At 40.3% G+C, this 121,896-nt stretch overlaps 9 protein-coding genes and 1 long non-coding RNA gene across 20 annotated transcripts in view; 4 read left to right on the top strand and 6 right to left on the bottom strand.

The window, feature by feature from the left end:
* Positions 1-9,372: 9,372 nt before the first annotated feature.
* Positions 9,373-14,630, top strand: ccka (cholecystokinin a). The gene is made up of 4 exons (XM_037072883.1): positions 9,373-9,453; positions 11,514-11,593; positions 11,832-12,012; positions 12,509-14,630. Exons 2-4 carry the CDS (start codon positions 11,516-11,518, stop codon positions 12,646-12,648), a joined length of 399 nt encoding a protein of 132 aa, XP_036928778.1. The 5' UTR covers positions 9,373-9,453; positions 11,514-11,515; the 3' UTR covers positions 12,649-14,630.
* Positions 14,631-15,737: 1,107 nt separating this feature from the next.
* mroh1 (maestro heat-like repeat family member 1) lies at positions 15,738-39,215 on the bottom strand. Of its 2 annotated transcripts, XM_037074782.1 has the most exons (45): positions 39,063-39,215; positions 38,175-38,286; positions 37,887-38,032; positions 36,867-36,998; positions 36,612-36,774; positions 35,549-35,647; positions 35,244-35,395; positions 34,759-34,899; positions 34,498-34,590; positions 33,484-33,562; positions 32,996-33,109; positions 32,716-32,789; positions 32,493-32,615; positions 31,975-32,082; positions 31,662-31,806; positions 31,039-31,079; positions 30,530-30,671; positions 30,299-30,351; positions 29,968-30,075; positions 29,167-29,286; positions 28,957-29,079; positions 28,709-28,855; positions 27,777-27,803; positions 25,957-26,079; positions 25,780-25,859; positions 25,360-25,501; positions 25,090-25,185; positions 24,579-24,683; positions 23,805-23,940; positions 23,538-23,650; positions 23,210-23,362; positions 22,977-23,033; positions 22,629-22,726; positions 22,276-22,441; positions 21,583-21,752; positions 21,319-21,456; positions 20,796-20,910; positions 20,498-20,644; positions 20,330-20,396; positions 19,994-20,115; positions 19,630-19,779; positions 19,372-19,506; positions 19,081-19,183; positions 18,556-18,621; positions 15,738-18,405 (listed from the first exon to the last, which is right to left on the bottom strand). In XM_037074782.1, the coding sequence occupies exons 2-45, from the start codon at positions 38,194-38,196 to the stop codon at positions 18,329-18,331; spliced, it is 4,911 nt and encodes a 1,636-aa protein (XP_036930677.1). In that variant the 5' UTR covers positions 38,197-38,286; positions 39,063-39,215; the 3' UTR covers positions 15,738-18,328. The 2 variants fall into 2 exon arrangements, with proteins under 2 accessions (XP_036930677.1, XP_036930678.1); XM_037074783.1 differs by lacking the exon at positions 27,777-27,803.
* A 922-nt stretch (positions 39,216-40,137) lies between these two features.
* Positions 40,138-49,444, top strand: LOC119005866 (NLR family CARD domain-containing protein 3-like). The gene is made up of 12 exons (XM_037073920.1): positions 40,138-40,177; positions 41,227-41,296; positions 41,505-41,607; positions 42,370-42,472; positions 42,867-42,881; positions 44,024-44,092; positions 44,193-44,421; positions 44,555-46,358; positions 47,045-47,218; positions 47,644-47,817; positions 48,237-48,283; positions 48,419-49,444. The coding sequence occupies exons 3-12, from the start codon at positions 41,519-41,521 to the stop codon at positions 49,039-49,041; spliced, it is 3,327 nt and encodes a 1,108-aa protein (XP_036929815.1). The 5' UTR covers positions 40,138-40,177; positions 41,227-41,296; positions 41,505-41,518; the 3' UTR covers positions 49,042-49,444.
* A 2,276-nt stretch (positions 49,445-51,720) lies between these two features.
* LOC119005864 (NLR family CARD domain-containing protein 3-like) lies at positions 51,721-62,291 on the top strand. 3 transcript variants are annotated; one of them, XM_037073914.1, is made up of 12 exons: positions 51,721-52,024; positions 52,635-52,770; positions 54,889-54,993; positions 55,295-55,399; positions 55,701-55,805; positions 56,513-56,591; positions 56,700-56,931; positions 57,047-58,850; positions 58,967-59,140; positions 60,359-60,529; positions 61,294-61,340; positions 61,508-62,291. In XM_037073914.1, the coding sequence occupies exons 2-12, from the start codon at positions 52,643-52,645 to the stop codon at positions 62,050-62,052; spliced, it is 3,495 nt and encodes a 1,164-aa protein (XP_036929809.1). In that variant the 5' UTR covers positions 51,721-52,024; positions 52,635-52,642; the 3' UTR covers positions 62,053-62,291. The 3 variants fall into 3 exon arrangements, with proteins under 3 accessions (XP_036929809.1, XP_036929808.1, XP_036929810.1); XM_037073913.1 differs by having other exon boundaries at positions 52,632-52,770; XM_037073915.1 differs by lacking the exon at positions 55,295-55,399 and having other exon boundaries at positions 52,632-52,770.
* Positions 62,292-62,788: 497 nt separating this feature from the next.
* On the bottom strand, positions 62,789-86,554 carry ncam3 (neural cell adhesion molecule 3). 3 transcript variants are annotated; one of them, XM_037073916.1, is made up of 17 exons: positions 86,073-86,405; positions 85,334-85,405; positions 84,994-85,188; positions 84,664-84,801; positions 84,318-84,461; positions 83,980-84,097; positions 83,087-83,241; positions 82,773-82,906; positions 82,438-82,570; positions 82,153-82,320; positions 66,732-66,851; positions 66,464-66,466; positions 65,083-65,210; positions 64,817-64,985; positions 64,469-64,664; positions 64,241-64,357; positions 62,789-63,665 (listed from the first exon to the last, which is right to left on the bottom strand). In XM_037073916.1, exons 1-17 carry the CDS (start codon positions 86,134-86,136, stop codon positions 63,623-63,625), a joined length of 2,097 nt encoding a protein of 698 aa, XP_036929811.1. In that variant the 5' UTR covers positions 86,137-86,405; the 3' UTR covers positions 62,789-63,622. The 3 variants fall into 3 exon arrangements, with proteins under 3 accessions (XP_036929811.1, XP_036929814.1, XP_036929812.1); XM_037073917.1 differs by lacking the exons at positions 62,789-63,665; positions 64,241-64,357; positions 64,469-64,664; ... (2 more) ...; positions 66,464-66,466; positions 66,732-66,851 and adding exons at positions 78,298-79,585; positions 80,220-80,336; positions 80,444-80,639; ... (2 more) ...; positions 81,523-81,525; positions 81,851-81,970 and having other exon boundaries at positions 86,073-86,554; XM_037073919.1 differs by lacking the exons at positions 82,153-82,320; positions 82,438-82,570; positions 82,773-82,906; ... (5 more) ...; positions 85,334-85,405; positions 86,073-86,405 and adding exons at positions 68,429-68,596; positions 68,705-68,837; positions 69,139-69,272; ... (3 more) ...; positions 70,775-70,846; positions 71,531-71,832.
* Positions 77,828-82,608, top strand: LOC119005867. Of its 4 annotated transcripts, none has more exons than XR_005070606.1 (6): positions 77,828-77,941; positions 78,115-78,291; positions 80,473-80,666; positions 81,496-81,611; positions 82,107-82,284; positions 82,471-82,608. It is a non-coding gene; the product is annotated as an uncharacterized LOC119005867 (long non-coding RNA). The 4 variants fall into 4 exon arrangements; XR_005070603.1 differs by having other exon boundaries at positions 81,270-81,611; XR_005070604.1 differs by lacking the exon at positions 78,115-78,291 and having other exon boundaries at positions 81,270-81,611.
* Positions 86,555-102,079: 15,525 nt separating the features above from the next.
* Positions 102,080-107,664, bottom strand: sult2st3 (sulfotransferase family 2, cytosolic sulfotransferase 3). 3 transcript variants are annotated; one of them, XM_037075971.1, is made up of 7 exons: positions 106,254-106,630; positions 104,550-104,758; positions 104,315-104,441; positions 104,101-104,195; positions 103,517-103,697; positions 103,221-103,368; positions 102,080-103,049 (listed from the first exon to the last, which is right to left on the bottom strand). In XM_037075971.1, the coding sequence occupies exons 1-6, from the start codon at positions 106,390-106,392 to the stop codon at positions 103,253-103,255; spliced, it is 867 nt and encodes a 288-aa protein (XP_036931866.1). In that variant the 5' UTR covers positions 106,393-106,630; the 3' UTR covers positions 102,080-103,049; positions 103,221-103,252. The 3 variants fall into 3 exon arrangements, with proteins under 3 accessions (XP_036931866.1, XP_036931867.1, XP_036931864.1); XM_037075972.1 differs by lacking the exon at positions 106,254-106,630 and adding an exon at positions 107,360-107,664 and having other exon boundaries at positions 102,080-103,368; XM_037075969.1 differs by having other exon boundaries at positions 102,080-103,368; positions 106,254-106,627.
* A 2,525-nt stretch (positions 107,665-110,189) lies between these two features.
* tmem147 (transmembrane protein 147) lies at positions 110,190-115,266 on the bottom strand. Its single transcript, XM_037075862.1, has 8 exons — positions 115,113-115,266; positions 114,179-114,281; positions 113,694-113,763; positions 113,460-113,525; positions 113,216-113,352; positions 113,037-113,121; positions 111,662-111,783; positions 110,190-111,086 (listed from the first exon to the last, which is right to left on the bottom strand). Exons 2-8 carry the CDS (start codon positions 114,253-114,255, stop codon positions 110,966-110,968), a joined length of 678 nt encoding a protein of 225 aa, XP_036931757.1. The 5' UTR covers positions 114,256-114,281; positions 115,113-115,266; the 3' UTR covers positions 110,190-110,965.
* A 651-nt stretch (positions 115,267-115,917) lies between these two features.
* On the bottom strand, positions 115,918-118,898 carry LOC119005694 (macrophage mannose receptor 1-like). The gene is made up of 3 exons (XM_037073555.1): positions 118,612-118,898; positions 117,886-118,528; positions 115,918-116,640 (listed from the first exon to the last, which is right to left on the bottom strand). The coding sequence occupies exons 1-3, from the start codon at positions 118,896-118,898 to the stop codon at positions 116,431-116,433; spliced, it is 1,140 nt and encodes a 379-aa protein (XP_036929450.1). The 3' UTR covers positions 115,918-116,430.
* A 2,817-nt stretch (positions 118,899-121,715) lies between these two features.
* The window catches only part of gapdhs (glyceraldehyde-3-phosphate dehydrogenase, spermatogenic), a 13,715-nt gene continuing 13,534 nt past the window's right edge, over positions 121,716-121,896 (bottom strand). The window contains exon 11 of the mRNA XM_037074484.1: positions 121,716-121,896. This exon is cut by the window's right edge and continues 321 nt beyond it. The gene's annotated coding sequence lies outside the window, so the exon portion shown is untranslated.

Raw genomic sequence — 121,896 nt, 5'->3', positions numbered from 1 at the left:
CAATTCTGAATCTAACCTGACACCCAACAAACAGAATCAAATCAAAACATGAAACTGCCAAAGATTCACACTCCTACACAGTATTTTTTGGCCATATGGTGATAAACGTTATATATATCTCACATTTCACAGCCCTAGTTTGACGTTGCCTCACTTCACTTCATATGACTGTGGTTCTACATTAGCATGTAATTCATCCATGTTGTTATCTCCCATTTTCTCCACGGTCTCTGTTCTTTTTCTCAGTTTGTGAGAACTTGCATCTGTGTGTTTGTCTGTTTGTGTGTGTGAGAGTCTGTGTGGGGGGCTCGTTTCCAACACACTTTCTTCAATCAACCAGCAAAACTCCTCTATTTCCTGCCAGTGACAGACTGCCTCCAGCTGGCAATATAACTGTCTAAACTAACTGTCAACAAAAGGATAAAATGGAGAGGAGAGGAGAGGAGAGGAGAGGAGAGGAGAGGAGAGGAGAGGAGAGGAAAGGAAAGGAAAGGAAAGGAAAGGAAAGGAAAGGAAAGGAAAGGAAAGTGTCTTTGTGAGATACAGAAATGGGAACCTCCACCACAGAACTATGTTGCTGATTCAGGATGAACACTGCAAATAGGATGAGGCCTCTGTAGTAAAAATAAATCCCTGATAAACCTGAACAAAGGCAGTTTGTTTCCCATTGATCAAAGTATTCAACATTGCACTCCAAGGCCACAACAAGGATCATTTTCGTCCAAAACTAGGATGACATAATGACAAGGTAGCCATGTTTTTACTCATTCGAGGTGCTTTATCAAGCACTGAAACTGAACAACAAATCCCCTCAACTCCACCTCTGCAAGACAGGGAATCTTCACGTACAGACAGCAGTGAACTGAAAACAGAGACTGACAACACAACCTTTAATTTACTAACCATTGAGACGGATGATGAATTTCCAACTTGTCAAATTCCCTTTACTGTATAAACGATGTTGTACTTTCAGCTATTATGTTTGTCAGTGTGTCAGATTGCAAATAAAGTCTGGTGGATAGTTTCTGGTTTAAAATGGGAAATGAGATGAGACTAAATGCATTTGATTGCATTAGATAACGTCCATAATGTCCACAGTACACTGTCGTTCAGTGTAAGCCATGAATGACTCTTTAATCCTTTATACAAACAGTTTTGAGTTGAAATACAGTTATGTACTCCATGTGATGCTCTGGAGTACATAGTTGTGCCTTTTTCCCCCAGTTTTATTGAATGTTATGCAAGACAAAATTAGTTCACCCCAGGACAGCATTTTGCATTTCCCATCTGCTAATTCAGAGCATCCGTTAAGGATATTTCCACCAACATCCAGGAACATTTAATAACATTTCAGAAGGAATATTTCTCTTAATAACTATGCAGTTCTCCCGTGTTTAACCATGAGCCACAGAACTTTGTATCATTACTGCTGTCTCTCTCACAAACACACAGAAACACAGATAGAGAAACACACTGAACACACACACTGTTTTTATGGCCCAGAGAGGGGCATTAGTATTGATGAAAGGATCTATTAGAAAAAGCAGTTGAATGTAGTCTTGCGTTATTTCCCCTGAGAAACTCATTGTTACGATGCATCAATTAGACCTCACAGTTCTGCACAGCAGCCCTGAACTCACAGACTGTTTATTTAAATTCAAAGAGCTTACAGCTATTTCATTAAGTTCTCTGAAATAGTAGAAACGTAAACACATCTTGTAAAGTATATATTTTCAGATGTTGATAATCCTGTGAAAGACAGATTTGATTCACAAGTCAGTTAGAAAGTTTCACTGAAAATTGTAGAAGGTCAGGGAGAGCAGCCAAGTTCAGTCACATTATTTCCTCTGAGAAAGCAGCGTTCAACAAGCAATATCACACAGCAACACCTGTGTAATAACCCAGAGTCTGTTCGTTTGAGTTGTCAAAGTTAAAGATCATGGGGAAACTGGTAACCGGTGGAAAATGTCACTTGCAGTCTAATGTAGCTTCTACCTGCCATTCACCTTGAGACTTGACTGTCAGTGACCAGAAATTGACTCTGATTGCTTTCCACTGGACCACTTTTCCTTCAGGCTGCTGAGCCTGAACTCTAAAACAGAGTAACATCCCTGCTTCAAGCCAGAAATTCATAATTCATTCACTCATTGTGTGGTCCTTAAATTGAACTTCTCGCCTCAGTTGTACTTTGTGTTTGGCGCTAATTAGCAAATGCTAGCATGCTAACACTCTAAAAAATGGTGAATTAACAGTGAAACTGTTAGACATTATGTCTGCTAAACATCAGCAGGTTAGTTAATGTAGCTCAAAGCGCTGCTGTGTGAGCCTCACGGAGCTGCTAGCGTAGCCCACAGTAGATTAATTCGATTCATCTCTCAAACCAGATCTGAAAGTGCGAGTGTCCACACTATTATTTCGAAATGATCAGATCCGATTTTGGGGTTCAGACATCATCAACATATCTGCATGAGTTACTATGATAACACTGCAGGCGTCATTAACTCCTTACGCTGGTGGCACAGCTTTCTAACACGGGAGTGCCATCAGTCATCCCACTCTCCAGACCAGACGGCTCTTCTCTGTATTGTCAGTATGCTATTTGTAGATATAAATCCTCATACATGGTACAAAGCCTGTTGTTCAAAGTATGAAAATTTGAATTACACATTGAATCATGTTTCTTGTTAAATTTAAATTTTAGCCCTAACCCTTTTCTTTTGACAAAGACCAATAAATGTATTTGTGAGCCGACCAAACTCCAACAGGTCTACTTTGTCTATCAGATTCTTATTAAGCTGTGAGCTTTGGTGATTATGTCTGCCATAGTGCAGTACAAGAGAAGAAAGCCAATAAAAAGAAATCATGATAAGTTATTTAATATCACATTACAAACTAAATAAACTATTGGCGCCCTTTGACGTGTTGCCTCGCGGTCTCATTTCTCGTACATGATTTAACATCCTCAAGGTCCCAGGGCTTTCTTTTACACTTTTTGTTGTCCTCTGGCCAGATTATTAAAGGGTATGGTCAGTCCCCATCTACTTCAGATTTTTTAGGAGAATGCTACGTCGTTGCTTTGCAGTGAAGCTCCAGAAATGTTCTGCGGACTAAAAAAACACCTCACCCGACTTTTCATTCAGCATTGGGGTGAGTCGATAATGACTGAATTTTAATTTTTAGGTGAACTTCGATCTTCGATTGCTCTAAAGCACTCGGGGACTCTTTTTAAAAAGTGATAAACATGTTTATCAAAGATGATTTAATGAGTGTTCTCATCATCAACATCATTTCCATCCCTGCCCCATTTCCCCCCTCTGTCTCCATCTCTGCCCCCGACCTTTCCTTCATGTCTGACAATAGTTGATCAGAGCAGAAAAAAAGGGTCCATCTACTGAAGAGGTTTCTGCCCCCCACAGCACAACGCTGCAATTATCTCGAGTACTATGACTCACTAGGGAGGACAGAGAGTTAAAAAACTGTGTGTGTACATACATTTTTTATTTATTTTTTTTATTTTCATGACAACGGTGATGTCATTATGAGCCACAGGCCTGTGTGAAGTGCTGGGTATTTTCAGTTTAAAAGAGATTCATCACTCGTTCCAGCTGTGCGAGCTACATGTCCATGTATGTTCTCACACAGTAAGTTGGCATGAAGATAAATATAACTAAACAAAACGTGTAAAGTTTGTCTCTCTGTCTTATAAATGAAATGAAAATTTATTTAACTTTCAATTTTCACATTTAAGAGAACCAGTGTTTTTCATCTGTGTCCCCTGTCCTGCATGTTATAGATGTTTCCCTGCTCCAACAGACCTGATTCAGATGAATACGTCCTTGTCAGACTTCAGCAGAGCCTGACAAGCTGATAACACATGAAAAAAAACATTTTGGTTTGAAGGATATGTTCACCCAAAAATATATGTATGTATTCATTCATCAAGAAGTTCTTTACACACTCAATGCGTGATTATGCTTGTGCAACTGCTTCAGACGGGATGCGCGCTGATGCTTTTAGTTCAGGGGCCACAGTGAATATTTCATCTTGAAAACAGGAGTAAAATAATGTCTTCTTCAGGTCAATTTTGGGGCTCCAAGGAGACTTACTCATATAGCTTCATGCATTGTCAGAATTACTGGAAAAACAATGATGGGAAAGAAGTTTTTACCAAGTCATGTATTGCGTGGTAATTTCATTGTTCCTTCGCTCTTCCTCGTCACTCGAATGCTGGGAACAGCTCTGAACGTGCTGTTCTTAAAAACAAGCCGCCCATCTACAGTACTTCGGTTGTTTAGGAGAATGCTGCATCTCTGCTCTTGACTTGCCATCAGCTTGAAGCTGAGCACATAATGGCTGACCTTTCATAGGCGAACTTAACCTTGAATTAAGACATTCCCTTGTTGTCTGAACAAAGTTTTCAACGTATACTGTGGAAAAACATCACACTGAAGCTGAACTCATCCGTAAGTCATTGTGAATGCAGACTATGTAGAGAAGTGTGCAGTGGCATCTCGACTCTGACCTTGTTATTCCCCACAAAGACACGAGAGCGCTTTATGTACTGAGCAGAGCTCTCTGGATCTGTGGAGTAAAACTGAGGATTACCCACATTAGTGCTGCCAGGGGTGGTCAAACCCCCAGATGGACACCGCCATACTCATGAGAGGAATATTCTTTCTAGTTAAACAAAAAATGTGAGGTACTCAGCAGAATCACTTGGACATATTAAAATCACAAATGAAGTAGCTGTTTGCCAGCCATTGGATTTCAACGCAGGCTGGCAGTGACTGCAGCTGTGTGGCACAGCAGCCAGGTGCATAAATCAGGAGCTCGGCAGCTCCAGCTCAGTATTGTCTGTGGAGAAACTGTCAATGTGAGCATGTCTCTTTTGTGTGACAACAGCCCAATAGACTGGCGCTCCCCGACAAAAAAAAATAATAATGGGCAATTATTATGTAAAGAAGCTGTGAGTAAGATGAAAGTCATGTTTATGATATTAAAGCCGACTCAGAATAGCTCTACTGCTTATTACCATCTGTCCACGAAATGGCAACGTCAACAGCCTCAGGGGGAACACGGTATGGAGCTAGCTAAACAACTTCCATCACTTCCTGTGACACTCCAACATGAGTAGTCATACTTCACAACTGCAAACAAGTACCATTATGTATTCAGAACCAAAGGAAAATGCTATGGTTAATAAAGTCCTAATGACACCAAAAGAGAAACTGCACATGCTGTAGCTATAATAGGTTTTTAGCAACTGAGCAGAAGCTGGCTTGCAATTAGCAAATGCCTTCACATGGCGCACAAGCAGGAAAAGACAGAAAAGACTCAGACTTTAATAATTATACGGACGTGAAGGAAAAAAGTAAGTCCTCAGCTTTTTTTAAGTGTGGCAGTGCTTCTCCTGGACACCACAGTGGCGAGGGAGACCTTCAGAGTTGGGCCCTGGGCTACAGGATGAGCAGCAGGTGGTGCAGGCAGCAGACATGGCGTCTCTGCTTACACAGCCGGTATTTACTTATGACTCATAACAAATGTAATTTGAGGCAGGCCTCTCCCTCTTTACTTGTCGACTACTCATTGTTGTCATTTGAAATCTATAATTACACTCAGACCACTAACAAGTAACCATAAAGCAAGTTAGGCTACCAGCCAGAATGAACTAGCTGTCTGCATGAACTTCAGGCTGTAGCAGATATTCTGCAAGAAGTAGGAGAAACAGCAACAATTACAGTGTAGCTGTCTGTAGGAAGTAAGAAGGAGGGGGGGATTTTTCATCCCACAACAGGTAACCGCCAGTGAAAGTCAATAAAATGTTTTCCACACCAGACGGTTTGACTTGTCATGACACAGGTGGAAAAGCACAGAAGCTGATAACAACTTTAAACATGGCTCTGGTCTGTTTAAGTGTTAGTGAGCTGTGAATTAAAGGTAGAATATGTAGGACTCAGCCAGCTGTTGAATTAATACTCCAGACACATAGGAGGCAGCATTGTATCAGATTAACTATTCATCCCAATTTTTTCCCAGCATTTAGCTCAGTTAGCTTAGTTAGCCATTCAGCTAGTCATGCTTTGCCTGGATTGGGAGGTCAAAGCTATGGTGTTGTTTTCACCGCTAGCATGGAAGTTTTGGAATTAGGTATGGGGGGCACGTCTTTGACATAACACCAAAATGATTTTTACTTCACATTGTGTTGTTGATTTTATTTAATTTTTTGAATGTTTGAATATTAAATTCTTACATATTGCACCTTAAACTAAACTGGAACCCTGTAACTGAAGCAGACAAATGGAATTCAACCATTGTTGATTTTGCTTGAGCGACTTATTCAAATGTCTGCTGTGTAAAAGACCTAAACGCCATGAGGCCTTCACTGTGTGTGGTTTTTGTCAGTTTTAATAAGAAGCCCTTTTTAGATGGAATATGTTCTCCATGATTGGTGTGACACTATTGTATATGTATGTGAGAAATGTTAGTAGCTTTGGACAGTAATATCTAGGCCATGTATAATAATAAAAATGCCAATAGCAGGTGGAGGTTGGAGGGACATGAAAGTGGTTTTTGGCCCCCTAATGGGGTTAATATGGAAATGAGTAGTAAAGGGATGTGAGAAGCCAGGTATAGAAAACTGATTTAGATTAAACAGAGAAAGTAGCTTCATCACACCTGTCACTTATTTTAGAACTTGTCACAATTTTTTTACCCAAAGTGCAGGCGGAGGCTGTCAGAGGAGGCTTACAGCTGCACTTCTCTAATGAAATCCTATCGGAGGAGAGTGTAATTTGTTTAGTCGTATGCCTGCCCAAAAGCACACTTGATATCTCAGACCCCAGGGAGTAGATTTTTAAACATGGTGGAACAAGAAGAAGAGAATGTTCCCTACAAAAGGTTAAGACGTGTGGTGGTGCCATTAACCAGAAATGAACAGTGCACAGAAGGGAGGAGCCGGAGGAGCTGGTGTCCTCCAGCTGGTATATTTATGAAGGAAAAGACAGTTAAGTGTTGCGGTGCACCCCACTGGCCAATCAGGAGGTTGGGAAATGGTGAACGCTTGCAAAATGCTGAAGTTAGACAGGTGCTATTGACAGTGTTCAGGAGAATGCCCAATTGAAAGTTAAACAGCTGCTTATGACAGTGTTAGGAAACAAGCTAATCTTAGCCTCATTAACATACTGGAGTAGAGCTAAAAACACACCAGGGACAGACCCAGACAGTCCACTAACACAGCCTCGTAAGTCACATTCATAGATAGCACACTGCCAGTCCTCAGTGTTACCTGTCTGTAACAGAGCTAAATGTGAAACAGATAAGACGGATCCCCTCAGAAGAAGATCTTTGGCAGCATGCTGCTGAAGAGATGCACATCTTTTATGGGTCTTTCAAAAATACCAGATCACAGCATTATTCCTCTGTCTTTGATGACTCTATCATTGGGATCGACACTTAATTTCACACTCTGAAACCTTGGTCTACTCCAAGTATCATACAGGCCAACATAATCCAGTTTTATTCTTTTAGACTGGAGCAGGAAAACCTCTCCGGGGAGCGTAACACTTCTGGTCCTAAACTACTCAAAGAGTGAAAATACTTTTCAAAAATGCTTTAGAGCCTCACTGTGACCTTGCCAGCAGCCGAGCAACTAGAGAATTTGAAATTATCTGGACAAGCTCTGCAAGAAAATCAGCATTTGCACAAACACATCAGGAACAATTGAGTCCTGGTATGTGAAAGCAGCACACGGTTTTGTCTCCACTTGGCTTTCTGACACATGAAGATAAGAACAGATCTGTGTTATTGAAATTAGCTTCACGGTTTGACATTGAAGTGAAGACATGGCAGAGGCGATGGCCTGAAGAACGATTTGATCGATGACTCAACTTGAACAATGAGTTAAAAGCCGGCACAGCTTTAATGAACCTTTTAAAAACTAACTGCATTAGCACAATGAATGACCTTCAGACTTTTTTCTTCACAAAGCACCTTCTTGCAGTTGCTTTTCCTTTCAGAGGCCACCTGTACTTTCTGGGTGATTAGAGATTTTTTTCCCCCCTTAAACATGAAAAACTGAATGCCAGTTAAATGATGTTAGTGAACGCTTGAAGCTCACAGTACACTCCGACCTTTCATCCAGGTTGTTCAAGGACACCTTAAACTTGTTAATTGATGTCTTCAACAACATCTCTTGAACTTTTTCACCAATTTCTATTCAACTTCCAGAGTCTGTGGGACTCGTGAAAAGTTAATGTAGTACTTGTGCTCATCATGTTCTGTGGAATCTGTTTTCCATCGAAGTTAACACGTTACATATGATGTCGGTGATAAATGCATTAAAGTTAATGACATTCTCTGATGTTTATAGTCCACAGAGCCCATTCAATACCCAGAACAGTTATAATCACAATGCCATGTGTTAGACTGATCACGCTGTATTTTTAATGTAACTTGAAAAAAAAAAAAAAACAGGAACATCCGTCTCTGAACTCTCTCAGCAGTATATCTCTTCTAACGTGCCAGCGGCTGCACATACATCAGACACCAGAAAGGTTTCCTGAAAGGTTCAGAATTACTTTCTGACCCACGTCGGACTCATTTTGTCAGAACTCCTTCAGTAATCATAGCTGGTATGAAGAAAAGAAAGCACCAGAGAGAAATGTATTTTCATATGAAGCTGCAATGGCCTGTCACACCTAAACAATGCCGTAGTCATTTCGCCCTCGCTGAAATTGTAAAGGCACTGAACTGCATGTTGCTTCTGGTCGATTAGAAAGAAAAAAAATCAATCACAGTGATAGAGTGGAAATATTTTCCGGCCTTAAGCTGCAGACTTGGACGTATTTTACTTTCCTTGTCATACACGTCATTCTCTATTCACCTCGACACATATGAATACCACAATGGCTATTATTTCTCTTGGACTGATTTCCGCTTCGTACATCAGTCTTTGAACGTAAAAAGCCTCTCTGTCTCAGTATGTTCATGTCAGTGTATGTGCCATTAAAATGCTCAGACAAGCAGAAATGCGGTGTACTTCAGTTTAAAGAGCCTTTCATTCCCTCTCCACTGATTCAAACCACTAAAACAGTGTGTGTGTGAAGGTGTGTATGTGTGTGTGTTCCTCTCTTTGTTTCTCACACAGGTGAGCGAGGAGGAGGCGTCGCAATTAAAGCTGTCACCTTTGTTCCGACCATTTTTCCCCCATATAGTTCGGTCTACGTGCATGTTTGCCAGCGTGTGCGAATGCGTTTGCAGTATGCGTCTTCAGTTGCGTCAATGCTGTCAGTTTCTGCGCCAGCAGCGGGCCCCTCCCATCTGTACAAGCCCCGCCCGCTTCCTGTCTGTCAGTATAAAGCATGCTCTCCTCTCTCTCAGACACTCACAGCCTGAACGCTGCAGGAGCACAGCCCAACATCTTCATCCTCTCCTGGTCCAAGCCAACTACTGCAGGTAAGGATGAGAAACTGAATTTGAAAATAGCGTCGTTAGTTGTTTCTGGGACAAGTCATATGATCGAGATATGTGCTCTTTAAAGTATTATTGCTACTTAACATTGTTTTTTACTTTTATGGTTTTTGTTTTGTTTGTTTTTATATTCTTTTTATCGCAACAGACATTGTAAATTCTATCTGAAAATCTGAGACGAAGGGGGGTAATTTGGAAATGTGGTTTGCACATTTAGTCCTTTTAAAATGTATCTTTTTATTAGTATAATATATTTTTGTTAACTGTAATAGATCATTTTTCATTAAAGGTAAAGTTCTGTCTCATATCTACAGTGTTATGTACTGTAAAATGAGACAGAACTGATGAACATTTAAAACTTTGATAATGAATGATTGGGATAATGAACGGTTCAATTTACAGCTGTTTAAGCATCTCTTAATCATCTTTAATGTCTTGAGTACAAATAATTTGATCATGGCATTTGAGTTGTGAGACAAAATATTGCCTGTACATAATATTTGTATATATATAAGACTTGATGGTGGTCGTTATTGCAGCAGACATCACCGGCAGGATTGTGCTCATGAATAGAAGAAGGAAAAACCTGCAAATGAGTGTCCAAAAAAGGCTTAGTGTTAATCTCTGTGCCCATAACTAAGCATGGAAGTGCTTTGCTTAAATTTAAAAAAAAACCAACAACTCCTTTTTAATTTCTCTCTGGGGAGAGGAGGGGAGTGGAGAGGGCTTTCACACACACGCAGCACCACATCATTACCAGCCCATTGAATACTGAATTAGACACAATGACCAGCTGCTAAAAGGAATTATATTAACATGAAGAGAATGACTGTTTACACCAACACTGTGTCAATTTAAAGACACAATATTCATTTGGACTACTGAGTTACAGTGATGACAGTACAGATATCATTTCTAGATATCATTTGCTTCAAAACTACAGAGCTGAAAGTCTTCATTTGAAGATGCTGTATATGTTTCGTGAATAGAGATGATAAAGTATGTGATCATCATGACCACGGTGTACAATAGAGGCTCTGTGTGTGTGTGTGTGTGTGTGTGTGTGTGTGTGTGTGTGTGTGTGTTGAGAGAAGATCAACTGTTTCAGCGGTCCATGTAAAAACTAGATGCCATGCAAACTTCTCCTGGTTCCCCTCCCGTGTCTCTGCAAGAATGCAGCAAACATTCAACCTTTCCTAGAAGCTGTGAGAGCGTTTTCAACAGGCGCCTCGGAGCGACCGGTGCTGCTGGTTTTATCTAATTGGATGATTTGCTCTGGAAGAATGCTCTGGCACATAAACATTCATCTCAGCTAATAGTCCTGCTTTGTCAGGCTCCGAGATGAGTACAGTGTTAATGAATCAGTTGCTGTATTGGAGTGATTTTTGTTTTAATTTGTATCACACTGAGGTAGAACTGTTGGTATGGATGTCAACCAGCTGTGGATGCAGTTAGACCAGAGCAGATTATGAGAAGATGAGGAATGCAAAAAAAGGATTAAAATTCCTCTTTATTCTTCTTTCAAGAAGAAAAATAAAGAACCATGGAGGGGGAACATATTTTATTTATTAGAATATTATCATGTGAACCTGTTTAAATAAAGAGCACATCAGGCATAATTAAGATTTCGAGCTAACTGGTGCATTTCCTTTGGGATTGTGCTCGTGCTGACAGTGTGCATTCATTACAAGTACACTGCGCAGCAGCTACACGACCGTGTGCGTGTTTAAATGCTGTCACTCAGAAGCATTGGATTGTGTAAGAAAGACAAAATGTTTGCCTCGGGGCCCAGCTGAACCATCAAAGGTTAATCATGTCCTCCCACCACTGTGCTTCAACCACGGGGAAATGATGTTTTGTTGCTTTGTGCAAGACCTACACCGCCCGTGAGTTTATCCTCCTGACAGAGGCACATAGTGATCGAGCCGAAGGGGAAGCAATAAAAGAGAGCAGACAACTGAGTGAGAGTAAAGAGGCTGACAGGAAAATGACCATGTTAGGTGAATGTTGTTTTTAAACTTTTTTTTCTTTTTTTTCCCTGCCAGTCATGAATGTAGGTATCTGTGTGTGTGTTCTCCTGGCTGCTCTGTCCAGCAGATCCCTGAGTCTGCCCTCACATACTGTGGTAAGAAAACATATTCTCACACACACACACACACACACACACACACACACACACACACACACACACACACACACACACACACACAAAAGAAATAAAAAGAAAAAAGAAAAGTATTTCCTCTGACACAGTCCAAAAAAATGTAAATTTTTTCCAAACACATGCTTTAAAATCCACTTTAAGTTACAGCAAAGTGTTGAAATGTGACGTTTTGATTCTTTTTTTTTCTCGTCGTCTGTAGTCACAGAGAGCCGAGGGCGAGGCTCTCCCCTCAGGCAGCCTGCCTCCTCACCACACACGGCAGGCCCGCTCGGCTCCAGCGCTCCCCTCAGGGCAGCTCGCCAGCTACACCACGCCCCAGGAGGGCGCAGACGCTCGGAGCAGCCTGAGCCAGCTACTGGCCAGACTCATCTCCAGGAAAGGTGAGGATGGAGAGGGAGAGTATAACTGAAGCGAAAGCCTTCTTCCATCTCATCTCATTACTTACAGATCATTTCTGTTTCCCTCCCGGTCCTGTTATTTCCTCTCTTCCCTCACATCCATCCCTCTGCGCACCGCCGTCACTCACGCTGCGCCTTGGTCCCACCATCTGGCATTTCCCCGCCTCCCTCCAGCATTCTCCTCCATCTCTCCATACCTCCTCCTCGCTCCTTCCCTCTGTCCCTCTATTTCCTCTCCTGACCTCACTCTTTCTGTCGCTGTGGATCTCTGGTTGTCTTTCTCTCGACGCTGTGTGACGGGGAGGCCTGCTGAGCTCTCACCTCTCTGGGACAGAAAACAAAAGCATCAGCGTGACTTACTTTCCACAGCCTCATTCGGAGTGAACTTTACATGATAGATACGTGCACTGCTGTCAAGTTCCAGCATCTTCCTGTCTTCGTCACATCATCGTCATCACCCTCTCCCTGTCTCCTCCAGGCTCTCCCTACCAGACCAGATCCTCCCTGAGCAGCAGAGCCAGCGGCCTGGCCCCCAGCCACAGGATAAAGGACAGAGACTACCTCGGCTGGATGGACTTTGGGCGACGCAGCGCAGAGGAGTACGAGTACTCCTCCTAAAGGCACGGCTCGGTTTGTTTTTTTCGCCATGAAAAAAAAAAAAAAAAAACACCGAGTGAAAACCACCAACAGCACCGCCGATTAAAAAAAAATAAATAAATAATGGGCCCTTTTCACACTGCATTCACTGTAACCAAGGGCTGACCTGACCAGAGCCTTGAACTAGTCTAGCATCATTATTATGTATAAGCAGAGAGGAGAAAGATCCTGCCATCACTGTCCAAGCTGCTCCCCACTGCACGTCTGACAATATTCTATTTGGTTGTTATTATTATTTTTTTATATATATATATATAAAATCCTGTGAAAACATCAGAACCAGCAGTGTGCCAGTCCATCTCTGAACACTTTCTCACTTCTCTATCTGTGGCCTCTTCATGGCCTCAAACCTACCTGTGTCTGTTGTATGCATCAGTCATCAAATAACAAGTCACAAAGTGTGTATTTTCATCTTTGCAAAGACTCTGTGACAGCTGTCTCTAAACTAGAGAGAAGTTGGGACTATTTTCAGCTGTGGATTAATACAGATTTGGTGTTAAAGTGAGTATTTTTTTGGCAGCAGGATGACGCTTGTGGGAGTGAGTAAAAATATGTGTTCATAGGCAAGTAACCTCCAAAATGTAATATAAAACAAACTGCTAGTTACTTTCAGTTGGAAGCATTTAGTTACTTTACACTGTTTGGGTTAGTCCTCACTGTCGGTGTAGAGTAATGTGTCTCTGATTACTTTCGTGTTCCTTTCGCTAACAAAAATATCCACAGAAGTCTCTCAAGGAATTATTCATGAGAAGAGGGTAGTCAAAGCACGAGCCTTTGTCCTTAGACTGCCCGCTTCTAGTATACAGCAGTTAATTTCAAATCCAGTGCCGGGTGATATTATACAGCCTAATGAAGGCTCTCCTCCATTCAAGCAAAGAGACATTCTTAGGAAAAAAGATCAGCAAACGAAACCTGTTGAAAACTTGTTTTATTGCTCTGCTTAAAGTACTTCATCACTGTAACGTATTACTCAAGTTCCACATTACACCGACACTGTCCATGGCAGTGAAGCAACAGGACAGCCAGTGTCACAGTGGATGTGTTTTAATGTGGAGCTCTGTGGCACTGAGGGTGGCTGAGGCTGCACAGCTCATACATGTCAGACAATCCACTTCATTGTTTGTGTCTGTGGTTTCATGAGATTTATTGATAATAAGAACAATATAGAACATCACCAGACCTGCTCTGAGGGAGCGATTTCTTGTCTTTTGATTGGATATTTTTGATCCACTTAAATCACTTGGGAGAGAAGAGAACTATTAAAATCAGATTTGCAAAACCTGTTCCTTTAACTACAAGTTTCAGCCTCATTCCAGTGAGAAACACGTGTCTCATGACGATAAAATAGTGTCCCATTTTACTGACGACTCAGAATGTACTGAAGGCTTTGTTGGACCTTACTGAGCTACGCAGGGGTCTTTGGCCAATCGGACCAAAAGTGGGATTTAAGTCTGTATGTTTGATTGGTACCTTAATGCAGTCAGCTGACAGCAGCACAGAGCTTCAACTTATTATGACTGATTCAATTCATACAATGTGCAGCTAAAGGAAACACTGATGTGATACAATATGGAAAATCTAGCAAAGATTAACATTACAGTAGCACTATGGAGTCAGTAAGTGTCTCTGGATTGGAATAAAAAGGGGCTGAAACGACTGTTCACCTCCAACCCTGCCTGTTGAACCCTGGGCTAAACGTGCAGTGTGAAAAGTCTTAGGAAGCGCGAGGTGATGTCGACTGTATGTGATGCTTGGAGGCTCCCTTTCATTACATAATGGACCTCTGTGGCAGATACATTCAAATCAGGATTACACGTACTATAGATATGAATAGAAGTGTTTTTCTTCTTTTGTTTCTGAGAGATAATTCTATATATATGTATGTATGTATGCACTCTTAAAGGTTAAGTCTCTGTAATAAATTATATGTTTCTAACAAATAAAATTCAAAGTAAAGCTCCATTTTCCTCCGATGTCAGCAAGAAATGCAAATGCATTTTTTCTGGAAAGATGATGTCATGTTAGGAGCTGGAGCATCCCTGCTCTGGTCAATGAAATCAAATGATACGAGCAAAGACAGAAATGGTGAACAACAAGTTAGGTGAAGGGTTCCTTGGCACCCAGCTATAAAGAAAATGGAATCAAATCAAGCTTTTATTATTAAGTATCATTTAACAAATACTCTGGTTGGGTTAGGTAAAATACCAGTGACCCGTGAGTAAAACTCAGCTGACTTCACACACACGTCCTGCGACACATAACGCTTGTGATAAGTGTGTCTCTTCATCCAGTGAGTGTTTTATAAGGCAGGTTCAACACAAACGACTGCAGAAACACACACTGTTAATATTTGTTTCAATGTCTGCAACAGAACAATTTAGTCGCAAGAAACGTTAATCAATTAAAAATACTTTTTACACTTTATATACACGTCTGGAGATAGAGCACAGACAAACCAAGATCGTCCCTCATACACTTGAATTAACACACAGAACAGCTTGAAGAATGATCTATAATTTAATGTCTGTCTATAGGTGACTTACACAAGAGCTCAAGTGGATCATATACTCACTCTGCTGCTTTACAGCACGCAGACAGAGGGAGCAGTTGCAAATCCCCACTGTGTCACTCTGATCTATTCACTGTCCTAGTTTCCGATGAGTCAGTGCACACAGGCACAAGGTGAAGACAGAGGGACTCCAACAGGACGTCATATGAACACGAGACTCAGCTGATCACACAAGACACTCCCAGCAACTTAAATAGTGATAAATAACATTGAGGGAAATATGTTAGGAGACTAAGAGCAGCAATTCATTTTTACATCTATAAAATACGCTGTGTCTCAATATATTCTGAGGGTCTCATAAGATCCCTTTTGCACAAACACATCATGGTTGTTCAGTTTGGCTCCTCAAATCATGAGGTTAACGCTCCCTGGCAGGATCACGATACTTTACTCTTTACTGCCACCATGTGGACACAGAGAAAAGTACACTCATGTCAGATATATTTTGCAAAACCATTGAACAAAAAAAAAGCCTGTTTTATTTAGTTGGATCTGTTTATTTTTCTCATTTTAAATACATTGATTGCCATCAGTCCAGTAACACGTGAAAAGTGTCATGCAGACATTCACACTGGAACACATTCACACGTCGAGCCACACCTCTATGTGTCATACATACTGGGACATACATTAACAACATTCAATGTTTAAAAAAGAACAGGTAGATGATATGAAAAATCATGGTATAAAGTTCATGATGGCTTTAAAAAATGGAGAACAATGATACTTAACATTCACCCAAAACCAAGCCATAGTGTTAGAAAGTGCTAGAAGCCAAGAGTCCCTGCTTGAAAAACATTGAGTATGACAAATACAGATCCAAGGGCAGCCTATTTAATATTTGATTGATAAATTAGCTGCATGGATGGTACCTTTTATTTCTACCCACGAGAAATGAGTCAAATTAGGTAAAACATTTGCTTTCTTGAAATAACAAAAAACAAACAACCAGCTTGTTTTCAGTTTTCAAAACTGCAAAAACATAAAAGATGGTCTCCATATGTGCCTTAAATTGACTTAACCTGGGTAAATATACTAAACAATTTCAGCTCCCAGTTTGCCTGTTAGTTCCTAAATCAGGGACTACATGACGGAGCTCAAAAGTGCAACAGAAACATGGAAGGCGGACCCACGTGCAATCATTTATTCTACTACAAACATGTATTGCTTTCACCTGACTCTACTGGAGGTTTTCTTGTCATCAAATGAATTAAAATGAAGACAAGTAACGGATTATATTGCCTCCCTCCATTTGAGTAAGGAATAAAACTGGAGACAGAAATGTTAAAGTTACATGTTGAGACATCCTCACTTAACGACACTCACTCATTTATTTACATCATAGCAGGAGGCCTTCAATCCTGCAGCTGTACCCTAAAACTGTACACCGTTTCATGGAATAAAGACATTATATCAAGTGCATTCAAAGTTAGCGAGAGAAAACCATTAATGGCATCTCTATAGTGCTATTATAGTAAATGTTATCAATGAATATTTGGCACTAACTGTATTCAGCATGGCTACACTGGTCTGTTTTGCCCCAAAACACTTGTATTGGTTTGCTGGCCGGAGCGGACAACACATCAGGATATTCTTTCAGAGTGATTCATCGCAGGGAGATGCAAAGTGTGAATCAAGGAAAAAAAAAAAAAGAACATCACCACATCAAAATGATTCGGAAGTGTGTGTATGATGGCTGCCACAGGATGCCAGCCAATGTTCTTGCGGTAATTAATGTTTGTAGGGAGCGTTGCTGAACACTCTAGTGACCCATGATGTGAAATTGGATAATAAACTACATGCAGATGAGACAGACAGTTGCTAAAGCAGCCGTCTTAAGTGGACCGAGGAAATGATTGTTACGTCAGGAAGTGTCCAGTGCGGCAGTGTTTTATAAACAGCTTCACTATGGTTGAGAGGTGGATGCGAGCTTGGCACCAATGAGTCCATAAAGTTTATAAAGTTACAGTGAAGAGTTTAGAAGGAGCCAGCTCACATGTTTACAGCTCCTGTTATTAGGACTATTAGTAAGTGCGGAACCTACTGTTAGAGATTATAAAAGTAGAAAGTAAAAGTAGTTACTGACTGGTTATTGCTGGATGATTTGACAAAGTTATGGTCTGGAAACTGGACACAGACATGAGACTGCAACCATCCTCTCTTCTTCAACTATATTCGAGTCCTGCTGTAGTTCCTGTGATTTTTTTTCCATTTTAGATTTCACATTAATTTTTCAAAGACTTAATCACTGTACCACAATTTTTAACTGTTTCACTGGATCTTCATAACGCTTAAAGTTGATTTGTGAAAAGAAAGAAACCATGTTAATCAGTGGGAGGGTCTTCAGGACAGTAGAACTGAGCTACTACATTGGAACTATCTCTAGGACAGACAGCCTTCAATCTAAAACTACCATCCACAACACTGTCTCAAAATGCTGGTTTGACTACACACACGGACACACACGCACACACTTCAGCCACCAGCCATAGTCATTTGAAATCATTCTCATGCACGTTTAATGTGCACTATTGTCATCATTTTCACATAATATTTGAAGAAACTATATCTATTTTAAAATAAAAAACTTTACTGAGGTTCAAATAAGATTTTTTTAACCTTACCATTAGAAACGTCTAGTTCAATGGTATCTTTAATTGATAGAACACAGTATATCTCTGGTATTGTCACGGTGACAGAGCGCTGAACGCAACATGTAACGTCTATCTGTATAGAGCAACACAGTCTTTGGTCACTAAAATACCGTTAAGAATTAACACTTTCTTTCAAGTACCATAGCTGAGTGTGAAAGGAAGCTAAACAAAGCTGCTAACTGCTTAATATGTGTGCATCTGTATTTTCATTTTGTAACATTGGTAAATCAGTTTGGCTTCTGGCTTCACATTTGATCCTATTTTGGTCCCGTTTCAGTTGGATTAGATAAATACTGTTATAATAACTGCACAAATAAATGGTGACTTCTAAATGTTTTTGTAAACTGTGTGGCTAAGTCATTTTTCATGCTTCTATGTAGTGGTGACCAACTGAGATTTGTATGTAGGTCTCTGTGTGTCAGTGGAAATGTCCCATGGCCTCAGCAGCCTTCACTCTCACAACAGGATCTGGATCCTGGAGCAGCATAACCAAACCTGAAGAAGAACAAACAGACACACACACACACACACACACACACACACACGAGCACAGGTAAGTACACAGATACACAGTGCGTATCTGAGGACAAACAGAACGAGTACATTTAGTAAAAGTTAAAAAAACATATACATGTAGTGCATCACCTTTAGTAATAGTCCCCATGTTTAGGTGAGAGAGATGCTCCTCTGGAAGATTCCCAAGCAGAAAGCCTGATAACAGATACAGACAATACTTTTAGGTCACGTCATGATGGAGCACACGGTTTCTGACCTGTGCATCAACATGAACTCACTACTTTTAAAACTGTCTGTGGCCCAGTAGTGCAGATGTTGATTTTTAAGCACTCACATTACAGGGACAGCTACAGCGTTAGAAAACCACTGCAACATAAACAAGTTCTACCTTCTGGATAAGCAAACAAGACATTCTCCTGTGGAAGTCGGGTGGGCTTCAATGTCAGGAAGTGTCGAGATAGAAAAACGCAAATGCAACATTTTCTTTTCTAGAAAGCCGATGAAGTCCCATCAATTGTGTCCCAAATATTTTAAGCTAACAATGTATAATGTCAACAGTTATGTGTGCAAAAAGAACGTATTGCATTTGAAAGCTCTGATCGTGCTCCCGGAAGTTTTAGACATTAGGAGCCAGAAGATGTGCTGCTGTCATACCTATGAACATGGCAGCTCCTGCTCTGACCTCAGGCCAGTTGCTCTTGAAGAACTGGATGACTGAGATGTGATAAAAGTTCAGCATGCCAGGAAAGTCCTGAATCTATGAAGCACAACACATGCACAGAACATCAAACAAGAGTAAATATATCTTTTGTAGTAATAATCTAGGTTCGCTTTAGAAAGAATCATTCTATAGCAAATTAGCAACAAATAACATGTTGGAATTCACACTTCAAAGAACAATCTGGCTACATTTTTTTTCCCCACGTTTGACTGTGTGTGTCTCACCAGGTACTTGGTGAGGTCGTTGATGAACTCTCCATAGTGTAAGCTCTTGTCTTCATGGAGATGGTTCTGAAACATGGTTGTGATCTGCTCTGACCCCACCACAGGAGCACACACTCGCATCGCAAACTTACACGCCTGGACAGATGCAAAAACAAAATCCATATTTGTATAAGCAATGCAGCAGTTTGCCCTGCAAGTCAAACATTTATCAACAATTAAAAGAGCTGTTTTGAAATGTGTGTGTGTTTCCCATTGTACCTTCACCACCTGTGGGTTTGGGTCAACCAGGTGTAACAGCAGGCTGACCAGAACATTGTGGATCTGGTCTTTGAACACTGGCTCTCCTGAGCCAAACTTGGACAGGTTCCCCATGAGATGGATGGCAGCACAGCGGATCTCGTCATTCTCCTGCAGGAGCACAGAACCATAGGTTACTGTAAGTGTGTATGCATTTGTGGGAAACAACTTGAACTTCTGAACAGAGCTGCAGAACACTAACTGAATTATTGAAAAACACTAAATACTGCATCTCAGATTATTAGCCCTCAAGTAATAAAAAATTATATCATTAATCATATAATTATCATCATACAATATCCTGAAAGATCTAAAGGGAACTTACACTTTCCAAGAATGGTTTAATCTTCATGAAGATGTAGACCACCAGTAAGTGGACATTCTTCTTGTCCAGATAGAGGAGGACTTTAGAAAGACCCGACATGGCTTCAAGCGTAATCAGCTTACCTGGAGGAGGACCAGAGGCCAGAAATTAAAGACAAAGACATTTCTGCTCAGGACGACTGATCCAGGATGAACGTATTGAATGATAAACATGATGGATGCGGTGAAGGAAAGATGAAACTCAGAACCAGTAGACTAAAAGTTTTAGGAATTACTGCAATAAATCAGAAGACTCAGACTAAGACTACTGTGGGAAATGTCTTTGGTGCCAACTAACCTGGATCGTCTTTCTCCTCCATGCCTGAACTCATGGCTGCCAGCAGCTCCTTTGCATATTTATTCACCTGGTGGCAGAAGGTTATTAGAGGAGGAAGAGGATGATGATGGTACTGATGATGTTAGCTATCAGTGAACTTGTGGTCTAGTGTGTATGTGAGTGTTGTACCTTTTCAGGTGATCCTTCAGCTATATTGCCGAGCCCCCGCACAGACAACATGCGGACAGTGCAGCAGGGATCTGATATCCGCTCCATCATGTTGTTCATTAAGACATCTATTAACATCAACTCCGTAACCACGTGATGGTTTAGGAGCTGAATGAGAGACAAAACACATCATGTTATTCATGTTCTGCTGGTAAATAAAAGCAGATTAGATATGATTTATTTGCAGATTTGCCGACCTCCTAACATAAAAAAAGCAACATCAAAACATTAAACATGATAATATTTCTTGGTGTTTCACCTCAGCGAAGAAAGCAGTGACAGTGACTCTCTGGCATTCATAGATGTTGTTCAATGAGGGACAAAGACACTCCACAATAGAGGGCAACCTGGGACCAGCATGCTTAGACATCGCCCTGTACACAAGACAAATTCACACAGGCTTTATAGGATAAAAATATTATGAAACATTATTTACATCACATATTTACTTGTCTTGAAAGAGAAAAAGAATGTCGAAGAATTATATTGTAATCCTCTGTAAAACACTATAAGTATAGAGCAAAATCAAATCATAAGGATGGTGTTTGTATCTAATTTATCAAAAGTAGATTCAAACATTTTAGGACTCTTGATAAATGTATTGAGGATTAAACTTTTAGTTCTTATGAACTTTAAACATTCAAGTCACTTAATTTGCATCCATATTGATGAGCAATTTGTCAGAAATCTGTTAAAACGTCAAGCTTAAATTCTACTGGACACTACTGGTGTAAATTTCTGCTCAGATCTCAAACTGAACCCACACAGTTTAGTGTCTATACCTGGCCAGCAGTGTAACTCCAGTAATGTGTGTATTTGGTTCTTTTATTAAGTCCCAGGCCTTATCTTCATCCAGCCTCTTCATGACCTCGTCCAACTGGGCCCGTGCCAACAAGATTCGCAGAGCATCAGCTGCTACCCTGAAGCACAAAAACAATTACATTTAATTGTTAGATCACACAGATAAACCTCAGATAATATGCTCAAAGACCTGATTTCTCTATCGCAACTCCATTTTATTAGTCACTGAGAAAAATAATACCCACCCCGCAACATGGACAGACACAGTATGTTTAGTGTTGTTGTCCTTTGGTGCTGAGACTCCAACACTTGCTCCCAGTCTGACAGTGAGACACGAGAAGAGCCGAGGAAACTGAGTGACTGCCGGCTCCTGACTCTGGCCATTTAGTAACAGTTCTTTGAGACCACATGTCATCTGAAAAGAAAGGTGCACACAGACACACAGGAGAGTTATCTTCTTCTGCCATTTCTTTTCTGGTAGAAACCAGCTGAAGAGTGCTGTACATGAACTCAAAGATAAATAACTTCTAATATGTGTGTAATGATATGTTTGCACTGGAGGTGATTCAACCCAGACGTCCATGTAATGTGTACCTGATGGGGCAGATAAACTTCTATTTTAATTAAAACAGCTGTCTGCACAGGCTGCATAATGGCTCAGGTTTTATGTTGAAAATTAAGGAAATGCTGAATCATCATTATCACTTCCAGGCTCAACAACAGTCAGTGTCAGAGGCAATAAGGACAGTTTCTCTATCTACAATCTTTATGGGCACTTGCGACTTTAAAATTGACCTTTCTGTTGCATTGCTTTCTTATGTCTATCAGCACAAATTGTTTTAGTTTGAAATAAATGTAATCAGGTATAAATATCATAATATTAATCTAGAGCACATACAGATACAATGTTCTCAGTGACTTGTCTGTGAATGACTTACAGCAAGTGGCTGATTGGTGGCCACCTTTGTTGTCCCTCCTCTGATCATCGACTCCTTCCTGTCGATGTAGGGCGCCATGATGGCAATCTTCTCCATCACCATCTCAATGATCTGACTGGCTACAATGGGGTCCGCTCCTAAGGCCATCCACATCTCACTGGTCCAGCTGCACAGAGAGACAGAAAAATGCGATGTTTAATTCCATTGAAAAAAGAAAGATGTGAGGAATTCTATGTTCTATGAAAACAAAACAACAGTAACTGTCTAAAGAATTGTCATCAAATATACTTGAAACATTTTGCAACCATGCTGACATCTAAATCTTTTTATGATTAGAAATTGTGTATATATACCTGTCAAAAGGAAGTGGTTGGTTAACTAGTGTATTGACAACAATCTGAAGATGCTGAGAAGCCAGGATTAGTACCGTCTGTCCTGCTGCCACTCTCACCTAAACACAATGACAACAACACATTTCTTTCAATGTGACTGAACTATAAGTTAGGCAGGTATAGATCATAGATGGATAAAGAATCAGTACGTACTTGTGACAGACAAGTAAATAACGACATCTAATTATATAGTGAGCTGGTCATTAATGCAAATTAAGTCCCAAAAGATGAATCACATCTGCATTTATTTGTTAATCAAAACAATATAGGAATAATAAATCTGCTGAATAATATAATACTGACACTTACCTGCTCCTCTGTGATGCTCTGAAGACGTACATGTAGCACCTCCAGCATTTCTGGGACCTAACATACAACACAGACATAACACAAACAAAAACTGTGTTCAATAATCAAGTACATCAGGTTTTTTGTGTGTCATATAGTGGATGTCTATATAATTATGGACCTCAGCAGCTGTGTGTGTGTGTGTGTGTGTGTGTGTGTGTGTGTGTGTGTGTGTGTGTGTGTGTGTGAGCTACCAGCTCTTGAAGTCCTCCTCCTCTGTTCTTCAGCAGGGTGTTTAAGATGACAGATGAAGCTCTGCAGCAGTTTGTCTGACTGTCAACCAGCCCTTCAAACAACATGAACACCAACGTCGTCATCTGCTGCTGAGGCAGACGCTTACTCATTACCTGACACACAGGTAAGGAGAAGACGCATTATAACAGTTTTACTGTACACGTTTACTTTGCCTACTAATGTGACACAGAAAAGACATGGATTGCATGACATAAAATACAGGTCACATTTCACTTACATTAATAAAAGTATTTTTCTGACAGTTGTGCAGAGTGACATAAAGTGTACCTTGGTGAGATCTGAGCAGGCTTTGTATAGAACTGAGTGGTCTGGGTTTTCCAGTCTGTCTTTTAGTGGCAACAGACTGTCAACAGCTTCATCCTTATGATCAAGGGAGAACCCTACACAGAGAGAACATGAGAAAAAAAAAAAGAAAAGAAAGAAATACAGTGAATGAAATCAAAACAGCAAGCTTGAAGAAAACCAGTCATCGTATATCAGCATAGAAAGCTTGAATATGTAGGTTGAGCAAGAAATAAGGTCAGCGCTATGTACCTTCATAGCGTAGCTGTATATAAAGCAGTGTGTATATACAGTCAATAGCAGCAGTGCGTACAGCTGGGTGAGGGTCAGAACATCGTGGAGACAGACGACCCAGCAGAGCTCCAAGGTTGTGGAAAGACACCATGTTCTGGACAAAAGACCCACAAATAAAAAAAAGTCAGCAAATGGCTATCCCACAAAATAGCAGTTAAAAGGGCTCTAAGAAACAATTTGTAGTAATTTACATGTAACAATCACTCTTTATTGGCTATGTTTGAACAGTTTGTAATGGAATGTGAAAAATGAGACCTTCCGACTCTTTCGATTGTCTATAAAAGCCTGTGGGGGATTTGTTTAAAATGTTTAAAGCTGCTGGATTGTGGTTTTCTTTATGAAGGATATAAATGATGTGATGCCCCGTCTCAGTATCTTTCTCTGTTCCGCTAACAGAGAGCAACAGCAGCTACTGTTTAGAAATGTTTGCAAACATAAACTAATGAGCTGCTTCCAACACAACACAGTTGTTCCCCACAGCCCTATTAACATCAAGTGAAGATGAAAACCACTGGCAGTGAAATGATCATTGAGTGACCTTTAATGGCTTTTAAAAATAACAGGGACATAAGAAAGATGCTTTGAATCAGTAATTAGGTTTGAGTGAGGTGCAAGAATTACACACACATGGAATTAACAAAAATGAATTAACAAAACTGACATATTTGGTTCGTTTGGGGATAGTTCTGAAACCCACAAGACGTGCATGTTTGTGCGTGTGTGTGTGTGTACCTTGACAGTCAGGTTATCCAGGTAGTAAGCTAGTATATAAGCAGTAGCTGTGATGGCTCTCTCTCTCTCGTGGTCCTGTCCAGAGCTCAGCCATGATTCAATGTGCTGCACGGGGAAAAAAACACACAACATGTCAGACAACTCACAGCTGTAGAGTAATAGGCAGATGAGTTACTTCTTGTTGTATGGCAGGTTGCTGACGGCAATTATTCTTTTTAATAAGACATCGAAACAACAAGTCAAGGGAATACAGGTGGGGTTCAGTCAATCATAGCTAGCAGGACTATTTAAATAGAGCTGTCAGTGAAATGCTATATAATCCTTGTTTGGTTATAATACTAACTTGGCTTATTCATAATGTTTGAATTTATTATTTTGTATGCTTCAGAGTGAAAGATGCTAAATCGGCAAAAAAATACTTTTTAAGCGTACAGTGACAAGACAATGCAACTGGTACTTAATATGATGTTGTGCTGAGAAGATGTGATTAGTCTGATACAACATTCCTCACCTTGAAGACACTCTGAAGGCCGTCAGGTGTGGGGTCCCTGGCCAGTACACTTTTGAGCAGCTCCTGCAGTGCAGCCAATGTGTCTTTGTACAGTGCCTGTATAGAATTTTCAGTACACGTTAGTTTGACAGCAAGATCGCATTTATAAAATGCTGCAAAAGTATGCATTTTCCAAAGTTTTGTATGTCTCCTTAATACTGTGTTAAAACACAAGTGAGGGACAAGATTAGGTATATGTGTGTGCACACATCTCCGTCTGCTTTGCTTCACCTTCCTCTGCTTGGGGTCCAGTATGTCTTCTTCTTTAGTTTTCTCAGGAGTGTGTGTTTCAGGTGGCAGAGAGAGCACACTGTTCACACACACCTTTAACAAATCAAAGCTCTCATTCTCACTCAGCACAGGATCCAGAGGCCTGTAGCATTAGATGTCAAAGATAACACTAGGACATGATATGCTGACACAGCTGAAGATAATGCAGGGATACTACAGATTTACAGAACCTGTGTAATAAACTGTTTTAAAAACACATATATCTTTTAGCATTTGTCTGTATTCTGCTTTGTGCCTTTATGTTGCAATGTTTGTGATCTTTTTAAGTTTTAATCAAGTTTTATCAAAGAAAACTAAATTTAAACTTTACTCATTCTGTCAGTGTGTATATCAAAACGTTATTTTTCAGCTGAAGGATACATTAGGTTAGCACAGGTGGTCATCACAAGATGGCGTACTGGAGTCCTCAATGAATCCGCTGGCTCCGCCTTGATAAAATCCTGACCGGGGTAGATATAACAGCAAGAAGAGCGATCAGAAATTGAAATTAAAGATTCATGACTTGTTCTGACAAACTATCAACGATTCACTGCTCACCAGCATAACAGTAATGAGCTCCTGTTTGCGAGTGAAGATGTAGCCTTGTTTCTTCACACACTCGCTGATGGCTTTGGCGATGAGCCCGACGCTCTGGATCAAACTGAGCTTCATAGTCAAGTCCTGATAAAAAACAAAGACACACAAACATATACGTGGACAACGTACAGACACACAACACGTACAATAGAATAAATGAGAGGACATACACAGATAAAAAGATTCAGGTCAAGTGGAAAGAGGGACAGATTTGAAGAAAATGGGATAATTGCATTTTGCAAATTGTCAGGAATGCAACCGACAAGGCGAACTGCAGCCCACTACAGCAGATGCAAATCTACCAAAGAGTGAGCATTAGCAAACACAGTCCAAAATCACTCCAGCAATCTACAACTTAATCAATCAATCAAATCAATCAAACAGTGCTTTTGTAGATTGATCCTCCATGCCTATGTATGGAGACAATTTGAAATCAGAGTTGTGTGATTAGAGAAGATTGGTTCAACAGCAAACCACTGGCAGGCTTTGGTTTACAAAGAGACAGAAGAGCTCAAGGCCTCGAGACAAAGAGAGCTGTAAAGATTTAGCAAGAAATTACCAAATCCCTTTTACAGTGTGAGTCACTGATGAGTATTCAAAGAACAATCCACCATTAAGCTTTGAAAGAAAGATGAATTGGACAACTCAGTGTGTAGATCATAGGGAGATGGATCTAAAAGTAATGGTATTATTTCATGGGAACAATGTAAATGCACCTTGTGGCATGTTTGCCAAACTATTTACACAATACATATGAAGACATCTTGCAGTCTTAGCTTAAAATAGTTTAAATAGTGCAACATTGTTGCAAACCAGCTTTATCAAAGAGCCAAATATGGTAACCATATACATGCTTATATAACAAGACGCTTCCCTTTCAAACCAAGTTAAACTGACATAAGTGTTTTCCTGGCCATGTATGTTCTTCATCACCTGTCAGAATCAGGTAATTCTTTAAAAGACATTTGGACAATTCCTTGCATTATATTCGGGTTCAGTAAAAGCTGTGAACTCTGTGGAATCTCAGCTACTTTCAAAACTAAGAGTACTTTAGATACAAGGTTGGCAACAGTATCTTATTTACCAGGTCATTGAGTTTACATTAGTGCATTAAAGGAATGATCCACCCCTTGTCAAGCACAGAGTATCAAACACTCATTCCCTATGAAGGTGACTGTAAAAAGTTTCTAGTTTGATGGTGTGATTTAAGATTTTCTTGGTGAATATTGTCTCTTGATTCCGAGATAATTGACTCAGTCAAGCTGATGACCACTGTGCTCCACCACTTTTAAGCAGTCACCATTTGAGCCTACATGGAACAGTGCTTGATACTCAAAAGATTTTTGAACTGAGTATCATTTAAAGCTATATTTCACTGAGATAGAGCATTTTAATTTATTACAGTGAGCACATCTATGGTCAACCTTGAAAATTAGTGGTTGTCTATGTTTTCTTGTCAATATTGTTCCTAACTGAGCAATTTCTGCACATTGGCGCTGAAGCATCTTTAATTCTGATCATTATGGATTAATTTTAATGATGGATTGGTCATGATTTCCTCCATGACATGTGCACTAAATCTGATGCTCTACCTCTGTGAAATATAACTGAGATAAAGTAAAGTTAAAGCTTTAAGAAAAAGCAGATGCTTTATTGTTTCAAGCAGCAAATTTTGAGTAAAGACTTTAGTAACAATATCACCACGAGTGTGCTGAACAGAAGGAAAGATACAAGACAGAGTAAGGTGAGATGAAAGAGCCCTGATATTCCTGAGATGATACCTTTGTCTCTACTTTAATCCCCAGAACCTGTATGAAATAGAGGTGATAAAGTCATGAGTGCACAAACAAATGCAGCCATCTTGCCTGCAAGATTTAGATCATGGGCCCTATTTTAAGTGTGCAAGTGCAATGAAAATCGCAAAACAGTAAGTCAAGGCACTCAGATTATGTGGGTGTCTCCTACAACACCTGCAGTTTTTGGATTATGTAAGAGAAGCAGTTCAAAACTTCAAATGTCTGGGCGAAGGCAAATATATATCATAGGGTGTGGCGATTAATAAACACACTCTCAGCCACTCATATGATTTGTAATCCATTGTCTTTCTAGATTCTTACGCCTGCTAGTTGGAGAGTGTTTGATTACAATAATTTATGTATATGTTAAGCATTATTCTGTTAATGTATTTAGCTGCTCTCATTGGTAAAACTGCTAGACTGGCAGCAGGTTGCCATCAGAAACAGGTGTGGTTCTGAGACGTCTACTCTCAGCACAAAGTTAAGGACTCAGTTTTGACCAAACATTTTACACCCATAATGGCACCTCATTTGAATGAACCTCCCACTTGTTTGAGCATTTTTTTTGTCTCCTGTGTACCATGTGTTCTGCACTTAGCCAAAAAATACCCTACAAATGAGAAAAGCAATGTTCAAGGTCAGGACACACAAGCAAATTCATTTGAAGATAAAAATCTGAATTGACATTAGGTGAAAAGGTCTTAAAATTAGGCTAGCAGCAGACAAAGACTGCAACTGAGTTGCCTGACATCATACGTAGCACAATATTATGGATTTAGTTTGAATACTTTAAATGACAAATCAGTCCTGTAGCTTTTTTACATATTCATTTCTCCTTCCTGGCAGTGTAATTTATCTGTGTTTTAAAATCATTTGTCTTTAATAATAAACTTATGCCACCTTAGCCTTTACATTACCTTGGTATTGAAGTGTTTACTGATACTGCGAAGGATATCTTGATCAATGCGGTTCAGAATCTTCTCTGGGGGTGCGTTCAAAGCCACTTGACCGTAACATAAGATTAATGTGCTTTTCACCTTCTCCACCTCCACATCATTACGCTCCTAAGTAGAGGAAAAGGGAAATGAAGGCAGACAACCCAAGCTCTTTTAGCATTAATACAATCTGATAAAAGGAAACCAAGTCATATATATGCTCTTTGTACTTTGAGAAGGTTGAAGATGCTTGGTGACTTCTTGAAGGCGTCCGACTTGCCAAACTCATCTAGCTTTGCCAGAGTTCCCTCCAAGTGACTGTTGGCACAAAGACCAACGCCGATTGCAACTCCCTGATAGACACAAAATACAGAAACCATAAGAAAGCCAAAAAGATTTCCAAGTGTGAAACAAACAATATGTATTTGTGTTTCAGGTACCTCTCTTTCGACAGCATCATTGTGTCGTGCTGTGAGCAGGACTTCCTGTAGCTGTTTTCTAACCACCTCCTTATTGAAACTCTGTTGGAGAGTCATTCCTATACATTGGTACAGGAAACTCTAGAGAGAAACAAATGCATGTTTTATCATTGTCCCATATACTGTATGCACTGCACTCAGTACTGTTTTTATTGTCTATGTTCCGTCCTTCGTCAAATAAACACACTGAAGTTTCTACACCTCACTCTGGTGGGGGTTGGTTTAACTGTTCACCTCTCTGTGTGTACACACTGTAGCTGGTCATGAGGGCATGGCTCAGTTTGTGGAGGTCATGATCTCCAAATGATGAGGATCACTGTCCATATTACCCATTCACTTATATACAAAACAATTCATATTTAGAAGTATTAGTATTAGAAGTATGAAAAATATTAATGATGTAATAATACAAACTCAGAAATATTCATTTTTTTCTTAACTGAATAAACAAGCTGTTCTCAGAGGAAAAAAAGAACACTATTTGAAGCTGGAAAGGTGGCAGGGTCCACCACTTATAAACAAAGTATGAAATTGTGTTGTTCTTTAAGGTCAGTTTGTTTATTCAGTCATGAAAACAAAGAGTGTATTCATTTAGTTTCTTTAGGCAAAAAACAACAACAGTGTCAATGAAGATCTTCCTCTTCTGCTTAAAATTTCCATCCCCGAACTACATAGTGCACCTTTAATGTCACTGGACAAAGCAATAACTTACAATCATTTTGCTCTTGATTTGCGAGTGAAAAGGCTGTTAAAAGCACTCACCTTCTCCTCTATGGCGTTGTTATATGTGGAGAGGTACCTTGTTGCCTCAGCTGCTAACTGACACACCCACTTGTCATCATCAATAGTAGCCAGAGTTTTCGACAAAAGCTGAATACAAAAAGATCCCGTTTAAAATGACATTTCATGACATCGAGTCAAATGTGTAGATTTCCAAAAATGGACGTAAAATAAATGTGAAATATCATTCGTATTTGGGGAATAGGGAAACATTTTCTATCATCAGCACATTCTGGTTTAATTCTAATGAAATACACTGACACACTTATAATGTGAAAGGGATAATATTGCTTCATAAAGTAAACAAGCATACCTTCAACAACTTTTCATTCCAGTGCTTCTTATCCAGGCTCTCTGCCGTTGACTCTGGAAACAACAACAAACAGTCAGACAACAATCTAATATAGAGGAGAAAAGCACTAAATTAACTGGATGAAAAGGAAAAAAATATGAGACTTAAAAAAAAAATTCTTCAAGAATTTATCTTTATATAAACAAATACATAGAAAACATGATGTTTGTATATTCATGTATATTTTCATACCCTCTAGAATAGAAAGCAGAGGAGGTATCTCTTTCTCCCAGAATGTCTCTGTATTGGGGTGAATGTTGTTACTGAGCGTTTGAAGGAGAGAGAGGGACGGAGCTCCATGACCTCTGTCTCTGAACGGGAATGCTGCATTCACCTGGAACACATCAGGGCGGGCAAAAGCACAAACACATGAAGACAAACAGATACCAGACAGGAATATTATAAACTGCAACCTAATTTTAACATATTCAAGCAAAATAATAGAGAGATCTCATTTCATCCCTTATGTTAAAGCCTCTATGGTCATAGACTGTGACTGATAAATTCAAAGGAAAATTACACTTGACAACTGACAGGGATCATTTAGCATGATAAACAATTAACTTCATTAGGAAATACAATTCATAAATCATATTTAATTATAATCTGTTTCTCCAGACAGTTATTATACTGAATGTTTACTGAGCATTTGTTCTGTACTTTGGCTGCAAATGAAGTGGTGTAGAGTTGGATTTACTCACCAGCAGTCTGACCATTAGTGTTTGAGGAGAGGGCAGATTGACTGGAGCAGAGAGATAAGACAGGTTCAGCTCAGAGTGGATCAAACAGAACTTTAAGAATGGTAACTTTTAAATTGCAAATTGAAATGCATATTGATAAGAGCCAAAAAAAATTAGTTGATTCATCTATTGAAAGAAAATCAGTTGCCCACTAATCATACTCATACTACTACTCATATTCATATCATTCATTCATTCATGAGGATTGCTGCTGGTCTTAGTCCTGTATGATATTAATAAATTCTGGGCTTTGGAAATTAGATTTGAAAAAAGATTTAATTCTAATATTAAAATAACTCTATGGGGAATTAGAGGTTTATCTTATCTTAAATTATCTCACTTTGGGCACAGGGAAATTCAGATGAGTCATTCACACTGTTTTGACATTGTAAAGACTAGATGTTTAATCAAGAAAACATTTGGCAGATTTATCAGTGATGAAAAGTAGGTTGGAAGCAGCCCATCAATTCATATTTGATTCCATCTTTTCCATGATCAACATGCCGTAATTGAAACTCATATATAACCTAAAACGCACACAGGAAATGAAATGATTCCAGTAAGAAAATCCTCCTTCCTCCTACCTTCTTGTGTAAAGTCTATGTTGAAGCTGGGCTCCTGGTTATTTTTCTTCTTGTTGCCCAGCACTATCAGACTCTTACACAGAGGAGTGGTGGCATTGCTGAACTGTGGAGGCGTCAGATAGTACAACAACTTTGGCCATAGCACCTACAATAACAAAATACATATACGTTATATATAAGTTTCTGAACAATGTTTATCATAAATTTAACCAAAAGTTTCATGAACATGCAGCTGCAGTAAAACGGTTTTGGAAAAACAGATCAGCCACCAACAGATCAGACAGGTGGGTAAACAAGTTGAAAGTCGACGTACATCAGCTAGTCGTCCGACAGTTGTGGTCAGGAGATGAAGGGTGTTGTCGCACATCGTCCTCAGTGCCTCATTAGTCACCTCCTCTGGATCTGTGGGCCTGTGGCTTCGCTGGAGACACATAGATACACAATCACAAATGGATAATTAGTTTATATATAAAAGTTTTCAGGTTGGAAAATAATATGCTCTCTCTTTATTTTCAACAACCTCTTATAAAAGGCTTTAGCAGAAATAAAATTATATGTACATGGATGGGTTTTTTTTTAATCATTTTTCTCAACTTTTTGTTGATCATCAGCTTTGTAAAATGTAAGCTGGAACATTGTTAAAATGACTTGATAAGAAATTTTCTTTCTTAAAGATTCATCAAGATTCCAAATTCATAAAGTTTCAGATTCATGAAGTTAAACTACCATTCAAGCTACCATAATCACACAAGCTACATACACAATAATAAACATTGATGAATAAAATGTATATTAGAATGATGTCGACACAAACTGAAGCCCAAATTGTACCTGATATGTGTCAGGTAAGGCACAGTTTTGAACAATGAATCGAACCAACAACTCCCCTCCCTCTAACTCCAGGTAGCCATGATGAGCCATTGCACTTATCACCTGGACCACACGCTTCTTGACCTGGCACACACAGAAAGCCACAGTGACTGTGAGATATAACAACCAAAATTAAACAAAATAAGTTTTTGTCACATAGCATCTGTGTGTCTACATGTGTTACCTTGTTGCTGTGATCAGCCATTGGTTGTCTGATGCTGGCCAGAATCAGTAGTTTCTTACCCTCCATCGTGGAAGCTGACACACACATTTACACATTAAGACACACAGGTAAACTAGTCGATAAGAAAATATGAGTAGATAAATAACAGGAGGATTATGTAGTTTAGAAGACTGCACATATGAATTAATATTTTAATACAATTCAAGGAACAATGAATGACTGATTGGGTGTGCAGTAAAAGGTAAGTATGTATGGTATAAGAGCATGTGTGTTTTCTCACTGGTGGAGTTGATGAGGTGACGGAGGACAGCCAGGGAACCCACCCTGCTTCGCTCATTACTGTTCTCCAACTTCTGAAGAACAAACATGACCAGCCGGTCTGGAAAGGAGATAGCTAGTCGGGGAAAAGTGGAAATAGACAGAAAAAAATTAAAATGTGTAATGCATGAACTGTCAGAGAAAAAAAACAAGAGAGAAAAACAGGGAAGACAAGAGAGAGAAGTAGACCAACTGTCAGAGTTAATATGATTATCTCGTGGTGGACAGTGAGTCTGGCATGCTAATGGATGATTCCATTACCGTGCATGTGACTCTGATGTTGTTGGACAACGTTCAGCTGTTTATTACTTTACTCACTTACTTTGCAACCACAAACTGTCTTATATATGTAACTGTCTTAAATTCTTTTATAATGTAATGAGGCAAGGAGAGTCAAATTTAACATAGGTTCAGACACAAACACAAGCAGCTACTGAAGAGCTTTAGTACCTAGTATGCTGAAGCAGCGAAGGACCTCGTTGTGGTTCTTGATAGTAGGAGGGTTACTGTAATCTACAGGGGCAGACACCTGGGGGGAGAAAAGTTACACTGTTACAGCCGTCATATGCTATGATGTAAGATCGGGTAAGCACTGACATATTGTTCATACAAACAAAAAAACATTTAAAGAAGACATTATTTATATTCATGTAGTAGTAATAATAACAATGAGGAAAATAATGGCAAAATGGTCATGAGAATTTGCAGTGACTGTTATTTATTTATCCAGAGGGGTGGCTGATCACACATCCTCTTTGTGTAGCACCAGGTCACACATGATAGGTTACAAGTCTCCTACTTGGCGTAAGTACAAGAAGTAGAAATAAGAACTGAAAATTCGTTATTGACCACATTTTCAGGCACAGCTACACAGTGCAGTACTCCTGGTCGCACCAGGCAATCTAGTTCATAAACACAAATCAATGGCATAGTCATTGTGGTAAAATGTTGCAATAGTTCAGGCATCGAGCCAAGTTATAGCTGAATCACGAGGTTACGAAAACATCTGACAACAATGACTCTGACAATCATTTGAAACATCTAAAAGAATGCAGTGTAAGGTGACTACAGGATGCAACAGGAGTGATCCAGTTTGCCTAATATTTAAGCTACAGAGTTGTAGTTTCAATATTGTGAGTACCGTTGGTGTGACTAGTCTTGTGATACAAAGTGCTACACATACTGTTAAGAGGCAGCTGTCAGCAGTCAGATCTGATGGATCAAGGCACATCTACTAAAGTGTAGTGGTGTTGCAAAGTCTGTCATGCTCGCAAGAATGCTAGAAAGTCCCATCAATAATACCAAAAGTACCCCTCTGATACAGGAGGGAGCACAATCTTTTTGAGCATGTTCTCTGCCCAGTTTCACCTTTTTATGAACATCTTTGTCTTATGTTAGTCATCTGGTGCACTTAAGGTAAAGCCGCTGTTTTTTTTGTTTTTTTAGTATGTAGTTAATGTATACCTGTTGATGCAGTGCAAAGAGCAGACTGTCCAGCTGTGTCTCCAGCACCCTGCTGCCCATGTTGACTGAAGCATCAAGTACTTGGCAAAGACTCTGAGCGGAGGCAGAAGAAAGAAGAAAGAATACTCAACCATCTTAACTGACAGAAACAAAAAAATATGTTTATTTAAAAGCCAAGAGGCAGTTTAGAGAATTACAGACAGAGACGGTCTACTGTTTCTAACACTAATCATCAGTCCATTACTATCAGCCCATACCCACCTTGCTAATGATATAGTGCTCATTGTTTTTCTTGTACAGGGACAAGATGGCAGGAATGAGTTTAGGAATCTGCTCCTCCAGTTTATCACCCGCCATTAGATGGCACATAGAGCCCAGTGCTTCAGCTACTGTCAGCCTCAACTGGAACACAGTGACAGAAACACAGGAGGTTAGGCAAAAGACTGCACTTTGTGGCCACGTCATCACAGCTCTATACTGAGCTTTTCAGGAAGGAGAATAGACAGTAGAACGAGAAAATAAAGAGATGAAAGCAGATGTTCTGTCACTGCATGAACTGGCATTATGAATAATGTTAAGTGAGCCTTAATCAGCACTAATAGGTTGTCTGCCTTCTGTAATGCAGCACGAGGGCATAGTGGTTAAATTGTTAGACTCAGTTAAAACAGTCAAGTATAGACTCAGTACAAACACAAACAAGAACTTGTATTACTGTTCTCTGCCAACCCCATCCACGGTGACCTCACCTTAGACTCCCTGCTTTGCAACCAATTATTGAACAGGATGTCAAAGGCAGCATATATTTCACTGGAGAATGTGTCTTTTCTGACAGTAGGATCTGGAGCCTTGTCCAGGTTGGCAAGGTACTCCAAGATACTGTCACTGAAATGACATAGAGCTGGAGAGACAGAAACAGAGACATTAAGAGAGGGTAAGGTGAGAGTTTCATATATTAAAATATGTAAAAGAGGTAAATGTCTGGACGTTGTGACTCCAGCATTTCTGGAGAAGGGTTAATACACTTTGAAAATTATGCCTCAGAGGTTCTCACCTGAAGAGAAGACCCACTTCATGTTGTCCTGTTTGGCCATGTTCAACATGGGCAACATGGTGCCCAGAATAGCATTCAGGAAGGGGACCATGCCATAAACTAGAGAACAAGGAGAAGAGTACAGCATTTATGGCAAGTTATTATTTACCACTTCCTCTGTGAGGTAGGGACACATACATTGCAGTGCTTAATCTGTCCATGCACTTAGCAAATCTGTCCATGCACTTGGCAACGAAAATACGCTAAAATGACATTTTGCATCAAAATGTAACATATTTATTCCTGATATGTTAGCTATATCTTGGCAAGATAGATGTTAATGCACTTATTAAAGTTGACCTGCATTAAAATGTGTTAAACAAACCCAACATCTGTTTGACAGCTATTAGCTCTTAGAATCTGTCTGGAACTGTTGAAGGAGGAAGGTCTGAATTACCCCTCTTCATCCAGAGCATGAAATGAAAGATTTAAATTTAAATTTATGGTTTCATCACATCAGCAGGACTTTTAAGGCATATTAAACCAGCATAATGTGGCTGAGACAGAGCAGTTCTTTACACTATGCAATGTCTGCATGGATTAGAGATATCAATAAGTAAAACAGCTGAGTATTCATTTGTTTATGCCTTCGCCTGCATATCATTCCATGCTACTGGTCCTTTAATTCTTATACTTCTTTAGTAATAGGGTGGAGTGTTTTAGACGAGTGCAATGGGGTAATTCTGGCAGAAGGAAGATGTATTGGAAATAAATCAGGCTTAACAAACAAACACTAATCAGTTCAGTGGCTTGGGAGGTCCTACAATGCAGCAGGTGTGAGTGGTAGAGCTCCACAATATAAAGGAAAAAACCTTTGAGAATTCCAAACCACAAGAGACTAAACAAACAAAAATCTTTGGCCTGCAAATGCCGTTTTTGGACAGGTTTAACAGGTTCACACATTTCACAACAACCTGAATACTGAATATGTCCTTTGTGAACAAATGCTCTGATTTCCTGGTGTGTTGTTGTGTGTGACCAATGTGTGGTTCCATTGTGCCTGTGCCTGTAAATATTGTCTTACCATTGGAATCCGAAAGGTTGGCTAGAGTCTGGACTACAAAGAAGTGAGGTAGGAGCCCTGGCTGAAACTTGCTCAGTATCTCCTCCATGATGTCATTGATGTGCTTGTTACCCACAGCGACCAATATATTACTGGCTGCCTGCTGCCAGTCAGGGATGACATCCTGATTGAACCACAAAGACGGAGAGAAAACAGTTAGGAAAATCACTTATCATCAGCCCTCCACAGGATAAGAATGAACATCTTGTATTTGACCTTTGATCGGGTCATCTCATCTGAGGCCAAGGAGATGATGCTCTTTATCTTGGAGTAACTGATCTCCTCTATCCTGCAGCCCACAATCAGCTCAATAGTCTGAAGAATCACAACTCTGTGGGTCACCAGCAACTAGAGGAGGACAAGAATAACAGTAAGATATGATACATCCGCTTAAACAAAAAAGGACATCCTTTGCACTGTGTCACTGATGTTACCAAAGACATTTCCTCAGTGTGAGGATGTCATCATCTGATTATCACAAGGATCAGGACTGCGACTGTGTGATAACGGGTTGCAGCATCAAACAGACACAAGCTGATTCAGAGTACTTTGATGACAAGAAGCATATACACTAGATGCACATTTTTTTCACATCCCTCCCCCACAAAATATTGTTATATTTTTAATTTCACAACTTATCCGACCTGGATGTGTCAGAATCCACCCCAGGGACAGGCAGTAAGAATAACTTATGTGGGTCATAAAGAGGCAATTAGCTGAGACGGTCTCATAACCAGTAAAAGGGCACATGTTCAATTGCAACTGACCTTACACAGGCATTGTTAGAATAAATGAAAGACAGAACAAATCATCAGATTAATCGATAAGTACTCTTGCTCCTTGACTGACATCTGTGCAGTCTGAAACCACAGTTTAAAGGCAGACTCTCTTTCAGACAGAAATGTACATGCAACTATTTTCTGTTATTACAGAACATTAACAGTAGTACACATTTGACATGTTTGACATTTCTTGACACTCTCTGTAACAGACCAGCAACCCACATGCTAGGGGCTTTGCGTTACATTTTATGTGTGACAGGGTTTAACAGATTAGGAGCAGACTATTGTTAGCAGGGGTGACTAGAGTCAAAGCAAATATCAAAAAAAAACAAAAAAAAAACCACAGACATTTCCATCACAAAACAGCACCTTATTTGAAACCCTAAAGTTTATCCTAATGTGTTTTCCTATGAGACACTGTGAGCTCTTTGACATATAAAGGTGGACTCTTTACCTTTGGGTGTTTCAGAAGGTAGTCCTGACACATGGCCAACACTCTGTCTGGCTGCTGTTTTCCCAAAGTCAACATAGACTTCCTGACTTGCTCTTGGACCTCTGAGTCTTTATCGGTAGCTGCATCTAGCAGAGCCAGGGTCACCTCTAAAAGGGAAACAGAACAGAACAGAGTCTGAGTAGAGGGATTAAATTGTTGAAAGACAACAGTAATGGATCAAACAGAAATAGCTAGACAAAAACATGTATGATTTTATGATCAGGAGAGGAGAAGACAGGCGAGACTCACGTTCCACATCTGTCTCGTCCATGGTGGACAACAGAAGGGCAGGCTTCCAGGAGCCTGAGGCTGAGAATGAAGCTTCCCTCCTGGGGCACAGATGGGCAGAGGCTACCTGGAGCTAAGGATCCAAATATAAAATGTGAATATAAATATATCTTGGCTGCAAGTCAGGGCTCTACAGACTGCCATCTTCTTATTTCATCAATGACGCTTCGTGATCTCTTATGAATATGGAGAGAAATCACACTTCACTATGTATGAAAATAAGTTCAGTAGTTTCTTTGCTTGAGACGTCAAAGCCCTGGATCTGTCTGAAGACATGCGTTTCACATTTCTCCTCTCACTCACATGACTGACACAGACACCCAGCGGCTGGATACCAAGACAGCAGAGGAGCCAGGTGATGATGGGCCGAGGCTGACACTGACCTCAGTGACACCTTACACATGCAGATACCAAGAAACCATCACTGCTTTAAACCAAAAACTATCGCAGCATATTTGGATAAAGTGAATATGCTTCATAACGTAGCTGTCACTTCGGGCATCCACATTAAAGATACCTCTTGAAGCCACTTAAATGTCCTCCAATTAACATGAATACGAAGCAGTTAGCTAAATCCTACAATATGTTTTAAGATTACGAAGCGGCTTAAATATATTCTATTTAATAATCATTAAAACCCTGAGCGTCATGTTTTTTGTAGCCGGCGTTGTACCTTTAATATCCAGCTTTAACCTGTTTGGGTGGTGATGCTGCAGCAGCGAGCTAAGCCACTGACACACGTCGTTAGCATGCTAAGCTAGCAGCCGCTGCTCCGGAAGAGCCGACAGCGTCCTCACATCACAGATTTGAAGGGGAAAACACACAGCATTGCTAATAAAGCTAACTTACCAAGTCCCAGTGAGCGTCCGCTAAACAAGTCCCTCTCACGACAACGTTTGCTTGTTGTGTGTGTCAAAACAAAAGGCTCCCTGTCAGCGGCACAGTGAGTGTTTGCGCTGTGTGTCTGTGTCACTGCAGGTGTAAACACGCCTGGTCATGTGCTTCTGGTCAGCAGGAACGTATCAGACAGAGGGCGGAACCAAATATCACAGCGCTGACACACATAGAGCTGCTCTACAGCGCCTACTGCTTGCCACTGTCTCATTTAGTCATGTGTGAAACTGCTTTATGGATAGTGACTTTTGTAAACAAAAGATAAAAACAATCTGTCACCTGTTCTTTCACTGTAAAATATCCCCACAGCTCTGGAGAGGCTGGAGGCTGACTGCTCTGTCACCTCCTTTAACCCTTAATACGTCGTGTGTTACTGTGACGATCCACATGATGGCACTCTTCAACATGTGATCAGCTTTATTATTTCATACAACAGTCTGATGAAGTCTGATGAATCTTTTACTCAAAACAAATGTGTTGCTTGAATCCCTAAGATTAAATCTTAAATCAGAATTTGTAATTTCCAATAATAATGAGGTAATTATACAAACACACACACATAATAATAATAATACACATGGAAATGAGATCACCGGGACACTGAAGCCAGAAAGGTGGCAGGGTCCGCCAAGTAAAACAGGATGAAATTGTGTTGCCCTTTAAGGTCAGTTTGTTTATTCAGTTTATTCAGTCATAAAAATTAGATAAAAAGATAATTTGTTGAGGCATAAAAAAATCAGTCAATAAAGTTTTTTCTCTTCTGATTAAAATGTCCTCCCTAAAACTACATAGTGCACATTTTAATAACCCTCAGCTTTTGTTGATGAACTACATGTACATTTAAGGGATGTGTATCATCTTCCTCTAGTGTTTGTTTATCACAATCTGTACCATTGAGTCAACATTCACGATATATGCTTGTGGGACCAGAGCATGTTTTCCACGCACTTGTTTGAAGCTGACCTGTATGCTGTTTGTGAAGGTGGAGCCTTGAGTCCCTCCAGGAAGCAGCTTACCTTTTGTCAAAGCTCTTCTCCTCAGGTGTGCAGTGGACAGACTATAAATCAGAGGTAAGTTGAATTTCTTTAATATTTATATTTCATGGTGTGGTGTTTGAGTCTGTTTGAATTTGGAGCAGTGTTGGCGAAACTCTAAAAATCTGCATGCTTTTGAATTACTGATGATTTGAATGATTGACTGTATATAAAGTATAAATAGGAATCATCTTTATCAGAAATAATTTATCAGAAGTGTCAAACAGACACACTGAAGAGAAAATAATTCTAAACACAATTCGTTCATCAACTTTCTAGTGCTGTTGCTGGTGTACCAAACAAGGAAGGCACCTATAAAAAAAAGAATTGGTACTAAAACTCCTGGGTGTAACAGTCACATGCTTACATGTCAGGTGAAGCCTTGTAAAATAAATAAATAAAAGTAGTCAGATTGTGTGTTTGTTCAATGTGCGGACGATGCCTGCGGCTCTGTTTGAACAGCTGTGACTCTGTCATTATATTCACATTACAAAAGCTGCTTGACCCACTGTTTGTTAATCTCATACTCTACTCTTCTGTACTCTATGCTTCTGCACTATTCAGAACAAAATGCAGTAGACTACCAGTTACTGCACTACATATAGCCGGCAGCAATTAGCGCTTGTAATCTATTTATTGTTATTTAATCAAGAAAAAATTTCAAATTATTTTTAGGTTCCAACTTCTTGATTTGAAAATGCTTTTGTTTCTAATATAATATAATATAATATAATATAATATAATATAATATAATATAATATAATATAATATAATATAATATAATATAATATAATATAATATAATTCATAAACTTAAAAAACGTTCATATCAGAACTGAAAAGAAAATAATTCAAATATAAGATAAAAACTTCTTCTAGTGCTGGAAAGCGATCAAAGTTCAAACTGCACCTTTAGGGACATAAAATTTTATGAAATTTAACTCAGCAACAATGATATAAACACAGCTGTAAGCAGCCATCAGTGAAGAAGCAGCTGATATTCAATATTCTTCCAGAACATGTACAGGATGTTTGAGTAGTGATGAGTTTTCAGTACATGTGTTGATCAGTGATTGATGCTTTCAGGTCCTCTTCCTCTACAGATGAAGCTGGAACAAATTTGGGAACTTCTGTGAACACAGCAGCAGCTGTAAAGGTAACATGATTGATTCTAGATTATGGCACTAGCTTCCACTGCATGCTCTAACAGGATGCAACAGAAAAAGAAAAAGAGAAGCATTTAAAATGTTGGAGAGATTTTTAAAGTCAATCATATAGAAGTGAAAGTGATGTCATACCCAAGAAAGGCATTGGTGAGGCAAAATATGTTAGTTCTCTCAGCAGTTTGTTTTGTTTGAATGAAGGTGTGGGCTCTGCTATGGATCAATGTGAGGACAGAGAGGACGCGGTCCCTTCTTTCAAAACCAATCTGTGTGGTGAACATGGCAGCCAGACCACAGCTCAGAGGTGAGATGAGAACTCTGTTCATGACTAAAATCACTTTATCAACATAATTCAAACTCAAGGCTCTCTGTGGGTGTTGTATTGAAGCCCCGAGCAGCAGCACACACCAGACTCGCCTGGACTTGAGCCTGAAAGCAGTCGTGTGTCCATGAAGGACGATGCATCCATGGAGTGTCCTCTTGCTTTTAAACAAACTGTTGATAAAAGGTAGAATTTCAAATTGGCAAAAAGCCACTTGTGACACAATGTTTGTTGCTTTCTGTGTTAAAAGACTGAACATATTTTTCATCAGTTTTTATCCAACATGCACATTTATCTGAGCTGTTTTTGTTTCAGGATCCAGCAGCAGAGACCAGACTCTAATGAGCCAAGTTGTCTGTCCTTCAAGAGCGAACAGTCAATGGAAGATTTCATTGATTTTAAAGGACGACCTCCATCTGCTGATCACATGTAAGCTGTACTGTAAATGATAGCAAGAGTCAGGTTATGCTAGAAATTAACATGTTTCTATGACAGCCTGTCCGACCACAACTAAACTGAAAGTGTGTCAGCAGTTACAGAGAAGGTGGAGACATAATACTATTCAAACATGGAGACAACAGAACACATTTTAAATTGTTTGAAAATAAAGAAAACAGAACAAGTTCTACATTCAGCCAAAAATTAAATGCAAGACTTTTGTTTTCGCACCAGTTATGTCCTAAAATATTGAATATTCTTCATTAGGTCCAGCATGTACATTTATCTGAGCTGTTGTTGTTTCAGGGTCCAGCAGCAGAGACCAGAGTCCGATGAACCCAGCTGTCTGTCCTTCAAGAGCGAACAGTCGATGGAAGATTTCATCGATTTCAAAGGACAATCTCCATCTGCTGATCAGATGTAAGCTGGAACTGACAGTATAAGAGTCAGGCTATGTGATGTGTAGGATGAGTTAGTACAATATCTCTTCTGATCACACCTGAATTAAAAGTGTTTCTATCGTTAAAAAGCCAGGCATCATAGAGAGGGAGGAGACATGATATTGTGTTAATATGGAGGTAGCCAAGCGCATTCTACACTCAGCAAAAGTGCAGCTCTTTTGGTTTTGCCCCCATTTTCACAAGTTGAAGTAAAAGATCTGACACTTTCTCCCTGCATACAAAATGCACATTTCTATCAAAGGTGTGGCATATCAAGAAGCTGATAAAACAGCACGATGTTTGCACAGTTGTGACTAGTGCAGTTTTATCACACAACACAATGCCACAGAAATCACTTTTAAGGTTGGGGCTGATCATGTGTATACATACAGTAGTTGTGTGATGATGGCTACAGAAAGTTGAGATACAAGTTCATAATGTGCCCACTTTCTAACCTCCACAAACTTGTACCAGTCACTGTGTGAGTTGGGTGTGAAGTGAGAGTGTCGGTTTCAAAAGTAATCAAAAAAATTTGAAACAAACCCCCTAATCTGAATTCGATATGGTGTGTGTTCAGAGTGATTAAGACATTGTTAACCATCTGAAGCAACGTTACACAGAAATGTTGCTTTGCATTTGGGTCCTTTCCAGTGGCTCCTCGCCAATAGCGGGAGCTAGGGCGCCGTGCCACCTGTCCCTGATGAGGAAGACTTCAGACTTTAAATGGGCAACCTAACTCTTATACAGTTAGTAATTATGTATATAGTGTATAATGTGCAATTAAAATGTAGATTTTAATTAGAAAATGTTCTACCTTGTGTAAAGTTACTGTCCCTGGGCGCAAAAATCTTTGGCCATAGCTCTTTTAGACCAATTTTAAGGACTTGTAAGGGCATGAACAAGCTTGGAGCCACATGGAAAATGCTATGTGTCTTGGCATGTTTGGTAGAGTTATTATTACTGCTCAGCTCAACTGAAGGGTATAGGGTAGGGATCCAAAGACAATGGGGAGGTTGACAAAAACAGGCGCATCTCGTCTGAAATGATAGACTGTGTAAAGTTCTATGGTGCATTTGAGCTAGCCCTGTGTGGCCATGATGAAAATGTACCTCTCCTCAGAAAATCCAGGAATTTTCCAGAGGACATGTGGATTTAGTAGCTTCACTATTTGCAGCAGTACAAGTACATATGCAGAGCGCTGCTAAGACAGCACAAAACTGACCAACACCTTGATTGTATGTTCTCAGTTTTGAGAGAGCACATTATTGAAGAAATCAGGAGTGCTGAGTAATTTTAGTAATTTTTCAAACTAAAATGTCAAAAATTTTTCCAGCTTCTTGAATCTCATTTTATGCTTTGTACTCACATACCTGACACTCTGGGAGATACCAGTACAACTAGTACTGTGAAGACCTTTTGTATCCAAATATCACATCACTGACCTTTTCCTTGTCTTTATCTCTATGTGTAGAGACTTAATGTGAGCTAATTCTTCATAATTTCTCTATAGAGTCGGCCAGGAGAGCTCAGAGATTCCCAGTGGTCAGTCTGCCCCGCAGTTTAAAACACACCTGGACACCATATTTATGGTTTGTAAAACAGTTACTTCTACACCTATCCTGTTTACAGTAATCCCAATGCAGTATGATGGTTTATTCCATGATGTTTATGTCATTGTGCCTGTCCCAGCTGGTGGAGGAAAACATTGTCACTCTTTTGAAGAACGAGCTCAAGATTATGAAGATGATTCTGAGTCTAGATTACCCAGAATGCTTAGAGAGTCAGAAAGAAGTTGAGGAAGTGTTGGATGGTGATGAGGAAAAGCAGAGGAGAAGCAACAAAGAGGCATTTCTGAATATCGCACTGCACTTCCTGAGGAAGATGAAGGAGGAGGAGCTTGCTGAATGTCTCCAGAGCAGTAAGACGATTTCGCTAAGGATTTAACATACTGATATATTGGACATTTACTAATGTCTCAAGAGACAGAAGACAATATATTCATGTAGTTGTTCTTTAGTTTGACTTATTTCCTTTTTTGTCTTTTTATTCAGGAGTGTTTGCTCCAGTTTGTCAACGTGAACTTAAATCCAACCTGAAGACAAAGTTCCAGTGTGTGTTTGAGGGCATTGCCAAAGCAGGAAACCCGGCGTTTCTGAATCAGATCTACACAGAACTCTACATCACAGAGGGAGGGACTGGAGAGGTCAATGATGAACATGAGGTCAGACAGATTGAAACAGCATCAAGGAAACCAGACAGACCAGAAACAACAATCAAGCATGAAGACATCTTTAAACCTTTACCTGGAAGAGATGAACCAATCAGAACAGTGATGACAAAGGGGGTGGCTGGCATCGGGAAAACAGTCTTAACACAGAAGTTCACTCTGGACTGGGCTGAAGACAAAGCCAACAAAGACATACAGTTCACATTTCCATTAACTTTCAGAGAGCTGAATGTCCTGAGAGATAAAAAGTTCAGCTTAGTGGAACTTGTCCATTACTTCTTTCCTGAAGCTAAAGAAGCAGGAATCTGCGAGTTCAAAGACTTCCAAGTTGTGTTCATCTTTGACGGTCTGGATGAGTGTCGACTTCCTCTGGACTTCCACAACACTGAGATCCTGACTGATGTTACAAAGTCCACCTCAGTGGATGTTCTACTGACAAACCTCATCAAGGGGAAACTGCTTCCCTCTGCTCACGTCTGGATAACCACACGACCCGCTGCAGCCAATCAAATTCCTCCTCAATGTGTTGACATGATGACAGAGGTCAGGGGGTTCACTGACCCACAGAAGGAGGAGTACTTCAGGAAGAGATCCAGAGACAAGAAGCAGGCCAACAAAATCATCTCCCACATCAAGACATCACGAAGTCTCCACATCATGTGCCACATCCCAGTCTTCTGCTGGATCACTGCTACAGTTCTGGAGGATGTGTTGAAAACTAAAGAGGAAGGAGAGCTTCCCAAGACCCTGACTGAGATGTACCTTCACTTTATGGTGGTTCAGTCAAAACTGAAGAACATCAAGTATGATGGAGGAACTGAGACAGATCCACACTGGACTCTAGAAAGCAGGGAGATGATTGAGTCTCTGGGAAAACTTGCTTTTGAGCAGCTGCAGAAAGGCAACTTGATCTTCTATGAATCAGACCTGACAGAGTGTGGCATCGATATCAGAGCAGCCTCAGACTACTCAGGAGTATTCACCCAGATCTTTATAGAGGAGAGAGGGCTCTACCAGGACAAGGTTTACTGCTTTGTCCATCTGACTGTTCAGGAGTTTCTGGCTGCTCTTCATGTCCATCTGACATTCATCAACTCTGGTGTCAGCCTAATGTCAGAGGAACAGTCAACCTCACAGAGCTCTGAGACAAGAAGAGCTGTATCCCCGGAGATGCACTTCTACCAGAGTGCTGTGGACAAGGCCTTAGGGAGTCCAAATGGACACTTGGACTTGTTCCTCCGTTTCCTCCTGGGCCTGTCACTGCAGACCAATCAGACCCTCCTACGAGGGCTGCTGTCACATTCAGAGGGTAGCTCACAGGCCAATCAGGCAACAACCCAGTACCTCAAGAACAAGCTCAATGAGGATCTGCCTCCAGAGAAAAGTATCAATGTCTTGCACTGTCTGAATGAACTGAATGATCGTTCACTAGTGGGAGAGATACAGAAGTACCTGAGATCAGAAAGTTTCTTCGGATTGAATTTCTCTCCTGCTCAGTGGTCAGCTCTGGTTTTCATCTTATTGTGTTCAGAAAAAGATCTAGATGTGTTTGACCTGAAGAAATACTCTGCTTCAGATGAGGCCCTTCAGAGGCTGTTGCCTGTGGTCAAAGCCTCCAACAAAGCTCTGTAAGTACAGAGATAATTGGATTTATTTTTCAGTGTTAAATTGTCTGTTTTATCTTTAAAGAGGGCAAGAAAAAAATCAGCACTTTTATTTTATTTTACTGTATCTTCAGACTACTTGGCTGTAACCTCTCAGAGAGAAGCTGTGAAGCTCTGTCATTAGTTCTCAGCTCTCAGTCTTCTAGTCTGAGAAAACTGGACCTGAGCAACAACAGTCTGCTGGATTCAGGAATTAAGCTGCTGTCTTCTGGACTAAAGAGTCCTTCCTGTGCATTGAAAACTCTCAGGTTTGACCAGGTTACAATTTATCTTTTATTATTTCAGCCATTTCTCTTAACTATTAGCCTCTCTCATGTCAACATTTCTGAGTTGTATAGTTTTTTTCCTATCAGGATCTTAGATTTAATAGTGAGATCTTTCATTTTCCCTAAAGGCGTTTTTCTTATCCTATTTAGCTCTAGCTTCTGTGCATCAGATACGAAGCTCATTTTGCTCAGATATTATGTTTTTGAGCTTAATGCTGATGTTATTTCCCCTAAAGACATAATTAACAGTCACATCTATAACTTCTTTGGAGGGATTTTAGACAATGCAGAGGATGGATGAAATATCATGAAATGTTTGTACTGTAGTATTAGATGTCAGCAATAACAAATTCATATTTATATTCTTGCTCTTTGTATCCTCAGACTGAGTGGCTGTAACCTCTCTGAGACAAGCTGTAAAGCTCTGTCCTCAGTTCTGAGCTCCCAGTCCTGTAGTCTTAAAGAGCTGGACCTGAGCAACAACAATCTGCACGATTCAGGAGTCAAGCTGCTGTCTCTTGGACTGAAGAGTCAACGCTGTGCACTGAAAATTCTCAGGTCAGGAATCATCAAGCTGTTCGGATTCTATTTGAATCATCAACTTGTTCAGCAATTATCAGAAAGGAATTAGCTTGTCAAGCCAGAATCAAATGTCTGTATTATCATTATGACAACCAAAACCAACAGTTAATTGTAGACTTTCAAGCAATTAAAAGATATAGAACATTAAAGCTAATTTTAACCATCAGGTTTAATGAAAATGTACATTTACATGAAACAGTATCATTGACAATGGGGGTTCATGTAGGAACACAGTATTCAAGACACCTAAATGAGTAATGTGTATATATATATATATATATATATATATATATATATATATATATATATATATGTATGTAGTAATGACCTCAATTACATTGTTTGTCCAGCCCTTCCAGCACCCTCAGATTATGTAATGTGCGTTGTTGTTGTGTTTGCAGGTTGTCAGGCTGTCTGATCGCAGAGGAGGGCTGTGCTTCTCTGATCTCAGCTCTTAGCTCCAACCCATCTCATCTGAGAGAGCTGGACCTGAGCTACAATCATCCAGGAGACTCAGGAGTGAAGCTGCTCTTTGCTCGAATAGAGGATCCACAGTGGAGACTAGACACTCTCAGGTATGCTCCTCTGTCAGACAATAAGTCTAATAGAGGAGGAAGGGGTGTAAACTGTCTCTGTCTCACTAGCTGCATTTACATGCACAACATTTAAATTAAAATCATTCTGATTAGAAATTCCAACTTAACTGTTGGACACTAAAAAAAGGAATCTGATAAAGATGTGTTTACATGCCCCACACATTTAATCAGAAGACAACTTTTTTGCACAAAGCATCTAATTTGCAGAAAATATATCAGAAAAAGAAAGACATTATGTGATATCACAATTAAAATTCCCCAAAAGGCATCAACACCACATACTATACGACTGAGAGATCAAGTTCAGTGACTGCACTTAACTGAGGTGAAGCTGAGCTGCCAGCTGGTGGATACTGACATCATGATAGTCCATATAATCCTGACTTACCCCATTTCAGGGTGGAGCCCAGTGGAGTCCAATGGTTGAGACCAGGTCTCAGAAAGTGTGAGTATGTTTTTAATTTGATTCATGAGAGAAAAGCAACACATTCAACCATCTTCGACCAGCAACCAACTGTCACATCACTCATTCATATGTATATTTATACCAGCACATATATTGTCTTTTTCCCTCCACCAGATTCCTGTGAACTCACACTTGACACAAACACAGTAAACAGAAGGATCACATTGTCTGACAACAACAGGAAGGTGACACATGTGGAGGAGGATCAGTCGTATCCTGATCATCCAGAAAGATTTGACCAGTGGCCTCAGGTGCTGAGCAGAAATTATCTGACTGGTCGATGTTACTGGGAAGTGGAGTGGAGAGGACTGGTTTATATATCTGTGACTTACCGAGGAATCAGTAGGAGAGGAAACAGTGATAACTGCTGGTTTGGAAGAAATGATCAATCCTGGAGTCTGACCTGCTCTAATGGTCGTTACTCTGTGTGGCATAACAACAAAGGCACATCCATCACCTCTTCCCCGCCCCCATCCTTCTTCTCGTCATTGTCGTCGTCGTTTACATCATCCTCTACATCATCCTCCTCTGTCTCCAACAGAGTAGCAGTGTATGTGGACTGTCCTGCCGGGACTCTGTCTTTCTACAGAGTCTACTCTGACACACTGATCCACCTCCACACCTTCAGCACCACATTCACTGAAGCTCTTTATCCTGGGTTTGGGTTCAGGTTTGGCGCCTGGTCTGACTCTTCAGTGTCTCTAGTCTCTGTAGGAGGGGGAGCATCCTCCTGTTAGAGAGGAATTCTCACTGCTGACCAGATAGTTCACTTTGTACAGGTTCACACACATCTGATGTTAGTTTGTAACATCTCAGGGTTTGTAAAAGCAGTTTGTGTGTGGATGTGCTGTTTGACAGTTTGTTTTTAATGATAGGCAGGTTGAGATCTAGCTTGGCCTTGAGGGGTAAAACGAAAAAAGAAAAACTGCAAAACAAAGTGGTTGGTGTTATTACTGTAAGGCTGTCTCATTGGGATAGCACTGGAATAGTTTACAGTCCATTTCGCTGTTTTTATCACTGCAGGGTTGTTGAAAGGGCCACATTTGTGCCACATGATTCTACCAACACCCCACTAATTTCTGAAAAAAAAAAATGTTTTTTGCTTTCTAAATGAATTTATAAATGCACTTCTTCAGGAACAAAAAATTTAGTTTGTTATAGGCTGGCAGTAGAGTATCATTGGTTTGTGTATCTTTAAGTCAGTTTACTTGTAATCATTCCTGTGACACACACACACACACTTGGAAAATGTGTTTTCAATATTTTCTGTTAAGTTTTTTTTTTTTTTTTTTAAAGGCAGTTACCTATGACCCTATGTCATTCAGAGGACAATTCACACACTGTAAAGGCCAGAACCAGTTAGAGTATGATGGTGTGACACCTGTCCTCATAATTGTTTTGTGTGCCCTGTTTGGCGCAGCTTAAAGTTTCATTCCTGTAAATTTCCAGGCATTGGCAGCTGCTGCATGCTTCCAGAGATCATGACCCAAAACTCTATTTACCTCTTTCCCTGGATTGGTTGGGGTGCCAACAACAAGGTGAGCCAGGGCTGACAGCCTCAAATGAACATCAACAAATAACAGTAGATCCAGTACAATAATAAGTCATGTGTATGGTATAGGCTACAATCACTTTTGCTCTGTGTCTAAATTGGACTGCACCCAAACTTCTTCTTTATATGCTATTTCGCTCTTGAGCGCACCTGATCATGCCGTAGCCACTTAATAATTTGCAGGAATAAATACACAAAAAACTTTCGTCAGGAGAATAGCTGAAGATAAATAATAATGATATTACTTATAAATGATATCAGGCTTTCTTGTATGCTCAGATATTACAAATACATATACAGGCCTATGGATGCCTAATCACGTTACAAGGGCATCTTATTGGACACATTTTTATTTGATCTAAAGTTCTCCATAGATTAATGTGGACTTGATCTCTGGCCCATTTTGTTTGGATCAGGCTCCTCTAAGTGTAATGTGGGCCAACAGGTGGACATGTTCCATTACCCAAAAATACAGCAGATATTGTAAGAAACAAAATTGTCTATTTACATGTGAAGTGATTTTTCTGCCATTGATAATCTATGTAAGTATTTAAATCACTGGACATATTCATAAATCACTATCTGAGACATATATCTAATGCACTGTTTGAAGTTGTATGGACATAAATAATGTTGTGTGAAATCTCCATTTTAATTGTCTTCTCTCAGCTTGTCTCTGCGTGATTTATAAGCAAAGGTATGTGATGAAAAATAAAGCATGCTTGGTGTGTTCACTGATGAAGCAACTGACTCCATTGCTTTGCTCATTTCAGTGTAGGTTCACTGTATATGAACACATTAAACTGCTCTGTCAGAAATAAATGGAAAAATGAAAGAGTTTCCTATATAATTACTATTTGGTGCTTGCTGTATACACTTATGGATCTGGGACGCACACTCTGGGGCTGAGGACATCCTCACACTGCACAATCATGTCACGGTGCCATGAACAGTTGAAATAAAAAAAACAAAACTTAACTAATGGTTCATAATGAATTATTTACTGTTGACATAAACAGAGACAGTATAAAGGAGGAAGGGCAGGGAAAGAGGAGGATAAAGGCGCAAAGATATGAGAGTGGTCAGCTCCTTCTAGTGGCCCACAGTGAGTCACTGCAGCAGCCGTCTCCATTCAACAATCTTCATATTACTATAATATACACATAAACACAACAGCAACAGCTGTTTAATTCAGGAAGAAACAACAAGCCACTAAGCAGGTCTGACATGATGTAACATAAATGTGTCATCCATTTTCACTGCTGGAAAGGAACAAGTACAAGTCACTGGGACAAATGTCTAACAAGTAAAAGTTTCTGTACAAGTCAAACTAAATGATATATATATCTATATGTATGCAGAGTAAAGTATGGGTCAATCGATTATCGGCCTGGCCAAATATCAGTACAGATAATCAGCATTTTTATCACATTGGAATCGGTGTTTTTATTTATCTCAGGGTCACAAAATAAGTTGATATAAACATGCACTCACTTGGCTCTGATGCAACATTTTATCCGAAAAGTAACCAGTAACTAAAGTTAAGACATTAATGTGGTGAGTAGAAGGTGCAATATTTACCTCCAAATTTAGTAGTGGAGTAAAAGTATCAAGTACCAGAAAATGGAAATACTCAAAAAAGTAGGACTGCCTTAAAACTGTACTTGTCTGTCGTTTTATTTAATTTTCTATTTATACTTGTTTTCATTCATTATTATTTTTTTTGTTCTCATTACAATTAGGCCTATATTTAGTTTTTGGGTCAGCCCTGACATTTTGTTCTGTACTGTACTCAATAAAGTTCGTTGTGAAAAAAAAAGAAAAAGAAAAAAAGAGGGTGTGTTCAGCGTGACGCAGCCTCTCTCCTCTCTCCATCAGACGGACCGGCCCAGCGGCTGTTATCACCGCCTGCGTCGTGCGTGTACATCCTGAGTTTCGCTGAGTTTCCGTTAGTTTAGTCTGTGCAGAAAACCGCAGGAATGTTCGCGGATTTAGTTCAGTCAGCTCCTAGCAAACATGGAGGCTTCTTCCGTCTCAGTGTCAGCGTTACAAGCGTGTGGTGAAAGCTGAGTGTTGGCGCTGTGTCCGGGTCACGTCGTCGCTCACGCCGGACACTTGTGTGGACTTCAACAACAACCACTTCGGCTGGATTACAGAAAGCTTACAGAGTACAAACACGTCTTGTTGCGTCGCAGTGCATGTGTGATGAGGGCTTTGTGTTAGCGGATGGTACTAGCGCAGTAACACTGCAGTAGGTCAAGCAGTCAAATGTAACTTCTTCTGGCTCGCTGCATCTAAAAGAATGAATGTCACTATTATTATTATTATTATTATTATTATTATTATTATTATTATTATTATCAGACACTGTTCTCGCGTTTTAATGTGTGACGCCACTAGTAACTAAAACTATCACATAAATGCAATGCAGTAAAAAAAGTAGCTACAATAACTGTAAGATGAACTCTTCAGGTAAAGTACAAGCGCCTGAATCATGTAGTTTCCATGCGATAGAAAGCAGCAGCAGTGCAGGATGCTCTCATGTAACATGCAGGGAAGAGCGATGTGTCTGAGCTTAATACTTAACTGAGATGCAGAATATGTTTGATTTAGTCCAGAATAATGTTTCGTACACGAGGCATTTCCTCTGACTGTTCTCTGTTCACGAGTTCATCATTTGAAGGTTCAAACACAAGACAGATTCTGATGGTAAATAAATGTTGTGTTTTTTTGTTTTATTTCATGTTGATTGTCTGACGTGATGACTGCAAACAGCAGCAGCAGAGATGCAGAGAGTGCAAGACTGTGCAAGACACACGCCAGACGCCCCTGGACCTGAATATAGCTGTGTGTCCATGAAGAATGGCGCTTCAGTGGTGCTTCCGCTTGCTTCAACAGGGTCTGCTGATGGAAGGTAAGGATTTAAAAACAGCTAAACAGTTGTTTTCAGTCCAAATCTTAAGTGAAAGACACAGTGGGCAGGGTGGAGCAACTAGACCGACAGGTTGAAGGGTGAAACTTAACAAATACAAGAAAACATTAAGGACAAGCTGTCAGATCTTGAGGGACATTCATATGGAAATATCCTCTTATTTTGAAAAAGTACAATTGATAGGAACTTCTGATTACTTAGAGCATAACACAGAAGAGGACCTTTCTCCAAGTGCGACATTGGATGCTTATGAAGCAGCAATCAGAGGGAACAGCAGAAACAGATGAAGGATTTACTGGATGAATTACAAATATTGAGAAACCAAAGATATGGAAGTGAACGGTCTCTATAATTACAAAAGGGTTTTGAAAAAAATATAACAAAGTTTAATAAAAATGTGTGAAAATCAAGTGGAGATGTCTGCAAAAATCAGTAAATGAAGGTGTTATGAGAATGGACTCAGAGCCCTAAATTAGTAAGTCTCTACATATTGGCAAGATGCCTCATAGATTATAAGACATACAGCATTCCTTTGAAAAATACCACAAGGATTACAACAGACCATATGCTGAACTTTAAGCCATTAATGGGATTTTTGGAAATACTAGATTTACCATCACTTAGAAAAAGTACCAGAAATGGAATATGAACATGGATAATACATTGTCTACAATCCTAAGCCTTGAAAATGCACTATGCAACTTTTTCAGCTCTCATTAGAAAAACAACCGTACAGGTCGACTGTGAAAGCAGCCTATTGTAATCCATTTTTACCCATCTTGGTATGCAGTCCCATATTCTTCCACTGTAGGATTTCTAGATATGCAATGCATTTATTTTCCTCACCCCACTGTAACTCAAAATACTTGCCTGTTTAGCTCTACTGCTAAAAAATTGAATGAATATATGGCTTTAAATTTGGCCTAAATTGTATTATATAGTTCTCTGTTAAGAGAAGCTAGCTCATGCTAGCTTCTCTTAACAGCTGTTCCATGTATTCAGAGCCCTGTCTCTTTTGTGGATAAAGGCCTGTCAAAAAGTTGCATAGTATACCTTAAATGCCTAAAAGGCTTTTAACTCAGTAAGATTTTACTGCCTTTATTTATTACTGCATCATTTAGGCTTAAACAGTGCAGTGATTAGATGTTTGAAATGTTTGTATCACCCTCCCACTGTCAAAAATAGAATAAGTGGCATCTTGCCAGATCAGTCTCACTCAAAAGTAAAATGCTGCCAAGAGTGCCCCTTGAGCCGCGCCCTCTTCACCCTATATATAGAGCAGCATGCAGAGGCACACAGATAAGACATATGATGACATGGGAACGGAATGCAGGATATGTTTGTGGGCAGACAGCGTCATAATGACCCCACAAAACCTAGTCTCACTAGCTTTTCAGTCTTATTAGCTTTTCAATTGTACATTAAGAGAACTCAGAAAAGTAATACATTTACAGAAATTAAATTGGACTACAATGTTCCTGAAAATCGTGTGTACAGAATGCTGCGATTTAAAATCGGAAAGAAATGTATGAGTACTTAGTTTGGTGTCGTAGGTCAGAGAATGAAACCTGGATGGGAGATATAAGCGATGGACCATTAAACAGCACATTGCTTAATTTCCTGTGAGTGACAAACCAGAATGCCAGTGCCCCAAGTGTGGGGACTCTGTGGCTAATCACTTTCACATCTTTTCACATTAATTTATACTTTAGAGGAAAAGTGTAGTCCAACATGTCACAGAACATAAAAGATGGTAAGATGACATCAAATTCTGATGTTACATATATTCTTTTAGATTCTCTCATCTGAGCATGCCAGGTACAGCCAGTCCTCCATTAAAATGACTCAGTCGACTATATGAGAATAAACTGTTTTTTGGTTGTTAACTTGGGTTGTTAACTCTGATTCCAGAGTCTAAGAAAGCAGGAAGTTGGTTCCTTAATGTTGCTGCTGTTTTGAAGAAGCCATTGTGTGAGCATTGATGATTATACATAGGTTCTAGTGTGGGCAGACATTAATGTGCTTTAGTGAGGGCATGGTCAGAGTGTGTTCAGGCTATAGTTCAGAATCTACTCTCTTTTTATCTTGTGTTTCTATCAGTAAGGAGGAGGAAAAACCTGAATCCAGTTGCGTGTACGCCAAGAGTGACTGGTCTATGGATCGTCCTATAAACATGAAACATGGATACAACTCTGATGATCGAAGGTAACAATCTACCCGGACACTTTTTTGTTTTTACTGAAAATTAAAACAAAAAGGTGTGTTAGTGGTCACTCAGACCAAAAACAGCCGTGGTCCATGTTGATGTGGACGTATTATTTCAGGTACAGACAAGCAATGCAATCTGAAGGAAGAGGTTCAGTCTGAGTAACAAGCTTAATGGTTTATCAGATACCAAAACATTGCAAAGACGCTAAAAGTGTTTATCTGCTTTATTGAGGACATGAATTCAAAATCTACCCTGTTAGATTCACATCTAACAGAACATATCTTGTGCTTCTACCAGTAAGAAGGAGGAAAAACCTGAACCCAGCTGTGTGTCCGCCAAGAGTGACTGGTCTATGGATCGTCCTATAAACATGAAACATGGATACAACTCTGATGATCGAAGGTAACAATTTATCCGGACACTTTTTTGTTTTTACTGAAAATTAAAACAAAAAGGTGTGTTAGTGGTCACTCAGACCAAAAACAGCTGTGGTCCATGTTGATGTGGACGTATTATTTCAGGTACAGACAAGCAATGCAATCTGAAGGAAGAGGTTCAGTCTGAGTAACAAGCTTAATGGTTTATCAGATACCAAAACATTGCAAAGACGCTAAAAGTGTTTATCTGCTTTATTGGGGACATGAATTCAAAATCTACCCTGTTAGATTCACATCTAACAGAACATATCTTGTGCTTCTACCAGTAAGAAGGAGGAAAAACCTGAACCCAGCTGTGTGTCCGCCAAGAGTGACTGGTCTATGGACCGTCCTATAAACCTCAAAGATGGATATCACTCTGATGACCAAAGGTGAGGATGGATTTCAAACTGACAATGAAACACCATCATGGGAGAGGCTATTGAGGTGTAGTTTGAAAAGCTGGTTTTATAAATGTGTGGTAGAGTGTGTGCAGTGTCTCTGCTGTCCTGTACTAAGTGTGGAGGTTATTCCACCACTGTGGGACCAGAAGAGAATAGAGCCGTAGCTGAGAAAAACTTTGACAGTACTGGCAATCATTTTTGTGTAGATAGGAGGACCAGGTGATTTGTCTTTAATGCAGTGGGCAAGTCCAGGAGTAGACTAAATACTTGATGGGCTATGGTGTAAAAGTATCATCCAACGGGCCCTCGAGTATGACAACATGAAAGATCTAGGAGAGAGTGGACCCTATTGGTCTAGGAGTAAGAGGACCTTATATCCCAGGAGTGATATAACTTGTTGGACCCAGGAAGAAGAGGACCTGAGGTGTCAAGGAGCTTGAAGTGTGGCCTGAAACGTTCTGTGTACCTTGGTCCAGGGCACTTTAGCTGTTTTCAGGAATGGAGGGAGATCTATATGGAGATGTTGATGAGACCTGTTTGAAATAAGCCAAACTATCCCTAACCCAGCTTAGTGAAAGCCACAGCAGGGAGTCATCTCATTCACTGTTCACATCCAAATATCAGTTAATGAACTTCTACCTTGTGGTTGTGTGAGCAGACATAATGTGAGCTAATTCCAAATGATTCCTCCATAGAGTTGATCAGGAGAGCGCAGAGGCTCCAGTTGGTCCGTTTGTCCAGCAGCTTCAAACACCCCGAGACTCCATATTTACGGTCTGTACATGAACAACAATTACTTGTTAATCTATTCTGTTCAACATGGACCTAATGTTTGGCTCCATGGTTTATGTTTGATTGTGTCATTCATATAAACTTTTCCAGCTTCTGGAGGAGAACATTGTAGCTTTTGTGAGGAACGAACTGAAGACAATCAAGAAGGTTCTGAGTTTAGATTATCCAGAATGCCTAGAGAGTCAGAGGGAGGATGAGGAGATGTTGGATGATAGTGGGGAGGATGATCAAGGGAGAAGCAGCAAAGAGGCATTCCTGAAGATCGCACTGCACTTCCTGAGGAGAATGAAACAGCTGGAGTTGGCTGACTCTCTGGAGAGCAGTAAGAGGATATTTCTAAAGAGCTAACTCACTATATTATAGTAATATTATAACATTGTTGTGCTCGTTCTTTGAGACAGTGAAATGTTAGAATATTTTCTTATGTGTTCATGCAGGTTATCCGGTTTCAGTTTCTTTCCAGCATAAACTTAAATCCAACCTGAAGACAAAGTTCCAGTGCGTGTTTGAGGGCATTGCGAAAGCAGGAAACCCGGCATTTCTGAATCAGATCTACACAGAACTCTACATCACAGAGGGAGGGACTGGAGAGGTCAATGATGAACATGAGGTCAGACAGATTGAAACAGCATCAAGGAAACCAGACAGACCAGAAACAACAATCAGGCATGAAGACATCTTTAAACCTTTACCTGGAAGAGATGAACCAATCAGAACAGTGATGACAAAGGGGGTGGCTGGCATCGGGAAAACAGTCTTAACACAGAAGTTCACTCTGGACTGGGCTGAAGACAAAGCCAACAAAGACATACAGTTCACATTTCCATTAACTTTCAGAGAGCTGAATGTCCTGAGAGATAAAAAGTTCAGCTTAGTGGAACTTGTCCATTACTTCTTTCCTGAAGCTAAAGAAGCAGGAATCTGCGAGTTCAAAGACTTCCAAGTTGTGTTCATCTTTGATGGTCTGGATGAGTGTCGACTTCCTCTGGACTTCCACAACACTGAGATCCTGACTGATGTTACAAAGTCCACCTCAGTGGATGTTCTACTGACAAACCTCATCAAGGGGAAACTGCTTCCCTCTGCTCGCCTCTGGATAACCACACGACCCGCTGCAGCCAATCAGATCCCTCCTCAATGTGTTGACATGGTGACAGAGGTCAGGGGGTTCACTGACCCACAGAAGGAGGAGTACTTCAGGAAGAGATCCAGAGACAAGAAGCAGGCCAACAAAATCATCTCCCACATCAAGACATCACGAAGTCTCCACATCATGTGTCACATCCCAGTCTTCTGCTGGATCACTGCTACAGTTCTGGAGGATGTGTTGAAAACTAAAGAGGAAGGAGAGCTTCCCAAGACCCTGACTGAGATGTACATCCACTTCCTGGTGACTCAGTCCAAACAGAAAAACATAAAGTACGATGGAGGAACTGAGACAGATCCACACTGGACTCTAGAAAGCAGGGAGATGATTGAGTCTCTGGGAAAACTTGCTTTTGAGCAGCTGCAGAAAGGCAACTTGATCTTCTATGAATCAGACCTGACAGAGTGTGGCATCGATATCAGAGCAGCCTCAGACTCAGGAGTATTCACCCAGATCTTTAAAGAGGAGAGAGGGCTCTACCAGGACAAGGTTTACTGCTTTGTCCATCTGACTGTTCAGGAGTTTCTGGCTGCTCTTCATGTCCATCTGACATTCATCAATTCTGGTGTCAACCTAATGTCAGAGGAACAGTCAACCTCACAGAGCTCTGAGACAAGAAGAGCTGTATCCCCGGAGATGCACTTCTACCAGAGTGCTGTGGACAAGGCCTTAGGGAGTCCAAATGGACACTTGGACTTGTTCCTCCGTTTCCTCCTGGGCCTGTCACTGCAGACCAATCAGACCCTCCTACGAGGGCTGCTGTCACAGGCAAAAGGCAGCTCAGGGACTAATCAGGCAACAACCCAGTACCTCAAGAACAAGCTCAATGAGAATCCATCTCCAGAGAAAAGCATTAATTTATTTTACTATCTGAATGAGCTTAAGGATCGCTCTCTAGTGGAAGAGATCCAACGGTATCTTAAGTCAGGAAGTCTCTCCATAGATAACCTCTCTCCTGCTCAGTGGTCAGCTCTGGTTTTCATCTTATTGTGTTCAGAAAAAGATCTAGATGTGTTTGACCTGAAGAAATACTCTGCTTCAGAGGAGGCCCTTCTGAAGCTGCTGCCAGTGGTCAAAGCCTCCAACAAAGCTCTGTAAGTACAGAGATAATTGGATTTGTTTGTCACATTTTAAATGATCTGCCATATTTTCAGCGGAAGAGAAAATACCTTACTACCTTTGTGTTTTATTTTTATTCTTATATCCTTAGACTGAGTGGCTGTAACCTCTCAGAGAGAAGTTGTAAAGCTCTGTCCTCAGTTCTGAGCTCCCAGTCCTGTAGTCTTAAAGAGCTGGACCTGAGTAACAACAATCTGCACGATTCAGGAGTCAAGCTGCTGTCTCTTGGACTGAAGAGCCAACACTGTACACTGGAAACTCTCAGGTCAGGATTCATTAACCTGTTCAATTTCCCTTTACATGAAATTCCTGGCTTAAGTCAGGTCTCTGCTCTATGAATCACTTTTCACAGATATATAACTGGCTGCTGCTATTGGAATTTTTTTTTCTAGAGAGGAATTTCAGAATGTTTTACACAAAAAAGAGGTTTAAAACAATTCCTATTTTGTTTGTGTCCAACCAGTGTGGATTGATAGCGCTCAACACTCACTGAAAAATGTGTCCGATATTAGTGTATGGACAGAGCTCTCACTTTGGTTGTGCTAGAATTGGATGGCTCGTAGCAATGGCCATGATACCCCATCCTCCTGCAGTGCACCCCACAGGATTCTAGTTGTGAGCCTCTTCTAAGTTCTCAAAAACATTTATACAGGATGGTCAAACTCCCACAAGACCTGTCCAGCAGCCTCCCACACCAGTGTAATGAGCACAGAGGTCAATACCAAAACACAATTGGTACCCCAATTACCCCCTCCGTTTCTCTGTTGTTGCCCTCCGGAGCCCCACAGTTCAAGGCCCACCACCAGCTGGTGAGCTCCCCTCTCAGGCCTGGTGAGGTCTCAGGAGGGGCCCTTTTTCCAGGCAAAGTGCTGCAGCTTCTTGCTGCTGATGGTTGCAGGGAGTAGCATTGAGCAGTATGAGATTTTCACTGTATGATAACTCAGAAATGTCATAGTCTCACTGTATCATGGTAAATGGTAATACTCAGTCATTATCATTATCGGTTACAGTGACCCTGAAAGGAATGAAAACACACCGGACACCAAACAGTAACTGTTGATTATGAAACCACAGTAGACCTTGAAACCCACTTCAGCAGGGAGCCAGTCACCTCAGTGTATACACCCATTGAGCAGGTTCCATTGAAATGTCTGGCAGAATATCTTGAAACACTGTATTCAGGTCTCATGAAGAAATCCTTGGAATAGGAAGATTACAGATTGTTTTTTTTTTTACCGTGATAGTGACAGTGATAGGACTGCAACCATGGTACTGCAATGTGTTAAACAATCATTAGAACCTAGTGAGAAAGTTAGAGATGTGTTTACATTAGGGCAAAAATACTGGTGGATGGTAAATGTGTGTCATTTACCTCTGTGATGCGTTAGAGGTTTGATGTTCCTTCACTGGTATTCAGTCCAGCAGCAACCCTCCAACCCTCACCCTCAGGTTATGTCACATTTTTTGTTTTGTGTGTTTGTAGGCTGTCAGGCTGTCTGATCACAGAGGAAGGCTGTGCTTCTCTGGTCTCAGCTCTGAGCTCCAATCCTTCCCATCTGAGAGAGCTGGACCTGAGCTACAATCATCCAGGAGACTCAGCAATCAAAATGCTGTCTGCTAAACTAGAGGATCTCCAGAGACTGGACACTCTCAGGTATGCAGATGCCTCAGGGTGACCCTTACACACTATGCTGACCTCAAACAATAAGAGAAAGAAGAATTCAGGAATCTTAAGCCAGGATGAACCAGAACAGGAAGGGAAGGTGCTAGAATTGAGGTGTTTTCTTGTTTTGAGAATAGGACTGTGGTGTATACAAAGGCATTCCTGGGTGTCATGGTGGGTTGAAATGCATCAATGTTTTAAACATGCAGTTTTATGGGTTCATATCAAATGATAGTGTGGGATGTTTTGATGCATGTCTAATGCCATATGCCAGCTGCGCTTTAGTCCACAAATTACTGTGAGAAGACAAAGGAACAAACAGTTAGGGAAAAAAAATCTCATGAAACAATGATCTTTTTTTCCTGGATCAATCATCCCATTTTCCTTTGCCTTTTTTTTTAAAAAGAGAATTTGGTTTACCTCATTTAAGTTTGCTTCTGATAGACCACTGAGAGTTCCCTCGCTGATAGGAGCAGATTTAACAAAGTAACTACAGGTGACAGTCAGCCTCATGAGCTCAATGAAGAATCAACAACTTGTTTCACTGCCCCCTGGTGGACAGATACATTGATGTTGGGCGGATTTACTGACTGATTAGTAGAATAAACTGAATCTGTAAAATTATGATCATCATTATAATACTGACAATTCATTATTTTCAAGAATAAGTTAAAATCAGTTGTAGTCATGGGCCAATAAGAACATTTCCTGTGCTGAAAGAGGGTTTGCTGGCCTGACCTCTCTCCTCATTTCAGGCTGGAGCCCGGTGGAGTCCAGTGGCTGAGACCCGCCCTGAAGAAGTGTAAGTGTTTTTTTTAATTTGATCAATGAAAAAAAGCAGCATGCATTCAACCATTTTTTTTTAAACTGTGACATGACTCATTCAAATCTCTGATGTCAATACTCATCAAACTTTCAAGAAATTAACAGGTAGTAGATTAATACAGCAATTATGTATTTTTCTCTCAGATTCCTGTGAACTCAAAATCGACACAAACACGGTACACAGAAGGATCACACTGTCTGACAACAACAGGAGGGTGATGCATGTGGAGGAGGATCAGTCATATAACGATCACCCAGACAGATTTGAGTGCTTTTCTCAGGTGCTGAGCAGCGAGGGGCTGACTGGTCGCTGTTACTGGGAGGTGGAGTGGAGTGGAGAGGTCTATGTGTCTGTGACTTACAGAGGAATCAGAAGGAAAGGAAACAGTGATGAATGTGTGTTTGGAAGGAACGATCAGTCCTGGAGTCTGACCTGCTCTAATGGTCGTTACTACGTCTGGCACAATAACAACGGCACGTCCATCACCACCTCCTCCTTCTCCTCCTCCTCCGACAGAGTAGCGGTGTATTTGGACTGGCCCGGTGGCACTCTGTCCTACTACAGAGTCTGCTCTGACACACTGATCCACCTCCACACCTTCAACACCACATTCACTGAAGCTCTTTATCCTGGGTTCAGGTTCTATTCTAACAGGTCTGGTTCAACAGTATCTCTGTGTTCTCTGTAGAAGGACGAGTATCATCCTGTTAGAGAATCTCTCTCACTGCTTAACAGATATTTTGCTTTAACTTTGCGCATTGTACTTGCTATAGAATAAGAACACCATCAGCCTTTGAATTGCTTCTCTATGAACCTCATTTAAATTATTATTGTGGACTGCTACTGGGGACAACCAAAGACTCGCGTGCCAGACGCATAAAGCAGTGCCTTGTTCTGTGGACTAAAATAAAAACGCAGAGAAAAAGAGATGTTTTTTTTTCTTGCCATGTCATTAATAGGCTAAATTACAGAAGATATAGGTATATTGTGTTCCCTAAGATTAAACCTATATTATTATTATTATTATTATTATTATTATTATTATTATTATTATTATTATTATTATTATTATTATCATATAAAATGTATTCCCGTCTCATAATTAAGACTATATTCCTTTGTCTGCCTGCTTATCACTGTGTCCAAGGCCATTTGTTTATTTAAAAAGATCTAGGCTATTTAATTGTTATATGTAGATTATTTGGGCAATTTTTTGAAAGTAACTAAGAAGTAGTGTAATAAGTAATTTATTACATTATGCTGACAGTAATCCTCTTGTAGTTGCATTTTCAATGTAACTTGCCCAGCATGTGTTTGAATACATGTAAAACTGCCAAATAGAATTTTGTGTACTGCAGCATGATGAGATGCGACTAAAAAATGAGAAAACAAACATTAATTTGGTTAGCACAGAACACATTATGCTGTTTTACAGTCCACAGTTTTATCAAGCACAATGATGGGACAACATTATAATGCACAACCCTGTACACTGTCCAACACAATATTGACTTGTAATATTGACTTTTCTGTCAAAGAAAATTTGACTTTAAATGGTTGAAAAAACTTTAGCTTTCACATCAGTATTAGTCAGTTTTGTTGTGTGTATGTTTCACACGCTTCCAGTTTTTTAGGTACTGTAAAGGCGGTTCTTATAATAAAAGCTGCTTTAATTACAGGTTCCCTATGCAGCCACACAAAGAATCTTTGACAAAAAGTGCTCAAGTTTAAAGCTGGCTATAAAGTCTAACCTGGCTTGAAGTTCAAAGCCTCTCATGTGATTTATAAACAATAAATATCAGTGCATAATATTTACATTGTTATAATAATACATACTGGTCTATATGAGGACACAGGGTTAGATTACCCTGTTAAAGGGGATTTTTACTTAGAACAACAAAAAGACTAGACATAAAGATAATCTCCTGCTTCTCTCTCTTGACAATCTTCATGTCATCTGGAAGCAGGGAGACTGTCAACCTGAGGAGAGGACGGTGTTGTCAGGAGGGGCTGAACACAGGCCGGCTGTCCTCTCACCCCAACAGCACACACGTCTGAACAGATTGAGCAAACCTCAGCGACATCAGTGTTTTCCTGCAGTCTGTCAGTAAAGTTGGACTTTTCCAGTGGCAGTTATATCCAGCGTGAAGTCAGCTGGCTGTGTTAAGACTGGGTGATTGTTCGATATCTTCTCCTGTTCTTTATACTTTATTCACTTGTTGGTTCTTTTTGTTTCTTGTTTGTCCAGTAATTTGGTCTCACACACTGGCGTGGTCCAGGTCTCTATCTGGCTGTATTTTCCTGTGGGAAAGAAACAATTCAAGTTAATTATTATATTTTTATAATATAATTATATTTTATTTAAGTCCAGCATAGTTGTTGACTGTCCATGATCGTATTTGTCTACAACGTTGTTCTGGACTTCAACATGGAAGTCTTCAGTGTCTTACTGTGTTTCACTGCATAATGAAATCAGTATAAAAAGTAGTTAGTTATTCATTTAGCCAACAGCACTGCATGTAGATGAAGACCACTGACACAAATTTGGTCGCATTGACTTTGGAAAAATATTTATGGAAGCATAGACAGGGTTTGTAAGGGTGCTGGTAATCCTTAAAACATCTTAAAATTGAACTGTGGCGATTTCTCTGTTTTTGGATAACGTCCTTGAAATTGTAACTGCATTACTCTTAAAATACATAGCTATTTGACTGAATAGTTCACTTTTTGGATAAATTAATAATAATACCCAGCCTCACTTGCCACACCAATCCATAGACAACTGTCTTGGATATCAGCCTGACAGGAAGCAGCTTACAGCAGGTATTTACACACAGGTGAGATAGCTTGCTCTAAGTGGGAGTGAATGAACATACTCGTGTTTGGTTAGGGAGGCCTTGTCGCAGGTGACCTCGGTGAGCTGCCCCCCCTCCTTAGTCTGAACCCCCGCTGTACTGCTTCGCAGAGCGGATATACGGATCAGCCTCACTTGTCTGTACACACGCACACACACACACCCCAAACAAAGGTTTGAAATATGGTTACAAGTTGAAGACAAAAACATTTTCCATTTTGAGAAAACATTATTACTAATTCCTACATACGCATTAATGGTCCTCTCCCCTTTATCAAGCAATTTCAGACCCTGGACTTTGTATCCAAAGAATTTCACAGCTATGAACATGAGCAGGCCACACTGATTTCTGTAGCAGCAGGCGGCGTCTACTACCAGGAACACCACCAGGAAGATGACCATGACGATGCCAATCACGGTGCCTTCAGTCATACTGCGACTGCTCACTTTGAGGGAGAGATGGGAGGGTCAAGATTTGCTTTCTAAAATTTTGAAATACAATATTACATTTGTGACAGCATTCCCAACTCACAATTGAAACAACATTGTCAGGCTAACAAGCTCAAGTGTATGGTGTTGGGAGGAAGGGGGCACAAACCAGGCTGTTCTTCATCGGTGAAGTTGAACGTGGTAGGTGGAGAGGAAACATGATCACTGACCGCTTTGACCTCTGGCTGATTGCCTGACCCAGAACACAGTTCTTTAAGGGAGATAGAGTCGGTACTGGGCGATAGCTGCATCTCTGTCCACTCAGCACCTTCGTTATTCTGAGAGAGTGTAAGAGAGGAGTGAAGGATGACAGACAACAGAAAAGACCAAAGAGGAGTCATTCACATGCACAGACCGACTCACACTGTCTCCTACCTGTCTGCATCGTATGGTGAAGTGCTGCCGAGGACTTCCGCCATCATCACTGTGATTAACGGGGATAGATAAGGAGTTATGCTTTGCCTTTTTCTCATCAACCAACAAACCTTGACTGCCTGGTGCACCTGCAGACAGAAGACAGAGTGAATGATAAGAACTGATGAACATGAACAAGAATAACTAATGATTTTATACTGTATACAGTCACGGCCAGCAGTTTACATACAGTTGTAAATAATATGTATATCATGGCAGTCATGAGTTACAATTATTTCTACAACACTATTTTTTTCTGGCATCCAGTGAGTGAAACAGAAACTATTCTGTCATAAAAAACAGTTTGGTTCTGAAAATGGATGTGACAGGATGTTACGCGCATCTGATAGTCCTATGGCTGCACGTTTAAGCACTCCACTTGACAGAACCTGTAAAGTTAAACTAAATTTGGTGGCTTACTGGCACAGACTTGTTTGTTCAGCACAATCCAAATGTTCTTGATGGGATTCAAGCCAGTGCTTTAGGAAGGCAATACCTTAACCAGTTTTGATGCGTCTTTGGGATCATTGTCCTGTTGGAACTCCAAGCAGCACCCGAGGCCCAATCTTGATGCAAAACATGCTTGATTGTAGACGCTATCACCTGTCTTCCAGCAGCTTCTAATTCATTGCACACTTGCTTTTCGTGGTTTTTGGTTGACTTTTGAGCAACCTTACCAATTTTCCGTTAGCAGCAGGTGATTTTGTGTTTGTGAGTTTGTGTTTCCTTCCTGATTGTGGCAGTGACACAACTGTGCCATGCACTTTATATGCACAAACAGTTGTTTGCACAGTTGTTCTCTGGAGCTTCAGCAGTTTTGAAATGGCTCCAAGTGACTTTCCTGATTTGTTCAAATCAATAATGTGCTTTTTCAGATCAGTGCTGAGCTCTTTAGACTTTCCCATTGTAATGCTTGTGGCTGAGTCACATTGGTGTATCAAACAAGCCCTATTAAAAGATGTCATCAGTTGCTATCAATCAGAATCACACAGAAGAAGTAAAGAGGTCATGCTACAAAGCAAATTTGACGAAACATTCAAAAATAACCAAAACTGATCGTTCAAGTTGCTGCATGTTTCTCTTTGACCCAGCATAATTGGTCACATTTTCAGAAGATTATTTATTGAACCAAACTTTTTCTCTAACAAATTGTTTTTGTTCCACTCATTCCATCACAGACAAATGAGATTTGTTGAAGTTATTGGAACTCAAGGTTGCCATGATATAAAAGCTCTTTACGCGTGTATGTAAAGTTTTGACCATGACTCTTTGTAGGCTAGATGCCGATTGACTGAAGATGTCTGTTTATTGTTTCATAGTTAGGTCACTGTGTGTACTTTACCCTCTGAGGATGGACGACAGTAGATTACATAGATGATGTCATAGAAACGTTGTGGTGAGGTTGGCATGAAGGTGAAAAAAAAAAATGGCAGATGAGGCAAAGCAGATTGCTAGATTTATTGCCCAGTAGCCTGAGCACTTCCTTGTACACATACTGTAAGTTTTACATCAATAAATGTGCAACATTTATGCAAACATTCAAAAACGGTACTTGCATAAGCTGCTTTACACACATCATGAAATTTGGGTTTGATGTGTGTAGCACTTACGTATTCCCAATGTGTGGACATTGGTTGTGTTTGAGAACGGGCCCACTCCCACTGCATTAACGGCAGCCAAACGCACTGTGTACAATGTGCACGGCCTGAGGGCAGTGATGGCTAAAGGATCTGCAAAGCAAACACAGAAAAAAATCAATCAATCAATATTTGTTTAGTGCCAACTCTCAACAAAAGGGGGGTACAGAAGCCTCAGCAATAATAATATGTAATGCTGTCCAGAGAAACTTTATTAGATATTTTGTGTCTAAGATGTTTAGGGCCCAGCACAATGACTTCTGTTTTGTCTGAGTTCAGGTGCAGAACATTGCAAGTCATCCAGATGTCCTTAAAACATGCCTGAAGTTTAGCTAACTGATCAGTGACATCCTGGTTAAGGGATAGTTATAATTGTGTATTATCTGCATAAGCATTAAAATTGTGTTGAGAGTTTTCTAAACATATTCCCTAAAGGAAGCATATATAAAGTGAATAGCATTGGTCAAAGCCCACAAACTTATGGAACTCCATGACTAACTCTGGTATGCATCAGGATTCATTGTTAACTTATACAACCTAAGATCAGTTTGATAAATTGGACTTGAACCAACTACCTGCAGTTCCTCTAAATGTTTGTCGTTTGTCTTTGTCGTAGGATGTGATGGTAAATGGTGCAGCACTAAATACTAACAAGACTAGCACAAAGATAAGACCTTATCAGATGCAATTAAGAGATCATTTGCAACTTTAACCAATGAGGTTTCCGGTGCTATGATTCACTCTAAAACCTGGAAAGTCATAGCTGATTGCCAACGGTTTGCTCAAGGGTCTGAGAGAAAAAGGGAGGGTCAGATATGAGCTTAAGGTTAGCTTAAACCTCTGGCTCAAATGTTGGCTTTTTCAGAAGAGGTTTACTTACAGCTACTTTAAAGGACTGGTATACATATATTGTGTTAATAGGGACAAATTGATGACGTTAAGTAGAGAAGTGCTGAATAAAGGTGGAACATCTTTAGGAAGTTTAGATGGAATTGGGCCTAACAGACACTTTCATGGTTTAGATGATTTTATGGTTATTTCTAAGGGCTCAGTGTTAGAGGCTAATATGGTAGCATCTGAGGTCAGAGGGTGATAAATTTTATCTCTAATGAGTAGAATTTTATCATTAAAGAAGGACATGTAGATAATCTCCAATGCTTGATTTATTTATTTATTTAAATTTTTTGTTCCTTTTTCGAGGGCGAAATAAAGAGCAAAGAGTGTAATAAAGTGTCATTCTCAAAGATCCACACTGTCAACAAGGTGATTTATCCGGGAGGGGCTACGATTTGCACAAGAGTTTTCTGAATCTACAAAGCCAACATCTTTTGCTGGACACTACCTCACCAGCCAGCAGCTGAAGGACGCATATGGCTTAACATGTCATCACTGGTCCGATTTGGCAGGGGTCTAGATAAAACTACGACTATTGTGACAAAATGTACACACCAATTCAATGTTAAATTTAGTGACTTCAAAGAGGTAAACAGGAGTCATTAATATCGACATGTATGACATGGCTGAGCTAACAAAGGTGTATTTATGGAGGGAAAGCAGATTAGGGAGGGGCACAAAAACACATGGGAAACTGAGAAAAATGCAGCACAAAAGCCCAGAAAACACATTAAGTGAAACTGAAATGACAGGACCATGCCAAGCAAAGGTTTTACCTGAGGCTGGAACCATGGCTTTCTTCCACTGTTCTGCTGCACTTTGCCTCCACTGTAGAACAAAATGTGTGATCGGTGTCCCTCCACTGATGGGCAGAGTTTTGAGGGAGAAGAGGACTGAGGACGGTTCAGGTGAGACTGACACGTCGTGTGGCTGACCAGGTTGGGCTGTGGGTCAGAAGGGAGAGGCAGATGAAGGAGGGAAAAAAACATTAGAAAAATGACAAATATATGCATGATTGTATGCAAACATGAAATCTACTTAAACACCCTTACTGTGTATTGCAACATCTTTTGATGCATTTCCAGAGGTGCTGACAGCCATGCAGGAATACAGTCCACCATCAGAGGGCAACACCTCCTCAATCACCAACGCACCATCAACAACATGGACATGACCAGAGGAGGCCTGACAAACAAAGGAAACATCCAATTACATTTAGACCAAACATAAGTCTCATAATGCTGAACAGCTTTGCATTGTGGCAGGTTGGCCAGTGTTGTACATTCCGCATGATGATGGTTTTGATGCTGTGGCTGATTGCTGTACATGTATGTGTGTGTGTGTGTGTGTGTGTGTGTGTGTGTGTGTGTGTGTGTGTGTGTGTGTGCTTAATCATATTAGATTATCTAGATTATCTATAGAGCTCATATTGTTCTGGGGATGATCAAAACTGCCTATGTGTGTGTATGTGTCTATACACTCTTACCACTGTGTGTCCATTGTGCTTGTTGAGCCAGTGCAGCTCAGGCTGAGGATGACCAGAGACGTTACAGGACACAGACACACTCTCACCCACTGACACACTCTGTTGCTCTGCAGACACAAACACCTCTGGGGCCTCTGAAATAAAATGATCACAACAGCAACCATGTCACTAAAATGTATAGAAACGCTGAGCAACACAAGTCCCAGAGTCTTTATAGCACAACTGGATAAATTAACATGTCAACATGGTTGAAAAGCAGGGTTTCATTTTTCATGATGGTGTTAACCGAAAAACAAATAGAGAACCGAACCAACTGAAAACATGAAGCAGGAAGGAATGTGTTTTGGCAAATATATACTTCTTTTACACTTCAAACTTGTCAAAATAATTTTTAAAAAATATTGGTCAATTAATGTGCCTAACCATATCAGGTTTTTCAAACCCCTGGCAATTTCATTTAATCTTGATGTGAAAAGATACTGACCATTAACAACTACAGATACAGAGAGCAATTTATAGATGGGCCTTCCTCTGATCTTGGCTCGACATTCGTATGTCCCAGCATCCTCTCTTTTCACCTTTTCAATAAGGAGTGTGTTATCAGGCAGCTGATGCATTTGGCCTCCCGCTAGAGTGAGAGAAAGAGGCAGACAGTGAGAGACAGAGAGAGACAAACATAAAAAGAGTCAACGCTACGTTTCCAAATAAAGTCATTATTTAGCCATTTTAATACAGACCTTTACAAAGCACACTGCAAAGCTCTTTTTGCTCTGCCATGTGGATGTTTGTATAAACCCACCCAAGTATATTAGTTATAACAGACACACATCTAAAGCACATTTCTGCAGGATGACCTGATGGGTAAAAAGAAGGTAGTCACTTAAATACAAACTATATTACTCTAAAGATGACCTGATGGACACAACCCTGGATATAAAGACCAAAAAGTGAACCATTAGTAGGGATTTCCTGCTTGTTTCTGAACCACTGAACATCCACAGCCGGCTGGCCGGTCACCAGGCATGGCACCACACCATCTGTGCCCTCCAGAAACTCGTGGTATGTGGGGGTTTGGCCAAATGATGGACCCTCTGACAAAAGAGGAGAAGCTTAAGTTGACTATACTGCCTGCAACAACATGGATGATTTCATCAAATTAAACAGGGTTTGGTTTATTAAAAAGCACCTTATATTTTCTACCTAAATAAAAGATCTGTTGGACTGGACAGGTTCAGCAACTGACTGATCAACTGATCAAAGTATGTGATGCAGCTGGTTGTTACGTACCGTAAACATACAGCTGCATCTCTGTTTCATCACTGTGTCTGCTGTTGAATTCATAACGACAGGTATACCTGCCCGCATCCTGCATCGTGGCCTTCTTAATGATCATTTTGGAAGCTGCTTCATCTTCCTTCAACACCTTTTCTACATCATTGATTTCTTTGCCATCCTTGAGCCACGTTATTTTTCCCTCTGCTCCAGCTGGGACAGAACAGGACAGGACGAGAGAGGGAAAGAAGGGAGAGACAGAGTGAAAAAAGCTGTGGAGGCCTTGAGCTTTAAACTGAAATATTTCATTTACATTGTCAAGTTTCATAACCAAATGCAAATGCATCAAATGCATATGACTCACCATTACACAACACTATGATTTGCTCTCCCACCAGAACATCTGGGTTAATGTTTATGATGTGAGTTCTTGTATCTGGAGGAGGAGAGGAGAAGATTCTTCTTTTTCTTTTGCACCTATTTCATCTTTCAATAAAAGGCATTTGAGAACCACACCTACACGCATTCATATTAATTCTAACCTAATATTGCACATGTTGGTCAACCAAAAGCATTTTTGCCACAAGGATTTCATGGTCTACAACACTAGTCTGAACCACTGTTTTGAGCAATGTGCACACTTTTCAAGCTTGAAAATGACAGTAGAACTGGTAGTTCTTCATACTGTACGTGTTCCCAACAGATTCAAATAGACAAAACAGATTTACTGCAGCATCTGCCTCACAACAGACGTATCCATTTGAGAGTCACAGTGACCATTACTGTCATTTTAAGAATTAAAAAATGGAGTGACGTACTGTAACTCAACTCATGTATCCCACATTTTGCTTTTAAAGTGTTGGTTCATCTTTCTACATGATGTCATTAAATCATATAAGAAGTTGTATAGCCATGTGTGTTTTAGTTTTTCAGATGTTCAAATCCCACTTGAAGATTTTTTTTTAACAAAAAGTGACAGATATTTTTTTTTCACTTTATATATTAGTTTTTGATGGCCAGCACTTCAAAATTAGCTACTCACAGTCTCATTAATTCAGCCATGCAGAATATATCAAACTGTATTTCTTGCTAAAATCTTAACAATGTCAGCAGATCTTACCTGTGCCATACATCAGCAGCAGCAGCAGCAGCAGCAGCAAGGCAGTCCTGAGGATCAGAGCTGATTGGTTCATGTTCACCTGGCTGCTGATTGATGATCTTATGACTTCGAGTCAAAGCTCCGCAGTTTGTCTGTCGAGTCTGAATGTTTTGGTTTTCCAGTCAGCGCAGCTGGACAGAAAGCTTCGATGCCTGTCTGATGAAGTTTCCAAACTCAACTTAAATCTGCCTGAACTCAAAGAAACCTCAAATATGTGTAACTGAGACCTGTGTACATCCACCGAACATAACTTTAAAGGGAGAGAGTCTGTGTCAGAGGTTATAAAGGGCCACGGCAGAGATGAGAGGAAATGAGAAAGGGGTGTGGAGGAGGGAGAGAGAGAAAGCATTGCTCTCACATAGTAGCTATAAAAGGAGCTATTTTTAATTCCCGGTCACCTGCTTCAAACGTACAGCTGCGGTATTTCACCCTCTCTGAAAGGTTTAGTTCAAACCCTTCTTACTATTTGTTTTATATATTTAGATTGTTTCTATGTAAATTCATTGTTGCAAGTTGTTAAAATTGTAAAGACTGAAATAATTACGAACACCTACATATTTATTTACCCATATATTCAACATTCCTCAGTTGCATTGTTGCATTCCTTTGTTACACACATACAAAATATGACTTTTGGATGTATATACTGTAACTCTGAGAACAACCCACATTTGAGCAAAGCTGGGACAACAGTCTTCCAGCAGGTTTAAATGTTTTATACCAGATCTTGTCAACACAAAAAGTACTTTTTTGTTTTGCAACTTATTGCAAAGTTCACTAAAGTAAAAAAAAAACAAAAAAAAAAACAATGTCAATGCAATAGTGGCCATTTGGCCTTTGCTTTGTTGTCTGGTGCATAAAAAAATGAAGACAAATTGAAGACAAGAGTACCAAGATTACAAGGAAATATTACAACAAATAATTTGTCAAGTAGGTATGTATTGTTATTTTTATTTATTTGTTTATTTTTTTGGGGGGGGGGGGGTGAATACAGTGTTAACACTGTGGTGTGTAAAGCCCTATGTACACATAAGTAAGATGTTTAATTCTAATATTACAGACATGATTTACTCATTACTCTGATAATGTCAGTACTCATAATACATACATCACAGTGCCATCTGTCTTCCTTAAGGAATAAAATAGGGCAGAGGTGTGTACAGAATGAATATTTTTATATTGTCTCATAGCAGAAACATGGACTGCAGAAAAAAATGTGCTCGTGGTTCATGCTACATGGTTTTCACAGCCCACATGTTTTACAAATAACAATTAGGTGAGATCTTCACCCACTTTAGACTTACTTATGATAACTGTTTTTTTTCAGAGCTTATGCATCTTTCTGTTTACTGAATAACTACTTATAGAATGTGGCACGCTCCTGTGGCAGAGTAGAGGCTACAGTGACTCACTATCGCCCCTCAGACCAGGTTGTGAACAGAGTTACTGTTGGTCTTTCACGGACACAAATGGGAGGTGACTGACTCTGTGTTTGTTGTTTCTTATTTGTCCCTACCTATCCTTCGTCTGTTCCCTTTCACTCCCCACAGGCTAAAGCAAGGCAGACAGGCCCCGAAGGAAATCTGAGATCAGGCCATTGTTTTTTTCCTCTCTCTAAAATGGATGAAATTGTTCGTACAGATATGGACATGCAGTATGCCAAAATAAACACGTCCACAAATCACTTGCGCTGCAGATAACAAACTTTCACAGTAGCACCCATTCTGCTTCAAGGAAAACATTTTCTCAACACTGGAAAACATTTAGAAGTTTTGAGTGTCGTCTATGTCGAATACATCCATCACTTTTATATCAAGGGCTTTGTATACCTATTCATTGTGTTCATGTCAAAGTCAAACAAAGAAAAAAACACTTAAATCCAGTCAAAATTTAGTAATGTCACTGGTGTGGACAAATATAGTCAAGGCTTTCTCACAGTAGATCGCACGCCATGTTGGCCACCACTCACTGGCATACAACATGGCGGTGGAGTGTCTCTCTATGTAAACACTCATCGTCACAGAGGAGCTGTGCAGCACAGACATTCTGGCTTCTGGCCATTTCCCTCCACCCTTTCTACCTTCTCAGAGAGATCCCAAAGCTGTTTTTCATCCTGGTTCACATTCACCCCAGAGTTAACGCTTCCACTGCCATAGACCATATAAAGAAAACTGTAAAACACTAGAACTCATATCCCCTGACTCAGCCAAATTTATCCTGGGGGAATTCAACCCCTGCTCAGCTGAGAAGGGATTTCATATGTCACCTGCAAACGTTACACACTGGATAACCAAAGAACTCAAAGAAATTCTCAACAAAAAGAAAAGAGATTTCTCCACTGGCACCAATCTGAAAAAAGGAGGTAAACAGAGAGGTACAGCGAGCCATAAAAAATGCCAAGGTGAAGTATAAAAACAAGGTGGAGGAAAAAATTGCATAAGGAGATGCCAGCAGCAGCAGTATCCCCTGAGGAAGCTCATCCCTTTTGGGGTCAATAAGAACATTCTTCGGACATTCGTCATCACTTTCTCCATCACCTGCTGGTTCCACTCCGTAAGTCTGCAAAACAGGACATGCCTGCAGAGCACAGTCAAAGTCTGCTCTAAAACTGCCGGCCAGAGCACTTTCCACCGTGTGCCAGCAGCAAACACTGAGGACAGGATCCTTTCCTGATCCCTCCCACGCTCTGTTCCCAGCGTTGTAGTGGCACCCCTCAGGACGCCGGCTCCGCTGTCCGGGCTGCAGGACACAGAGGAGGACAGCAACCTTTGTTCCCAAGGCTGCCCACGTCCTAAACTTCCATCCACCCCTGGCTCCCCGCCCCTCCACGCAGGAAAACACTAAAACGGACCACAAGTATCCTGTTAATGGTCATTGCATTTCCCATTTCACCTCCCTCTCTATTGCATTTTCACATTTTCACATTTGCACACAACTTCACAACTTGCTGCTGCTTCTTCATGCAGAACCGGGCCTAGCTCAGTGCTACTTTGCACCGCATGTAAATACTATAGATGTCTTATTTAGGTTATTTAGTCTATTTCTATCTTTATTTGATTTCTTTTCCAAGTACTGACTTGTTTTAACATGCTGACTTGTTTTGTGTCTGTGTGCAACTAGTCCACGTGCCTTAAATTACCCCAGGGGACAAATAAATTATTTTTAAATTAATTTAATTGAAGCAGTTTTATGAAAATGTAAACACATCTGGACATCTTTTACATTTTACCATTATCTTGATTTGAATACTATTCGGTCCAATTACTGCTTCACTCTTAGTAATTTATGAAAAAAAAGGAGTAAAAAGCTTAATTATATATATTCTTCTACAGGAAACAGGCTTTTGGCTCTATTTAATTCTGGTGTCCCAGTGAGTAATGGCAGTGTGACATCGAGTCAGCATTAGAAATACCTGGACCCGGGTGCCCCAGTAGCTCAGGTAGAAGCGTGTGCGACTCAATAAAGCCATGAAAAGGCCAACCAAGATTTTCTGAATATGTCCTGTTCAGCTAAACAATGTTAACATTTATTCATTTTGTCCTGTTGATTTATTCTCACAAGTCAACTTTGTTTTAAGGCTGGTTTAAGTTAGTTTAGCCAAAATTAGCACTGTGATTAATATCACAGCCTACAGGAATTACAGATGCACCTTTATAACCAAGCTAGTTAGGTAGCACTAGTGTTGATGTGATACCTTATACTAATGATACCAGGTCCTGCTGGGTTGGTAACCTGTGAAAATAAGATACTCCGATTACTTTGTGGAAGTTAGCTTTGTGAGCAGCAATTTTCCAGGTGTTGCCAGGTGCAGTCGGGTTGCCAGTAAAGTTGGGTGTGAATCCTGTCCTCGGGTTCTCAGTCAGATCCACCTCACATCTCCACAGCTCTACTCTCTTCTGGCACCAAGGGACCAAAATGCCAAACTTGAGGATTTAAGCCTTATTTGACAAACCAACGGTACCACTCTGAACAACGCTGGACTCCAGCCCCCTAAAGCAGTTTAGCTCCACAGCCAGCCTTACAAAGAGGTGAACCCAACTATATGTGGTTAGTACCACTCCACCCACCACACCAGGCCCCCATCCTCACCCACTAAAGGTGCCATTCTACTGTATGTCCCTAGAACCAGTCTGCAATAAGATAAGATCAGATCAGATAAGATCTATCATTATTGATCCTCATTAGCGTAAATTCAAGCCTAGGCCCCTGTCTTTGCCTGGCTTCAAGAGGGGCCCCTGGTGTCCCATTTTCCAGGGGCGGTACGACGAGTTCTTGCTGCTCATGTTTGCAGGGAGGAGCATTGAAGCTGCATGAGATTATCACTGTGTGATAGTCACTGTTTAATGGCATCATGGCAATAACCAGTAATTATTATTGTTGATTACTCTTGAGGGAATGACAATGAAAGGATTTTTTTAATTGAACAAACTCTTTATTTTAAATCTTATTTTTTAAATTTTTGCACTGGAAGTTTACTGATTAGTTTTCTTTCCACAGTGATAGGAATGCAACCCAGCTGTAAAATGGTAAGCTGCAGTTATTCCTCTTTTTTTCAAACTGGATGATTGTTATAACTGAATGAGAGCGTTTGAAATGTGTTTACATTGTGGCCAAAATATCAGTGATGCATATGTGATCAGCGACCGTCAGACAGCAGTGTGAGTGGTTTACCTTTTGGCCAGAATAGAACAGCAAAAGTGTGATTTACCTCTTTGCCGTGTTTGATGTTTCTGCAAACTGGAGGAAATCTGTCACATGCAAGCTCTTTATCTAATCAGCTCCCTCTGAATGCTTTTTCTTCGAACATTTTCACACACAGTGGAGCAAACAATCACTAGCAAAGGCTGCAGGAAGTGATGGCTGCTTCACAATAATACTCAACAATAGTTTACTGGTGGGGCTTTCCTTGAGAGGCAGCAACAGGAAGTTAATGTTTGCATTAATAAAAAAAAAAACCTGTTTGCAGGATAAATGATAAAACAGATTCAGACGATGTGACGTGGGTTGTTTTGTGTGTTTGCAGGATGTCATGCTGTCTGATCAGAGAGGAGGGCTGTGCTTCCGTGGTCTCAGCTCTGAGCACCAACCCCTCCAGTCTGAGAGACTTGGACCTGAGCTGCAATCATGCAGGAGACTCAGGAATGTAGCCTCTGTCTGCTGGACACACTGGACACTGGGCCCTCTCAAGTATGCAGTGGACTCGGAGACGAAGAGCTGGAAACGTTCTCTGTCACACAGCGAACAGTAAATGACTCTTCATAGTCCTAACCACCACCAAGAAAACTATCCTCATGAGCTGGAAATCAAAGAACAACACTAACATGTTACTGTTTGTTTGTTTCATGATTTACACACACACACACACACACGCACGCACGCACACACACACACACACACACACACACACACACACACACACACACAAATGATCTCCATGGTAAATTCAACTTACTGACAGTTTCTTGCATTTAATTGAGTATAATATGATGTATTGTAAAGGCAATAAAAAAATGACACCATCAGCCTTTAGATTGTTTGTCTATAATCCTCACTTTCTCTTTGCTGTTCGGTCCGCCAGTGGACACAAAATCTCCCGAGAAGATAAAGGCTGACCGCCGATTCATTCCAGCCGGCAGCTGGGCACCATTTCTGTCTGCTTTTACGTCTCCATTGTTGTCTTAATGAAAGTAAGCTCACATTTTGTCATGTGTTGCTGGTACTCTGGCAAAAACAACAGAAAGTGAAGCAGGTGTCTGTGGAACAGGGGCTGTGGTGGCATGTTTGTGGTGGGTTTAACAACTCTCTCATGCTGCTCTTTGAAGATGAACCAATGCACGGATTAAAAAGAAAGCTTTGAAATGGAAGTACTGACTCTAAATGTGTGAGCTACTACTTATATATGCCCTGATGAAGACTGTGATTTTATTATCGCAAAACACTGGGCCTTAGAATTATTGGCTCATGACTTATTGATCACAACACAAAGTTGGACCTCTGTTTTCAAATCTCGTGTTTGTTTGGTCTTCAGGTCAATCCTCTAGACGGGTATTTGTCTCTGAACATGAATAAAATCAAACTTAATGTAATGGTCAATCTTCATTGACCTAGTTACCAAGAGTGGAGCAACAAGTTTAAAGTTTGTCCTGAGGGTGGCGCTACAGGATAGACTTTGGGGTCTGGGTGAGTACATGTACAAACGCTGAATGGAATTTCGTGCACTGCATCGCCGCCTCCTGGTCACTTCAGTTGCAGTGATCAGGGAGCAGGATGCACAGAAACGTTGGCACGCCGTGTCTTTTGTTTGAAGCATGTTACTGGCATCAGATTTAGAAGAAGCATGATATATTTTACAAAACCCAATTAGTGGATGAGGTAACCCATTCTTTTGTTTTGCTTGTTTGCTATTTTCAATTGAGCATATGTCGTTTGGCAAATTATCGCGTTCTGTTTCACTCATGTTTTAAACAATATCTCAACTTTTGGGAATTGAAACTGTGTTTACTACTTGCAAATCAAGTTTCTGTTGTTTTTTTGGTCACCTGCAGGCTAAATTTAGTCTTTTTAAAAGGAGCATGATCATCCCATGGATCTCAAAAAAGGCCATTGTAATTGTCATTATTTGCGCAGCCATTGAAGACCAAAACATTTTCCATTCTGTGTTGATGATTTTACTGTACGTGGTGACGAGATGCTACTATGAGAGGAAAACAAACATTCATTTGGTGAGCACAAATCACATAAAGCCGATTTACAGTTTATGTTTTTATCAGGCACAATAATGTGACAACGTTAGTATGTACAACCATGTACAGTGTTCAAAACAATATTACAACAACACCAACAACACACTGCATAGTAATGAAGTCTGGTAATCTGCAAGCATGATATACAAAACTTTCTATTTTCTTTAGAACAGACGAGTATTTGACTTAAACCATCGCCATTTAAACATATTTGATTACTGTAAGCAATAATATGACTTTAAATATATATATAATATTATAGGCACTTTAAAGGAGGTTTCGCATGGTAAGAGCTGCTTTAATTACAGGTCCCCTTGGTAGCCAGTGTTAGTGGCCATCCATGTTAAAATGATTTGACTAAAAGAGCTTAAAATTAAAATTGGCCCAACATGGCCAATATGGCTTGAAGTTCAAAGCCTCTCAAGATGTAAAATCTCTCGTGTAGTTGAAAAACAATAAATATCAGTGCATTATAATTACATTAAGCTTAGTCAGCTTTAGTTTTGCTGAACTGTACTGTAATCAGATACATGTCTTTATCAGGATACAATGTTGTTTAAACCCAAAAAAGAAGATGTTTAGCCTTAATCAACAACACAGTGTAACAAAACACTCTTAACAATAAAAACATATAAGGAAAACACAAGCAAAAACATGTTTAAATGCCAAAAATATGTCTGTAGTAGACAGGATATCTATGATAAGATTCAAAAAGCGTAAATATAAAATAAGATCTTGTGTCTGTGCACAACATTCAAAATACAGTAAACATTCATTGTGTAAATATGGGCATTTGAAGACAACATCAAAACGTTTACCCTGTAAAACACAGACATCAAGATTACCCTGTCAAGGGAGATTGTTACTCCTAAAACTACTCCTAAAAACAACATAATCTCCTGCTTCTGTCTCGACAATCTTCATGTCATCTGGAAGCAGGGAGACTGTCAACCTGAGGAGAGGACGGTGTTGTCAGGAGGGGCTGAACACAGGCCGGCTGTCCTCTCACCCCAACAGCACACACGTCTGAACTGATTGAGCAAACCTCAGCGACATCAGTGTTTTCCTGCAGTCTGTCAGTAAAGTTGGACTTTTCCAGTGGCAGTTATATCCAGCGTGAAGTCAGCTGGCTGTGTTAAGACTGGGTGATTGTTCGATATCTTCTCCTGTTCTTTATACTTTATTTATTCGTTGGTTCTTCTTGTTTCTTGTTTGTCCAGTTTTGTGGTCTCACACATTGGCGTGGTCCAGGTCTCTATCTGGCTGTATTTTCCTGTGGGAAAGAAACAATTCATCAATGAGATATTGGTAAAAAAAAAAAAAAAAACAGAACTGTATTGAGTAATAACTAAGTTCAAAGTGGAGTCACTTAATTCTTTACTATGTGGTATCCATTGGATTTTGGGTCTGAGTGAACAGTGAGCTTTATATTTTATTCAAACATAGTTGTTGACTGTCTCTATATCTTGGAGATGTCAACAGTTATATTTGTCTACGACTTCAACATGAAAGTCTTCAATGTCTTTCTCTCTTTCATTGCACAACAAAATCAGTATACAAAAGTATAGTTAGTTATTCATGTAGCAGTGCTGCATGTGGAGGATGACACAAATTTGGTCACATTGACATAGAAATATTTATGGTAGAACAGACAGGGTTCGTACAGGTGCTGGAAATCATTAAATATGCTTGGATATTAATGTGGTGATTTCAAGGTTTGAAAAGGGCTTGGATTTTACGTAAAGTGCTTGCAACTTGAAATTTTAACTGTAAGATAAGATACAACTTTTGGATAAGGAAATTATCATTTGCAGCGTAGCAAGCAAGTTGTCTGTAGGATCTATAGTCAGTTGTGTATGGATGGATCTTTCTTGGATATCAGAGTGTCAGGAAACAAACGAACGTACTCGTGTTTGGTTAGGGAGGCCTTGTCGCACGTGACCTCAGTGAGCTGCCCACCCTCGGTAGTCTTAATCCCTGCTGTACTGCTTCTTGGAGTGGATATACCCTTCAACTTCACTTCTCTGCAAACACATATGAAGGTTTGAAATATGATGATGACGACTTGATGATCATCCGAAAAGGTTTTATTTTTTCAAATTTGTGAAATGATTTTCCAACTGCTACTTACCCGTTTGTGGTTCCATCTCCATCTTCAAGCATTTTGAGGCCTGGGACTTTGTACCCAAAGAGTTTCACAGCGATGGACATGAGCAGGCCGCAGTGATTTCTGTAGCAGCAGGTGGCGTCTACTACCAGGAACACCACCAGGAAGATGACCATGACGACGCCGATCACACTGCCTTTAGTCATACTGCGGCTGTTCACTTTGAGGGAGAGATGGGAGAGTCAAGGTGAACCTGAAGCATTTGTAGTGAACAGTTTTGTGTTGAACTTCATCTGTTTGTGTCAGCACACAAAAACAAAGTAGAATCTTTAACAAACTGTGAAGAAATAGCTAATAATTTATATGTGATGATGTCTCTGTGCATATTATGTTGCAGGGATAGCTACTGAAGTTAGTAAAACTGGTGATATGCAGCCCTTTGAATGAATTTGACAAAAGGCCAGTTCTGATGTAATGCACATTTAACAGTTTATGCCACATTTCCTGGCTAATAAGCTCAAGTGTGTGGTGTAGGGAATTTGGGGGGGGGGCGCATACCAGGCTGTTCTCCAATGGTGAAGTTGAACATGGAGGGGAGGGAAGACCCATTCTTATTGACCGCTACGACCTCCAGTTGATAGCCTGACCCAAAAGACAATTCTTCAAGGGAGATAGAGTCGGTACTGGGCAATAGCTGCATCTCTTTCCACTCAGCACCTTCTTTATCCTGAGAGAGCATAAGAGAGGAGTGAAGGATGACAGCTAGACAACAGAAAAGACCAAAGAGGAGTCATTCACATGCACAGGCCGACTCAAACTGGCTCCTACCTGTCTGTAACGTATGTTATAGTGCTGCAGAGGACTTCCACCATCATCACTCTGTTTAACAGGGACAGAGAAAGAGTTGCGTTCTACTTTCATCTCATCAGCCGTCAAAACTGGACTGTCTGGTTCACCTGCAGACAGAGGACAGAGAGAATGATAAGAACTGATGACCACAAACAATAATAACTCATATTTGTACATATGTAGGCTACATGCAGATTGACTGAACATGTCTGTTTATGGTTTCATAGTTTAGTAGATCACTGTGTGTACTTTACCCTCTGAGGACGGATGACAGCAGATCACACGGCGTCATCAGCGTCGTGAATGATCATCAGGCGGCAGATGTTGATGTTACAGAAGCGTGGTGAGGTTTGCATGAAGACGAAAAACAAATTAGGATTGGTCGATGGGGCAGAAGGCAGATTGCTTGCTCGACATATTACGCACTCGCATGAATACTTGGATGTACACATGCTGTGCATTGTACATTAATCAATGTGCACAATTTACACAAACATACAGAAAGTACACATAGAAGCCACATATTCAGTTAGTGCATCGCAAAGGGCATGAAGCATAGGTTCGATATTGTGCAGCACTTACGTATTCCCAGTGTGCGGACGCTGGTTGGGTCTGAGAACGGGCCCACTCCCACTGCATTCACGGCGGCCAAACGCACTGAGTACGATGTGTACTGCCTGAGCGGGGTGATAGCTAAAGGATCTACAAAGCAAACACAGAAAGGAACAACATCAGCTCATGTGCATTTTTAAATGTTATTTAGGCATTTGTGACAGAATCAATTGTTTGATGTAAGCAGTTTGAAATACAAATCATTCAATGTCTGTTTTTTTTTCAGTCATGATTGACAACTGCAAAGCCTCTCTGAAAAACAAAGGTTTTACCTGAGGCTGGGACCATGGCTTCCTTCCACTGTTCTGCTGCACTTTGCCTCCACTGTAGAGCAAAATGTGTGATCGGTGTCCCTCCACTGATGGGCAGAGTTTTGAGGGAGAAGAGGACTGAGGACGGTTCAGGTGAGACTGACAGGTAGTGAGGTGGACCGGGCTCGGCTGTGGGTTAGAGGGGAGAAGCAGATGAAGGAGGGGAAAACAAATGTTTGAAAATAATTCAAATGTACTGAAGAGGGATGAGTGTAAGTTAATATGCAGTCTACTTTATTTTCTTACTGTGTATTGCAACATCTCTTGATGCATTTCCAGAGGTGCTGATAGCCATGCAGGAATACAGTCCACCATCAGAGGGCAACACCTCCTCAATCACCAACGCACCATCAACAACACGGACATGACCAGAGGAGGCCTGACAGAGGGAGGCACAAAGGAAATATCCAGTCATATATATACAGACCTGTAATAGCTCAAACTTCATGTAGCTGGAATAGCACAACTGTGATAAAAGTTAGACGGTAACATGGAGCTAACGGGCTGTCTGTCAAGTCAAAGAGGCCATATTGTTCTGGGGATGATCAAAAATGTGTGTGTATGTGTCTATACACTCTTACCACTGTGTGTCCATTGTGCTTGTTGAGCCAGTGCAGCTCAGGCTGAGGATGACCAGAGACGTTACAGGACACAGACACACTCTCACCCACTGACACACTCTGTTGCTCTGCAGACACAAACACCTCCGGGGCCTCTGAAATAAAATGATCACAACAGCAACCATGTCACTAAAATGTATAGAAACGCTGAGCAACACAAGTCCCAGAGTCTTTATAGCACAACTGGATAAATTAACATGTCAACATGGTTGAAAAGCAGGGTTTCATTTTTCATGATGGTGTTAACAGAAAAACATAGAGAGAGCAGAACCAACCGAAAACATGAAGCATGATGGTAGCGCTGCTCTCAGCTATCTTGTTGGTTGCGGTGCAGACGTACTCTCCGTAGTCGGCCCTGGTCACAGACCTAATTGTTAGCTGGCTGCGGTCTGAGTTAAAGTGATGACGTGAAGGATCAATCGAGTTGGGCCTGGAGGAAGGAAATGCAGAGCAAGATACACATTGAGTGATGTTGTGGAGATGTTATTCAGGTAGACTGAAAATAGAACATGAAGTTATCCAGATGTTTGCAGACACAACTTAGAGGAGAAGAGAAGGAAAGAGGCATGAAACTGGAATGAAGACATGATGTTATCGACTATATATCACCATGAAATGACACAGTTGTGTTGCTGATGATAGATTGTCCTGAGCTTCTAAACTTCTACATCAACGTAATGAAGTAAAGCAGTGATCTGTAATCCAAAAGTGTATAGAAGTCAAGCCTGTCCTCATCAGACAAAATGAGCACATGAAAGCAGCTTATTATGACCTATATTTGCTTTTGTTGTTCTGTGGCGACCTCTAGTGGCTGTTTTAATTAGTACAGCTGAAAAGTACTATAATAGTAACTTACTGATGGAGTGACATCACATACAGAAGGTAATATAAGTAGATTTATTATGTAAGTTATAGAAGTAACAGGTATCAAACCACGATGCTGTCCTAAATTTTACCAAACTGCAACTGTACGACGAAGGTCATGTATGTGTATGGACACTTTAACTCTGCAACAGTCATGTTGTTTTTGGAACAGTGATACGTATCGACCTCTTCAGTCATTTAGGCCTGAAGATGTGTTGGAAAATTCTACATACTGATGCAAAATTCACCTTTTTGAACAAAATCTTTGGGGAACATCATCAATTCTTTACAAGCCAGGACTTACACGGTCCAGTTGATGTTGGGTTGTGGATGACCGTCCACCAAGCACAGCAAGGTAACGTTAGATTCTGGTCCGGCCAACACTTTTTTCTGTTCTTCTCTCAGACGCGCAGTCGGAGGAGCTGCAGGAGGGAAGGTGTCTCTTAGGCAAATGTATATTCATGTACTCTTCAAATTCATCAAATTAAAATCTAAAATTTCTTTGTCTAGCATAGTACCTCAACATAACTTTCAGTTTGATGTCACAAGAACCAGGAGGCAACTTTGAGCCACAAAATGATCTTTCAAATATTGTCAAACCCCCTGTCCACTATTTTATCTTGATGTGAAAGAGATACTGACCATTGACAACAACAGAGATGGAGAGATTTTGAGAGATGGGCCTTCCGCTGATCTGGGCCCGACACTGGTATGTCCCAGCATCCTCTCTCCTCACGTTTTTAATAACAAGTGTGTTGTCAGGCAGCTGATACATATGGCCTCCCTCTGAAGTGAAAGAGGTAAAGGCAGAGACAAAGAATAAGAGACAGTTATATTTCTGAATGAAAATCCATTCATCAGCTGGACAAAGCAAACTGCAGAGCTTTTTCAACATGCTGCAACATGTGGATGTTTGTATACACCCAACACATTCAGTAGACCCAGTGGTTACTAAAGATCCAACTGTGGTCCAGGGGCCTGGTCCTACCATTAGTAAGGATTTCCTGCTTGTTTCTGAACCACTGAACATCCACACCCGGCTGGCCAGTCACCAGGCATGGCACCACACCATCTGTGTCCTTCAGGAACTCGTGGTATGTGGTGGTTTGGCCAAATGATGGACCCTCTGACAAAAGAGGAGAAGCTTAAGTTGACTATACTTCCTGCAACAACATGGATGATTTCATCAAATTAAACAGAGTTTGGTTTATTTAAAAAAACACCCTTTATTTCCTACGTAAATAAAAGATCTGTTGAACTGGACAGGTTCAGCAACAACTGATCAAACAAATAAGTGATGCAGTTGGTTGTTACGTACCGTAAACATACAGCTGCTTGTCTGTTTTATCAGTGTGTCCGCTGTTGAACTCACAATGACAGGTATACCTGCCCGCATCCTGCATTGTGGCCGTCTTAATGATCAGTTTGGAAGAGGTTTCATCGACCGGTTTCACCTTTTCTTCATCTATCTCATCGCCATCCTTGGACCACGTAATATCTCCCTCTGCCCCAGCTGGGACAGGACAGGACAGGACAAGAGAGGGAAAGGAGGGAGAGACAGAGTGAAAAAAGCTGTGGAGGCCTTGAGCTTTAAACTGAAACATTTAATTTGTATTATAAAGTTTCATAACCCATCATGTCAAATTGAAATGACTCACCTTTACACAACAGTAAGATCTGTTCTCCCACCTGAACATCTTGCTTACTGGTTACGATTGTCATCTCTGCATCTGGTGAAGGAGAGAAGAGTTTTGTTTTTCTTTTGCACCATTTTCTGCTTTATACAAAGGGAGTTCTACCACAGACTACTTCTAACACATTGGTCAACTAGATGGGTCTTTGTCACAATGTTTGTTAATGGTCTCCGACACCGGTCCGTACTAACGTTTTGAACCACATACGTAAACAGCCTGAAATGATAGTAGTTCTATTAGTTCTTCAGTATGTGTTTTCAACAGATTTTTAGTGGGGAAGGCCTGATGTATCTGTCTCACAACACACATTGCCATTTTGGAGACATAGTGATCATCACTTTGTAATATTTAAGCAGTTCCAATCTATTTAAATCATATGAAGTGAAGTGAAGTGATCCTATACAACTATTTTGTTGGTGTATCATACTGCATAGTACATTTTATAGCTCACAAAGATGTATTCCTATTTGAACTTTTAGAGTTGAAAATTTCAACAACAAATCCAACATTACCTTTTTTCCCTGTTTATTCAGATATGGAAACTTCAGATTTGTGGAAAAATTGCCGGAGTTATTGACTACTTACACTTAAAAGGTACTTCTACTCAAATTCCTCCTTATTTCAGCCATTCAGAATATATCCAAAGATTTAATTAACACACTGTATTTCTTGCTAAAATCTTAATAATGTCAGCAGATCTTACCTGTGCCGTACATCAGCAGCAGCAGCAGCAAGGCAGTCCTGAGGATCAGAGCTGATTGGTTCATGTTCACCTGGCTGCTGATTGATGATCTTATGACTTTGAGTCAAAGCTCCGCAGTTTGTCTGTCTGAAGTCTGAATGTTTTGGTTTTCCAGTCAACACAGCTGGACAGAAAGCTTCGATGCCTGTTTGATAAAGTTTACAAACTCAACTTAAATCTGCCTGAACTCAAAGAAACCTCAAACAGGTGTAACTCTGTTGTAAACAGCTGTTGTGTCCTTTCCCCCTAAGATAACGATGATGGAGAGAGGGTCTGTGTCAGAGGTTATATAGGGAGAGGGGATGGAGAGGAAACCAGAAAGGGGAGTGGAGAAGGGAGCGAGAGAAAGAGAGAAAGCTTTGCTCTCAACTCCCTCTTTTGACCCCAGCAGAGTTACCGTCGGTCACTCGTGAAGAGAAAAAATGGGAGGTGGTGACGTCCGTCCCTCTGGCAATCCTGTCCTATGTCTCTGTTTGTTGTCTCTCATTTGTCCCTACCTGTCTTTTGTTTCTAGTTTTCCCTCTCTTTTTTCTCTTCTTCTCCCTCTGTCTGTCTGTCCACCCTGCATTTCCCTTTCTCTCCCTCCGGGCTACCGAATGAAAGCAGGGCAGACAGCGCCCCAGGGGAAGAAGAGATGGGGAAAGATATTTTTATCACTCCATCATTTCTTCCTCTGTCATTTAAAAAAGGGTGAAATTCTTCTTTAGTGCACGGACGCACAGAATGCCAAATTCACCACGATAACACGTGGTGAAAACGTTCTTCCTTTAGGATGCTGGACTTAACAAAACCTCAGTGACACCCATTCTGCTACAAAGAGAACGTTTCCTTAGACAAACAGCCCATACTCTGTGATCGCAAAAGAACTGAGGGTCAACTATGTTTAATAGATTTAATCATCTTCTTTAAACACAAAAGTTTGTTTAAGAAGTCAAGTTCAAGTCAAATCAAAGTAAACTTTAAGGGCTTTAATCAAATCTAAACAATCTAAACAAATAAAACTAAAGTTGGTGGTTTGCAGAAATAAACTCAAGGCTTTTGAATTGGCACAAATGGGTTTATATCAAAATATCATTACAGGCCTTTTCACAGTAGCCCAATCACAATGTACGGAAACCACAGACTTGACTAATAACAGTGACCTTGTTCTATTCATGGATCATTGCTAAAGTCTCAGTTTCAGGGTCCTGGTGCTGTGAATGTTTCCTCACTGTTGGGACACCTGTGTCATTGTTAAACTTGTGCTTTTAGATCTATGACAGGTATGTAAAGAAAAGGGCTAATGCAACCAAACGAACGCGTTTGACAAGATGTCATAATGAGGAAGAGATTTCGGTTTCTATTGGCGGCCAGCAGATTCATATGTGTGTGTTCTCAGCTCAAAACTGATTCAGGATGTGGTCAATGATCATGATTACAGCTTCACTGGGAAACACTCCCAAACACATAAAGTTTGTCTAATCAGTCATCTCCAAATGCTCAACAAACCCATGATCTGACAGCAGCTGAGGGCTTTGATGGTGATGTTGGACCCAGTCAGCGTCAAACTCTCTCTCTCTCTCTCTCTCTCTCTCTCACACACACACACACACACAGAAAGTGACAAAGAGAGTGTTTGGTTGCAGTATCAGTTAGAATCTCTAAAGCAAAAGGATAAAACAAGTAATTTTATAATAATTAAAACAAATCCTCCATTTCATATTGTTGACCTTAAACCTAATTCAAATACATTTGCAAGGATCTGAACAACTGTAAGGTTTGTTCATTTTGTTCTGTTGATCTATTTCACGAGTCCATATCGTTTTAAATTAGCATCACGATTGATAACCAAGCTAGTTAGCTAGCGCCAGTGTTAGCTGCTAATTTAAAGTTTGCTATGCTAATGGTACCTGGTCCTGCTTAGCTCATAGCCTGTGCTCAAGAGCCACTATGATTACTCTCAAACTGAGCTATAAAGTCACTTAGCATAGATTATGCAGCTGACTTTGTTTACAGCAGCTTTGCACAGCATTGCCAGGTGCCAGGTGCAGTCAGGTTGCCAGTATAGGAGGGTGTGTATCGCGTTCTCAGTCAGATCCACCTCATTTCTACCCAGCCCCACTCTCGTCCAATAATGGTCGCCTCTGGCTTAGAAGAACCTAGATGGTGATGGCCAAAGCACCAAACTCTTCAACGCTTCAAAATGGTAGTCCACAAACAAATGGTTGATGTCATGGTGGTTATGTTAACATCTTTGATCCAGTATGGGTTCCACAGAATTTCGTCAATTTTGGTCAATATAAAGTCTGATGCCTCATGTTTCAACCTGAGTGTTATAAAAGGGTCAAACAATCACTAAAACACGCAAAAACACAGCTTAGATCAGCGCTCTTTTTGCTACTTAGTGTTCGCCAGATGTGGCCATAGTTTTGCCTGCTGCCAGTCAATTTTTGTTCCTATGGGTCCTATCACTTCTATTGGCCGTGGGCCAGCCTGCCCCTCCCACCCCCCTTTTGATAGCCTATCAGTGTCTCCACACCACCATTCAGTAAGCCAATCAAAGGGTAGAGAGTCCAAAGGGGCCACCTATCAAGTTGATTATCAGGAGGTGCTATTATGGCTCATTAGAACGGAGTGTGCTCATGATGAGGACTGTTAACGAGGGCCATTAACAAGGGTGGGCACACACTAACAGCTGCTCCACGTAATGTCCACAGGAGCCTTATTTTTCTTGTTAACTTGTGAAATGGATACAATTCACATAATTACCTTAATCCTTTTGTCACACTCATTTTGTGCATGGTCAGTGTCATGTATCGGCACAAAGACTTTGGCTTTACATTTTGAAGACATGTCATTCTGATGGCTCCATCTGATTCTTTAAGTCTGTCTTTTCTACACAATTTAAGAAATTATGCTTAAAACAAAGTATTTTCGATTAACTTACATACATACACATAAAGCAAGGCTTCCCTTTGTCAGAGTTTGCCCAGGTTGCCAAGAAGCTCCTAACAGGCAAGGCACCGGGCGGGGATGAAATTTCACCTGAGATTTGAAGGGCTCTGGGCATTGATCGGCTGGCTTGGCTGTTATCCCCTTTCACTGTCGCACAGAGGTCAGGGATGGTATCTTTGGAATCACACACTAGGATGGTGATTCCCATTTTCAAAAGGGGAATCAGAGGTTGTCATCCAATATCATGCCGTATTACTGTTCTCCTTCTAAGGGAAAGTTTATTCCAGGGGGCTGGAAAGGAGGCTCAGCTTGATTGTCAAACTGTGGAGTCTTGAACGAACAATGCAGATTCCATCCTGACCGTGGAACAGTAGACTAGCCAGCCTAAAAGATTTCTGTGGATTGGAGAAAATTGTGATTGTGTACCCCTTTGAATCCTGTGAGGGTTTCAGCAAGCAGTCAAACACTTTTTTAGTAGATGTTGAAATAATTATTATTGTGACCAACAATCCGATGTTAGAAAATATGCACAGTTGTTATGTCCATGTCAGTTACCATAAAACTATTTAAAACTTATATTGCCATGTTAACAAAGTTGAAACTAAGCTATAAGTTAACATGATCTACTTTAGCAACTTAGCAGGGAATTGCTAAAGGATACATCAGCTGCGTGTTTTCTTGTGGACAGTACACGTGTCCTGTGCACTGGTGTGTTTGTTTTAATTCTGTCAACAAACACACAGACAATACACAACATACACTGTATATGGTAAAAATGTAATGCATTTACATAACACATTTTGTTTTTTGTGCGCCTATAACACAGACACATAAACAATGGATGCACAAACAGCCACATGTAGCACACAGAGCGACAGAAACAATGATGTGACAGCTGAGGACATGATGACGAGACAGGCAGGAAGGAGAGAGAGACACAGACAGATTCTCGTGACTGGAGAAAACACACCCTCACTCTCCCCTCTCAAAACAGTCCTGTATCTTTGCAATACAGATAAGCTTTGCTCAGTGAATTATGTAACTTCCATTTCTGAAGATAGTTCATATTTTAAGTTAACGTTAAGTCGAGTGATCCTGTTGGCAAGCTTGTTTTTTCTGCATTTAACTAATGAATGTTAGGAACAGTGGGTGCCCACGATGCAGCCCCCAATACAAGTTCCAGCTCTATGGTACTGAGTGGATGATTAGCCTTTACATTAACATACATGATTTGATAACAGGAAAACCACATAAAAACAGGGAGAGCATGCAAACTGAAAGGAAGCCCTGCCTCTATTTCCCCATTTTTGTTATAATGGAAATCAGATCAAAATCCTGATTGGCATGATTTGATGTGCATAATATATAGAGATTCACTTTCTGTGTCATGGATTTGAAAAAAAAAAACAAACAATCACGGCAGGTCATATGAACCAGTCGATAATGATCATTTCATATCATTTCACTTGTGCTCACATTTCTGCAGAAATTATTTATTGATCTGTTTTTATATGTTGTAGTCACTTAATTAAAATTCCAACTGTGGGAAATAAGAAAATTAGACAACAAGTCAAAATCGGGCCCATTCATACCATCGTTCCCCATACGGTACTTAGATGTCGTCACTCGGTAGTATTACTGTAACATCAAGAGGCAGGAAGTACTTAGTGCTCACACACAAAGATAATAATCAGAGCTTAGTCTGCACACATGACACTAGAATGGGTTGTGTGCATGTGCCTGTGTGCGTAGTGTCCGCTGCCAGACAAGCCCTCTCCACCCAGCTGATAGTACGGTTGACGTAAACTAAAGAGCAGTGCACCACACTGGCTGAACGTGTGTTACGTGTGTTGGTGCAATTAGTAAACAATGCTAGAAACTCTCTACAATAACTATCATTAATAAATGGAAAGCGTACACTTACTAAAACTTACATGTTCCTTCACTGTTAACAAATAATGATTGGAATTATTTGTTAATTATTGTCAAACAATTTTAAAAGGTTCATAGACATCAGTTGTAACATTATCACAGCAAAATGATAATGTTTATAGATTTAAAAAAAAACACATTTTTTTATTAACTGCTGACGGTAGTATTAACATCAGTTGCAACTTTACAATACACACTTGTCTGATGAACAGTTTATAAATCAAATGTATTGTTTGTTAACAGTGAAATAACTATTAAATAAAGCTTAATTGACTATGAATTTACCATTTTTCAATGTTGGTTATTTCAAAGTCTTACCCAAAGGCTGTGTCCTCAACTGGAAAAAGCAGGTTTTTTGGTCAGTGTTTAGGGTTTGAATTAGACAAAGGCCAGAGTCAGAATTAGGGTCAGGAATAGTGGTGAGGGTTAAAGTCAGTCTCCACAAAGTGAATGTGAGGCCCAATGACACTCACATAATCATGGATATTGAGGCATGGTCTATGTATGTCTACGCAGGCTCAGGGCTGTCCCGTTGTCAGACATTTGTAGCTCTTAATGTGTACATTTCTGTAGACTTTACCTGAGGGAATTACCCACAGTTCACAGGGTTGTGATGTTAACCACGGGGTTACCAGAGAAAGCCCTCAATGTAAAAAAGAATATCTGATTAATTTCATTATTGTTCATGATGCTGTAGAAGAGTCAGCCAGTAAATCAGTCCCCAGTGCAGAGACAGTATGTCGAAAAAATTATTCATTTATTTCTAATTTTTACTTTGGTCAAGCTCCAGGAATCTTCAGGGTGATAATGTTGATGAACTGTGAATGATTTTTTTTTTTTTTTTTCTAAAAATGCTGATTTGATCATTTAAAAGTCAAACTGGAAACCCTGTCAAATTTTGATTCCACTAACATTGCAACCCTGTAAACAACGATTAAATGCTTAATAATAATAATAATAATAATAATAATAATAATAATAATAATAATATATACTGTACACATACACACACAGTACAATAATTACAAATCAATACTAAATAAGAATCAATATTACAGTTAAGGAAAAACACTATATACTGCTGTGTGTCACTGGATTAAGAGCATAAGTGTACTGTATTAACTACAAGGATTATGATCATTTTGCAGCAATGCTGCTGTAATTATTACCATCACTGTAATCAAAGTATTGCTTATGTGTCGCACACAGAGCCATGGCTTGAGCTCACGTCTGTCACATCACTGTTACTAAAATAGCAGCAGACTGGCCACCAAACAAAAGAAATACCTCCCCTGTCCTCTATTCTCTCTCTTGTTATCAGTGTGAAAGTGACTGCTCTATATTTATCCATTGTGTATTTATACACAGAGGATAGTAAAGGATAGGCCTTGAGGTCATCCAAACCTTTGTGTACGCCAACCATTGTTGTCACATAAACAACTAATAAACAAACAGTGCCGTGTGTTCTTTGTTTGTGCGTGCAATGTGTGTGCTTTCCCTGTGTTGCGTCTATTCTGGACCAGTCCGGCGTTCAGCCAGACCACTGTTCCTCCACGTTTCTTCAGCTGATAATGGGAGTGACCAGGACCATTTCCTGATCTGTGCTCTTCTCTTCCTGACCTCTTGTGCCATACAGGAAACTCATAGTAGATTACCGCATGAGGACACAGACAGGTAATAGACACACACGGCCCTCTAACACCTGTCTGTCTGCTTGGTTTTCGGCCGTTGTCACAAGAATTTGGGAGTGGGCCGAAGTATGGCGCTGTTATGGCACTGGCCATGTCGCTCATCAAAGGGCCTTGAATGTCTGGTCTAAACAATTCTGATTGTCGCTATTAAGTCCCTCATCAGATCTTTCATCTGAACATCGAGGACGTCTAAACCAGCTCTGGCAGATCCATTTAGAGATGTGCTCTTGATGTTCAGTGGTTAAACAGCAGCCTCCAACATCATCAGATTTTGAGAGCTGAGCACGACAAAACACGCTTCAGGATTTACATCATCTCATATCAAATGGAATAACTCAGCAAAATGCTGCTGGGAGTTTTGTCAAAGCACGGCATAAGGATGAGGGATAAGGTTTAAGAGTATGGATGCCTTGACAAAATATTTGCTGCCAGGAGCTCATCCTAAAATCTTGTGATAGCATTTCAGGGCTGTTGTCTGAATGTAAAATGGAAGAGAAAAGCGCTTAAAGAAGCCCACTTTGGATTCTTCACTCATTCAGTCCATTGTCAATCTGTCATCAGAGGCCACTCTGCATGATTCGTTTAGACTATAGACCGGTGCTGTCAATGTCGCTGTGCATCACTCAAATTCAAAATACAATCAGTAGCAACAATACAAGGAAGGTATGCAGAAACAAAGCATCTCCACATGTGTGCGTAGACTAATCAGCTGTCTTTTGCGTACCTAATGGGGAGAGTGTGTACACGTTGCTTCTGCATCTCCACACTCAAGTCTTTCATTTGGACGTTAAGTGATAAGAAATGAATTCAGATGCTGACAAACGCTCCCATATTAATAGCCATAAATGTGCTCAGGCGGGCTTAAAATTAGATTTGTCCTCTGTCATCGACTTACTAAAACAAAATTGCCTGAATAATGTGACAATGGGGCATTTCGGTCAAAGTCTCCATCGGCATTCTGAGCTAAAGAGGAGTTTGTTGGCTCCATCCCATCTTATCAACACAAACAATATTTTATGAGAATGGAGCCCTGTTTATTTGCCTTATAGTTTATTTTGCATGCCATGACATGCGTGAATGAATCCATGTCCAAACACTGCAGCAGGCCGCGAGCCGTTTGCCATTTTACTAGAACTTCCGTTAAGGATGTTTTCTTCCAAACACACTCATTCAATAGACATCATTACAAACCGATTGCCTGGAATAGCCGCTGTGCTTCGGACCTTCAGTCAGACGCAGATGTTGGGAGAAACAGAATGTATTTTGTGAATGAACATTCATGCCGGGAGCTTGCAAGTACAGGATTCACATGTAAGAATCAGTCAGGGTGGAAACAGCAGCACCCACGGTCAGGGGTAAATGTTCAGAGACAAGCACTGGGCAAACTGGCACGTAAGCTTTCCATGCTGCATTACGGTAAGTTATTTGTTAGTGGGTCTTATCTCAGGCTCTAGCGTTGACTGAGACCTTTTCTTTTGTTGAGTGTTGCCATGGGGGAGTTGATGAGGGGAAAAGGGAAGATTTCACACACAAACACATACAGTAAACCCCCTCTATGTTTATCACACACAAAGAGAAGAAATCGCTACCCATGTGCCAAATCTGGCCCTGCAGAAAAAAAATGTTCATCCTGTCCACACTGTTTGCACTTCCAGAGAGGTGGGGGGTACATGTTCAGATATTTTGCAACCCTACAGATTTCTTTAAAGAAACAGTAAGAGGGAAAGAGAGTAATTGTTGACACACTCATCCTTCTCCAGAATCACTTACTGTACCTTTAAATACAAAATTCCCTTCTATTTTTCTGAAAATGTTTTCCTTCACCAGTGCACTGATAGGAAGAGGAAACTTTGTACTAAGAACTCAGAAACATTGGAATATATCGACTTCATCTGTCAACTGCTGAAGCCACGTTTATAAGTTTGGTTGAGCTTTCAATTGATTTTTGCACAGAATGAGGACTGTGGATTTCCACCCCTATAACTAACACTAAAACAACATTAGGAGAGGATCTCTTCAGAGCCAGTACAGACGGGAGAGATAGTTACACATAGTTAGACATAATAGAATTACAGCCTTGCAGTCATATGCCTCTGCGCACCAGTCAAGTCGCTGTTTCTGAGCTGTGGCGTTTATCAATGACTCGAACATTTCACGGTGAAGCTGACCTTTGATCTTTTGAATATAAAATGTAATGACTTCATCATTTTATCCTATCATATCCTATTTATCCTCATTTTATCATTTGTGTAAATTTTGTCCCAATTATCTTATGAACTGTTGAGTAATGGCTGAACATGTGTTTTGTGAGGTCACAGTGACACAATGAGTCCAAATGGACATTTGAGCCAAATTTCAAGATATTGCCCTGAGCACTGAGATATGAAATGAAGGCTCTCTGATTGTATCCAAAACCAAAGCTGACATTTCTTGCACTTTCCCATCAATAACGCATTATATTGTTTTCATCTCATATCACGTCTTGATTTGTGTGTGTGTGTGTGTGTGTGTGTGTGTGTGTGTGTGTGTGTGTGTGTGTGTGTGTGTGTGTGTGTGTGTGTGTGTGTGTGTGGATTTCTCCCCAGGATAGCTTTATTGTTGTTCAACTTCTTCCAGTGTGAAGTTAAAAGGTAGCTTTCAAAGTAGCTTTCCCTGTATATGTAATGTACATATGTGTGTGATTGCTAGATAGATAAGAGCCAGACATGAGTGTGATCCCCATCCTTAAAGTTTATAACTTTCAAAGGTCTGTGATACATTTGCACATGTTTCTTTGCCTTACAGCAGTCAGCTTGTCATCCTAGAACCTAAAGCTCAAGCTACATAAAACCACAGTGACCTGGAATGCTTCCATCCATGTGCGCCTGCCAGTCTGGCGATGTTACTTGGAGTGTCACACTTACGTGACTGTTGTGGCGGAGGCTCAGTCAGGGTTTTCTGCTGTTTATTTTGCTTAGTCTTTTTTAGCCTCCCTGACCACATCCACATCCCATCCCACATTTACAACACCACTCATACCGTCATCCCTGTCGCCCCTCAAACAAGACACCCACTCCCCGGCGTGCGTGCAGTGTCATGCATACAGGAAGAGACACATGCTGCTAATACAATGGAGAGACATCGTGACTGCAGCCGGGAGGTGTAGTGGCGAGTGGCACATAAACGGGACTGTATGTCATATCTGCTGGTTTATTCATTTCTGATTAACAGTGAAATGTGTGTTCAAGTTTTGGCCTGGAAATGTTACTGTGGTCCCGATGCAGAGTCTGTAATCAACAAATGAATGCAGAAAGAAGATTTAAGTTTAGTTAATCACACTCTCAATTTATTTCCTGCATGTCTCATTTCCAACTCCAGATGAAGCTCAGCAGCAGGTGAATAAAATGGATGTCCTCTCAGGCCATTTGCCTGTAGGCTCTTTCCACGTCCTCCCCTCTCCCAGGCTTTTTGTCTGACGCTGCGTCTGTCTCTACGTGACTGATCCAGGGTCAGTCAGTGCCAGTGGAGGCCGCCATGGCAGCAGATAACGCTAACTAGCTTCCTGCCATTACTGCTAATTGCCCCACGGCCCGGAACTGTGCAGACACCCAGGGTGGGGCGTGACTGAGGAGTGTGTGTGTCTGTGTGAGTGCTGAAAAAATTTGGGTCAATTTATCACTGCCTGTCCCCTGTCCCGGAGAAACATGGTGGATGTGTTGTGCCAGCACTGTTGGTGCATTCATATTAAACGGAGGAGCGGATGATGGGTATGTTGACAGTGGCAGGATGGATGGGAGAGATAGCATGTGACAGAATGTGTGTTGTTTGAAAATCAGTCGTATTCTAGGGAAGACAAGTGTGTGTTCAATCAAGAGAACACAGACACAGCGTATGTATAGATGTCACACAAATGTATGAAGTGTTTATTTTAAACTTTTGGATTTAGGTCAAATCAGCGGTTAAGCAATTTCATACAAAACTTAAGGAACACAAGTACATGGAACTACCATTGTGAGGTCCAATATTGTTGTGTACTGTATGTAACAAGAAGGCATATAGGGGTGATGGTTCATCAGTGTTCCTAATGACTTTCCTGTGTCATACAAAAAGGGAGGAGAGGATGTTTAGATGTTGCACTGTATGTTATCACTGGCCAATCTGCAGCTGTCCACAGCAGGCAATATGACCCAGGGGAGGGTGGCAGTGGGCTGTATGTATCTAACAAAGACATCAAGCATGCACAATTTAGCTATGCAAATGACACAGGAACATAATGCATAAAAAAGACAGCTTCATGTAAAGAAAATGTAAGTAGTGTCCCAAATGGATTGATTTTCAGGCCTTTCGGTTTAAGTGTGTATTTAATGTGTGAATCGGTTTGTCAGTTTAAGAAAAACTTTTATACGCTCTCTTGGCATGATTTAGAAGATTTTAGATTTTAGAAGGAACACTGACACCAACCATCAACATTGTGCAGAAACGCTTAAGGCTAAGTATCATGTACTGCTCCCAGTTCTGGTACAGAACCTGGAAATTATGGTCCAAGTCAGAAGTTGCAGCTTCTAAGTCGATATTCCTGGCTCCTATACCTGCTCTCAAAGTCTTCCATTGAGTACACATCACGTAAATGAAAGTGGCAAAATGAGAAAAAAAATGACTACTATAAAATTGTATTTCCTGCATCCTGCATAGAGTGAGAAGTGACAAAGAGGTAAAAAGTTGTGTTTCCGTCTTGGAATTCCAACTTGGATGACCGATCCATTGCACTTTTTCGTGTCAGAGGTTGTTTCTTTCCCCCGAGTTCAGTGGAATGCACCGTTAGACTTAACAGTTTTCATTTCCAGGTCGTGAAATGACCTCGAAGGAGGAATTAATTCACTGCGACCTGGAAATGAGACTCAACAATGAATCTTACAAATTGCACCTTAAGACAAGGGGAGGACATGCAGTAACATTTAAAGTTACATTGGCCCAGAAACCCCGGCCAGGAAATCAGCCCGAGGTTTCTGATAGTTTTGAAATAACTGTCACAATTCTTGTGTGGTTACTGGAACTGCAACCATATTTGTACAAAATCAGTGTGTGTTATCAGACATTTAGAGGAATCGTCAGTGCAACTTCCTCCAAACTATTTTGACAGGTTAGTGGATAACAAAGACCTCAGACATGCAGCCCAGTCAGCAGAACTAAATGTTGACAGTTAACATTTCTGCAAACCATGGAAATGTTCACAGGAGGCTTCCAAGCCAGTGACCGCAGTTCAAGACTGTGTTTTATCATTTGTAAGTATGACAGCGGTGGATATTTTTGATGTTTCTGGGGACCAAAGCAAGCATTTTAAGCCAATACATGATCTTTTCCGAACCATAAGCACGTTGTTTTTGTGCCTAAATGTAACCAGACCAGAGGCACAAGGTTTAGGTTAGATGTTACACTTTATGTCTAATGAAGACATAAAGTGTAACATCTAACCTAAAGCAACAAAAAAAAAAGTTACAGTTCCATGAAGTGAATTTCATCTTGGACAGCCTACTCCAAACATTGCAACTGATCAAAAAAAACAAAAACAAAAAAACCAAAGCATTTCGTTGTCTCGACTGGAGCTTCGTCGGAGAAATGTGAGCATTGCTCCGGGCGGAGGAAGTCAACGGACATGAGAGGTCTTGGCTGACTTAGTGTTATAGACTTTAAAGAGATTACAGGATCTTCTGAGGAGTTATTGGCTATCTGTGTGTATGTGTGTGTGTGTGTGTATGTGTGTGTCTGTCTGTGTGTGTGTCTGTGTGTGTGCGTGTGTCTCTGCAGTCAGTTGATGAGAAGAGGGCATCAAAGCAGGCTAGCATCCTGTGGGCCAGCCCAGGGCAGGACCAGTGGGCACAGGGCGGCAGCGAGGTGGGTGTCCTGGAGCAGGCACCGCACCGTCTGCCTCAACAGATACACACACACACGTGCACGCACACACACTCAATCCCCCTCCTGGGCACAAAAGGCCACCATGTAATTGACGTAGTGTCAGAGCTCAGGGGACGGAGAGCTGGGAGGGACACACAAACGCAAACACACACTCAGCAGAGCTTCTCTTCAGCACTAACCGGTTCAGCTTTAAATGCAACAATTTACAATTAACATTAAGGACAAAAACAATGAAATGAAAAGCGTGCAGTACCACTTCCTGGTGGCTTAGTGGTTTTGGTCAATCAACACTGACTGAAATGTACGTATTGAGATTCAAAACTTTTCATAACTCAATAGGCAGAAGTCAGTAAGCTTCAAATCAAATCATGACTACATTCACAATCTTTTGTCACATTCACTCTGCAAAGGACCACGGCATCTGAATCCTGCTAGTAGAGGAGTGTGTGTGCTTGTGCTTAGCGTTTAGACATGTTGTTAGCAAGGGAAAAGAATCTGGTTATAGCATTTAAGTTAATGAATTATCGATTACATATAGGTACAAGTGAAAATCTGTTGAATTTTTTTTTTTAAATGTTATAATTTCTCCAAAACATCCAACTTTTTTTGTATTCATCCATGAATCAAATGATTAATAACCAAGTCATGAAAAGTTGAGTTTTCAACTGCACAGAAAGGATTTTGGATGACAAAAAAGCCAATGACTGATAGCATATTGGGAAATTAATTTTGGAAATATCTAAGGAGGAAATGGCTGAAAGGATCAGTGTGAATAAAATCTCTTAAATGTTTTAAAATCAGCAAAATTGATCTTTCAACTCCTGAATCGTCCAGTCTCGGGAGCTCAGGCTGAAAAAGTCCCACCTGTGGCCATCTTTCATTTCATTGCTATTCCCCTTTTTGTTGAGAGTTCCAAAAAACAAAAAAAACAAAAAAACAAAACTCCCCTTGTAGTGGTGAGCTTGAAATACCAAAGGCTCTCTTGAATCTCTACTTCCCACTGTTTCTTCACAGGCATGCAGAGCCTCATGGTGGCCTTGGCGTATTGGATGAATGAATGTTCACCCTGCAGCCTGATGTTGCCTCAATGTCAGCAGGATCTGCATCGTCAAACCAAAGGTCCTCTTCTGTTGCTTTTCTCTCTTCAACTGCAGACTTGTTTTTCTTGGCTGACTTTCTGCTCTACTTTTTCCTGTTTGGAGCAGCAGTCTTTGTCATCTCTGAGACACCTGGGACCCTCAGGTCCACCTGAGAGTCCTCGGGGGGACAACACTGGTAGGAACTGTGTTTCCAGCACACTGTTTCCTTTTCTTTTTCAATATGAATTGTTTCTCTGAAGAACTTTGGGCGTCATGTTTTGGCTGAAGATTCGGTCTGCTTTGCCTGTACCTTTGACATTATGGCCACTTTGGCGAAAATATTTGGTATCATTTGTTTAAAGTCTGTAAAGTCTGTTACCCGTGCTCAGCCATGCTGGACCGCCACAGCTCCGTCGCTTGGTTACCAGAAAACGTTCAAATAGTCAACAATCAGTACTGTCTCACCGAGAAATGTTTCCCCAAAGCAAGTTTACCACGTAGCAGCCCCAGAAACAGAATGGTTGTTCCTTAGCTGTCCTTAATGGCTGAGAAAATTGTTCCGTGGTTGACTTGAGGTGCTCCAAAGCCATGCTGAACTGTGTATTTCTGAAATCAAAATCTGTTGATTTACATGAGTCATATAAAAGTTCAGTCTTGTTCGGCTTGTCAAACAGTTTTTTTTTTCCTGCAGCTCAAGGAGATGGAAGTTATAACAGATTTGGGAGCTGCTATACATTTTAAAGAGATAATTGGTTTAAAAGGGTCTATTTCATAAATTTGTAGCAATTAAATCTTTCAACTTTAAGCACATTCTCAAGTGCCTCGTCTCAGTGAGTCTCTGCTCTGCGAACAGAGAAACGGAGGAAATAGAGGCCGCGAACATGAGCAACCAGCTTCCAGCACAGCACTGAAATTTCCATTTAAAGTTTGTGAGAATTGGCTTACATATTGAAGTGTGATGTTTACTGGTGTTGAGACAGAAAACGTGTGTACCTTACTGTATATAGACATTAAGAAACAAGTCTATTATATTCGTTTAATTGTAGATCATGTCAAACCCCAATCAGTGACAATGTTGACATCTCTTTCGTGACTCTCTGTCTTGAAGTGACAAAACTATGATGACTGGGGGTTAAAATTACTGACAAATTGTCCAGCGTCTCGATTCCACAACACATCAGCTGTAAGCCTGACTCACATCTTTACGTTTGGGCGACAACACAGTGATATTTATATAGATATGATGCTTCTGTCCAGTGCGTGTTTCCCTGGAAGTAAAGTGTGCCTATGAAGTGGTCACAGGCCAATTTACAGAGGCAACACTCAGCAACTGAGTGAACGTCAATGAGTAAAAAAGCTTGACTATCAGTGTGACATTTGTGTCTGCCAGACTTTCTTTGCCCTGGTCTCTTTACTATACTGGGCACAGTCTGCAGAAACCGTGGTGGTGCTTCACTGCCACCTACTGGTTGAATCAAGTACATTTCAAGTAGACAAGTGATCTGCAGCAGCATTCGTTTGACTTGAGTATCAGCGAACTCATGCCCTGATGTTTACTTTCTACATGAACAGATGTGTCTACCCACGTGAGAGATAAAAGATAGGATGTGTCCTTTATCCTCCCTTCCTTTTTGACTGCTGAGTCCAGACATGTTTGAACATGGTGTCCCGGGTTTGCTGCTCGGCTGTGTTGCCTCTCGAGGATGGATGAGTAAACATGCAGGTCGAGAGCTGGAGTGAGTAAGTGAAAAAATATTCAGATGTACACCAACACAGATGAATCTGATTCTATGAAGGTATGTAGAAACACTACACAAAGTAGAAACTGTTGTCAAGGTTGATTTGTTTTTTTACTTTGTTTTACTGTACGTGAAAGCACTTTGTGATGTCTGCTATAGAAAGCAGTTTTATAACTTTACATCCTTTGTCAAGTCATCAAGGTTCTATGTTAAATGCTTCAGCGAACAGCTACCTGGTTACACAACGGAGTTGTGTTTTAGGGCTTTTAGTTGGATTTAGTCCAGACACTTATGAGTAAAGCATCTTTGCCTTTGACTTGCTTAGAGCTAGAAAGTTTTTTTATTAACCCACCACTACTTTACATCAGCTCTTTGCAACTTCATGCCAGATGTGTCCTGTGCACTCAACTTGTCTGAGCTCGTCTGCTGAAAACAGATACTTATGGTTGAATGTCAGCAAGATTCAAACATTCAGTCTATAGCAGATGTAGCCTCAGTGGAGCATTAAAAACAGATCATTAACCTTTAATAACCATATCAACATTGACATTTGAATCATACATGTCTGCCTCGAGGAGGTTAATTTCAACTTGGTAGCAAGTTTGTGCCTCTAGGTGAAAGTTCAATGGTCTCCTATGCAACCAAACAGACCAACTTCTACATACAAACTCTTCAGACACCTGAAGAAAAAAAGAAACAGATGACCAAGTAGACTTTTATTCCAATGTATTCTTAAAAGTCTAAGGAAGCATACAACAATCGCAACTGAGATATTGAAGGAATGCAAATCAGTCCAGTAATAATTCAATAACAGTGAACTCTAATGTGAAACGCCCTAATAATGACAACATGTGATCAGTCAATACAGACTTCACTAAATGTTTAAAATACTGAGTAAAAGTAGAAATTTGACAGCTCAATACAAAGAAAACAAATCAATCAAACTCAACAATAAATTAACAAACTACGTTTCTGATCCTTCTGTTTCCTGGTGTAAATTATTGGACAGATTGACACTGATGGGAAACTTGTAACTATGCAAGACTGCCTCATGAGAATCTGTTATTACTTAGCAAAAGACTGTAGTAGTAGTAGTAGTAGTAGTAGTAGTAGTAGTAGTAGAAAAAAATTACAAGTAAATCATGCAGTAATTAGCACCAAAACATTTACTGTACAAAAGTGACATTGTGTAGGGATATAATGCAAGCTAGCAAGAAGAACATTGTGCGTCCAATCATGAAATCTGTCTGGTCCCGGAGCTTGAGGGTGGAAGAAGCTCAGCTGTGAGCTTGTTGTAGCAGCATTTCCTTGTTGGTACCTTAAAACAAATTACGGGGATGTGTTTTTTGTAAATGCAACATCTACATCCGGGGTAGATTAAAGGTGTCATTTGTACGAAATTGACATGATTCGAAGGGTAGCACCAAAACTTAAGAGGGCTGAATAACCTATTATTGCTGCTCACTACATACCCTCTGCTGTAGTTATCTTTGGCTGTATCGACTAGCTGCTGTTAGCAAGTAGCCCATTCAGCCATAGAGCTATAAGGCCCTATTAGCTGACAGGAGTCTGTCCACACTGCAGACGACAGGGGAGTCACAACGGTCAACTGAGACAATCACCTCTTGTGGTCAGTAAAGATTTCTGCATCCCAGTACGAAGAGGTCTTTTCTGTAGATGATCAATGTTCTTTCAATTTTTTGAATGAGAAAATATTTATCCAGTTAACAAATGCAAAGGAGTTTCTTGTTATGTAAAAATGTAGAACGTATATCAAATGCTTTTCGTCATATGACTGATATTAAAACCATAACTAACACATTGTACCAAATTCCCACATGCCTGATATGCCTTGATTTTATTTCAGCTGCTGTTCAATCCAAGCTCCAAGGCAGAGAGAAGCTCTCGTTCTCCAGCTCTTTGCGGATGACTGATGTGAATCTGGCCAGCTGCTCCGGGTTGAAATGGTTTTTCCAGTCCCCAACAACACCTAACATAAAAACACACAGTTGTTCAGAGGAAATCTAAACCACCAACATACCTGATTGGATCTGAAATGACTAATAATCTTCAACGGAGTTATAATTGTAAATGAAAGCTAAATCAGAGAAACTAATAATGAGCACATGGATCCTCACCTTTCCTGAGAAAAGGAGATTTGTCGCTGTCCATCAGTACCTTTGGGACCATGTTGAAGTTAGACATTGTGTTGACCTTCATTGCCTTGAAGGAGCAATGTTCTGCTATCTTCTGTATGACTTCCTCACTCAGGTTACGGCCCAGGAAGTCTGACATAATCCTGAGAACTGCAGGAAGGTCCTGAATGAGGGGCACATGGACATACAGTCTTATTTAAGTGGAGCAACTGGTGTTTGCCTTTATTATATGATGGACATCTCAAATAAACTTTTTTCATAATGCATGTAACTTCACTGACATATCATTCGACATGATCAACTTTGGACTGAGACTGCTGCTCAGACTAAAACATTCAAGACAGCAGTTTGTTCTCTGGTAACATATATCTGGTTACATGTGGCCTTAAAACACACACCAAGATGGAAATTTTTAGTCGGAGAAATACAAAAAGGAAAATCTTAATCTGTTTCCTGGAAGTGTGGCAGACACAGTGGATGTTTTGAGACACTTTTCGCTCGTTCAACAAGACATTTAATGTTCAGAGTGAACCAGCACCTCTGGCCTTTAGATCAGAGTATGTCACCTGAACCATTTCTTCATATGTGATGTACATTATTCGATCTCCCAGCTCTGTGTGCCTCCAGCTCTTCACGTGGTCTGTCCATTTTCCAAACAGCACTGCAGACAACACAGACAGCATAAATGCAATCAACAACTGCCCTGACATTGGCAATAATGACAAACATGGCCTTGTCCTAAAAATGCTATCAACATGCAAATTCTAAGTAACCTCTGACCTTTGCCCTCCAAGAATGTGTCCATGAACTCATCAAATGTTCCTGGATCTTTGAGGAATCCGGCCATCTGGTGGAAGTAGTATGAGGACACCATGACGTCCTTTGGGTTCCTCATGACATAGATCACCTGTCAGTTACAGACAACTGAGCATGAAGAGACACTTTTGTCACAGAAACATGGCAATCGGGAGCTCCTCTGACAATACATGGTGACAACAGACAATAAATTATTTACCTTGGCTTTGGAGGCGTGGAAGGAGGGGGGCATGAGGTGGTAAGGAAAATGTGTGACCATCGCCCGTGGAGAAGTTAATCTATCAACAACCACTGCTAATCTTTTCTCCTCCAACCAGGGCACCCTGTCCCAGTTGGGGATGGTTTGGATCGGTGTCAGATCTCCACCATTCAGCACCAGAGGGAGGATCTCCTGCATCCAGATAGTACCTGCAGAAAAGAATTGTAATGAGTAACAAGATGACTACAAGCACTGACTTCTACAGCAAGGACAATACGTCAGCAGAGCGATAAGGCACTCAACACTATATGACCCAAATTAAGGGTCGTCAAAATCTGACACTGGGTGGTTCTATTTTAGACAAAACTGAATCAACTGGACCTCACTGAAACAAAAAAAAAAGTACAACAGCAAAAAAGCTAAATAAATGACAATTATCAAAATATTCTTTCTTCAAGACTGAGGCTACACAGCTTTCAGTCCACTGTATCCTGGGGAAGTCCCCGTAGCCCTGAATAAGAATAAGGAGGTAAGGAAAGTAAATCTCTGAATGAACAGAAGAGCACATTCCACATCTCCCAGACATCACGTTCTCGGACCACACAACACTATGTGCTTTTGTTTCCTTAACAAGGTTATACCCCATGGGAACAGCTCACAGTCTGCAACTTGCTCAGATTAGTCTTTCTCAACTGATGGTTGTCAAATGTGAGTATTTCTGCTCTACATATCATCTAAAGCACAGCTGAAATCTGTAAAAGTCCATGTAACACTAAGATGAAAATTTGTTTAAAATGATCCTGACGCCATTTGGAAGCTGAAGTTAATTAGAAGCGTGTGGCCGCATCACTGTTCACACATACTGGAGAATGATTGACTGGAGGGTTAGAAATCATTTTAAACAGGCCGTTTGACTTGTCGTGTCTTAATTCAGAGCTTGCAGCCTTCAGAGGAATTGAAGACCAACTCTAAAGATTTACAAAGACTCAGGGTCAGTTCTGTGCACAAAACTTACCTTGGCTTGAAACCTTCAGGTTAACCAAACATCTTTGGTGTTTGGATACTTTGCTGGACAAAACAAACAGTTAAAAAATGACATATTGTGCTCTGCAAATGGTGATGGGCAATTTGACTTATTATTGTTATTGGACATTTATAAAAGAATATTAAGTAGTATCCTGTAGGCTGCATGCTTGAAAATAAGATGCCTCCAGGAGCCTCTGAAAGGTTGAACAGTTCATAGTCTCATCATTAATTATTACAGAGGTGCAGTGGCATGCGGCACTTTTATGAGGTTGGGTTGCACCAAACCTTGAACTCCAATTTAAACGATGATCCAGTATGACTTTTGTAACTTACACTTACATAATGTGTTTACTTTAGCAACAAGGCGGCGCATTGGTTAGCCCTAAGCCCTAAGAAGGGACACCTGCTGGTGTCCATTTGATTTCTCTGGCCCCTGTCAGGCAGACAGCCTGATTCCGCCACTGTTGGCACTCACAGCAGAGCTACGCTCGCTGTGAGCCAAACTCTGTAACTCATAACATGCAGTCAAACAGGAACAATGCGCCGTTCGAAGAAGCAGGACACCCGAAAGCAACGCAGATAAACAGTTTGTCACGTTACGCGTCCATAGCGGGTTTTTACTGCGACTCCTCGGTGAACCAACACAAGCTTTAGTCTTCAGTGCAGACAAACACCGACCTGTCTTCGGATACGTAGCAGCCACGACGTCGTCATCTTTAAACGTGAATTCGTCCGCAAACTTCAGGCTCTCCAAGGAGTGAGTCTCGCTGGGCAGCAGCAGTCCATTATACGTGAAATACATCTCTTCAGAAGACATGATGGAACGAGGAGTTTAAGGGATCTCTAAATCAACCGATAGTGTCTCCACTGCTGCATTCAAGTGATGTGGGAGAAAGGCACAAGCTGTATAGTGGGTGGTGTCTGTCAATTACTGACTGAGTGAGCAGCAAATGTCAAAGTGTACTAAAGTTTACAATTACAATTTAATATACTCAGAGCTAACCTTACGAAACTGGCAAGTGGTTGAAAGAGTTGGGAAATATAGTTGAACGAATTTAATGTACTTAAGTTTACTTGATGAAATTAACTTGAAGTGTACTAGTTTTTCTGTTGTTTTATTGAACTATATAAAAAAACCTTTAGGATATGTTCATTTGACACCCTGTTTTTGTCCATCCTTTTTAAACGGTATCATGATGTTAGCAAGTAGACTGACTTAACTGCAGGCTGAGACACTGGTTCCATTCATGACCTGATGTTGAGCAACTCCATATGATTCATATTTTTATTTATTAACAAAAAACAAAAAAAAACTAAGAATGACTGAAATGAGCTGAAGTTAATGCACTTTAAATGCAGTGCTTTCAGGCTGGCCCACTGAGAAACAACAGAAAGACCGCAGAAGGATTTGCTGGTTGCAAAGAGTCAATTTGGTAAACTCCCTTAAGCACATACATAAATGCAACACTAAGTGAAAGACTGACACAGAAGCATAGTACATGTTACAGATGGGCAGCTCGGTAGTCTTCTGATGTTCCTCTAAAAGCTGCAGTACCTCAATGTCTTTTGGTTCTCTAAGCATCTGATCTGTAGTCCATAAATCTGGGGCTTTAGGGCACCAATAACATGGACAACGTGGACTCAGAATATGACATTGCATCATTAGGAATGTATGTGTGTGCTGCCGGATTGAGGAAAAATACCCATAAGACACAACACATCCCTCAAGATTTAGAGTGACAGATGACAGACACACAACAGATATGAGAATGAATACATCGTACCTGACTTGGGGTAAGTCACAGCAAACACATCTGTGTCTTCCACAGAGAATTTTTGGGCATACTCCAAGCTCTCCATATTGTGAGCCACAGGGGGCAGAAGAATACCCCGGTAGTGAATGTACTCATCGGAGATCATAATGGTTATAGATGCCTCAGGGGTGTTTTAAGGCTCCTGCACGGGATTAGTCTGGAAAACTGAAGACTTGCTCTCTGAACCAGTTCTGGGAGTTCTTCTGGTCTTACAGTCTCTTTTCCCTGAGCTCCTCTTTAGTTGCCGCTCAAGCCCCTTCTTGTTAAAACCATAACATGTAAGGTATGCAACTCGTGTGCTAAGCTTGGCACCACCCTCACGGAGAGACACACCCCTCTCATTGGAAGTCACAAGTTCAGGCTAATGTCAATCTGTCAGTGTAGCCTTCGCTCTCTAGCAAGCAAGTAACCTTTTCAGCAGCAGCACACAAAAGTGTGTGTGTGTGTATGTGTGTGTGTGTGTGTGTGTGTGTGTGTGTGTGTGTGTGTATTAGGTAACAGGAAAGCCTATTGTGACATTTCAATAATGCAAGCATTGTTGGAGTCCAGAGGAGGCCCCAGCTGAGAGGGGAGCAAGGGAGAAGCAGAAAACACATTCAGACTGAAGTAAACTAAAACACAAGAAGGAAGCATACAGATCCCTGACTTAAATCTGTTACTATTTTTTTGTTATATATTTTCTAAAATTGTCATTATGATCTGACAGTAGAATAAGATACAGGTCAGCTGTGTAAAAATCTGTGGCTCCACCCAGTGGCTGTAATTGGATTAGCAAGAATCCACCGCCTGGCTCAATACAACCAATCAGAGCCAAGTGGAGTGTCTGAGAAATGTCAATCATTCTCATGCATACACTGCTGCCCCCCCCCCCCCCCCCCCCCCCCAGGCAGTGCCTGCTCTTACCTGGTCAGATAGGCTTCAGCCCAAACTGTAAACAATGGTGGGGAACAGACAACAACAACACAGCTGAAAATTGCCCCACCACTGCCCAGAGCATAGATTTGTGAGAAAAGCTGAAATTAGCATGTATTTGGAACCCTGTTGGTAACAGGGTTGCAAATACCAAGCAAATATTAAATGAAACATGTAATACGAAAAAGATCCTTTTATGCCTGAGATGAGCCAATAAAGCTCATTTTTTGAACATTCCAAAGCCCAACTGTCTTCCAATTCTGTAATGACCCTTGTGTTCAGGACGCTCTGAAGTGGTTGAATTAGTTTAGAGAAATAACATTACTCATGCTTCAGAAAGGCAGCATGGCAAAAATGTCGCACCAGTAATGAGCACCTGGCAACTCTGTCTACCGCAATGTGAGGAATATTGTTTGTTACTCGTGATATCCACCGTGATCAGCATGAGGCAGTCGTCATGGTAATTTAGTTGTATTGGTCAGTAAGAGAACAATCAGGGCTTATGTTGTTCTTGGTTATCTGGTGTACTCTGTTACCGTGGTTACAAACCTGCTTGTTCAGGACAGGCTCCTCTGTGGAGAGGGGCTGTGAAGGCAGCAGAGAGGAAGAAGGAGGGACCTGGGAGCTGTTGCATTCAAACTTTCTGACTATATCCACTTTTTTCTCAAAAAAAGATTGCAGCATTAAGTAAAAGTTGCAATACCACACTGTGAAAAAGATCATGCATTGAAAATGTTATAAAAGTAAGAGCACGTAAGTAAAATCTGTATTGCAATATAACAATAGTAGTAGAAAAACAACCCCTGTTACATTGTAAATTATTTGTTATACATTTAACTAATGATTAATTTGCTAGGATGAATCATCACAGCAGTTTGGTAGCTTAAATTCATGACAAAAACTTTGGAAGGTCTGAATCATGCAGTTCCTTTTATGCTGTCTCACGTCCTCTGTGACAGAAACAGGATTCTGTGAGATAAATTCAGTGTTCTAAGGAGCCACTTTCTGTCTGTGCCCTCGATGACCATCTGATATGGAAAAAAAATCTTGCATTTGACTGGTGTGATACTGATTTACAAAAGCTGTCCCGTGTTTTGTGCAAAACCTCTGGAATGTAACTAGGTTCACTCACTTCACATGATTCAAATTTAACTTAGATTCTTTAGTAAATCAAGGTTTTTGCAGCATTCCCCTCTGGACAGTTTCTGTAAAGTTGATAATTGTACCCATTTTTTCTTTACATTTTGTGCCATGAGAAACCAAATTAAGAATGTTCCGTTAAATGTTATTCCAGTTTTTTCCTTCAAACATTTCACTGGATTGTCACTTTTGTTCTACACTGAAGGTGTTTTGCTGAAACTGAAGTCTCTCAGGTACGTTCACCTCTTTGTCTCGCTTTTCTTTAACCCGCCTGTTAAATGGTTTCACTCCCTCCCATCCTCACCCAGGTGTATTAAAGTTGTCCTCTCCCAGGTTGCTGTTCAGGACTTCATTGTCTCTTTATCAAGTGTAATAGGACCAGTGTGGGATCAGTGAAAACCGAAGAAATGTGGAGTTAAGTGAGAAGGCCGTCAAGCCAGTTCAAGACTTCATTTCAACATTCGTAACTGTGTCAACACTGGACAGTTTAAGGAGACCTCTGGATAATTTCCAGTTGTGTCTGTGGGGAGAAAAAAATAACATTTTCGACTGGAAGAAACAAAACTTTCCAACATTTATTCTGGAGACTGTGTTGCTATGGCACATTACAGTATGTTAGAATTTCCCCATCAGCTGTAGACTCACCAACGTAATATCTACAGTACATTTACTGTAAATTAAAGACAATTCATGACATAATTTTACTGTAAGATCTTTCAAGACTTAAAGAAGCCACTGGAACCATGGATAAGACAAAGAGACTTCGCTTTAATGTCAACATCACAGATTCTCAATTTAACAATGTGGTCATAATGCTGAGTGAACTGCATTGTATTCATACTGCTGCTGCAATTAGACTTTCAGTTAAACTTTAAATCTTCATTTAATCTTTGATCTTTTCAACTTCTTCAATAATTAGAGAAAAACTGCTAGTTATATTTGACTACTTGTAATATTAACTTGAGTATAAATAAATTGATAAACATGTGGCAACATAATGAACAATAAAGGAACTATCACTGTCACTCGTGTTATAAATCAGTTTACTGTTTCACCTAAGCATTCACACTGGCTCATTAGACATATAGAAAAGAATTATGTTATTTATAGTTTCAATTCACTTGTGGTCGTTTCGATACAAAATTCACCTTTTAAACAAAACCAAACAATCTGGTAAACCAGTCATATACAGAAGCCTCCTGATGTCACAACTCATCCTGCAGTTTTAACTGGTTACCTGAAAGCAAACAAAGCTTCACCCTGAGTGCATGTTTTCAATCAGTTATCTGTGCAGACGAATCAGACCGGAAGAGCTGGTTGTTTTAAACGTTGACAGCTTTTCAGTTGCCTGTTTTGTACATCAGATCAGTCCAACAAAAACAATATCAACAGCATTTTTCAGTAGGCTTTGGTGTGATGTAAGACTGAAACAGTTTCAGGAGGCAGCTTCTTATTCATGATGACCCCGGTCCAATCTGGACCAGAGAGACTGATGAAGGCTTATCCCAGGGTGCTGAGTTTTACTCAATTACTGTGGACCAGGGTGACGAAGAGAAACAGAGAGCAGAGAGAAATGGCGCCTGTCAGCACAGCTTTGACCAACAGCACTGTCCAGCTGCCCAACAGGAAGACATGGACGAACAACCTGATGACAAAACAGAGAGGAACACACAATGCAGGTTACAATGTGCAAGAACAAAACAAAGCATTGCACTGCTCAAAATGTCCAGCAGAGCCACAGATTAAAAAAAAAATGTATTGCTCATTCTGTTGCTGTTCCCTTGTACCATCCTGTTGTGTGTAAGGTAAAGTGCAGCCACTACACAGGAGGCCAGTTGAACATACATCTATATACTTTGACAAAAAGTTGATACAGAGTCTAATTTAAACAAATCCCCCCCCCCGGGGATTAATAAAGTATTCTGATTCTGATTAATACCACTGAGCGAAATCACGTGGTAAGCTTAGTTCAACATATAGTTTGGACACATGGGGAAACATCCAGCCTGGCTCTGTCCAAAGGTAACACATGCTGCCTCTCTTCACCTTTAAAGGTTACAAATTAACACATATCATTGTTTTTTTACCACTGAAATTAAATCATGAAAAAAAAACCCCTCTCCTGAAGATAAATGGTTTTAATCGATCTTTCTGTGTGCTGTATGTAGTATGTCTTAAGGAGTGAGAAGCAAATTTGGGTGTGTGTAAAGTCAGACTTACTCCATTAGGAAAGCCTTGTAGACGCAGAGAGCCAACAGCACAGTCACAGGAAGCCTGAAGCTCTTAGGAAGGTCATACCGTGTGAACATCCACACCACTGCTGCCATGGCAATGTAATGGACCTATAAACAAACAGAAATATTATTATATCATATATATATTATAGAATTTTAACAGACTCAAGTCCCATTGTATAACGTATATAATAGCAAAAGAATAGACCTTTAAATAGCCAAAGAGAAAGCACATTGAGAATTAAAAAAACTTTTTTTTTTAAATCTTATTGTCATCTTTTCTGAGTGTTACTGTCAACAAGGGGAGTGAACATGAAAAAAAAAAGGAAGAAGACTGCCAAACATGATTTTAAAGTGTGAAAAGGGAAGGAAACGAGATGGCCGACAGAAAAGACAACAGATGAAGTGAAGAAAAAGACAGTCTGATTACAGCCCCTCAGACCTCTCTCCTCGGGTCTAACGCATGTATTACCACCCCCTGCTGGTCAGAGAATGTATCTTCTTTTATTTCAAGCCAAAGTTCACAAAATATAATTATATGAAAACTGTGGGCCTCAAGGAGATATCTAAAATAGTGATAGTGATAATATAGACTGTGATATATATTACAAATATAAAACAAAGCATCAGTGTTGAATTCTGAACTGCAAAAACAAATACCAATGCATTCAAATGAATATTTTAATATGTATGAGTGACTTTTCAACAATTCCAAGCTTGCTAGAATGACTGCACACATCAGTAGAGTCAGTCTAATTCTACTATCATGGGATCAAATATTACAATAACATGACAATATATTCATATTTGTATTTTCAATAGGTGTATTTACAGTCTGTCTACTTGCCTAGTAACTTATTAACCATCTATAATTTCCCATAGAGCTGGGCTAGCAGGATAAATGATTTTTCAACAGCAAAGTGTTTATTTTGAATACAAACATGAATACATCATCATCATTACTGTAATATATGATGACATAAAAGTAGTGACTGATGTTACTTACATGAGTTTGAGGCTTTGTGTTTCAATGTCCCTCACAAGCTTGAACAGTCAAGAGAGCAGCAGCAACAGTTCAATGCATGGCTGTGCTAAATGGTAACTCTCAGCTGAAAGGTTGCTCGTACCGACAGCTGCTTAGTGCTAAATCCTAGCTCATATGAGATTCACAAATGATCATTTAAAAGGACTGTTCTGAATTTCTTCTGTAGTTCTCACCTCAGATTTGCACAGGTACAGATTTTGGTGATCTGGATAAGGTGAACTAAGTTTACATTCCTACTTTGTGCAAAGGAACCCTAGTTTGCTATACAGAAGTAACAGAAGTAGCAGAAGAAGATAGTAGATAGATAGTTACTCACCAAACTAATGTTGGAGTCAAAGCTCATCTGGATGTATTTCCAGTCAAACTCAATCCCTCTGGCTCCCACCCACAGAGGAAGACATCTGCAAAGGACAAATCAGTGAGCTTCAGTGTTTACATGGACAATAAATTGACAAACTAAAGCTTTCTTCTGCAGAGAGCAGTGTTACTGTTTACCTGGACATCACAAGTTCTGCTGTTGCCCAGCCCATGGCAGCCACCATGATCTTGTACTCTCCTTTACCAGCATTACGAGACATCACAAGATGGAGGCCCAACAGGTCCGCCAAGTCCACTGTTGCCTTCATAAATTCCTGGAAAACCAACACACATTACAGCCTCCTATGTAAGCTGGTAATAGTGTGAGATAATGTAAATCTTTCCTTGTGATGTCGTTATTATGACTAAGTTTCACACTCACCCCTACAAAGTCATAAACTCCAGCTCCTCCTTCCCACGTGGGGAAAAATGTGGCTAGGAACAACATCTGAAACACAGAAGGATACACACATAATATTTACACTCTCAAACACAATGAAGCTAATGACATAGTTTGTGCTTCTTCCTGCAGCCTCCCAAGCTAAATTATATTTTTTTTGTTCCCATCACTTTCAAAATGATCACAGACAGTTTAATCACCATGACACTCACTCACCTTACAGAGCTGGACAAACAAGTAGGTTGCTCCAGCCTGGACACATCTCCAGAAGGCATTGTACTCTGAACTACAGATTGAACACACAATAACGGTTAGCCAGTTAAATGGTAGGACTGTAAAACAAGAGCACACAAGTTTTTATCAGATGAGGCAATCCAGGGATGCAAGATTTCAAGATTTGAAAGCAGTAAGAGCGACTAAAGAAACAAAAGTTATGTTGTTCAGCAAAAGGCTGCCAAATTCAAGAGCACACCACACCTTGCTAAGAAGATTACATAGACCCCCCACCCAAACCTCTGACATTACTAAGCAGATTATTAAGAGATTTCTTAGTGCCTCAGCATATGCTGCTACAACAGAGGAATACAAAATAATGTGGTACAGCACAGTCATTTCTTGCAATCATCTATTTGTATTATGCTTAACTGATCACGAAATACACGATGGACACTGGTTGCAGATCTCTGATTCCAGACACTTACAGGCCACTGCACTTGTACGTTATGAAGTAAGGGAAATATGCCAGGGCAAAGCAGTTCCCGAAGTGAAACAGCGTCATTATGTCTGGTCGCAAAATTCAGCTCCCTGGAGAGAACGAGAAACACAGAAGAGTAACATTTATAAGAACAACTGGCCACACAGATTTTTTTTTAAATTCCAATCCCACAACATTGATATTAATGAAATATGATAATTCCAATTGCACACAATATTGTGAAATGCCTCTAACACATTTCAGATGGCAGGGTGACATGTTGAAATATCTTTTTTGTCTTTCAGCCCCAAATATGAACATTTTCAATTCACCATGATATAAAACAAAGACAGGAACACATCCCTGCGATCCAGGAGCTAAAACAAGATGACTGCATTAATGTTGTTCACTAGTCTAATTGGCCAATTGATTATGTGGTTATTGTTCAACAATTGTATGACACAATTGCATTACCATACATTATTTTTCAGAACATCTATCTGAATTTTTCGTGTTCTTATCTCCACAAAGAAAACTACTTTAACAGACTGTCGTTGACATGATGTTAAACTACCAGATGTACCGTTTGGTCCCTGACTACACTGTTACTAATCAATGTAACAGGCGAACAGGCTAGTTTACAGCATTTACGAAGCGGTAACACGTTTGTCATCGCCATGCAACATGTTCAGCAAGTGTCATTTTAATCAACTTGCTGGGCTGTAAGGCTATGTAATGTCATTGAGGGCATGAATAATCTGTATGTTAGCTAGCTAAGCAAAAATCCCGTCACCGGTGTGGACACGCTCCAGCAGCTAGCTAAAAACCTCGACGGTAACTTCTCTCTGTTGACTTTAACCATGTGATTAGCTTTCATTACGTTAGCATTTAAAACATAAGGTAGATACTGTCAAATATAGCCGTTCAGAGGCAGAACTTACTACGTCTGAAGAGCTGAGATGAAGCAGACTGTCGTACTGTCGCGTTGAATGACAAGCGGAAGCACACTTGGCTCCACCTCGAAATGGCTCCGACAACTTCACCGGTCGGAACTTAAAATTGTGGTCCGCAAGATGCTCTCCTCTGTGTCAGACAGCGTGTGTTAACTGCTATTACTGTACATGGACTTGACTTAAGTTAATAAAATACTTAATTGAGGTGTGATGGTGTTCTTGTATGCATATTGTCGCTAAAAGTAGGATTAAATGTGCTCGCGCAATTATGGTTCCTATTTTCGAACTGTGGTGCATTCAGGACAATCCGATATTTGGAAATTGCTAGTTGTTGTAAGTAATTAAACCCTTGTGATAAGCTGTGATCGAAAATAAAAAATAAAAGATGAAAGGTAAAGTCAAGAAAAGTTTATAGCACTGGACTCAATGACTGATAGAAATGTACAGCTCCCTAGAAGTAGGATCACCTATTAAAATCATCTACTAAACACGGGTCACAATCGTATTTGAATGAAGGGTAAACTTCTTCAAAGCAGGTTAAAAGTGGTGAATAAAAATAACATGCCATTTTTCTTCTCTTGGTTACTAAGCCTTAAGGCTACCTTAACTGTTACATTTGTAGAACTGAACGACATGAGAGTGCAATTTCTATAATTAGCTGTTGAAGAATAGCCTTGTTGTTGTTTTTGTTTTGCCTCCGAAGTTTATTTTTACATATTTCATTCAGGGTAAAGTGAATTACTTTCACGTCAGGTAACTGTTAAACTGAAATGTCTCAAGTATCTCATGACAACCTCTATAACTTGGTTGCAGAGACATATTTAAGCAGCAGACAGTCCTATTTAAACACACCTCATTTTTATGGAATGGTATTTATTATCTAACTTTGGTTCCCAACAAAAAAACAAACAAAAACAGAACAATACATGAAAACCCAACACCAGATCAGCGAGCACCCAGCACAGGAGGTAACTGAAGACAGTAAGAGTTTCATGTTTATGATGACAGTTGAAATGAAAAGTTGCCGATTATGTCTCTGTGTAAATGTCTATGTGAATTTCTACAGTGCAGACTACACAGATATAATGTTTAACACAAAACAAACACCCTATGGAGAAATCAACAGAGAAACATGTCTCTGAGTACCACATTTTCTTTTTTCAGAAATTATTACAATCACAACAAAACATAGAGAATATAGGTCCCCATGATAGAGAGAGCTCAGTCTGTTAGCTACGTTAAACACATTAATAATACAGTAATTAAGAGCAGTGAAAAACCTAAACTCTCCTTGTGAAATTCTGTTTCATGTTTCTACCATTTCTTTGGCTCCATAGCAGATGAAGTTTCTTCTTTCTGAGCAGTCCCTTATGATCCAGTTGTTGGTGTCGTGTTTGGACAGGGTGCCACAGTGTTTCTGCTGGGGTGGACAATCTGGCAGCTTCCCCTGGTCCTGCAGCTTCTGACCATCCACCCACAACCACTCCCCTCCCAGGAAGCGCAGGCCCGTCCACACCTGAAGAAAACAGGGCAAGCTTGTAAAAGTTTTATTTATTTATTTTTTAAATCATTATCTGCGACTGCTTACACTTTCATTCACTTCATGATTTATTAGTTGTGATTTCAGTCTGGTTTCAATCCGCTGAGATTTAAACTGAATGTTGAAAAGACAGTGACAGCAAACCAGGTAATGCTGCTGTCGGTTTGGCTAATTAAACAGCTCAGATACATCTTTCTTTTTATGCTGATGCCTCAATGGAAGCATATGTTCTTTTAAAAAATGTTTTCTTAAACAAAAAAATAAAAGTAATATCATTTTGACACGCACAGTGCATGGCAATTTCTATGAGATCATTTTAAAGGGGCACTATGTAGTTTATTCAAAATTCTGGCTCAGTATTTTGTATTTACAAAATTAATGAGATCATAATACAAACTAATTGTTTTCCTTTTCCATAACTGAATGGTCAAGCTGTACTCAGAGGAAAGTAAGATCCCCAGAACACAGTTTGAACCAGAAAGGCAGGGTCCACCAAATATAAACAAAGTAAAACGTTTGTTTATTTAGTTTGTTTAAGCACAAATAATCAGTCATTGAAGATCTTTCTCTTCTGAATAAAATGGTGTCCCCTAAATTATGCAGTGCGTCTTTCAGTAAATTGATCTTGGAAGCATAAAGCACGTAAAGCAAGCCACCCTTCATTCTTTAATGTCTCATGTATTGGTAAACCAATACATTTAAAAGAGCCTTCATCATTTGATTACTTGCATTTATATTCAATTAAAAAACTCACAGTAATAAAGTATTAGTTACTAAATCTATTACTCTTATTATATAGGCTTTCTGAAGTTGACTTCTCATTCCTTTTAATAATATGTCAAGTTCTATCCCAGAGATTTCTACAAAGGGGCTGCGAGATAAATCTGAAGGGATGTGAGATCAATTATCAGAAAAAAAAAAAGTTGACTTTGATCATTTTTCTTCTAATTTGTTTGAATAATGTAATGTTTGAATGTTTTTATTTCTGTATTCCTCGAATGGAGATTCAAATAAACTATTAGAAAAGTGAACATCACTCATGATTGTTGCTTTTTAAATATGCAACTGATGAAAAGGTGCGGCAGGTAGACGCATTGCGTCACTTTAAAGGATCAAAAGCCCAGCCCTGTCAGGGGGAAAAAATTATTCTAGTTACTTGGTTCATTTCAAAAATATTTTAAGTGAAATTGTCCATAGTTTTGGCTAATGTGTGTCTCGAACCTCATCGGTTGTGGCAGTGTAGATCCTCTCTCTGACATAGTCATAGTCAGACAAAAGCTCCAGGCTCAGGAGATAGTGTTTGATGATGCAGTGTCCCGAGGAGTCAGAGCATTTGGTATCAATGTTCTGGCAGTGCATCAGAGCCTCCTCCCATGTCTTGTTCTCTTTTACCACCAACAGTTTGTCATCATAGCAGACAACCTCGTGCTTTTTGGAGCACCCTGTGCTGTACCACTTCTGATCAACAACATTAAGATAGGCACAGTCTCTGTTTAGTGGCTCCCCTTCTACCCAGTTTCTGTAGTCAGATTGCGAGTCTCCGATCCATTGCCAGGTCTCATCAGCCCCTTGGTACAGTCCGATCCAGCCGCTCAGCTGGAACTCACCGGTGTTAATTTGGGTGACGGTGGCTAGTTGACCAGACTCAGCCTGACAGTATTTAGAAGCATTGTACCAATCAAGGGTGTCTCCATAATGACTTATATTGTCTGTGACTGAGCAGTAGAATCCATGTTCATTCAAACATTGAGTTGTGTACCACTTTTGATACTCATCTGACACAGCGGCACACAGCTGGCTCTTTTTCCCACTGGCCCAGTTGGCGCTCTGTGAGACATCGCCTCCTGAGAGCCCCTCTCTTGTCCTGAATAAAATAAATGAGTAATTTCTGCAGGTTAGTAACTGTTTAACCTTGTTACATTTAGACTGACACATTTAAACACTCACTTCAGATTTATCCACTTCCAGGCTGAGCGATTCTCAGGGTCTCTGGCCAGACCAATCCAGACATTTTGGACCTCAAGTGTGTTCAGCCAATCAGTCATCCAGGCAGCATCCACTGCGCCCCAGGTAACCATGTCAGTGTGCTTCTTCTGGCAGTACAGTCTGGCCTCTGTCCAGGTCAATGTGCGCGGTGAATAGTAAACCCACTTATTTATGCGGAACGCCTCTGAGTGCAGAGAGGCCATGAGCAGGAGTGTGAGTGTGAGCTCAGGGCTGCTCCGTTTCCCCATGACTGGTCCCGTCTACACGTCAAGTCAGCGGTGTGTCTGTCTGCAGAGCCTTCATCAGTCAGCTGGGAGAGGAGCTGTCACTCTGCTCTTATAGCAGCTACATACAGCACCTGCTGACTCCCATGTAGACACACCTCCAAAGATCTAGCTCATCAGTACCACCTCTCCACACCACTTCAGAGTTACAGTCATCCTAGTCACGCCAACATTTTTTTTGTTTTTATATTCTACTCACTGAACTGCCAGACCACGGTCACTTAATCCCAATCAATGGTACTTATGCCACCAAGGGAAAGTTGTGTCCCACTGGTTGATTTGGCTTATTTGATACCAAAGTAAACAAAAATAAATAAATACTTGTAGTTATATGAAATACAGTAAGCTGTATGTCTACAGAGCATGAAAATATTTTATGGCTATTGCAGAAAAGAATCAGGCCATAGATATCTTACATTTGAGTTTGATTTCATTAAAATCTTAAGGATTATAATGTTAAGTCTTAGTTTTGTAATTAGGACCGCAGGAAAAGTAACTTATCTAAAAAATGGGGGTAAAGAAGTGCTTACAATACAAATGGCAACCATGGATCCATGTGCAGCCACAGATTCATCACAGCCAGTGTGTCCTCAAATAGAAAAATCAGAGGCATATAATTAAGTGGTGTTTGAGCCAAACTGATGGGGCTCAGGGGTTATATTGGACCAAGAAGTTACAGAAACACTACAGGGTATAAGGTAAAAGACAGATTAATTTATGATATTTAAGATTAAGCTTTAGTTCTTGGGTCCTACTACCTCTATTAGGAGTGCTGAGGATGAGTTCAAGAGGGTCATGGGCTGAGCAAAGAAGGCAGCAGATACCTCTGTGTCTTTTTCCAAATGGCAGCAGGGTGAACAGACTGTGGCTTGGGGTGGGTGTTGTCTTTTAGTGTCCTTTGTGCTCTGTGCAGACATCTCACTTCACTGATGTCACTGATGCTCCATAGATCTGTACCTAGTGATGTTCTAGGCACTTTATTTCACCCGCTGTAGAGCCTTCCTGTCCTGGGCTGTGCGCCAACCATGCAAGTTCATGATGTTTCCAGTCAGTATGCTATCTATAGCTTCTCGGTAAAAGTTGACTGGAAGACCATCAAAGACTAAGGTTGTTAGCAAAGAAATGTATTTATCAGATATCTGATTTTTTCGCTCATTTTTGTTGTTGTTGTGGCTTTGGCTAATTAGAGAGCATGTCCACCAAATCCCAAATGTTCAGCTCTTTGTATCTGATGTTTTTTCAGTAGCTTCTCTCTACAGCCCTCAGTGGAATCTCCAGATATCTCCATTATCTCTAGAAGACTAAAAAAAATAATTGGATCTACAATCCCGAGAAGCAAGCAATAAGTCACATTTAAAAGTGGTCAGAAACACTCAGTAGGTAGAGGGGTAATGAAATAGACAAAGGTGTTGGTTTGGCTTCAGTATGCTTTGCATGCGAGTAGATGGTGCACTTGAACACAAATGATGAGGAAAACAAAGTGGATCCAAATCCAGTCATGTGTGGTGAGGTGAAAGCCTCTGTTTCTCTGCATCTTTAAGCTCAATCCAAATGATCTACATTCAAAACTGCCCAGTCTCCACGCCTGGATGGGCAAATCAGGCTGTAACCAAATGACAGGATTTGAATCTTTTAAGTCAAGAGATGCTGACGACTGTGTCCTTGTGCCGACCTCTGTATACCAGACAGGTCTTACCTCAGCATGATATCATCTCTTCGAAGATCACGTGTCACTGTGGTTTAGCCAGGGAGCTGAAAGCGGTCTGAAATTAAGATGTCTGCAGAATAGAGCAAAGACAGGGACAAAATCTCAATACTATTCAATGTTTTAGATTTAAATCTTTGTTAACATGACTCTAAATACTTAACGTTTTTAAAAGTGTATGCAAATCCTGTCTAAAACCAGTTCATTCTTGGATCCTTAATTTTTTTCTTGTTCCAATTGCAGCATGTTTGATGAAACAGTAGGTGGCACTGCAGCAAAATGTTGAAGCTTGTCATGTCAGTTCCTGAAAGGAGAGAAATATAGCAGAGGCAGGGACAAGCAGGAAGAAAACGTTTCTTCTATATTAGGAAGTAGCAGCCTGCGTTTGAGTCTTGCTGCAGTAACCTACATAAGACAGCTGGTGGCTCTGAAGTCTTCCTGTGGCTGCTGTCCTTTCCCCACAACTTCTCCTACCAGACTGACTGAAGGGAAGGGAGGCTCACTTCCCCTCTGAGAGGAGACACATTTTATGTGTCCTTAAACCATATGTTCTTTATCATGCAGGTATATGGTTTGTGTCTTATTATAAGAGTCCTCCCGTTTTTTTATTTAATGCACATATTTGGTCCGACATTACTATGAATTTTCTAGCCTCTATATGGATGATGTAACATTTCTGTTAACATAGCGGCAGATTAGATCTGTTTTCAGATCATCATCATTTCTGCAAAATAACTCTTTCTATACAATTGACAAATTGAAATAACATGAGGAAAAGGGTATGTGGAGAAAAAGGGATGATATGAATGTTAAATTACAAATAAATGATTGTGCCCCAACATCAAAAATGTGAAAAATACAGACAGTAAAAAAAGTGTATTTATTTTATCAACTAAAGGGTGAAAGCATAAAGTTTTATGTTTCTTGTGTTCATTTTTTAAACAAACAATATTATTCACTGATGGGTCCAGTTACAGTTATGTTTTGTCTCATGACCTTTTTATAAATGTTGTCACCTTGAGGCTCAGGACACAGTGTGAAACAGATCATGATAATAACAACACAGGACAACTTCAAAGTTTGAGGTTTTTCAAGTTTTATTTCTTTGTCTCTTTACTCTTAAGCGGAGATACAGTAGTTCTGCCTCTCAACTTCATCTTTCCACTGATGAGTAAGCCTTTAAAACACACCAACAGGGAGATGGATACAGTAGTTACCATAGTACTGAGCCATAACAACACATCTAAAGTGGCAGTG

The sequence above is a fragment of the Acanthopagrus latus genome, chromosome 17, assembly GCF_904848185.1.
Source record: "Acanthopagrus latus isolate v.2019 chromosome 17, fAcaLat1.1, whole genome shotgun sequence".
Classification (NCBI taxonomy): domain Eukaryota; kingdom Metazoa; phylum Chordata; class Actinopteri; order Spariformes; family Sparidae; genus Acanthopagrus; species Acanthopagrus latus.
Note: the sequence above shows the minus strand (reverse complement) of the source record. Positions and strands in the feature narration are given on the sequence as shown.

Coding starts and splice junctions, on each gene's coding strand:
- ccka (XM_037072883.1), top strand. CDS start 11,516: ATGAATGTAGGTATCTGTGTGTGTGTTCTCCTGGCTGCTCTGTCCAGC. Junction 11,594..11,831: donor GTCTGCCCTCACATACTGTG/GTAAGAAAACAT, acceptor CGTCGTCTGTAG/TCACAGAGAGCCGAGGGCGA. Junction 12,013..12,508: donor CAGACTCATCTCCAGGAAAG/GTGAGGATGGAG, acceptor TGTCTCCTCCAG/GCTCTCCCTACCAGACCAGA.
- mroh1 (XM_037074782.1), bottom strand. CDS start 38,196: ATGGACGAGACAGATGTGGAAC. Junction 32,083..32,492: donor CCTTACCTGACACATATCAG/GTACAATTTGGG, acceptor ATGTGTCTCCAG/CGAAGCCACAGGCCCACAGA. Junction 28,856..28,956: donor GCATCTTCAACCTTCTCAAA/GTACAAAGAGCA, acceptor TCCTCTACTTAG/GAGCGTAATGATGTGGAGGT.
- LOC119005866 (XM_037073920.1), top strand. CDS start 41,519: ATGGATCAATGTGAGGACAGAGAGGACGCGGTCCCTTCTTTCAAAACC. Junction 44,422..44,554: donor TGCTGAATGTCTCCAGAGCA/GTAAGACGATTT, acceptor CTTTTTATTCAG/GAGTGTTTGCTCCAGTTTGT. Junction 47,818..48,236: donor TGGAGACTAGACACTCTCAG/GTATGCTCCTCT, acceptor ACCCCATTTCAG/GGTGGAGCCCAGTGGAGTCC.
- LOC119005864 (XM_037073914.1), top strand. CDS start 52,643: ATGCAGAGAGTGCAAGACTGTGCAAGACACACGCCAGACGCCCCTGGA. Junction 52,771..54,888: donor ACAGGGTCTGCTGATGGAAG/GTAAGGATTTAA, acceptor TGTTTCTATCAG/TAAGGAGGAGGAAAAACCTG. Junction 61,341..61,507: donor GAGACCCGCCCTGAAGAAGT/GTAAGTGTTTTT, acceptor TTTTTCTCTCAG/ATTCCTGTGAACTCAAAATC.
- ncam3 (XM_037073917.1), bottom strand. CDS start 86,136: ATGAACCAATCAGCTCTGATCCTCAGGACTGCCTTGCTGCTGCTGCTG. Junction 84,462..84,663: donor GCAGGAAATCCTTACTAATG/GTAGGACCAGGC, acceptor CTTTCACTTCAG/AGGGAGGCCATATGTATCAG. Junction 80,337..80,443: donor GGAGATGGAACCACAAACGG/GTAAGTAGCAGT, acceptor ATGTGTTTGCAG/AGAAGTGAAGTTGAAGGGTA.
- sult2st3 (XM_037075971.1), bottom strand. CDS start 106,392: ATGTCTTCTGAAGAGATGTATTTCACGTATAATGGACTGCTGCTGCCC. Junction 104,759..106,253: donor TGCTACGTATCCGAAGACAG/GTCGGTGTTTGT, acceptor TCTTTTCTGCAG/GTACTATCTGGATGCAGGAG. Junction 103,698..104,100: donor CATATGAAGAAATGGTTCAG/GTGACATACTCT, acceptor CCCCTCATTCAG/GACCTTCCTGCAGTTCTCAG.
- tmem147 (XM_037075862.1), bottom strand. CDS start 114,255: ATGACGCTGTTTCACTTCGGGAACTGCTTTGCCCTGGCATATTTCCCT. Junction 113,526..113,693: donor TGTTTGTCCAGCTCTGTAAG/GTGAGTGAGTGT, acceptor TCTGTGTTTCAG/ATGTTGTTCCTAGCCACATT. Junction 113,353..113,459: donor GAGTTTATGACTTTGTAGGG/GTGAGTGTGAAA, acceptor TTGGTTTTCCAG/GAATTTATGAAGGCAACAGT.
- LOC119005694 (XM_037073555.1), bottom strand. CDS start 118,898: ATGGGGAAACGGAGCAGCCCTGAGCTCACACTCACACTCCTGCTCATG. Junction 118,529..118,611: donor TGGAAGTGGATAAATCTGAA/GTGAGTGTTTAA, acceptor TATTTTATTCAG/GACAAGAGAGGGGCTCTCAG. Junction 116,641..117,885: donor ACACTGCCACAACCGATGAG/GTTCGAGACACA, acceptor TGTTTTCTTCAG/GTGTGGACGGGCCTGCGCTT.